The sequence below is a fragment of the Mytilus galloprovincialis genome, chromosome 7, assembly GCF_965363235.1.
Source record: "Mytilus galloprovincialis chromosome 7, xbMytGall1.hap1.1, whole genome shotgun sequence".
Classification (NCBI taxonomy): Eukaryota; Metazoa; Mollusca; class Bivalvia; order Mytilida; family Mytilidae; genus Mytilus; species Mytilus galloprovincialis.
The window spans coordinates 23,148,036-23,269,931 of record NC_134844.1 but is presented as its reverse complement, the minus strand read 5'-3'; the positions used below and the strand labels follow the sequence as shown (position 1 = coordinate 23,269,931).

The window sequence follows — 121,896 nt, the reverse complement described above, 5'->3', positions numbered from 1 at the left end:
ACACAGATCCACAAACTGGACCCTACATGATTTACGCAAAGCGCTTCTCGAAGACCTTAATATTATGGAAGCCAGCAAATTACCGGAAAAAGTAGAAAGCCCACTCGCTACCGCTACATTCTTGACCAACGCAAAATCACGTACAAAATCATCATTCAACAAGAACGAAAGGTCGTATTCGGATAAAAAGATAAACACAAAGCAATGCCCATTTTGTCACGAAATTGGACACACACCCGTCAACTGCACTAAAGTCAAAACCGCTAACGCGCGGATGAATATAGTCAAGAGTGAACGACTGTGTTTCAACTGCCTAGGTCACCACAAACTAGTTGATTGTAAATCAAAAAGTAACTGCCGAAATTGTAACAAACGTCATCACACTAGCATATGTAGTAAAGATGAGAAATCTGAGGAATCGAGCAAACCGCCAGCCAATGAAACCGAAAATACGGTATTACATTCGTCCCTAACACAAAGAACTACAAATGTACTGTTAAAGACAGCCGTCGCTACTGTTAGTTCGAGAAAACAAAGTACAGAAGCCAATATTTTGTTAGATGAAGGTGCGCAGAGGTCCTTCATAACAGAGACACTTGCAGAGAAGTTGGATTTAGTTTCAAGCGGAAACGAAGTAGTGCACCTTTCCGGTTTCGGAGAACAAAATAGACAAGTAAGACACATGAAATCGGCAACAGTTTATATTCAAACAGATGAAGGCGAAAATATACCACTAAATGTACTAATTATTCCTGAAATTGCAATGCCACTACAAATTCACGTGAAATCCGTTACCAACATGAGACACTTACGAGGACTAAAATTAGCACATCCTGTATCGGCATGTTCGAAATTGAAATACTAATCGGAGCAGATTATTATTGGAGTATAGTTGGAGATGACATTATTAGAGGTGAAGGACCAACCGCCGTTGAATCCAGGCTTGGATACCTCCTATCAGGACCCACAATGACAAGTACATGTACCACAAGTAGGAGCTCTATTCTTAATGTTATCGTATCACACAAGACGGAAGAATTAAACCTAAAGAAATTCTGGGAGATTGAATCGCTTGGAGTTGAAGATAAGACCGCAAATACTGAAAACGAAGAATTTCAGAAAATGTACGAAGAAACAGCAATATCTTACAATAACAACAGGTATATAGCCAAACTTCCGTGGAAAGCAGAACATCCACCGCTACCAACAAACAAAGCTGTTGCTTTCAGAAGGACTGAGAGTGTAATTAAACGTTTACGGAAGGACCCAAAATTACTTTTAAAATACGGAGAAATAATTGATGAGCAGGAAAAGCGAGGGTTCATTGAGATAGTTGATAACGAAGAAATCAAACAAAATATCAAGCTGCATTACATACCACATCACCCAGTAAAGAAGGATTCAGTCACGACGCCAATCAGGATCGTATATGATTGTAGTTGCAAACAGACACCAGATAGTGCTAGCTTGAATGACTGCTTACTGAATGTACCGCCTAAATTAAATGAAGTCACCGCCATATTACTCAGATTCCGCTTGAATAAGTATGCAGTATCTACAGACATCGAAAAGGCGTTTCTAAATGTTGGACTGGACATTGAGGACCGGGACGTAACTAGGTTTTTCTGGTTGAGTAAACCAACAGACCCAAACAGCGATTTAACAACATACAGATTCAAGTCCGTACTATTTGGTGCTACATGCTCGCCATTTATATTGAACGCCGTATTATCAAAGCACTTGAATAACCATCCATTTGATTTCACGGAAAAACTTACCAAAGATTTATATGTAGATAACATTGTATCAAGCTTTGAATCAGAAGAAGAACTGTTGAAATACTTTAAACTCGTTCGTAGTTTATTTGCAGATGGAGGATTTAATTTGCGCTCATGGGCCTCGAACAGTCAACTATTACAAGTATTAGCAAGAACCGAAAACGTTATGGACAAAGATCAACTAATTAAAATCTTAGGATTACGATGGGATACAGCTACTGACACATTAGGATTCGTTACGCCTAATCTGGATATATCAGAACTAATAACAAAACACGAAGTACTAAGACAATCATCAAGGATTTATGACCCGCTAGGAATATTAAGCCCTATAACCGTCCGCAGTAAAATGTTAATGCAAAACATATGGGAGAAAAACTTCAACTGGGACGAATTACTACCTGACTCAACGATCGAAGAATGGGTGAATATCAGACAGGATATACATAGGAGTCCCAAAACGATTGCCAGTCTAGTATATCTCCGGTAAATATAGGTAAGTTTAACTTTGGTAGCTTGTGATACTCGCTGTTTTCGCTAGACGATGAGCGTGAATTTGAGCTATGCGTATATTGTTGGTTTGCTGATGTTGAAGGTTGACTAATAAATGTAGATGGAACTGATTGTATAAAACTATCGGCATGAGGGTTCAAATTCAATGAAATTGGTTCATTTGCGGTTATACTCTGATTTTGAACTGACTTTGACAATTTTGTAATTTGCCGTAATTTATATTCTAAATTGAACATGTACTCATCTGATTCCTGTATTTCCACTGCTACATCTTCATCCGAAGTTTGCTCCAAGATCTTCTCGTTGATGTTCTCTAAAGTTCTTTTCTTCTGAGTGACTACTTCTAATAATGTTGAAATTTCCTCGTGATCCGCTTCGGAACTTTGTTGAATTTCTTCAAATTTCTTCAGGAGTTTCGTTACTGCACCTTTGTGTCCCGCTCGGACGGCTTTCATCTTCGTATCCATTTTCCCTTTTGGTTACGGCACCATAATATCATAAAGTGGGTGATAGAAATAAAAGACGTCTTGACTATTTGATAGATGTATTAGAAAAGCATAGTAACACGTCAAGGTGACGTGACGTTACATAAAGCGCGGTACATAGTAAACGTCCAGTGTGCGGTATTTACGATAAGACTATTTAGGTCCCGTGACAAATATGTCATTAATGTAAAGGACAAGATCATATTAACGATCAATACAGCAGTAGGGTCATGTAATCGCTAGAATCCGTCCGTCAAACAGACTATTTAGGTCCCGTGACAAATATGTCATTAATATAAAGGACAAGATCATATTAATAATTAATACAACAGTACGTCATGTAATCGCTAGAATCCGTCCGTCAAACAGATTATTTACGTCCCGTAACAATATGTTAGACAATACTAACAGACTGTATCTAAGGACCACAGACAATACTTACAGACTGTATCTAAGGACCACAGACAATACTAACAGACTGTATCTAAGGACCACAGACAATACTTACAGACTGTATCTAAGGACCACAGACAATACTAACAGACTATATCTAAGAACCACAGACTATACTTACAGACTGTATCTAAGAACCACAGACTATACTTACAGACTGTATCTTAGAACCACAGACTATACTTACAGACTGCATCTTAGAACCGCAGACTATACTTACAAACTGTATCTAAGAACCACAGACTATACTTACAGACTGTATCTAAGAACCACAGACTATACTTACAGACTGTATCTTAGAACCAGACTATACTTACAGACTGTATCTTACTTACAGACTGTATCTTAGTTTTGTTTTTATATTTTTTATGATGATTATTAATTATTTCACTAAATGAAAATAACACATGACAAAAAGCGTGCGATCAAAGCACATTACATTTATTAGAAACACCCACACCAAAACAATTCGAAGACATGTATAAATACAATAGAAACTATATGACAAAAGAATCGTAAAAAGAGTGCCAAAATTAAGGTTGTTAGCTTGCTATTTGATTAATGCCGAAACGGCAAATATAACATGCATAATCAAGACGAAAGCAATTAATAAATCCAATAAGCAGGCCATAAAAGTCGACAGAGATGAAAAAAATGATTTTCTTTTAAACGATGTGCATTGAGTGTTTCAATTTCTGTGTAGTCCCTCTTCTTACCCTGTATGGCCATGTATCGTAAATACATTTCTAAAAAAAAACAACAGAAAAAACGTCCGTCTCTAGCACTTGTTAAAAATCTATTCTAACGTCAAACCCAGGGCCCAGGGACGTCAAACCTATGGCTCAACTCAAACAAATATGGTTATTAAGCCTGTTTTGCCACTAATGCCAATTCCATTATTTAGTTTGAAGTAGCTTTCTTCTAACGGTTTCAATCTACGTTTTCGCTGTCTTTTTTACAATAATTTAGCTAATTACGTAGTTATAATATTTTAATAAGAATTTGTTTGCGTCAGGGATCTCACCACTAATTGTTATCTCTTTGTAGTCTGTCTCTTTATCATTTGGTGTTCAAATGTATGGCACATTAATGGTAGGTACTGTAGTTTTCATGGTCAATTTGGAGATTGATATATACGTTGTTGGCACTTATTTTTTTTTTTTTTTTTTTTTTTTGAATGACGACCGTATGGCAACAACTAAGACTTTTTATGACATTATGTTGTTCGGGATGATGTGTGGTTGACATAAAAAAAAATGATTAAATCGATACAAAAGCAACTTGGAAAATAATGAGGTATAGTAATTTGTTATATCAAATTAATAATTTGTTATATCAAATTAATAATTTGTTATATCAAATTAATAATTTGTTATATCATCAAATTAATAATTTGTTATATCATCAAATTAATAATTTGTTATATAAAATTAATAATTTGTTATATCAAATTGTAAAAAGTAAATTAGCATAGCCCTAAAAGACTTCCGTATAGTAGGCATATTATATAGAGAAGTATATATGTTCATTAAACACCAGCTGTTTCAGTAAGTTTTAACTTCAAACTTTTTGGAATGAATAAAAAGAGGTTTAAATATGTAGTGAGACATTAATTTGAAGACAAAACGTTTTATCATGCCATGATGGGTAATAGACACCTGACTGAATTAGATCTAATTGAGGACATTTTTCCGCGTGACTTCTCGAGGGGTTTTGTACAATCGACGAATTACAAAGTATCTTTAAAACTTCCTGGTTTTTATTTCAAATTTTCTACTTTTTTGTAAAATTTCATATTTTCTAATTATAAACTTAGCTTTTGTTTGGACTAGTTAAAATATGTAGAAGATCTAATGTAAGTAGGACATCTTTATAAGAGTACAGATTTCCTGTCAGTCCTTTGTTAATTAATTATACCCTTAACTATGATTACATCTTCTTAAAATGAATCAACAATATGGGACAACCTCTGTTTCCGTACAATTCAGTTAGAATTATTGCATTGTTCATACTATAAATATATATTCAATTGTAAAAAGTAAATTAGCATAGCCCTAAAAGACTTCCGTATAGTAGGCATATTATATAGAGAAGTATATATGTTCATTACATTTGGGTATCCAATTTAATGCATCATGTTCTTTTTCATATGCTCAGAATGATTTATACCAAAGAGCCTTAAAAGCATACTTCAAACTATGTAATGATTTTTTAGTGCATAATCCTACTGTTAAAAATGCAATTCATGTTTTTGACCATACAATAAAGCCTATACTTTTATATGGGTGTGAAATTTGGGGATATTTCAATCCCTTTACTGCACGTTTAAAAAAAGAAAACATAACAGTGGATACAATTTACTCAAGGATACTTTGTGAAAAACTTCATATTAAATTCTGCAAATATATTTTAGGCGTTAATAGGAAGAGTACAAACTTTGCAGTTTTGTCTGAATTAGGCCGTTTTCCACTTCACTATGATATAGTCAAACATGTTTTAGGATATTGGCATCGTTTAGAAAATATTGGCTCATCATTTCTCTTGTTAAAAGCTGCATATAATTGTTCTAAAAAGCTATTTGAAACAAAAAAAAACTCTTGGTATGGATCAATTAATATTTTAAGGGAAAAAATGTCAGGCATAGAAAAACATATTCTTGAAAAATACTCAACATTTAAACTACACTGTGGTCAGATAGTTAAGGGATACTATACTGCATTGTGGAAAAAACAGCTAGACAAACATAAAGATGGTAAACTACGAACTTATGTAACATTCAAGTGCAACTATGGTTTTGAAAATTATTTGTCAATAATTCGACATTTTGAGCAAAGGAAATGTATTACTAGATTAAGAATATCTGCTCACAAATTGCAAATTGAATCTGGTAGATACCAGGGTACTCTTCGAAAAAACCGAATTTGTCTCAGGTGCACCTCAGGTGAGGTTGAGGATGAAGTTCATTTTTTATTTAAATGTGACACTCATTTATTAAAAAGAGAGGAAATGATGCAAAATATATTAAAATCATGTCCAAACTTTCAAAATTTAAATATTGATAACAAATTAATTTGGATAATGAATAATGAGGATCCTAATGTACTATTTGCATTTTACAAATATATAGAAGATACTTAAGAATTAAAGTACAACTTAATCTGCAATAACTAATTCATTATAACTCTTTAATATGAATTTGGATACCCTGTTAAGCCTGCACAGATCATAAGAAGAATTTCAAATTCTTTGGCACCGTCCCTTGATGATCTTTGCTGGCTGGACACAGAATCTATAATCTTAGAAATATGTTTTAAAAATATATTTTCAATAATTAAGGAGCTTGACTCATCTGCATTAAGTACAAGTAAGGACTCCCCTTTAAGCACCGACTCTTGGTGCTTTCTGCAGATAAGTCATATTAAATATCCTTTATTAAATAAACTTTGTTATTTGCAGTATACCTCATAGTCAAATGTGGGAGTGCTTAATTGCTTTGTTTTTTATTGGGTTCTTTTTGTATTTTTTTGTATTTTTATATATTGACATTTCTCCGCACAAACTACTAATGCCTCATGTTTGTCTTCGCAAAGTGAAGATACACTTACCGGGTGCACTTGAGTCATTTTCAACATAGTATTCATTGAATAATAATACATTGCTACTATTTCGTTGAGTGTATTTTCTGTGTTATATTATTTTATTTTATTATTTTTATAACACTTGTTACATATCTTTACTGTGTGTGTATTGCATATGTTATTGTTTATAATAATATTGTCTGTATCATATGCCCTCCTGGGGCCCTAATTTGGTAAATAAAATATTCTATTCTATTCTATTCTATTCTATTCAATCATTTTAGAGGATAAAGGGACACAAATCTTTCTCATTACTATAAACACTAAAATAGGTAGGGTATACATATTTTCACTTACAATGTCAATTTAAGTTGTTGTTTTGCTCACAAGTTAATTGAATGCATGTTATTGTCATAAAGTCTTTAAAGTTATTTCATTTTTGATATTATGCTGTTGGACTTTAGTAGACTTGTTGTTTGATTTACCCTTGTGATCTCCTTAAAAGTATAAAAAAAATAAAGGATATGGGCTATACATCCATGGCACAAAATCAGTATATGCAAAACAAACAAAAAACACATATAAAGCAAAAAGCAAAAATAGCGCTTTGATTATTGTTCTTTATTTCAAAGTCACTGTGAGGTCTTTAACACAGAGTAACAGAAAAAACACCTCTCAATTTACCGCAAGATTGCGACAGCCCCTACCAGCATTTAAGCGACATTCTAATAACTATAAAAGAAGAGCTGAGGTTACAACGGTTTGAAATTAGTCAGTGTTTAATGTTTTAAGCATGGTCTACTATGATTGTTTCATACACACTTGTGGTGCACCCGAATTCGTGTTTCTTAGTGTTTCTGAACTAATCTCTCATAAAACACGTGAGCGTTACTTTGGCTTGCTTTTATATTTGATTACCAGAGGCACTTGTGTCGACGTTTTTAACCAATTATGAAGCAAACTTCTGTTAAATGTACTGGTTTATATGTATATCAAAACAAACAGGATATTGTGTAATAAAACATCGTGTTGTTCGAAAGCACAATGTCAGAGCACCAACAAACCGTGTATAGGCTTTTGGTTTTTTTTCAATTTATGTTCGTTTTTGCAATGGCAATGTTAGCTTTTCGTCGACTGATTGAACAGCGACCGATTCATTTAATCGGTTGTTTACTTGCTATTTGATTAATGCCGAAACGGCAAATATAACATTCATAATCAAGACGAGAGCGATTAATAAATCCAATAAGCAGGCTCTGCCATAAAAGTCGACTGAGACAGCACTGGGTGGAAACGACATGAACTGCAGTAGCATTTTTGACCCCCACACCAGGAATGCATATAATTCTTAAACTGATCAAAAGAAGTCATGAGTCTAACCTCATTAGGAAGTGAGTTCCATACTTGTCCTGCCTCAAATCTAAAGGATCTTTTACCATAGCTTGAGGTTCTAGGTCTAGGTAACTCAGCAGTGTTTACATACCTGAAATTATATGAATTGTTTTTTATTACAACTTAATCTTGAATAAATAAAGGACATTTTATATTAATTATTCTAAAGGTCTCCAAGGCAATTGAGCGCATTCTACGAGTTAAAACCTCCTGGTTTTTATTTCAAAATTTCTACTTTTTTGAGAAATTTCATATCTTCTGATTATAAACTAACACTTTTGTATGGACTAGTTAAATATGTAGAAGAAGATCTAATGTAAGTAGGGCATCTTTATAAGAGTACAGATTTCCTGTCAGTCATTTGATAATTAAATATACCCTTAATTTTGATTACATCTTCTGAAAATGAATCACCAATTTACAATATGGAATAACCTCTGTTTCCGTACAATTCAGTTAGAATTATTGCATTGTTCAAGCAGTAAACATAGATTCCTTCATTTTAGAAGATAAAGGGACACAAATCTTTCTCATCATTAGAAACACTTAAATAGGTAGGGCATACATTTTTCTCACTTACAATGTCAAAACTATTTATACTGTATAATCATTTATTTGCGTATGTACCACTGAGGGAAAATCTGCATACAATCTTGCAGATTTAAATTGAGAATGGAAAAGGGGAATGTTTGAAAGAAACAACAACCCGGACATAGAGCAGAAAACAGCCGAAGGCAAGAAATCATTTTTGGTCGTCAACACAGAAAACTTCTTCGTTGAATATCTAAATTCACTTCCAATTTTGAAGTTGTTGTTTTGCTCACAAGTTAATTGGGTTTTTTTCTGTTCATTACTTTAATGTATGTTATTGTCATTTAGTCTTATTTCGTTTTTAGCTCAACTGGCCCAAAGGGCCAAGTGAGCTTTTCTCATCACTTTGCGTCCGTCGTCCGTCGTCGTCGTCGTCGTCGTCTGTTAACTTTTACAAAAATCTTCTCCTCTGAAACTACTGGGCCAAATTAAACCAAACTTGGCCACAATCATTATTGGGGTATCTAGTTTAAAAAATGTGTCAGGTAACCCGGCCAACCAACCAAGATGGCCGCCATGGCTAAAAATAGAACATAGGGGTAAAATGCAGTTTTTGGCTTATAACTCAAAAACCAAAGCATTAAGAGCAAATCTGACAAGGAGTAAAATTGTTTATCAGGTCGAGATCTATCTGCCCTGAAATTTTCAGATGAATCGGACAACCTGTTGTTGGGTTGCTGTCCCTGAATTGGTAATTTTAAGGAAATTTTGCTGTTTTTGGTTATTATCTTGAATATTTTTATAGAAAGAGATAAACTGTAAACTGCAATAATGTTTAGCAAAGTAAGATTTACAAATAAGTCAACATGACCGAAATGGTCAGTTGACCCCTTTAGGAGTTATTGCCCTTTATAGTCAATTTTTAACCATTTTTCGTAAATCTTAGTTCTCTTTTACAAAATCTTCTCCTCTGAAACTACTGGCCCAATTTATCCAAACTTGGCCACAATCATCTTTGGGGTGAGGTATCTAGTTTACAAAAATGTGTCTTGTGACCCGGCCATTCAACCAAGATGGCTGCCACGGCTAAAATTAAAACATAGGGGTAAATGCAGTTTTTGACTTATAACCCCAAAACCAAAGCATTTAGAGCATTTCTGACGGGGTTAAATTGTTTACCATGGCAAGATCTATCTGCCCTGAAATTTTCAGATGAATTGGACAACCGGTTGTTGGGTTGCTGCCCCTGAATTGGTAATTTTAAGGAAATTTTGCCGTTTATTTTTGTTATTATCTTGAATATTTTTTATAGAGAGAGATAAACTGTAAACAGCAATAATGTACAGCAAAGTAAGACCTAAAATTAAGTCAACTGACCAAAATGGTCAATTGATCCCCTAAGGAGTTATTTATAGTCAATTTTTTACAATTTTCATTAAATTTGTAAATTTTTACTAAAATTTTCCACTGAAACTACGTACTGTGCCAAGTTCATCATAGATAGAGATAGTTGTAAGCAGCAAGAATGTTCAGTAAAGATATATGTAAAAGACAATTTTGTCATGAATCCACCTGCTTCCTTTGTTAATTATTCACATAGACCAAGGTGAGCGACACAGGCTCTTTAGAGCCTCTAGTTGATATTATGCTGGTTGAATTTAGTAGACTTTTTGTTTGACTGACCCTTGTGATCTGCTTAAAAGTAGAAAAAAATAAAGGATATGGGCTATTCATTCATGACACAAAATCAGTACATGAAAAACAAAACAAAAACACACATAAAGCAAAGAAATTGCACTTTCATCATTGTTCTTTATCTCAAAGTCACTGTGAGGTCTTTAACACAGAGTAACAGAAAAAAAAACTCTCACTTTACTGAAAGATTGAGAAGGCTCCTTACTAGCATTTAAGCGACATTCTGATAATTATAAAAGAAGAGCTAGGTTACGACGGTTTGAAATTAATCAGTGTTTAATGTTTTAATCATGATCAACTATGATTATTTCAGAAACACTTGTTGTGCACCCGAATTCGTGTTTCTAAGTGTTTCTGAACTAATCTCTCATAAAACACGTGAGCGTTACTTTGTTTTGCTTTAATATTTGATTACCAGAGGCACTTGTGTCGACGTCTTAACCCATTATGAAGCAAACTTCTGTTAAATGTACAGGTGTATATGTTTATCAAAACAAACAGGATATTGTGTAATAAAACATCGTGTTGTTCGAAAGCACAATGTCAGAGCACCAACTAACCGTGTATAGGCTTTTGGTTTTTCTTCAATTTTTTTTTTTTTTCGTTTTTGCAGTGACAATGTTAGCTTTTCGTCGACTGATTTTAGTTATTCTTTTGATATTTGTCACTTCTTTATTTATACCTAGCTAAACGACAGTACTTCACAAATAAACTAATGTAAACATGAGTTTTGTCAGTTTGTTCCCATTAAGATCCATTAAGAGACTGTTAAAACCTTGGGAAATTATATTTTTCAGTACCGGTAACTAAAACACATCAACTTGGTTTTTTGTCTCAGTCGGTTCAAAACGTAACTGTTTCATTCGAGTTTTAATACACTCGCATTCAAATTCGTATATATATATATATATATATATATATATATATATATATATATATATATATATATAAAATCTACATTCAAATATGTAAGGTTTAAAAATGGGCACAGTCATATTTCTTATCAATGCATACTTTTACAATATCAACATCTAGTCAACGCTGTGTTTTTACCCACAACGCCTACTTAAATTAATATCATCTATTTCATACAAAATAATGACTTTTTCTCTTTACAAAACTATGTTACATTTGGTTTGAGGATTCACGACTGTTTACATACCTTCGAAACTATCATCGTCATTTTCGGTGTCGTTATATAAACAAACAAATTAAATCTTTTAATACAGTAGTTATAATATTTTATCAAATGGAAGGAATGGTTTATTATCCAGTGTCCCCAAGACAAATTATAAACAATATTAAGATACGGAAGATACGTAATTATATCAGTTATTTATAATAACACCTCAGTAACATTGTTATTTTACTATATCTGATTCAGAGGAGTCAACATATTTATCTTGGTTTTCACAAGAATATTAAACAGCAACACGCGTGAGAGGAACAAACAAGTAAGAATTTGTTTTTCCTTAATTTGTAGCATATTTTACATTCAAATTAAAGAATTTTTGTCATTTTTTTATATAATTTGGTGCTGAAAATTAATTTATTTTGCCTTTTATGATGACTTTTTGAATTTATCACTTTTGATATATTCGAATTTGTACAACTATCATGAGCCAATGAATAATGTTCAATATCCGCAAATGGTTAAGGCTTATGGTGAAATAACTGAAATGACGCTATTTTGTTCAATATTTGAGATGCCATTCCAGCACTCACATAATCTAAACAACTGAGAAATAGAAAAAAAGGGCTAAACATCCCAATCAACGAAAGGAAAATTAACAATATAAAAACAATTGTGTCAAGTGTGTAGTAAGTGTAGTACAATTCTTGTATAAAATGATAATGCGTTGTAGTATCATGTTGATGTATAAAGAATAATGTATACAGAAAAAGAAAAAAAATGTTATTCAAATCCACCTTACTAGTTATTTTTAAACCTTTCTAAAGCATTTAACTGAACAATATTATTTTCGACTATCCCTCTGGTATCCGTTTCCCCCCTCTTCTATTACCAAGCTCATAACTTGAATTTTTAATATCGAAATTTTGTCTGAAATATGAAAATAATAACAAATTACGTGTTTCCGTATATGGTCTTTTTAAATAACTTTCGGATTATGTGTTTCCGTATATGGTATTGTTTCTGTTTATATTTTAAGATTACGCTGTCGCAAACATTATTTAAAACGTAGATTAATCGATCTAGGTTAAAATATCAATAAAATTCCATGTGACTTGTGATAGTCGTAAAAAAATAACACGACCGTAAAACGACAATGAGGAATTTAAGTTGAATAATTACATTAGATGTATGTTTCATTATAATACTTTATTCTGATTAGCTAATTGCACATCACGTGTTATTCCTTCAGCAATTGCATCACTCAATAAAACTTATCATCCATGATAACACGTGGTCCCACAATAAAGTGCACAGGTGAATTAAACAAAAAATAATATAAAATTCTTGTTTTGATGATCATAGCTAAAAAATGTAATTATAAGTATTGAATGCTTCTTTTTGTAACTTCATAGGGTTGTAAAAGCGTTGACCGTGCGTACATTTTTAGAATGAAGCGCTTCCGCGCTTCATACAAAATGTACTTCGGTCAACGCTTTTACACCCCAATGAATTTACAAAAAGAAGCATTCAATTCTTAAATAAAAAAAATGAAATGAGAGAGTGTATAATAGCACACCGGATATCCATACTCGAAACCATGGAGGGATTCGAATTCCAAGGAGTCTTTTCACACACACTTACGATAATGATGATGTGTGTGTTTTACTGTCCGGCTGTCCAGTCTGGATATTGCGGTCTAATATACCTATCTACAGATTTGGGTCTGTCTGTCGTTTGGCTTTCATCTTACTCCGACTGCAATGTTGTGGCTGGTACGGAGTATCAGGCCGTTCTGCCAAGAAGGCTGCTTTGTTGGGTGTTGTGGAGGTGTAGTAGATCAGGCGATGACATACCTTGTTGGGGTTATAAGGACTGGTGATAATATCCCTGGTTATTACAACTCCAACTGGTTTCCTTTTGTACTTTGTTGGTGTTAGTACTTGACCGACCATGGTGTCTCTAGCTTCCGTCTGAGTGTTGTGGTCTAAGCTTGTGGTTTGTGGTTATTCTGCAGTGGATACAACGGCTGTTTTGTGGCCATCAACTGGTCGTAACGGTTAGCGATGCATCTCCTGGTAGATGGTGGCTTGTTCTCACTTTTCAGGGCCGGCTCAGGTTTCATAGATGAAGTATCTGATTCCTTGACCTTGATCCAAGTAAGCTGAATTGAGACTTGGTCAGAACTGGCGGTGAATTTCAAATCCGGCTCTTTTCTAGAAAAAAAAATCATTGTTTTATATAAAATTGCATGCGCGTAGCTACGTTTACGTCAAAACGCCCGGGCGTGCACTTGAATTTTGAAAATGAAACAAATAATTGACATAGAATAAGAAAAACTGCTCTAAAGCACATCAGCCTTGTGCTTCTTTTTTCAATGGATTGTAATTTTGAATAAAAAGGGACTAAATTTACTCAAATAGATCATTTAATATATTTGTTCGAATCTTTTGTAATAGTCTGAATCTACTATGAATTCTACGTACTTTTCGTCTATTTACAGCAATTCACTATCTGCTTAGAATCGATATGCTGTTTGTATTTTTGTCGAGCCTGTGAATTATGTCCCAAAAGCGAGACAAAGCGGCGTCAATATTTAGGTTCCGAATGTGGATAAAGTCTTTTGAATGACTCTCCGTGAAATTTGACGAAAGTTGGACAGAAACTGTTTATGATCAAAAGAGTATTCAGAGCAATATAATAATACAATTATATCTTTAATTTTCCCGCATTTTAAGGACAAAATGTATTTCTTTCTACAATTAATAAGTGGTCGCAGTTTGGGCTTACATTTTGTTATTTCTCAATTACATTAACATGATTAACTACTTGTCGAACCTTCATCGAATTTTATGAAAATGCCGAAGAAGCTTTTTCTATGACAAATGTCTAAAGCTAAAATTTTGAAAGCATTTGTTTTCGTTCATTTTTCTGTTCTTTTCTGATAGACAGATAGCCGGACTCTTCTTTACGCAATTAATTGTTTTACATGCTCAATTTATAAAACCTTAATATAAAAAAGAAGATGTGGTATGATTGCCAATGAGACAACTATCCACAAAAGACCAAAATGACACAGGCATTAACAACTATAGGTCACCGTACGGCCTTCAACAATGAGCAAAGCCCATACCGCACAGTCAGCTATTATAGGCCCCAATACGACAATGTAAAACAATTCAAACGAGAAAACTAACGGCCTTATTTATGTAAAAACAAATGAATGAAAAACAAATATGTAACACATAAACAAACGACAACCACCGAATTACAGGCATATTGTCTTGAAATATTCTAGATCAAGAAAAAAATATCAAAAGAAAATTTTTAATTTTTTTTCAAATCCCTTTAAAGGAATGATAAATTGATTCACTTTTTGTGGGAAGAAATACTAGGTGTTCCAGATTTTTTATATTGCTCCTCTTAGATATATTGGGGTTTTTTTGTGTTCATTAAAGGGTGCTTTTGTCGATTGTATGCTCACTCACGGCACCCTTTAAACTTATTTAAAAGTTATATTGGTTTGGACGTTTTCTCTAAAACCAATGACCATTAGGCTAGCTTCCAGTTTAACACGATGAATAAGTTAACGCATTACAAAATTTAACCAAAACAAATAAACCATTTAGATTCAAAAGTATGTTGCTATTAATGATTTTTTACTGACAGGAATCATTATGGTATATCATTCTCGATAACTTTCCCTTTCGAACTTTCGAACCCACTACCTACGGGGCGCCGAATGGGACTCTTGTGGTTTTGTACAAAGTTCAATTCTGTCATAACAAATTCAGTTTTGTCTTACAAAACTATGTGATACAGACTTGTTTTATGAGAACTTCAATTTTGTGATGACAAAATTCAGTTTTGTCATGACAAAATTCATTTTTGTAGACAAAATTCATTTTTGTCATGACAAATGTCAATTTTGTCAAAAAGGTATGCAAATATAAACTTATTTGCATACAAAATTGACTTTTGTTATCTAATATGGAAATTAAAACACAAAAGTCAATTGTGTGAGACAAAATTCAATTTTATTAGTGTATATTAGTGCTTTCTTTTAGTTTTTATGATGACATTTTTATCAGTATCTATTACATTATCTAATAAATTTTCAAAATGATCTAATGATGTGATAGGGTCATTTGGAGGTCTATTAAAACATACAACTAAGAATCTACCAGTTTTTGTTGTAATTTTTAAAAACGATGGATGGAATACGAAAAGTAAACATAGATTCCGCTATTTTTTTATCACCTTCTAAATCGATAAGTTCTATTTCTTTGCTGCAAATCCTCATCTTCAAATGCATTAATTGACCGTTCGTTATCAAGCGATAGTCCACACGCATGTCTTTGTTAAAATGACTTGTGATGTATAAGAACCCCCAAAAAATGATTAATAAATCCATACGAAATTCCAATGAGCAAACTATTTTCTCAATGATTTTGCAGTGTGTTATATATAATCCGCGCGAGATGCAGAAATTCTTTACTATTCTATTTTTAGGATCATTTGTTTACGAAATATATAGAGAATAATACATGGCAAAATCCGTATCATATGCCGTATCATCCCGAGATACCATTATCAGCCAGAGGGCCTTCTGGCCCGAGGGATGATATTGGTCGAGGGTGATACGGCGTGTGATACGGATTTTGCCATGTATTATTCTGTTTATCATACATTTTTTTAAAACCAAATTAAAATTGTAAAAAAAAGCATTTGTGCAGAAACAAACTTCACGAAAATTATGACCAAATAAACAATAAAAATGTAACTCGCAACTCAACTTTTGTTACTCGCAACTCGACTTTCTTAACTCGCATCTCGACTTTTGTAACTTTCAACTCGACTCTTGTAACTCGCAACTTGATTACAACTTAAGTGTTGTGAAAAGGGGAATTCTAGAAGTATATACAAAGAAAAGCAAATACGAACAATTGAATATGACCCAGAAAGCCTGTCCGAATTGGTTGAAGCACAGATACATGTTTGAACACGGAATAGGACCCCATGTGTCCACCTTTCGGGTCGTTATTGTTCAAACATAGATTCGAAATAAAACATATTATTGAGCTTTTTATTTATTATATTTGAACATTTATATGAAACTCTAGAATAAAAAGCGATATCCATTGACGTTTGTTTACGTTTCTGTTTCTATTTGTCGTACGTAGTTTTGCCGCCACTATACAACCATTTACTAGTACTTTATATATCGCTACGCATGCAGATATCCAGTTGAAATTAAACAGTGTGTATGTAATCCGAGCGAGGATCTAAACAGCTAAAGGTCACTATACGGCCTTCAAAATGGCAAAACCCCATGCCATCGTTTAGAGTATTTACTAAATTAGGGCCCTGAAATGGGAGGATTTCTTATCGTAGAGTTGCAAGTTGCGAGTTACGAAAGTCGAGTTGCGAGTTACAAGAGTCGAGTTGAAAGTTACAAAAGTCGAATTACGAGTTACAAAAGTCGAGTTGCGAGTTAAGAAAGTCGAGTTGCGAGTTAAGAAAGTCGAGTTGCGCGTTACAAAAGTTTCGAGTTGCGAGTTAAAAAAGTCGAGTTGCGATTTACATTTTTTTTTTATAAAAGTCTAATATAAGTTCTTGAAGTATTTGAAAAAAAAAATAATGTATCCTTAAAGGACGAGATCGATCTTATCTTATCCAGTGCGTTTACACTACAACCTAAAAAGAACCGGTATGACCAATATTACCTTATATTTCGTAAACAAATAATCCTAAAAATGGAATAGTAAAGGAATATTTGCATCTCGCGCAGACTATATATAAAGCCTCGGTCACACCTTACCGGATAGTTCGAACGGACGTCTAACGGATAACTTTTTTTCAATCCGTTCATGTCCGTTAGACGTCCGTTCTTATCCGTTAGACGTCCGTTCTGATCCGTTGCATGTCCGTTCAAACTCCCCGGCGGTTCCATTCCGATCTGAATACGGGTCCGCATACTACTCTACATTGATGGAGTAAAGGAAAATAGTTCCGGAACGGAAACGACCACTGTCCGGAGTTTGATGTCCGAATACGGGTCCGCATACTAATCTACATTGATGGAGTAAAGGAAAATAGTTCCGGAACGGAAACGATCACTGTCCGGAGTTTGATGTCCGTTAAGCGAACGTTTTATCCGTCGACGTTCGTTCTGTCCGGTGGAAAATTTTGAGCATGTTCAAAACTTTGAACGGACGTTCAGCGGATAAAATGTCCGTTGAACGTCCGTTAGGCGTCCGTTTTGTACGGTACTCGTCCGTTTCTTTTCCGTTTTGTATCCGTTACGTGTCCGTTATACATCCGTTAGAGGTCTGGAAGATAAATTCACCAACGGACTTCTACCGGACGTTTAACGGATAAAACGGATGTTGAACGGATGAGAAACGGACTTCTACCGGACGTATAACGGATAAAACGGATGATGAACGAATCTGAAACGGATAAATGCCAATTGAAAATTTCGCGTCAGAAATGAAAATTATTGGTATGTCAGGTTTCTTAAGGTTCATGAATTCTTATTATTCATAATCGATCTTAGAGTATAGGCACGTCTTCACAATCAAGCAGTTCTTATTCAGGCCAGACACTGCCCTTTGGCGGAATTTTGAAGAACAAACCAAAAGCAGTTACACAGAAACATTTTGAATATTTATGCGATTTACATGTATTATTATTGTCGCCTTTGATTTTTGTCCGTATATCTTGTTCATCCGTTTTATCCGGTACGCTTCCGTTAGGTGTCCGTTTTATGCGTTACTCGTCCGTTGGATGTACGTTCGACATCCGTTCTGTCAGGTACGTGTCCGTTTCTCGTACGTTGTATATCCGGTGTGTGTCCGTTATGCATCCGTTACACGTCCGTTTTATTCGGTCAGTACATCAACGGACTCCCAACGGATAACAATTTTGTCAACGGACAACTTTTATTTTCATCCGTAAGGCGTCCGTTCGTGCTAGTCCGGTAAGGTGTGACCGAGGCTTAACACACTGCAAAATCACGGAGAAAATAGTTTGTTCATTGGAATTTCGTATGGATTTATTAATATTTTTTTTTTTTTTGGTTCTGATACTTATACATCACAAGTCATTTTAACAAAGACATGTGTGTGGACAATCGCTTAATAACGAACGGTCAATGCATTTGAAGATGAGGATTTGCAGCAAAGAAATAGAACTTATAGATTTAGAAGATGATCCAAAAATAGCGGAATCTATGTTTACTTTTCGTATTCAATCCATCGTTTTTATACGCCCGTCAAAATTTTTACGGGACGTATTATGGTATACAAATGTCCGGTGTCCGTCCGTCGTTCCGTCCGTCTGTCCGTCTGTCCGTCTGTCTGTCCGGCGTAAACATGTCGCACCATAACTTAAGAACGACTTATCCAAATTTCATGAAACTTAATATAGTTATTTCTTATAATGGTCAAATGATCTGTATACTTTTTGGTGAAAATAGGATTTAAACTTTTTGAGTTACGGCACTTTGTAACTAAGACAGGGGTGTGTTTTTTTTTTTCACATGTCGCATCGTATCTCAAAAACAATTCTTGATTATTGCTTAAAACTTTACACACTTCTTAGTTATATTAGTCTTAATATCTGTATACTTTTTGGTGATGATTCAAAATTTCATTTTTGAGTTATTGAGTATTTTGTAAAAAAGTGGGAGGGTTTTTTTACATGTCGCGCTGTATCTCAAAAACAATTTATGATTATTGCATAAAACTTTATACACTTCTTTGTTATATTAATCTAAAGATCTGTATACTTTTTGGTGATGATTCAAATTTTCATTTTTGAGTCATTGAGTATTTTGTAAAAAAGGGGGAGGGGGTTTTTACATGTCGTGCCGTATCTCAAAAACAAATTATGATTATTGCTTAAAACTTTACACACTTCTTTGTTATATTACTGTAAAGATCTGTATACTTTTTGGTGATGACTTAAAATTTTATTTTTGAGTTATTGAGTATTTTATAAAAAAAGGGGATCTTTTTTTTTACATGTCCCGCCGTGTCTCAAAAACAATAAATGGTTATTGTTTAAAACTTTCTCAGAAACTATTGATGAGTATTGCATAAAACTTCCACACAAGACGTAGGGCGTATCATGCGCTCATGGCGAAGCTGTTTATTAAAAATTACAACAAAAACTGGTAGATTCTTAGTTGTATGTTTTAATAGACCTCCAAATGAACCTATCACATCATTAGACCAATTTAAAAATTTATAAGTTAATGTAATAGATACTGATAAAAATGACATCATAAAAACTAAAAGAAAGCACTATACACTATAGTTAAACCAAAAGTTTGTATTAGCACAAGACTTGAAAGCAACGGGTCGTACGTTCTAATTTACACTGGATAACAGCATATATGTGTGGTCCTAGAAAGCTACAGAATCATTTCCTCTATATGAAAATAAGGAGATGTGGTATGATTGGCAATAATGCACTGTCAAGGTCAAATGAAGTGGATTAAAGCCACCATAGACAACCGTATGGCCTTCAAAATCCTTTCTTTGTAGTTTGCTTTAAACGGCCGAAAAATAAAAAATGTGAAACAATCCAAATTGAATTCTTAGAAAACTAACGGAAACCGTTTTTTAACTCATATTTGACAATCTCAAACATGTGAACACTATTTAATTCTAAACCTAAGTGACTTAGTTTTAAAAGTTACCCAATACCCAGGAGGAATACTTTAAAAAAATCTTATTCACGATGTAGCAATAAGGGACGACATCAAAACATCAATGAAGGATAAAAAAAAAACTTAATTCAAAAAGTTTGTAAGGGGGTCAACATTGCTGCAATTTTTGTTTAATTGAAATCGATTTCATATACATCCTCATTGGTCAATCAATTTTTCCCAAATTAAGTAAGGAGGGGCGTAGGGGGTCATTGAAAAAAGTATATGAATTAAGTTTTTTATCCTACATTGAACTTTTGATGTCGTGCCTAAACATTTTAAACTTTCCAATTGAATCTTACCTACAAAATGGCGCAAAATGTAGTTTTTTTTTTTAAATAGTGTCTTTGACAGCTACATGTATAGACTTAAGAATAAAAACGGGGAATGAGTCAAAGACAGCAACCCAACCATAATATACAATTCAACCAAAGGCCGATAGGTCTTCAACACAGCGAGAAATCATACACCTAGAGGGAGCTCCGAGCAGGCCCCGAAACACAATGTTCATTAGATCAAGAATATCGACGCCATTCTATGCCTATAAAGATGAACCAAAAAATATACAAGAGCAACAAAGGCTAAAGGTTCTTGACTTTGGTCAGACACAACAATGCGGCGGGTTTAAACTGGTTTTATGTACGCCAATCATTTCCCCCTTCATCTCTAGTCAATGTAGACCTATATAATGTTAACGTCCGCAATTTTGAGTGTCACTGCCAAAGAATAAATTTTGCGGTCCCTAACGAATATTACCAGGCTCTGCAGCTGCCCCAAAAAGCCCACTCTAAATGAAATCTGCAGGAGGGGTCTTTTACATATACATATGTACTATAATTTGGTTGCTATCTCCCTTTACGTTTAATATGACGGTGCTAGCTATGAAATTTGATAATAATTAAACTGCAAGCCATCAAAAGGCTATCTGCTTCTTCAGAAAATACTATACGTTGTGATTATGTAAGCAATCTATTTAACTTTTACAAGAGACTCAGATGAGGTCCAAACAACAACAAAAATCAACAATACTGTATACAATTCTATAATCAATCATCATTCCAAAATGTGAAACAGTTACACCAAAAACAAAAATTATAAATATATAAAAAAATATTTCGTTTCCATATTTTTAAGCAGCAACTCGACTTTCTTAACTCCCAACTCGACTTTCTTAACCGTCGCAACTCGACTTTCGTAGCTCGCAACTCGACTGTCTTAAATCGCAACTCGACTTTCGTTACTCGCAACTCGACTTTTGTGACTCGCAACTCTACTTTCGTAACTCGCAACTCTACTTTCGTAACTCGCAACTCTACTTTCGTAACTCGCAACTCGACTTTCATAACTCGTAACTCGACTTTTGTAACTCGTAACTCGATAATCGCAACTCACAACTCGACAACAAGTGAATCTCCTGAAATGGCGAATTGTATTGAACTATTTAAACAAAATGATAATACAAAAGCGAAACATGTGTTTGTCTGTGGGTTGCTTGTCTCATCTGCTTTATTCCTTTGTTTTATCCGTTTCATTATATCAAATTATTATTTGTCTTAATGAATAAGATAGTTCGTGTATTTTTAAGAAAATAAAATACCATAACCATACAGATGTAGTCATGGGCAAGTTGTTAAATTTGCTTTTTAAGTTAAACTCAATAGTTGAGCTCCATTTAAATTAAATTAAAATCAAAATCAAAAACTATTTATTTTTTTATTTTTTTTTCATATGCAGTTTATGTAAAGCAGCATGATGATCACAATTTTGACACTAGCATCGTTATTTACCAGTATTTATGGGCATGGAAGACTAATTTTACCTCCAGGTAGATCCACGATGTGGCGGCTTGGATATAACACTCCTAAGAATTACAACGACAACCAAGTTTCATGTGGCGGCTTTTACGTATGTATACTTGATATCTCTCTATTCGTCTATTTTACATTTTATTATTTAATTGAGTATTTCATGTTTGTTTAGTGCTTCTTTCTGTAGTTTTGTTGCGACGTAAATATTTGTAAAAGCCAAAATTGTTTGAAACACCAAACACACGTAAATGTTAGCACGGCCAATCTTTCCTAAACTCCTCCCTGCCACGATATATAAACCTATATACTAACTATTGTGTATAAGGTGTGAAACTGTAAGGTGTTGTCTGTAGTGTACAATGCAATAAGACATCGTTATAATGGATTTAAAGTCGATTTATACTTGTACCTTAAGATTTATTTTCTTTGTTTCAATGATTTATGTATTATCATGTTTCGAATATTAGATTATTTCTGAACATGAAATTAGAAATATGTGTAGCAAAACTTTAACCCAGTGAAGAACACCAGCACGCGAATTTTTATTTTTGTTATTTCGATAGTTGGACAAATAGAATCTAAATAAGTCATGCAAGTTGAAGATTTGATGCCATCTTCATAAAGTCTGGGCTATAGTATTTTGTTTGTATTTTTTTAATTTTTTAATCGATAATTTTTGGAATAAACTTCAAATGTGTAACAACCGAGGCCTTGTGAATATTTTAATAAATCTATGGCTTTTATGAATTAATTTCTAGAGCAAAGTTTAACGCGGACGACGACAACACGATATCAGTTATCTATCCATGTGTCTCTTTTCCAGGGCCGTAACTACCTATGAGGCAGGGGAGGCAAATGCCTCCCCTGAATTTTCTACAACATTTTTTTTGAAGTTATTTATAATGAAATATTGACAATATGTACACGAAGAACTTGAATTTATATTAAAAACAACACAAGTTAGTACAGTTTTAACAGTGTCATCATGATACGTGATATATCTGTCATTTTCCGGATTTTTGATCGAAAGTAAACCGTTTAAGTATTTTTATTTTTTTTTTTCGTGTGGCCGTCCGTCTTTTATTCAGTATTCGTACGAGAACACATATGAAACTTTGCTTTCGACAATTTTGAATAAAACTTAACTATTCATTTTTATTTAGGTGCTCAATTAAGTAGAGGAAGTTTCCATTGTATTGTGAATCTTTTATGATATCGGAAATTCGTTACCGGCTAAATGAGCTGTTGGGTTATTAAATTTGTTTTAACGTCTCCCGATCGTACGAGAACAATCTGGTCAATGCCTTAGTAGTTAAACACTCCCATTCGTTGTAGCAGGGACTTTCTATACTAAGTATATACTATTATATATAGGTCCCTGGTTGTAGTTATATACATGTCGTTATATACAAAAAAGTACACTTAAAATTACGTTAATTCAAGGTCCTAGATATATATAAAACAAAATCTTGCATTCTATGATTTTGCTTTATATGTTTTTTTAACTTACCTGTTTGATTTCTAATAAAAATATCTTTAAATACAGATAATAATTGTTTGCATAAAAAAACGCTTCCAGGATCCAGCAATGAGCTGATGTTTCTTAAAATTAAGGAAATCGAAGGAAAACGGGTCATTTTTAGCTATATTCAGAAAAAAAATCAGCGGTCCCAATGTATTTAATGTTAATAATTATAGGTCCAAGTACGGCCTTCAAGACGGAGCCTTAACTCACCCGAGCAGCAATCTCAGCTTGTTTTGCATAAAAATTGCTTTCAGGTTAAAGCAATACTGGTGTTTCTTAAAGTAAGGAAATCGAAGGAAAACGGGTCATTTTTAGCCATTTTACCGAGAGAAAAAAATCGGCGGGGAGCTGCGCCCCCAACCCCCCTCTCAAGGGGTCCTCAATCGGCGGCCCCCAAACCCCTGCCTCCCCTGAATTCGAACCCTAGTTACGGCCCTGTTTTCAGTAGCTCGAAACCTTTACAGATAACAACGCTTGAACGAATCTTGATATTTGGGTATTTCCCGCGTTTTCTCAGATGAATATTTCAATTTAATACAGAATATCATTAGCTTAAATAACTTATTGGTTCTAAAAGTCATTTATAAATCTATCCAAATAAGTATTAATAAAAATATTGATTTGGAGGTAAATTCAAATGGGGGAAATCCATAAACCCTGCCACATTCAAACGTTAGACTAGATCAACCAAAGAAACCAATAGAAAACAACTATTATAATAGTATTTCTGACTTTGGGACAGCCTTTCATAAAAGATACTAGGTTTAATAAAGTTTTATAGCTAGCAACCCCTACTATAGTAAATGCTCCCATAAAATTGGCTGTTAAATACTGTAATTGTAATACAAAATTTGGCAACCAAGAAGCACAGTATTAGTCAATTTGGAAGGATATTACCGTATGATATGAATAGAGCTAATCATTTTGGCTTCATAACAATTTAAATGTACCAACTGCATATATAGCATGTATAGTAAATCAAAGAGATTAACGTATAAATTTACATAAAATGGTACTTTCAGAAACAATGGACTTTAAACAAAGGAAAGTGTGGACTATGTGGAGATCCATGGGACGGTACACGCGAGAACGAGGCAGGAGGAAAATATGCGACTGGCACTATAGCAGGAAATTATAGTGCCGGAAACACAATGGAAGTGAAACTAGAAATAACAGCTTCTCATAAAGGTTTTCACGAATTTCGTATTTGTCCTGTTAATAACCCCAGTGTACGAGCCACTCAGTCATGCTTTGATGCACATATACTCCATCAACCAAACGGGCAAACAAAATTTGATGAGCCAGGAGCTGTTGGGACATATGCAGTCACACTTGTTCTTCCTCGAGATGTATCATGTACACAATGTGTGCTACAATGGATATGGAATACAGGTAAAACTCATATTATAAAGTCATTATTACGTGACATTGCAGATATTTTCTCCGTCCTTCGTCATGATAAGAACCAGAGGTCAATGACTCGAGTACTGATAATGACCGAGGGTAGATAATATATTTGGAATGAAAAATGTCATGTCAATATCTCCATTAAAATACTGCATATTTTTTTTTATTTCAAGATGTGTTAATATTATATGTACTTTATACTAGTACTTAAAACTGTCACAATAACAAACCAACATGATAGACCATTTGGGGTCGAACATTTGCTATTCGGGTAGGGAGGGGGATTTTTCTTACGATTGTTTAAATTCACCTTTTGTTAGAGTTGATGTTTTTTTTTTAAATCCGTAAAACTATATTTCTTTATTTTTTACACAAGTATTTTCTGCAATTGGCTGCACATAGTATTGCAGAGTATAAATTTTTCATTTCATTTCAGTTCTTTCTAGGTCTGATTATACATTTAAAAACTATCATAATTCCAATCCAAAGAGGTTGGGCACATTTTGTTTCCTGATCTGAAGAAAATAAACGATACATTCTACAGAACTATAATGGTAAAACTTTACTTTGCGACTATTTCATAGAATATACGTAAAACACATGGGCAGTATATACAATACATACTATAAAAATTTGTATATCAATTTTAGCCAACTGGCACTAATGGGAAATACATGTATACGGATCACCATTCGTTAATATAAGCATTCAGTGCCTATAATTCGATACTTATTATAGTATACAAATTTAGCACGCTGATGATTAAAGTTAGACCTTCATGATTGATTGATTGATTGATTGATTAATTGAATGGTTGATTGATTGATTGATTGATTGATTGATTGATTGATTGATTGATTGATTGATTGATTGATTGATTGATCGATTGGTGTTTAAACGCTATTTTGAGGCACTCAGTTTTTATAAGCGGAGGAAGCAGGAGATGGAGGAAACCATCGACATTCGGTAGGATAAATGACAAAGTTAATCAATTAAGATTGGAATCGCTCACTTACCATGTGCAAGTTTTTTACTTACAACCTCAGTGTTTACAAGTCTAGTGATATAGTGGTTCAACTATTTAGACTACTCAGCAATCCAGGTCCCTCGGAACATCTTTTAAAATTACATTGTTATTGGTTTCTTATTTCAATTATTTAGTTTACGGGTATCTGACATACTATTATTTTATTATAGGTAACTCGTATGGCTGTGATCAAAATAACAAATGTTGTATCGGATGCGGTCCCCAGGAACAATTTTATGGATGCGCCGACATAGCTATTTCTCCTGCATCGGGATATTCTGCTACCGACAACAATAACCATGCAACCTCCTACCACGTCCAGAATTTCGCTTTGTGTTTAATTTACATACTTGTCATCCAGATACTGATTAATAATTTGTATTTTTGAACAGAAATACACTTCAGCACACCTTGTAAAACATTGATACTCATACGAATTTGATATTCAAAAACAAATAATTTTTATTATTACATGTATATATCGATTTATCTGTAATTTTGACTACGTTCGTCTTTGTGTGTGTTTTGTAATAAAACCTGTAGCACATCATTCAATATTTGATGACAGAACGTGTTTCGTTTTATATTATGTTAGATACCGTTCAGACAGTGTTATTATTTTTATTGCCATGTACTTTGGATATGTTTTCAGAATGGATACTGAATAAAACGATCTAGATCGATTACAAATGAGACAATTAACTCTCCATCAAAAATGAAAGAACATAGAAGTTTGCAACAATAGTCACCGTACGGCCTTCAGCATTGAGTAAAACCCATACCACATGGTCAGCTTTTAAAGACCCCAAAAGGACATATATCAAAAGCAATTCAAACGAGAAAGGTAACGGCATGATTTATGGATAAAATTGATTGAAAAAAAAACATATAAAAACAACAGCAAACAACAGCAACTCAATTACTTGTGACAGGCACATACATACTGTGACAGGGTCAATATAAAAATACAGAAATATGGTATGATTGCCAATGAGACAACTATCAACCAAAGTAATAACATCTTTTTCTAGTGCCAAACCATCACTCTAACCTGGACAGATGTGTAACAAACACTACAACACAAGATTAAACTATAAAAAAAAAACAAATGAAAGGTCTTAATTCACCAGATCGATACAAATCAGAAAAACAAAAAACACACAGACACACGAGAATCCCAGGGAATTTATACATCCCTAAAAAATACGGAAAGTACAGATCTGAGAGTACGATCAGTTATTTTAAACAACTAATAAAAAAAACCACTAAAATTAAATTAAACTATCAATTAGTACACATCCACCATTCAATGGATTTAGTGTAAAGACGTCATTATTTAAACACTCAGAGAAAACATGACCTTGAGCAACTGGTGAAAATTTACTATTTATACTTGTAACTTAAGGTACTGAAGCACTATTTTAGAGTTGTAAACAGATCAGACTATACAAAAAAGAATGGAAACCAGAATCCAAAAACTAATAATTTAATTTTGGATGTAACGCGTCTTCTGATTGGCTGACGTTATTTTGTTATGAGCCCATAGACATAATTTAGTCATGTGACCGTAACGTCATCAACGTTTTTTCATGGAATTTAGAATTAAATTATAAGAAATGACTGTAATATTTTTTCTGTCTATTCGAAATAACATTAAAAATGTGGTGCACACTGTAAATAACCCGCTACGCGCGTTATTCAGTGTGCACCACATTTTTTATGTTATTTCTTCATAGACAGAAAAAATATTACAGTCATTCCTTAAATAAACAAGACAATCAGAAATGAACAAATAATTTAAGTATGTTCTTCTATGTATATGTTGTTATATGACCGACCGAGAATGAGTTGAGTATTAAAAAAAAATATATTTTAACCCGAGATATGTTTACGTGCGTGGGTACATACATTTGGCAATCGATAAGCTCGCCCTCGTTAGCTTTGGTCTTGCTGAAATGTTTCGGATTTGAAAGGTGTAATGTTGGTAACAGATCTTAACGTTTCTCTCTCTAATATATATATATATATTCAATTCAATTCAATTCAATATTTATTGGAAAGAACACAATAGAGGCGTGATCCACTGAAATACAGACAATAATAATATTAAAACAACATATAAACCAAAGATAGATGCATGTAACAATACGTCATACGTAAATTCTATAGACACCATAACATTTTAGGTATATTCTATAAATACCATTACATTCAAAGCTCACATTGATACCATATACAGCACGAGAATTCTAAATTTTCATAATTTTACTTAAAACACACAATATATATACTGTGAATAGTCGTGTCATGTACAACCATATACCTTGTTATTTTTGTAACTATTCGTTACAATCTTTATTTGGTTCTTTTTAACATGGCATTGTATAAGTGTGTGTTTTCGGCTCTAGTATGGAAACTATGTATAAAATTTCCTTTTTGCAACGGAAGCCAATTTACCGGACTTTTAAGTAAAAGAAAATGTTGATTTGAAGCTGAATAAAGCTCTTTATAAATAGTTTTGGTATTTTTTGTGAACATAAAGCATTCGCTGAAATACAAACTTTTGAACAAACAAGTTACCTTGTACTCTACCAAACGTCTTTTGTTACTTTTCAGTGCGCCGAAAAATGTTGATTGGATATTGAATTTGTTACACTTGTTTATAGAACCAAATCAAATGCACTTTAACCGAAAACAGGAAATAACCAGTTTAAAAACGATTTTTAATTATCTAGAAGAATTTTTTTTTTGTTGGCAAATTAGAAACGCACTATGCACAAACAAGAAAACTATACGGAAATTGGAATACAGCAAATGTAAATTACAAATGTCAGAATATGACGCAGATATTCCGATTTATCGGTTAATCAAGTCAATAAACATACTGTTTATAAGATTTTATTCTCAGGTGCAAGTTTATAATAAGCTATAGAAAACAATGATCTCGATGGTAATGATGACAACTGATACGAACAGAATGCATTTGTTAATTATTCCTGACACGTGTTTCCAAATTTTGCTGTCACAATCACTCCATGGATACGGTTTGTCTTTACCTAATTTGCAGATAGGTTCCTCTTGCTGGTTTATTTTTCGTAAACATAAGTATCGTAGCCAATGCGGAACGTTGTCTGAAGGATTTTTGTTGTAAATGAAATGGACTAGCAAAACACCCAACGTAACGACAGTACTAAAGGCTAATTGTAGTAGTAACAGTATGTTGAAATTTGATAATGGGTCCGTAGCCGGAAGTAGGTCAGAGACCATAGTCATGAAGACCGTGAAGGTGAGGACCATTGTAACAGCATATCCAACTCGATCAGAAGAGTCCAGTGGAAGAAGAAAAACAAGCACATTTGCAAAACTTATGAGAAAAACTGGGACCACAAGGTTCATCGTCATGAAAAGCGGTCTTCGCCCTAAATTGATTGTATAGGTTAGCTTGGACCAAGTGGTGTTTGCAATTAGTTGTCTTGTTTTTACAAAAGTATTCTGTATTTTAAACTCGCTATGCATTGTTGTGGAGTTTGTGTGAACGTAATCAGTTATTGACATCAGTTTAACATCCATGGACGGGTGCATTGCTTCAAGAAGTATATCACATTCGTGGACATCAAAAGGGAAATCCGTGACGTCAACGTTGCATATTGTCTGCCAAACACCGGAACTTTCAAAAAAGGCTGATCCATCGTTAGTAAATGTAACATACGTCATCTTACTGTCAAAATAATTGTCCATTTTATATAATGAATGGTAATCAACCGTGTTGCCGATTACTATTTTCGGAACCCACACATCGTGTATAGAAACTTGTATCATATCAATATTTCCATAATTTATTGGATTCCACATAATAATCTCGTCCCACCACTTCAATGTGAATTTTCCTAGAAACGTGAAAATTCCAGATTTTTCCTCAAAATCAATAACAGCATTTATATCAAAATTTATATTAATGTTGACAACATCAGCATTTAACTCTCGTGGTTTAATGTGTCTTGAATAATTCGAGAGAATTGTGTCGTAAAGTGTCCTTGAAAACTGATAGTTCATCCCAGATACTGAATGCAGTATCAAAAGAAAGGAGTAGGGGCATTAAGGCCTAGTTTTGGCCTAAGAAAATGAAATATTTGAAAACTATTTCAAATTGGCACATAATGTTTAGAAATGCATAGGGTCAAGAAATATAAATGAAAAACATAACGATTTTTATCTGATGACGTCACAATTACGTCATAATATGTACTGTTTTCACAAAAACGATGAAAAATACAGAATTTATGCAGTTTTCTGACTTTAAGTCCGTTGTGGAAACATCCTGCGCAGGCGAGAAACAACAAAATAATTGAACTAAAGCTTTATTATAACTATTGGCATTATCTCACCGAATATAAAGTTGTTTCTTGGGTGCGCACATACTTTTTCAGTCTAAAATATACTTAAAATTTGATGAATAAACAAGGAAAATCACGAAATTTAACAAAATATGCAAATTAGGTTATGATTTGTTGCCATGGTAACTTGTTCGATGTCGAATTTGTTTTGTTTTTATTAGTACCTTATACCTTAGACAAGTTTTCAGTAATTTAAGAATATGTATGATAACTCTAAAATTTGCAGTAATTTTTGGGCCAAATAAGGGCCTTATTGCCCCTACTCCTTTCCAAATAAACATTATCGTTCAGTATTCATTCCGTTGATCTATTCCAGTTTGGACAAACATGCACCTCTTGCAGCTTTCTAAATGGTCATGACTGATTGTCAAGATAAGAAGGACACCATACATGTATTACCCCAATATACAATCCAACAGCATAATCTTCAAACTCGTGTCACAGTTTACTTAAGAGTCGTGCCAAATTTTCTTAATGCCTACAATTGTTATTGAATATTCTTATAAAATCAGACCTCTTCAACGTAAGTATTGATTTAGATTAATCTCTTACATGCAATTAATAGAATGAAATTCAAAACAGTGTAGCTGTGGCCATTGATTGACACATTAAAATCATCCATTAACTGGGATAATTTAGGTGAACGTTTGTATGTAACGACCAATGCTCACTATGTACTTTTTAAAGACACTTAAACTATGGGGTCACCAAAGGTTTTCAACACCTAAATAAAGTAATACGAAAAATTAATCAGAAATAACACGATATTTTGATTTATATCAATTATATAAATCAAAACACAAAGGTTATTCCTGATTAATTTTTCGAATTATTTTATAATTAAAGGCGTTAAGAAACCTTTGGTGACCCCACAGTTTAAATGTCTATCGTAGGTACGTCGTGAACAGTGGTCGTTACAGACAAACGTTCACGTAAATTGTCCCAGTCAATGGATGATTTTAATGTGTCAATCAATGGCCACAGCTACACTGTTTTGAATTTCATTCTACCTACTCATAGATATGTAACATACTACCTCTACTGTTTTTATTTTTTATAAATGACTTGATTGAAGACATGAATATTAGTCCTTCAGCTGACATAGTTAATATTAACGAAGTTCTGATATACTTAATACTATTTGCAGACGATACTATATTATTTGGGAAATCTCCTGAAATTCTACAGGAACTACTTGATAAACTACTTATTTATTGTAATAAGTGAATATAGAAGTGAATATTAACAAAACGAAAGTTGTTGTATTCAAAAATGGCTGGCAACCCGTAACTGCAAAATTTTTCTACAACAACGAAGAACTAGAAATTGTCGATTCGTATATATATCTTGGTATGCTGATACACTGTAACGGAAAATTTTTAAAAACACAGAAGCGATTGGCCTTACAAGGTTCACGATCTTTGGCAGCTCTGAATAATTCAACAAATGGTTTATACTTGACGAAGAAAAAGAAATGTGATTTATTCGATCGTATGGTTGCGTCTGTGATAAATTATGCTTCGGAAATTTGGGGTTTCCATCGTGGAAATGATGTTGAAATTATCCATTACCGTTTTTGTCGATCTATTTTGAAACTGGGTAAATGTACGCCAAATGTTTTTTTTATATGGCGAACTAGGGCGTTTGCCAATGAATGTAATTAGAAAACAAAAAGTTTTGAAATACTGGTTAAAAATTGTAACTCATAAACCACTTATTGTGTATGATATCTATATATTGTTACTCAGAGATGCAAATACTGGTAAAACTAATTGGGTTTCTAATGTTTGTGACCTCTTGTTTAGTATTGGTTTAAACTTTGTATGGTACCAGCAGTCTGGTATAAATATATCATTAGATGTAATAAAAACTAGGTTAAAAGATCAATATATTCAAAGTTGGTTTGCATCTATACAGGATTGTGAGAAACTTACTATGTACAGAATTTTAAAATTAGATTTTTGTTTTGAAGATTACGTAGATTATAACTATAATTCACATTTTTTCACAAAAACTACGTAGTGGTACTATGAAGTTAAATGTTGAGGTGGGGCGTTATACAAATATACTAAGAGAAAACAGATTATGTACTTGCTGTAATATGAAAAGTGTTGAAGATGAGTATCATTTTACTTTAGTGTGTCCTGTGTATAGACATGTACGGCTGCAGTTTTTACCAAATTATTACTGTTCGTGGCCAAATGTAGATCTTTAGTTGGAAAATTATGTAATTATTTGAAATCTGCATGGCAGATTAGATCACATCTAATAAGCTGATCATTTGTCTATTGTAATATCTTATTATATTGTTCTCTGTTGTTTATTGTGTGTCACAATGTAAATATGTTTGTGTTGCTATAGCATGTAACTACTGCTTTGCAAATAAAGAATTCATTCATTCAACATAATAATACGTGTCAACATATTTACTGAGTGTTTAAAATATAATGATTAAATAAAGTAAAGTAATACAATTTAAAATGTTTCGATTTAAAAGCTCTTAATGCTATTTACTACGTGCGACCACGAAATAATTCAAAATAATTCAGCGTAGAAATTGCATCTACATTGTATGCATTGACTAAGTCTTACATAGAACTGAAGAACCTCTGGTATGTAATACCGCTGACCTTGTTTGTATTAAGTGTTTTATGGTAAAGCCGAACTTTAGTCAAATTTTTGTACATATATAATCTATGCTTTACTTAGTTAACATGGTTAAGTGCAAGTTATTTGTGGTAACAAAACCTATGGCTTGATAAAGTTAATTACTTATTTATACAAAAGCTGTATTAGAAAAGTGTACCTGCCGTAAGAAGAGACAAAAGGAACAGAAAAATGGAAATTACAATAAAATAAGAATGTGTCCATAGTACACGGATGCCCCACTCGCACAATCATTTTCCATGTTCAGTGAACCGTGAAATTGGGGTAAAACTTTAATTTGGAATTAAAATTAGAAAGATCATATCATAGGGAACATGTGTACTAAGGTTCAAGTTGGTGTGACTTTAACTTCATCAAAAACTACCTTCAGCAAAAACTTTAACCAAAACTTTAACCTGAACTTCGCACTATCATTTTCTATGTTCAGTGGACTGTGAAATTGGGGTCAAAACTTTAAGTTGGAATTAAAATTAGAAAGATCATATCATAGGGAACATGTGTACTAAGTTTCAAGTTGATGTGACTTTAACTTCATCAAAAACTACCTTGGCCAAAAACTTTAACCAAAACTTTAACATGAACTTCGCATTATCATTTTCTATGTTCAGTGGACCATGAAATTGGGGTCAAAACTATAATTTGGCATTAAAATTAGAAAGATCATATCATGGGGAATTTGTGTACTAAGTTTCAAGTTGATTGGACTTCAACTTCATCAAACACTACCTTGACCAAAAACTGTAACGTGAAGTGGGAGGGACGGACGGACGAACGGAGGCACAGACCAGAAAACATAATGCCACTCTACTATCGTAGGTGGGGCATACAAATCTTCTATTTTATCGATCGTTTTGTATAGGGTTTACTATATATGTTACTGGACATTCAAGAAAAAAGACAGTTGTTGCTGTTTATATTTAGTTTTCATATATCAGTTTCTTTTAGTAGTATAGTTCTTGATAATTCAAAGTAAAAATGGTATCAAGGTAACGTTAGTTGTTGTTTTATTTACGCATCATTAAGACAATTTTTATGTTCGTACGAGCAAAGCGAATGAGAACATAAGTATCTGTGCTACGTATGGCCTTTATGGAGTTTGCGTATTACAGATATTAAGATTTTGAAAACTTATTATATTAATTTTAAAGCTAAGTGTTAATGTAGATAAACAATCAGAGACATCAAATAAAAAAAATAATTTCGTGCAATTTCTGAAGATTACACAATCAGAGGACATCTTTATTATTTTCATTTTTCGATAAATAAAAGATGTCCTCTGAATGAATAATGCAAAGTTTAGTGACTGTGTTGAACGCATCTATCCAATTGAACATCATATAAAGGATACACCAAATACATGTAATTCTGTCACATGTCTTGACTTTCATCTATAAATTGATAGTGGTTCAGTTGAGAACACTGTACGATATAAGAGATGAAGCAACATTCCAACAAGGCTTGCATATGGAGTATAATCTATATCTCCCAGCTGATACGATATTCCAAAGCTAGCATTCCCTGTTATGATTCCTTTCAAAGGGAGTCGTTGCTTACAAGACTTAGAAAGCCAAAAGTTCCAAGTTGAAATCATCCATTTGCAAAATTAAACAGTCATTGCGAGTTGGTTGCAGTGACTGCTTTGGAATAACTGTTGCACAGATGACGACGGATATGTTCTAATTGTCGAAACCACAATCCTATTGTCTATCCTCGAATGTGACTTGTATCTGGTTAGAATGGGGACGTTGAATCGGGACGTGAATTTCACCTTGAACGAGCATACATGAAACTCACGTAAAAGTTTTATGTTTTTACGTGAATTGAGATTCTCCTGAAACTCACGTGAACATATTTACATGAATTTCGTTCACGTGAACTTGACAAAAAAAAATGGTATTTTTCATAATTTCAATATAAATTTGCGAATTTAGATGTTGTTTGAACTACTTTGTTTTTTAAATTCACGTGAATTTCATTTGAATAAAGTCATGTGTTTTGAACATGAGTTTCACATATAAGATATACGTGAAAATCATATGAACTGATTTCTATAAGTTTCACATACATTAAGCTCGTGTGAGGTGAAATTCACTTGAATTTGACATGAGATTAACATGAATTTAACATTCCCCATTTCCATTCTCAATTTACGTGAAATCTTTGAGAGTGAAATTTACCTGCGCTTTTTGTACGTTAAGAACCCTTAGTAAAAATATTTAAGGGGTCCGTAAGTGACTTGTCTCAAGTCAAAATGTTTGTCCCTATGCAATATATCCTCATTTTTCAGTAGCAGATCAATTTTTTCCAACCTTTATCCCGGATGACCTCTTTTACAGGAACTACCTTGTTTTCGTCCTGAACATGCATTAAATATTTGCAACTGGACGTTGAGCAACGTCAAATGTGACCTAACGAATAAGATTTGTCACCGGAAATGTAATTTCATAAGCAACGTAACGGATGCCACTTAAGGAGCAGGATCTATTTGCCTTTTAAGACTGGCCATCATCCCAGATTGTGGTGGGTCTTCAATTTTTCATGATTTGTTTTAAAGACTTACGTGCGTCTTTTGGTCGTTTTTACTTTTTGCCCTGGCATTGTCAGTTCGTATTCAACTTAGAAAGCTTTAATTGGTCGGAGCATTCCTTTAGTATCTTAAGCATCTCTTTTTATACGAAATAAGATAAGGCCCATAATATTGAAAGCATTGTCAAATGTCTAATACATGTTTTATACGATTTGTCATTTCTCTTGGCCTTTTAAGGTTTAATCCGATTTTCAAAGTTTGTATCATTATTGTTTTGGATTTTCAAATATGGTAGTTTGTCCTCGGTCATCACTGACGAACCTCAGATTTGTACCGAAAAGGGTGTTATATTTTTATCGTTCTAAAACTTATGGATTATGTGAATGTTGTATGTAAAAATGTCCTCAAGCACCATTAGAACAGTTAAAGCAAACTAAATGAAATTTGTCACATCAAAACTACGCCAATGTTTTCTAAAATTGATAAGGAACAAGTACCAGGCAAGGTCTTATTTTCAGATGATGATATCTGTATGGATCACATGCATGTATACTGTGTTTCAGATGATGATATCTGTATGGATCACATGCATGTATACTGTGTTTCATTCATCACTGTATATTTGAATGTTCCTTTTCAAACAAAAAAAATTATTGCTGTTAAATATCTATATAAATGAATTAAGACTCATCTGAAATATTATCATCAGCATAAGAAATACGAAGATGTTGAATGATTGGCAATTGATGTTTAAACAATAAACAAGACACAAAAATATGATAGACAGCAATCAAAGACACAATTAATCTAACTTAAACAACGTTAAAAATAATATCTGTAGTTATGCAATAACTACATGTAATTGCAGTACTTGGGGCTTACTTTTGTATTGTTTAAAAAATTCAGAATATCCAAATTGTATCGTATTTTAACCAGCAAACACAAACAATCCAATTCACAACGATTTAAAAAGACAGTTTAAGACACATATTTAAGAAAGTCTAATTTTGATATTCACTTACATTAATGTAAAGTGCAGTCACTATTTTTTTTTTATTGATTTTGAGTTGATTTAATTGTGCAAAAGTCTTTTTCAAAATGCTTATTTTGTTTGTATTAAGCCAAGTGCGTTTTCTTGTGTTATGCTGTTTAGGTGTTTTAAGTATTCAAGAATCGTTCTACCAACTGGAGACTTGAAGTACATATTTAAACAAACTTTTTAAGGACAACATGTCATTAACATTTCAATAAATGGATTAAAATAGATCAAGATATTTATATATCTACCAGAACCTATACAAGAACCTAAAATTTGAAGTAATCATTATTAGAAAAGTAAACTTATTATAATGACGATTTCTGTTTCAACACTTTCAAACAGAACTTCAGCGACTTTTTGATGACTTTTTTCTTTGATGATATAATTTATCCAAAAAAAAAATGATATAAATTGTAGCTTTTACAGATAAATTTTCCCTTCTTGAATTTTCCTCGGATTTCAGTATTTTTGTGATTTTACAAATGTGATCCCATGATTCAATCGAGGAAATGGAGGTCATGTTCAATGGCTGGGGGTGGGGTTGTAGATGCAGTTATTATTATCCTAGTGCTGAATATCTTGTTGGTTTTTTTTTAAGGTAGACATTGTAGATTTAACTGGAAAACATAATAAGATAATTTTTTTTTAAAGTTTGAAACATTTAACAGTCATTAAATATAGAATAATAAGAGGGAAACACAGTACAAGATGAACAGAAATCCCATGACAAAATTAAAAAGTGCATCAAAATTCAACTTCGATTACAGCATATTTTTTAGTCTTACTTGGAAAACAGATAATAAATAATCCCTTCGTTACATATAAAACCAACTTCTTAGTGTAATAACTGAATAGATATTAAGTTTTTTTGCAATTGAAAAGTTAAGAAATACCGGTTTCAGTGTTTCTTAAAAGAAATGCAGACGAACTGATTGTGCAGTATTTATTATCTTATAAAACGATTCTAAAACTGATATCCTAGTTCGAAAGCACTTGCACAATAAAGTAATAAATCTGTGACTTATATGCGCATGACGGATTGCCCTCTTATCATGGTTATATATGCATATAGATAACGTTACTCCGAAAGACTTCAAAAAGTAAGCAGTGTTTGAGATGACATTCTACCTACATTTCTGTGTTATTTTCTTTATTCTGACATTCTCAAACTATGCTTCTGGATTCGCTATCAACGAGTATTCAAATCCAACTGGATATACACATGAAAACATCACACGAGGTGCGCTTGATAGAGTAGCTTCAATGTATATAGCAACAATACTGAGACCTGGGAAATTTGATTTACAAAATCAGACAACTGATGAAATTTTAAAGCAGTACTTTGATGAAGGTAAAATCTTTAACAATTAATTTTTCATTCTATATAGAAATCACAGTAGAAACAGAAAACGTTATAAAAACGATTCATTTCAATTTAACGGTTTCATTTAATAAAATAATAAAACCCTCGTCGTCCTTTTTTATTATCACTAAAAAAAAAATTTTCTCTACATTTTTGTTTTCCTATTTTGTCCTAAATTATTACAAAATAAGAAAGAATTATACTTGCGTATTGCATCCTTAGATAAGTGTGATGAAATTAGTGTTGATCACTTTCCTTGATGTAATAAGAGGGATTTCTAAATGAGAATATAAAGTTTAACAACAATTCCATTATAATCATATTTTTTGATAAGTGTTGGTATTAATTGTGTCTTCTTTTTTTTACAAATAATAAGAATTAGTTCCGATTTTTCTTCTTCAAAATATCAGTCATGTCCGTGAGAAAAACAGGTGATACATGTACGAACAAATTGAGTATATAACCATTTCTGAATGTCATTGGTGTTGCAGAATAAAAAAACAGTATCAATGATCATTAATATGTCTTTTTACATCCCTGACTTTCAAATGATTTGGTGTGAGCTTTCCTGATAAAGGTAAAATATGAAAGGAGCTTCGAATACAAAAAAATCATAAAGTGTTATTTTGTTTTATTATTTCAGTGCCATCAGCTGGTAACATTTACGACAATGCTGTTGACGATATTGTTAAAGGGTTGGAAGATGCTCAAGTAAAAGTACGGACGTCAGCCAAATACAGCATGAACAATGAGATGATTGCTGAAGGTATTGGGTCTTTTTTCTGATACTAAATCTGTCAATTGTTGTGAACTTTTCTGTTTATTTAAGAAGTAATTATATGTATTCCTGAAATTAATTTTAAAATAAAGAGACGTGACACGATTGCCAATGAGACAACTATCCAGCAGAGACTAAAGAGCGAGGATGTAAACAATTATATGGTAGTGTTCTGCTTTCAATTATGTTTGAATACTGATGTTACGTATTAATTCATCATTTATTTTCTTCAGGAAATATGTATTTGAATGTCAAGCGGTCCCAGGTAGAAAGCCTCAGTAACGATTATAATCCAAACTGGTCAGTTGTACGCATGGTTGTAGGAGATTATCTGTATACTCTCCAAGACTTTTACTCAAACACAAATTGGGTTGAGCTTGGCGGCGGAACATTGAACTCGTTAGGTAACATTTTGTTCTTTAGACAAAGTAATCTGGTCTTTCCGGTTTAAATAATAACTGTTCTCAGAAGAAATAAAAAAATAATTCATTATTCTATAATATTAGATAGGTTCAGACTAGTTTCATTAAAGGTTGAAACTGCATTGTCACTTATTCCTGGTCGATTGCATGTTACCGCCAGTTACTATTTATACGCCTTACTGTTGTTATCGTGTAAATTATATTATTATATTGATGTTTTGGGAGTCGATTTTCCTGGTATGGAACTTGTGAATAAAATATTTCCTCATATTTATATAAAATTAAGAACGGACACGGAGAATATGTCAAAGAGACAACAACTCGACGAATGAGCAAATAACAGCCCAAAGGCAATATCTCTGTTAAATTGTTTTGGTCGAATTAAAACAAGGAAATGGCAAAACGGTAATTGTTTTGATACTGTACCAGAGGCTCTAGATCTAATCTAAATAGTTTGCACTATAATTACTGAACTGATTCTTTTATAGGTTGGAATGATACTTTAGGAATTCCTGTTGCTAATGACAATCAACCTACATGTAAAAGCTGTCATGCGTACAATGGAACGTATGTATAGAACAAATTCCCAAAACATGTCATAAACTGAACGAATGTAAATGAAAAATAATTATTCTGCACTTGAAACAATTGCGGTGATTTATTTTTAATTACATTGCTTTCAAAAGAAAAACATTAAGAAAGAAGTTTGGGAAGTAGAACATAAATATAAAAAGATAGTCTTCCTGTGTATTTCCATGGGTCAACAAATGAATGATTATCATTAATATATTTATATAATCCTTCAATTCAAGCTAGACTTCTATAATAAATGTAGTGCAGTATAATGCTATATTTGTATAATCTGTAAACGAAACAACATTATTTTCCTTTTAGTCAGAACGGTCCATGTAATGGTAACATTATCGCAGGACATGTATTGACCAGTGGTTACATAGATCATAGTTCAACTGGACAAGGCGGAGTGAAGGTTTTCAGTAAGTAAATCTTGACATGGCATTGTACTTGAAGTATTGTCCGAGATATTATAATGATGAAAGAAAAAATAACCTGGAAAAGAAAGAAAAGTTTTTTTAATTGCATAATACTGGGGGAAAAAACAATGGAAAACACGTCTGTGAATTTTCGAAATAAAAGACTCATAACGACAAATCAAACTGATATACCCCGTATATTTGATTTCTAGATTCTCAGTGGGCGAATAGTGAAGGTAAGTGTAGCCATGGCGGACGACACGATGCTAGTAGACATTTACCAGCCACAGGAGGAATCAATAAAGAAACTACTTCAACAGTTCTATCCCCACACTACTATCTTCATTCTAAAGCTGGAAAAATGGCTACCGATGCTACAACTGGATTCTTTATCAGAAATGGTGAGTAAAAGTAATGTAGTATAAATAAATTGATATTATAAAACAAAGATGAAGATATTTTTACATTGAGATACAAATGAAAAGCATTTCTTTCACAGTTTTTATTTCAGCATCATGGCAATGTTTTCTAAAATTTGGAGCAGCACAGCTTACTTTTTGTACTCTTAGGTATGAGTGCCAATGAGACAACTCTCCATCAAAGTCACAATTTGTAAAAGTAAACCGTTAATATTCAAAGTACATGGTTGTTTCAAAGGGCAATATTGATAAGATATTACATATTATTCATAATTACCTACGATGTTAAATTGTACTGAATATATAATGTAATTTTTGCATTCGGTATTGACGTACTGATTTTTGTATTTCAGAAAGTTCCTTGTTAACAGCTCTAGGATACGTTCGACTTGGCAAGCTACTGGGTCTGACTGAGCAAAATCATCAAAGTCAATGTGTTAACTGCAATGATCCTTCATTGTCTTTTGTCTTTGTAATTGACACTACCGGTTCAATGGCATCTACTATATTTCAAGTTCGACAAAAGGCTGTTGAAATGGTTACTAAGGCAATGATGCCAGGATATTCCCCGTTCAACTATATAGTGGTGACATTTAATGATCCTGGTATGTTAAAATAGACAAACTAACTTGTTAAAAGTTTTGTTTAAATCAAAGCCTGATAAAAAATGACATATAGTATAGACATTTATTTATTGCTCGAGACAGTATGTTTACCGCTACATGGTTTGTATTTTTTGTGTCTTTTGGTAGCTCTTCTATTGACATACAACCATATCTCACATTGCCCATAAAAATATGTAATCTGCGGTTGACACTTTTTTTTTAATTTTTTGTGCGAAAATTGTCTGGTAAAAAAACATATCCTAGAACGGAAAGTTGATATGCTCTACTTGTTTATTCAAAAGTCAAAACAAAGAGCTGCGCGGTATCTATAATACTAAAATTACGAGGTCCAATTTGTCAGCCGTCATCACGTAAAAACGATGAATCAAAGAATTCAACTTTATATATAACTGATATAGTACAATGGTGTTGATTAAAAATTACACCACTCTAGGCCCATTTGTTTTCCACGTAATTAATATTGCCAATAATTATGAAGTTCTGGATCGAGTCCGACACCGATACCAATAGTATATTCACCTGTTACCTATTACCTTATCTGTACGTTCCGCATCAGACAGGCGCACCACCTAACAGTGTATTTAGAATTTTGCTGTATACTGTTATTACCAATAATTGATAGGTTCCAGGTGGACGGGTTCAAACAGAAAGATTTTGAAAGCAGAGAAAACTGTGCACCTTATACATGTTATAATCGGCATGACTTTATCAGATGACAATACCAATACTAAAATAAGGCATACGCATAGTTATATATCAGTCACGGACCAGCGATATCACGGGTGTGTTCTAGTATTTTTAACATTTATATGCCCCGAACTTCTAAGATTTTAGACTTATTCTAAAATTATGTCCTACTCCTATTTTCACGTTCAGCCTTTCTAAGAATTCAAACATTATTATTCTTATGTAGACGAAACGCGCGTCTGGCGTATTAGATTATAATACTGGTATCTTTGATAACTATTTACACCACTGGGTCGATGCCACTGCTGTTGGACGTTTCGTCCCCAATTGTTTCACCAGCCCAGTAGTCAGCACTTCGGTGTTGACATGAATATCAATTATATGGTCATTTTTATAAATTTCCTGTTTACAAAACTTTGAATTTTACAAAACAATAAGGATTTTCTTATCCAAGGAATTATAGATTACATTAGCCGTATTTCACACAACTTTTTGGAATTTTGGGTCCTCATTGCTCTTCAACTTTGTACTTGTTTGGCTTTATAACTATTTTGATCTGAGCGTCACTGATGAGTTTTATGAAGACGAAATCCTAGTACATTTGATAACTTTTGCTGCTATCATGTGTTTTTATACTGGTAAAATTCCCGAGTTATGTCTCTATGAGATAAAACATAGAGATCAAATCTGGGAACCAGTAAATAAACAAAACAAAGAAATACTAAAATTTATGATAAAAGAGATGATTTATCATTTACTATCGTTAATTATCCATTTTTAGATGGTGACGTTCCCTTGTCACCATCTTACGGTGTTTATATATCTCAACTTGTACGATTCGCTCGTGTATGTAACAATGTTTTAGATTTTAACGAGGGAAATTTATGTATTACTGAAAAATTATTACACCTGGGTTTTCGATATCACAAACTAGTCAAAACATTTACTAAATATTATCATCGGTATAAGGACATCATTCGTAAATATAGCTCAACAATCATTCGTAAATATAGCTCAACATTCAGTTTTCCTATACGTTCAGGTATTTCACATCCAATTTTTTATGGAAATATTCTTTATAAAGCACAAAGGTGTCAGTATTCACCTCAAAAACTAACAAAACCTTTGAATAGACTTATTAAGAGGGAATATAGTTACGATACTGTTGTCAGGTCATTAAAGATTGCATATTTTGGCGTTAATATTGATTCACTTATAGGGTCTTTGCATCGGAACTAAATACATTTATTCAAAAACCAGTTGTTGGCATGACACGGGTTATGTTCTTCTCATATATGTTATGATGGTATGATACTAAACCCCTAACGGGAAGGATTGTGCCTGATGTTCGTATGATGAAATCATAATCTTTCAGTCAGTTTAATTGAAGTCTGGAGCTGGCATGTCAGTTAACTGCTAGTAGTCTGTTGTTATTTATGTATTATTGTCATTTTGTTTATTTTCTTTGGTTACATCTTCTGACATCAGACTCGGACTTCTCTTGAACTGAATTTTAATGTGCGTATTGTTATGCGTTTACTTTTCTACATTGGCTAGAGGTATAGGGGGAGGGTTGAGATCTCACAAACATGTTTAACCCCGCCGCATTTTTGCTCCTGTCCCAAGTCAGGAGCCTCTGGCCTTTGTTAGTCTTGTATTTTTTTAATTTTAGTTTCTTGTGTACAATTTGGAAATTAGTATGGCGTTCATTATCACTGAACTAGTATATATTTGTTTAGGGGCCAGCTGAAGGACGCCTCCGGGTGCGGGAATTTTTCGCTACATTGAAGACCTGTTGGTGACCTTCTGCTGTTGTTTTTTTCTATGGTCGGGTTGTTGTCTCTTTGGCACATTCCCCATTTCCATTCTCAATTTTATCTATGAATATTATATCTCCCCAAAAGAGGCGTGGCTTGTGAAACAGCTATACATACCAAGTCCAACCTTGAAGGTATGAAAAATAAAATCAATATAAAATCGTGCTGAAAACATGATAAAATCTCCCATATTCTGTATGGGCGTATCCATACTAATTCAGTGGTTGTCATTTGTTGATGTGTTAAATATATTATTAATTTTTCGTTCATTATTTTAACATTAATTAGGTCGTGTCTTTCCTCGATATAATTGCTTTACATTTGTCATTTCGGGATCTTTTGTAGCTGACTATGCGATATGACTTTGTTGAAGGCTGTACGGTGACTTTTTGTGTCATTTGGTCTATTGTGAATAGTTATCTTTTTGGTCATCATACCATATCTTCTGTTTATATTATGAAATATATATAGTAAACATTGTTTGCTTCTGGTGGACAAATCTTTAAATCACCAATGTTTGATCTTGGTGTACAAACCTTTAAATCACAAATGTTTGCTCCTGGTGAACAAACCTTTAAATCACAAATGTTTGCTCTTGGTGAACAAACCTTTAAATCACAAATGTTTGACTATCCGTCTCCGAGGGTATCATAAGGTTAAAAGTCAGTACTTTAGTATTGCCATGATTTATTACAAAACTTTCTGAAATTGTCTGTTTATTAGTATCATATTTTACTCATCTTTGGTAAACTTTGCTTGAATGGGTTAAATTCATACAATTTATATTCTTGGCTTTCAAATATTCGGCTTTGAGCGTTCCTGGAAAAGATCAACCCAGAAAAGCGCTTCTTACGAATGAAATTTAAAACAATTTATAATTTTGTTTTAGCGTCAAAAACTACATATCGAGTATCAAAGGACGGAGAAGAAGTCAAGCGGTGGTTGAATGTTTTAACAGTCGATGGTGGTGGTGATTGCCCAGAATACGCAATGTCTGGCATTAAAACAGGTATGTAGAACAGTATCGAAATATTTTTGCTGATCTTATATACATTGAAAATTAGGTGTATAATATTAAAATGATTTAACCGAAAAAAAATAAAACAGTTTTTGTTATATATTGAAATGTCACACAGTAACTTCTTTTAACCTTTCATAAAATACATTTAATCTTTACTGTATCTTTTCTCACTCTTCAGCTATGGAGTATGCACGGAATGGTTCGTGTGTTTTCTTTTTTACTGACGCTGATCCTAAAGATCCCGAGTTAAGAAATGAGGTTGTCAACCTCATCAGAACTAAGGATCTACATTTAGTGTCTTTCATTACGGGACAATGTCATGGCCAACTTCAGACTTCACCTTCGAAAAACGGAACCCACAACAGTGGAGGAGAACCACTTGGGTGTATTGCTAAGTCTCAAGGTAAATATCTATCAATTCTATGTACATTTTGTGTACATGGTTTATCCTAACTGTATTATGAATAGAAGCTATTCCGATGATCAATATTCTATAAAAGCGGGGTTGTGATATAAAAAAAATCTAGATTTCCTACACCCGGCATATGTTCATGTGAAGACCGTACTAGTAATTGTGTGCTGCAAACAAATATTTTTGTTATATGAATAATTTGGTGTTTGTGACATATCTTTGATAGTTTGATATCTTTGATAACTATTTGATAGTTTGACACGTGTAGCTATTAAAAGTACTCTTAACTTCTTATCCTTATTATTTTAAAACCTTAAAGTGATGGTATACTGCATTACTGAATTTTAAAGCGAGACGTTTATTTTTTTACCTTAAAAAACAAAAATCTGAATTTCAAAGCAAATGAAATCATTGAAAGAGTCTATGTAATAAATCATTTCACAAAGAGAAATCATCTTTATACTTGACACCAACCGGCTTATACTATGTAATATCCAAATTAGACTGGTCATTTGCTTTAAGGTCATCGCAAGAAGAGAGGATGGGATAATTTCTTTCAAAGTTTAGGTGGCACGTACATACCAGTTAAAGACAGGGATATCTCAAAACCACTTGACACTCTTTTAGAGGTATTTTATTTATGAATGAATTAATGTGCATGTTTATCAGAGGAGTGTATATGAATTCCACAAACAAAACATTATACAAATGTAGAAACGTATTACGATTTCATTTCTGGAAACATAATGATACGCGGAAGGAAAAAAGGTCTGGACAATAAGAGAATTATTGTTTTATAATATAGGATAGTGAAATCTTTTCCTGCAAAATAAATACAAAATAAAAAAATCGAAGCATTATTAAGAAAAGCATAATGATGAGTTAAGCCTTTGTTTGTATGTACCTTTCCCAAGTCAGCAGCATGTAATTCAGTGGTTTTCGTTTATTGTTGTGTTACATTTTTGTTTGCTGTTCATTTTTTGTACACCCATAAGGCATAATAAAAACGTTAGTTTTTGGGCTGAATTGGTTTACATTTCTCATTTTTGGTCCTTTTATGGCTGAATATGCTGCTTGGGCTTTGCTCATTATTAAAGGTTGTACGGTGATCTATAGTTGTTACTTTTTGTATCATTTGGTCGCTTGTAAAGAGTTGTCTCATTGGCAATCACACCACATCTTTTTTTAACATAAGTTCAATTTTCAGAATAAGAGAATTTAAAAAGTCAAAATGTAGTTATAAAGTTTCTATATCGAAATACGAAAAGTCTTGGATGTAAAGTTTGGAGACACAAACATACTGATCCCCACTTAAAAAAAAACAATACCCCTTGCTACCTCCCGATACAATTATGCCGACTTTGGATTTTGCCAATTTTCTTTTCTATTACTAGTATTATGACTATATGACTCGTGATATATCAAATTGTCATAAATTAGTTCGCTTTATTTCTATTTTTTCAATATTGATATTGTTTTCAATTTTTTTTGTATTTGTTTTTTTTTTTTCATTACTTTTCATATATTTTAGAAAAACATGGCTATTACATATGTCAATATTTACACAACAAAGATATCCAGTCGGAGCCTTAATATCACAGTTGATAGTCATATATCAGCGTTTACTGTTGAAATAAAAGATGCATCTTCCAAGCCTTCATCAGCACTATACAAACCAATAGGTAAGTAATGTATTCATCATGTCTTCAGATCGTAGACTATTGTCGACAGTTGTAAATTGACTGTAGATTGTAGAAATTCATTCAAATGTTAGTTTTAAAAATCTTAACTTTTGATATCTTTTTTTTTTTCAATTGTAACCGTTTATGATAATTGTTGTATGATATAAGAAGATGTTTTGGGGAATATCAGAGCTGGTTCAGAATACTTTGTTTTTGTCTTTGGCCAATATGAAATTCTAAAATAATTATTTTTTGTCAGTTCCGATATAATCCAAAGAATTACTTTTAAAACCAAACATTTGTTTTAGAAAGTAATTTCAGATTCGTTTCGACAACGATTCAGATTCTTATTATTTATCATTACGTATTAGAACAGAACTGAAGCGACATTGGTGCAAGGAAAACGAAATATCAAAAATCTATGCAACAGTGATAGAACCAAAATTAAGAAAACCAATACTACAAAATTATTAACAGAGAAATGTACACATATGATTTTTTTTTTGTCATCGATGTTGTTTCAATTCGGTATAGTTTTCAACTACCGAACATAGGAAGCATAGAATTGACTGAAGGTTTTTTTTTATTCATTTATTGTTTTAAATATACATGCATAGCGGGAGACGCTTACCATGTCGACGGACATGACTCTCTCCTCTGAGATTCCTATTATTCCAACATATTTTGTTACCCTGATTTGCGTATGTTTATTCGGTTTCAGTGATTTGAACATCGATAACCTACTGCCGCCTTTTGTTGTTTACCATTCCTCTAAAATGTGTGTTTCAGGGACAGTAGAGACGTTTTCTGGTAAAAGTTCTTTCAATGACATAGGAAGAAACACTTATATAATGAGTATAGTGGTATGTATGAGCGTCAATCGATTGATAATGAATAAATATTACATTTTCGATATCGACTTATCGTTATGTCACCTAAAACTAGCTGTTTTTGTGCATTCTGATCTTATGCTTTCATGCGAATATACCCTTCGATGCTTTTGATTATTCTTTTTATAACGTTTGGACTCAAACGGTTTATACTTTTGACTTTCCAAACTTATGGTCTCAGTCTTGACTACTAAAAGTAATTTTAGAAACAAGTGTTGTGCGCCTGAATATCTTTTTGTTCGGTTCTCATTTTGTTACTTTTGAACTGTATATGAATTTGTGAGGGAAATTTGTGACAAACATTATGTAAAGCCAGTATTATATAGTTCTGGACTATTAAAAAAATCTTTTGATGTCACTGGTACGCTGCATTTGCTTTGAGGGTCAATAGCCTATATTAGTTTTATAAGCTACAGGACTCAACTCCGTGCATCACACTACCACATAATCAAATACAAATTTTACTAAATAAAAATGAAATAATACTTTGTAAAATCAGAGTGTAACTGTTAACCGTAACCTATTGTTCTTTTTTGTAAATAAGCTAACCATGGTGGCAAAAATTGTACATGCAATGACATTATGAAAATCTATAATTCTTATAGAGTAAAATGAACATGTTACAACTGATCGAACATGTTTGTAGTGACATCACATACTTCAACGAGAGCCATATGCAATACATGTATTCTGCAATTCGAAGTACCTTTAAAACGGAAATACATAACCATGTCATAAATTGGTAAAACTGCGCTTTCTTAAATAAACCAAAAGTATAACAGTTATGATTTTAACAGGTAATCCACCTGTACAATATCAATAATATAATTAATCCAGTTTACTTTATACATTCCTGTAATCCTTATAAAGATTTTGTTTCCTTGCTCAGAGTCCAGTGCCAGGAATTTGGATGTTGAAAAATATGAAATCAGAAACGTGGACAGTGACTGTTAAACAACAAGGTGATATAGAGTTTACTTACCAGTTCCTGGAAGATGTACACGGTGCTATCCTTTCCATTCATGGAACACCAATTGCAGGTAATTGCATGACCAAAGAACCAGTCTCTCCATGATGTAACGTATTGCTCAATTTATAAGATTTTTTTTTAATTGATTTTAAAAGAACGAGTATAATTTATTAAATAAAAGAGTAATAATTGACATATAAGTCTTACTGAATTCAAAAACAGATTTTATACCATAATGAGAATATCATAGTAATGTCTTCAAGTATAAGGTTAAAGTAAACGACCATACAAAGCGTAGGGCAGACATGTAGGTATATTTAAAGAAAGATTTTATGTTATGTTACTCAAAAAGCTGCTCTATATCATATATAATAGAGAAATCATTTTCTTACATATTATATAAGTGTTTTGTTTTTGAAGGATCAACCCTTACACTTGTTGTGAAAGTGACCGATCTCAGCTCAAGTGATTCTCTGGTTTATGCTATACTCTTGGATGAAACAGGAACAGAAATTACCCGCATGCGTCTGGCTCAATCTCCACATGGCAGGAAGAGAAAAGGCATAGCAGTATTCAATGTTCCTAATAAGGTATAACGGTAAAATTTCTTGATATGTTCAATGTTGGAATTATTTTATAACTAGACACAATATGATTTGCAAAATTTAACAGAATAACTTACATATTAAAAATATTATCATTAACTTAAGAAACCAATGAGCTTATAGGGTTGAGATTAAATACAATCTACTTTCGGAATGAAATTTTATTCCAGTTAGTGAATTCTATAAACATACTTGATTACACAAAATATCAAACTGTTCATCTTCCCTAGCATTAAAAATAAATAATTATAGATTAAACAGAGACTTTCAATATCAAATTCCCAAAATAAAAAAAAACATTAAAATTAAATAGTAGTGAAATCCCGAGGTTTAGGACACTAGACAGACATGTGATATGAAAATGTTGCGAGATAAAAGAAGTTTTTAGAGGTATAAAGCCTCTTCACTTTATGGACGTCAAGTTGGTTACTTATTCCGTATTCCCTATTCCCTATTCGTTACCTATTCGTTACTTATTCCCTATTCCTTATTCGTTACCTATTCGTTACTTATTCCCTTACTTTTGATTCACGTATGGAAAATACATATATTCTTCAACGTTAGATATTTCAGAGCCATTTTTCGAGTTATTGATTATTGGATTGATTTTTTGTTTCACTTTATTATTTGAATTGTCTTAAGATATAACCAACAATGTACTGACATCATTCATTTTCAGGCATTTAAAATAGCAATAGAAGGCACAGAGAAAGGCAATGTTTTCAAACGTGAATCAAAAGACCTGATACATCCAGCATCTGTCTCCCTTCAAATAATCCAGAGTGACGGTAATTAGATAAATAACATCTAAATCTGTGTACATAAGACGTAAGCATGCTACATTTGATATTATCTGAGATCAGTTTGTTCATATTCCTCTTCACCCCTTAGGTTCTTATATATCATTTTCTTTCAAATATTTGGCATTTAGCGTTCCTGACGAAGTTTAATGCAAAAGGTTACAATGTACCAAATAAAATTACATGGGCGCAGCCATTTTATGAAGGGAACATGACATACATGTAGAGATAAAAATAGATGGCTCTCTGTGATTGGTTGTTATATCATTTATAAATTTTTGTTCTGGAAAGCATAATGAATGAAGTTTCATGCAAGCACAAATTTGTCCCTAAATGTATATGATGAAGGGCTGGAATTTTTTTTTTATGTGGATCAAAATTAGGGAAAATTTTCTGCGAAATCGTAAGGTATCGTGAAAACCCCAAAATTTATCAAGAAAAGCCATGGCACCATATATATTTGAGTGCGGTAAAATCACAAATAGATATCGAGCTTCAACTAGACAACAGCAGTTTTTCCATAATTAGTTTATTAAAAACGCCTTTTAAGGAGATAATTGCTAAAAATAGCATTGCCGGTAATGGGGCCACCATTTAGTACTTTATATTCAGAAAAGCGCTCCTAGTGCATGCATTTATAACATGTTAATTTCATTTTTGAACAAACTATGCGTCATATTTTAACATACATTGTACTAATGGATTGGTCGTTTGAACTACCACACAGTTTGCAATAGATTAAAAATCTTTAAAACTTTAAAATATCTTTTTTTTGACTTTTAGCAATGATAGTTCATTGATGTATATCAGAAATATCTATACAAACTTTCTTTAGGTTTACATTTGGAAGAAAAAGTTCAATATCGCATACTTTTCAAAGTGTGCATAATACTTAAAGAGACAAATTAAGTACGATATGTTGTTCTCACCTACATAAAACTTTCTATGAATAACATGTACATATTTCGGATATTCGGATACCTGAATATGTGGCAGAGATAAGTCGTTTCTAGCGGTCTCAAAGGTCCTGATACATCCAGCATCTCTCTCCCTTCAAATTTATAGCAATGTATATCGTATAGTCTTAAATTAGATACCTGATAGTGTTCATACGATATGCATTGTTTTAAATTGTGCAAGATTACAAAGCTTGGTCATACGTTTAAAGAAACGCATCATCCATCTGCTTCAAAATCACCACTTAGAGACAGGTGACGATGTTACTCAAAACAAGGTGAGCCTTCAACGCTCATGTTCCTAAACTTAATAAGTGGAATAACAACATGCAGAATGAACGATGTAAAAATGAGTTCCGACATATGTCCCTCTATGTTACAATGAATGTAAGTTAGTTTATGACATCAACAATAACAGGATTATAATTATATCGGTGAGTTTGTGAATCCTAAACAGGCGTCATGTTCCACCTAAATACACAAGGGATGCTTTTTAATACGAATAACTGTCTTAAAACTAATTAACATAGACTCGTATATCAATTCTTAAATATAAAAAAATAGTGTTGAAAGTGGCGTATGTAATATTACATATCTTTCCTGTATTTAGGAAACCTGTATATTGATAAAGACACGACTGTTACCTGTAACGTAACAAACACGGGATCTACTGACGAAACGTACCAGGTTCACTTTACTGACACTGCAGGATTCACAGATTCTACTCTATCTGTTACAGTTGGAGCTGGAATGTCGAAAAACGTTTCTTTGAATCTTTGTGGACGAAAAACACATAAAACCACGTAAGATGTTGCATTTATTTACGCTAGGACTAGATGGTTTGCTTGATTGGGACTTGCTACGTTGTCAGTCATGCAAAAAATCTCTAAATAACTAATAATATACTTTGTTTCAGATTTTTATTATTTAAAGTCTTCTATTTTGGAAATTTTTAAATAATAAAATTTTTAAAAACCCAAAAGAAAAAGGCTTTTACGTTTAAACTTTTTGTTTGATCTTTTATTTGAAATTAAGATGTTTAAAAAAACTCATCAATGATAACAGGCTTATAATTCTGTAATCGAGTTTGTTTACCCTAACCACGTGTCATTTCCCCTATTCAACAGGTAAACTGGGATTTTTTTTTCAAACATTCTGTATGTGACTGTCACATGTCTGATATTCAGTGTCGTTTGTTGCTGTATATCACATTTGCTTTATTTTTGTTCATTATTTTGTACATGAATCAGACCGTTGGTTTATAGGTGACTTTGTGGTAAATGGTTTGCCCATTATTGAAGGTTGTATGGTTACCTATGAATATTAACTACTATGCAATTTTGTCTCTTGTGAAAGGTTATCTCATTGACAATCATACCATATCTTCTTTTATATAATAAACACTTTTAAATGTGTATACTACGTAGTTAGTATCATCTTGGCAAGTATTTTTCTTCCCTTCATGTTACAATGAGTATACGTTTGTTTACAATATTAATTGAATGTTTGTTAATTTTATATTTCAGTATACTAACAACAAGTCTTTCGCTCGGAGGAAAGGAAATTCAACTGCTGCAAACCGTATTCATGGTAGACAATAAATAATACCTAACCAGATTTATTTCTTATTACCTCATATTTAAAATAATGTAAAATAAAACAGGTGTTGTCATCACAGTGTAAGAACTGACTACAATATATATCTATATATAAGTAACTCTTCTTATGATAGATTTATGTACTTTCTTCAACTTTGTACTTATTTGGCTTTATAGAAATTTTGATATGAGCGTCACTGATGAGTCTTGTGTAGACGAAACGCGCGTCTGGCGTACTAAATTATAATCCTGGTACCTTTGATAACCATTATGTCTATTTTGAATGAAAGAATTTTTTGTTTCATATGACTCGATTTAGTTCATATTTTTCCTGAATCTATCCGGACAGTTTGCATATAAATACGGGGAAGTAACATGTTCAAGTGTCGCATACAACCAATAGAAACACAATTGAACTCGCGGTTAGTGCGCAAGGTATGTTTTCCCTATAGCAATTTTTCAAAAAATTTACTCAAAACTGATATAAATATTTCTCTGTCCCCGATTGCTTTATTAAGAAGTGAAAGATAGCTTCCCCGCGAAGATTTTTTATTCATTAGGTTAGGACAAAAAGACATTCACCACCTTTTGATACTAGAAAAAACATAAGGTAGCAAGGAGTCCTCATGTCATTTTATGCACTTAATGTCCATGTACATTGCTATAAATCGTACAAGATAAACAAAAAAAAAATGGACAATATCATCCGTCTGATTTCAACCCCCTCTCTTCCCCTCAAATAACAAGTGGCAATGTTACTCTATACAAGTTGAGCATTTAGCACTCGTTTTGCTGAACTCGATCAGTGGGATAACAACATATATAGGGAACAATGTACAATAAAAATGTGTTCCGAAAAAAAGTGAGCTCTAAAATACCGATATATGAGGCGAAAAAAACAAAATAAAAAGGTAATCAATTATTGATGAAATATAATTATCATAAAAAATTTCGTAGTCATCAAAAAGCAAGAGAGTTTTGTTACTATATGTTGCAAGCTTTAGTGTAGCAATGGAATGTTTAACTGCAGTGCAAACACAACTCGGATTTTCTTTCGGGTTTGTCAAATGTGTTTTGAGCTTTGTGTCATGAATCAACAAGCTAAATTTTATTTATTTAACAAATCATGCTTGAACCAAACTATGCGAAAGTCCTTAACAAAGTTGTATAAGAATGTCACTTCAAGTTTCTTAGCTTAACTGCCTCATATATCTTCTTTTCTTTTTAAAAGTACTGAACCTACTGCATTAAGCCATCAGTCTTAGACCTTGAAATGGGCTATTGTATCTAGAAATATCTTTTACAGCAACATCATATCCAATATAGAACGACTCGGTCTTGTAATATTCAATTTCAGTTATAAAGAATATTTTTAATCTATTCATGAATTAAAACTCATAATTCGAGCAGTCCATAGATTACGACACAACCAAACGCTTTACTATCTTCATCATCGAATCGAATGGAAGGCAACTGTCCAATTCATAAGATAAACCTAATGATATTCGTTCAAAAATAACTAAACGCAAAGATGAACAACAGCATATATTGATTCCCTTTTTATCTGTTAAATTAATTCCCTTTTTGTCTGTTAAACCATGATGATTATTTTTATAACGTTCCATCATCTTGTTTGTTTTATGAATAATATCAGGATGAACCTAACTCGATGTGAAATGCAACTCTTTTTTTTTTGTTAAATGCGCAAGTTGAATTAGACTTACAATTAATTTCTTTATAAGGTGATAAAATGAGGACGAAGAGCTTTCATTGTAGAAACTGAACATATGTTAGAAGCTGTCAAAATCAATCAGTAGCACGAATAACAAAGACTATTCCGTAACACAAGTAGTTTTTTTTTAAGACAGAAACATAAGCTGCTTATTAAACTACATACCATCTTAATACTAGTAGGTGATCCTCGGACGAATTTCCAATTTGATGAAAATGCAGATCTATTGTTACTGGTTATTTTACAGCAGAGTCACAGATTTATATTTCAAATAGATTGTTTTTAATTTTAGCTCTCATATCATACATAGGAAAACATACAGTTAATTCGGGTAGCAAATAAGAATAAGAAATCGCGCTTTATCAATTTCGTGCGTAAAACGAGAATTGTTTTTAAGTTTCTTCATTGGGAACGCGTTCTGATTGGCGTCCGCTAACATACCTGTATCAAGTCATGAAAATCAGTTGTTTTTCATTTGATGATATAAAATCTAACGTTTGATTTTGTAAGTTTTCATGGACTTTTAGAAATTGATATTGATCTTCATCATTTTATGAATTCGTTTATGGTAAATAATTCTCGGGATATCCGGACAACGACCAATTTTGTTTGTCTGAGGACGTCTATGATACAGACTTCACAACATTAATAAATGATGATAAAATCATACATGTAGGCTGACATATTGTGTTTTTCTAATCAAATTTTATTAAAATAGTTGTGTGAGACCAGCCCAATTATCGTCTTTTCTAGTCGAGGGAAACATATAATCGACCCTTTCTTTTTTTTTCCCAGTCACAAAATGTTATATCGGAAACAAGATATTGGGATTGCAAACATATAGGATATGTAAATGACAGTGTTATACATTAAAAAAAGTTTGAACCGTATGAAGTGCAAAGTCAAGAACAAATAAAATTCAAATTCAGGTTTAGAAGTTTATATGACTGGACATTCCAATATATCAAATACGAATGATTCAAAGAAAGATATAACAAATCACGTATATACTTCGTTTTACACAAGTTCAAATTTATAGCTATATAAGATTTGATTTGATTTTTGGTGTTTTAACGCCACTTTCAAGCACCTCTTTGGGGCTGTTTGGTGGCGGCCATTTCTTATTGATGGAAGAAGCCGGAATGCCCGGGGAAACCCACCGACCTTTGATAGGAAAACTGACAATCCTAGTCAATTATGATTGCAGTCGAGTGCACACACACGAGCGGGGTTCGAACTCACAACCTCAGTGTTGACTTGCTAGTGATTACAGTAGTGACTACTTATAAGATCTTTTTACTATATTCATTTACTGTATACGTATTAGTTGTCTTAGAATAGAAAAAAATATATAAACAGATTATAAATTGTGTGCCTCTGATGCACATGTTCTAAGTGCATTGTTAGAAACAGCCATACTCAGACAAAGAAAAACAAAATTACATTTCAATATCTTTACCATATAATTCAATCATATTCTACAAGAAATAAATGTATTTACTACTTATTTTCAGGTAAAACCGAAAGTTCCGCCAACCATAACTATTAATTATAAAAGTTCTGATTGCATTCCTTCTGTACTGAATTATTTCAACTGTTCACAAGAAATCATTAATATAACAGCTATTGTTGAAACATCGTCATTGAATTTGTACTATACTAAGCCACGTTTAGATCTACAAATGAGTAATAGCAGTGGAAGATACGTGCTTTCTTTTAGGTAAGATTTCGAACTTAATTTGCTTGATAACACTATTCTTGTTTGACATTAACTCACTGTTTTATGTGCCTCTGATTTACAGTATTACTTATGTGAACACTAAAAGCATGTTCCGAGCTTGCGTTTCCTGTCATGCGTTTTTTAGTAAAGGGCTGCCTCTTAGAAAGATGCTATGAAGGAATTTTTGAAATGGAAAGTCGTCTCATCGAATGTTTTAAGGATACCGTTATGTTTTAGTTGAATAGGCTGATTTGATATCTTTGTGTTTCACATAACCAGTATGTTCTAATTGTCGAAACCACAAAAAAAATGTGACGTAACCAAATGTGACTCATCGCCGAAATTGTACCAAGCGTGAGCAAGCAACACTACGAACGCTACAAGTTCAGCAGGATTATTTTCATGTAAATAACATATATTTTGGTTATTGTGTAAATGTGTTGCAGATTGACGTCAACACGAAACCACCTGTATTTATAGATTAGGAAAAGAAACTGAATATTAATTTTTTTTCAGCGGAACTTGTTGCAGTCCAAAATTTTCGTGGTTTGTATCGGACAGTGATTCAGAGGTTACAGAGAAAGCCTTTGACTTTACGAATGGTCATTCATTCTCAACAGTGATACCAGTGAAAGAGTCTCATCTTACAGAAGTTACCAAGGTATGATGTATAATTTAAGAGATATCCTTATAATAAATAAATACCTAGATAGATGCTCTTTTCTTAACAATATAGTAGTACTCAATGTTATAATGATTGTAAATGAGTTTATGTGTGGTATGCGTCAAACATACAGCAATCATACTTTCCAAAATACAAGTTATAATTAAAGGTCATCATGCGGCCTATAACAATAGACAAATGTCCAAACTATATGTCAAACCATAACTAAACATATCAGTTAAATATTCCCCCAAAAAGATGAATTAGAGCGATACACATCTATTTTTGTGACACGTTGTCATTCTAACCAATGCCAAAGTCTGGCTTTTGACAACTGATTTTTATGTTAGTTTTCGTGGGGAAAATGTGGTCATTGGTGCCAAATCTACATTGAATATCAACACACAGTTTGTGTTAACTAAAAAATTGAAAACAACACGTTTAATAATTTCATGCGTCCGAAGCGCTTTTCTGGATTTACCTTCATCAATAACGCTCAAAGCCAAACATTTGAAATCCAAGGATGTATAATTACCGAAACCGTTGAAGAGCGCTATGTCAAAAATACTTAAAATAAATACCCAAATTCATTTAAAGTCAACTTTGCCTGAGTGAGTTGAAACCTTAGTTTCTTAAGAATTTCAAAATTTATAAACCGACAATTTAGGAAAGTATGTTAAATTATATCAGTACCGAAATACTAACTACTGAGTTGATGATACCCTCGGGGACTGATAGTCCACCTGCAGAGGTATCGACCCAATGATGTAAAAACTTGAAAACAACACGTGTAATAATTTCATGCGTACGAAGCGCTTTTGGTTATACCTTCATCAGGAATGCTAAAAGCCAAACATTTGAAGCCAAACATTTGAAATCCGAGGATGTATAAGTACCGAAATCGTTGAAGAGCTATTATATGTCAAAAATACCTAAAATAAATAGCCAAATTCATCTAAAGTCAACTTTACCTGAGGGAGTTGTAACCTTAGTTTCTTAAGAATTTCAAAACTTATAAACGGACAATTTTAAAAAAGTTTGTTAAATCATGTCAGTACCGAAATACTAGCGACTGAGCTGATGATAACCTCGGGGACTGATAGTTTACCAGCAGAGATATCAACCCAGTGATGTAAAAAATTGAAAGCAACACGTTTAATAATTTCATGCATCCGAAGTGCTCTTCTGGATTTAAAGTATGAAAAGAGTTAAAACTTTTCTGACCTTACCAAAGTAGTCTTTGCATAATTGAAAGGAACGCTTCACACATAAAAGCAATGTTCATTTCATTACAGTTTCGAGTCTTAACACAGGTAGTGAGGTCGTCATATCGATGGGCGATTAGTACAGTGATTTTGTCATAGTTTAGTTAAGTTAGACATGGTTGTGTTAAGAGTTTTTATTGACAATCAATGACACAATATAAACATTCGGGTTTTTCGCTAAATGAACCTGTGAATATAAATTCAAGCTGGTAAGTATCTTTTTTTATTGCTAATATGTTAGTACATTACCGTTTTTGTAATATAGTTATAATTTGACACAGAATAAAGCTTGCGTATGTCAAAATTTATAAGTTGTTGTTCGTTGCTAATACATAAAGTAGAGTTATTTTTTTACTGTCTGTAAAATCCCATATTTCGTTATGGTATAAATCTGCCGTCAATTATTCCAAAAAAGCCTACATTTGCACACATTTTAAGATTACATTGTCATGGTTTGGTTCACTAGTGTCATGGTTAAGTTCATGTTTGACATGGTTCAATTATGTGATTCCTGTCGTGAATGATGGAAGTGTAACGATTAAAATAAACATACATTATGTACAAGTATCAAAATACTGTTAAACAATATTTTTCCTGATAATTCTTTTCGTGATTAACCCATTCTATCCTATTTTGAGTCGATATAGTGTCGCTATTTTCTTATTATTGTTTTGTACCCAGACGAGTAGATCGGAGTTTTACATATTAAAGATGATCTTTTACTCGCATAAATACACCTATAGGAAAAAAAGTCATCTACAGTAAAACTAAGAGTTTATCTTTATAAATTTCATAATTATAGAACAAACATATATAAAGAGGTCACTAGAGTAATATATAATAAATGAATTTCAATAATAGCATTTTTTTTTTAAGTTGGTGTATTCTGAATGCACTATGACCTAAGAAAGCACATAGTAATATACAATAATTAAATACAGTATGATTTCCAATGAGACAACTATCCACCGTAGAACAAATGATTAAATTTTAGGTCACCGTACGGCCTTTAACAATTAACAAAACTCATACCTTAAGGGCATACGATACAGTTACAGAGGAGGTAATGACGTTGCTAACGTAAAATGTTATTTTCGCGGCGACGTCAAACTGTGACATATCGGGAAAAGATGCATTTTTCGACTGATTTTTATCATTCAAACTGATTTAATTTGAAAACGAGGGCATGCACTCCTATTTTTTAAAACGACATTTTGTTTCATTTTCGAGGGAGATTATGTGGACCAAATTTTATAAAACTGTAAATAGTGCATTTTTTTTTTAATTTTGATAAATATACAGCAAAAAAATACGTTTTTTTTCTCAGTTCATGACCATTTGATAAATATGACTTATTTCTGAATAAAAAATGCATCAATTTTTAGGATACTTATAAAACACAGAAATTACAAATTATTTAACAAAAAACAATTTGTGTTTATCTTTTAAAACAAAAAAGTTATGGTTTTCTTTCGAAAAGAAAAATACGGCCACAAATCCGAATTTTGAGCAAATGTGCAAAATTTCGACCTGATTTAAGTGCCAGTCTTTGTAAGAATCAGGCAATTTAGGTAAAAATTCAAACATGATCAGAAAAAACCCACCGAACTAATCATGCTATTTAATACTAACCATCATCCTGAGTTAAAAAGTGTTAGTCTTTCGTTTGTTTGTGTCTGGTAATATCAAATAACTTGGTTAGAAAATTGGTTAGAATGATAGCAAATTACAGAGTTATCTCCCCTTATTCGTTAATTTCTAGTGCATTTCAACCAAATTGTATCTTCTATTACCAGAACAGAAAATGGAAATGAATGTTATTTTTGTGCATAACTACATATTATGAACTGAAATCAATGTCAAATAGGGTGGGTTTTTTTTTTTTGGCCATGTTTTCACCACTGCCTGATTCTTAGGCAGACTGGCACCTAACACAAAAAGTAGCACATGGAGGTATATTTTTTATTACATATTTGTTTTCCTCAGGCCAAAAATAGCCTATATGGAAATTTACATCAAACTGTAAATACAGGATGAAAACTGTATCGTATGCCCTTAAAGTAAGTAATTAAAGACAAAATTGAAGATACTGTAATTCAAATAAGAAAACTTACAGCCCGACTAATTTCCAAAACAAAACCAAAAAATAAATATAATGTACAAGAAAAAACAACAGCCAGTGCATCACAGACTGTAGACTTTATACAATGTCATTCAGAATATGCACTTGGTTTTATCAGAATGGACAACTGCTATCAATATTCATCTTATTGTCTGTGAATTCGCGCCCTGTCGGGTCAGAAATAAGGCTGTACACAGTTAAAATGTACTTGTATCATTGAATTATGTTCTCAATCCAAGGTAATAATGTACATTTTGATACACTAAATACTTAACCGACAATGCTTTTTCTGATATCGGAACTTACAAGAAAAAATAGTTTAACGAGTAAAAAAAACATAAATCACTTTTATTCGTTCGTTAAAAAAAGACATTATGGACCTTTTTCTAATTCGAACATGTCATCTTCTACACTCTGATATCAATTTTCATATCAATTTCACTTACATTTTACTACATGAATAAGTTTAAACTGATATTTGAAGACATTATGGTGCCCTCTCGAAATTGTTTGTTTAATTTGATAGTTAAGTTATTGTATCATGGACGTTATCATTTCTAGGTAGGTAGACTCTGCCGGGGATAATTATCGTGAGAAATGATAGTAACGTCTACTTAAAGTTGAAAAACGTAACAGTTTAGTCTCAGTAACTCCTAAACGGATAGCTCGAACGGATTGATGCCAAACGGATATTTTTTTTTCTTTCCGTTCATGTCCGTTAGACGTCAGTCCATATCTGGTTCATGTCCGCTTAGCGTCAGTTTTATCCGTCGACGTCCGTTATGTCCGATGGAAAATTTTAGGCTTGTTCAAAACTTTGAATGGACATCCAACGGATGAAATATCCATTAAACTTCCGGTAGACTTCCTTTTTGTACTGCACTCGTCCTTTTTGATTACGTTTTGTATACGTTACTTGTCCGTTATAGATTCGTTGGAGATCCGGTAGACAAATTCACCAACGCACTTCTACCGGACGTATAACGGATAAAACGGATGGGAAATGGACATGAACGGAGGGATAACGGATAATTACCAGAGGCAAAACAGATAAATGCCAATTGAAAATTTCGCGTCACTCAGAAATGAAAATTATTGAAAGGTCAGATTTCTTGAGTGTCATGAATGTCTATTACTCATAATTGGATCTTTGAATAAGAGCATGTCTTCACGGTCGAGCATCTCTTATTCAGGTCTGACTGAACTGAAATGTTTCAAATATAAACCTACTAGTTGTCGAAAGGATAAGAAGGATAAGACAGAAGAGGTGGGCAACATCATTGCTTAGTCATGAAAGATATGTATTATGATTATCGCTCACTTTAATTTTCCGGTTAATATAATCTTGTTCATCTTTTTTATCCGGAACGCTTTCGTTAGGTGTCCGTTTTATCAGTTTGGATGTACATTTGACGTGCGTTTTGTCCGGTACATTTCCGTTTCTCGTACGATGCATATCCTGTAAGTGTCCGTTCTAGGCATTCGTTACCCATCCCTTTTATTTGGTCAGTATACCAACGGACACCGAACGGATACAAATTTTGTCAACGGAAATCTTTTTTTCATCCGTTCGGCATCCGTCAGAGCTATCCTCTAGGTGTGACCGCAGCTTTAGATAGTAAAATAATTATCTTTCGGTACTTATTTTCAAATCAGTCCAAAAAATCGCTTATTCAACCTATGATTCAACTTTCATAAAATTTTTGTATGAATTGTACATATGAGAGCGCATAAAATGCAGTTCTCATTATTAGCATATTTCTAAGAGACACCACTCTATAAAGAATTGATCGGCACTAATTTTTGAATTCGTCCAAGACATTGCTAATATAAACCTATGATGCAAGGTCCATAAAATTCTGGCAAGAATTGTACATTTAAGAGTGCTAACAATGCAATTTAGAACAAAACTATTATACAAAAATCTGTATGACATAAGTTCCTTAAAAAAAATCCGGCAAAAAATGTTAACGTGTGCCGAGACCGGACGGATGAACGCACAGACGGACGGACGAAAATACAAACGCAAATATTTCCATTGACCCTGCAATGCGTTACGCGAGGTAAAAAAATATTATATATAAATGTACGATTTGCCCGGCCTTTTTGACGCTAACGCCCACCAAATTTGGTCTAAAGACTTCCATATTTAGTCAATTAGTAAATTGTGTTACTTTAATTTTTCACAATCGTTTTGAAACAAACTATCAATATTAAGGTGCCACAAATATGTATTAATTTTGATCTAATCCATGACAAATGTAACCAAACCCATGACGACTTTCTAGACTCTTAGCTTAACCATGTCAATCGCTTAACCAAACCATACCAATTTGGATATCTTGGTTATCCTGGGTTAATTTCTAAAAAAACAACAATTTCAATTTAGATAGTTTGACTTACAATATAGATTCAAACATTTAATTTGCTTTTTATTTGCTAATTTGAGAAGAACTGAGGCAATTGTTTTGGGAAGTTTCATAACTTATCCATGACCAAATTATGACAAACTCACTGTACTAAACGCTCCTCAAACCTTACTACCCGTGCTTAAGTTATACGTATTACACTAGCATTACAACAAATTCTGATTTTCTGGTATAATCTTTCAGTCGAGTGTTTGCATGATGAATATCATTGAGTAGAGCTTTGTGATACATATCTGTTGTTGTACCACTCTTTGTCTCTCCCTATAAAATGTTAACAGTGTTTGCATTACTGTCTATTGATAATATTTATTTTGCAATAAAAATTGTCATGTTTTTGACGGACCCATATGAATGACATCTGCACGTAGAGTTATTTTAATAACATTATTTCAGACATTAAATTCAAAATCTGTCGTCTATTATGGTATTGGTGGAGCTGTAGCAGCTTGTGTGGTAACAGTCGGTATTATTTTGATCATTGTTAAAGTAAATGGAAAGGTGGTTTCTAAGGTTTCAAATATGAAGATGATGGACTTATCTGAAGATGTTGTCGAAAATCCTCGACCAAGAATTCCAAGATCGCACCTTCAACAGTTCCACAATAAGTGACTAGGTTTGCAAATGTTTCAAACTATGTATTGAAGTGTCGACAAAATTCTTCACAAATGTATGTGATTTTACAGTAACGATCACAATGTTACAAAAGCTATTTATATTTTTATATTAAATCTTAGTTCAGCTATGTTCTTATTATTATATTACCAAACATATATCAGTTATTTTCTTTACCTGCTCTTGCACTTGGCCCATATCACTTATGGTTGGCGGTTAGTATCAATGTATTAGCTCATGCACAGTATGTGGTGCTCCATTAAAGATGATTTATGGCTAACCTGTATAAAGACTCGTTTAAAAAAATTAGAAGTTATTACTATTCTGATATTCCTTACTCTCTTGTAGGAGTGCTATTCTTTTAATATCTCTCTTTGTTGTAAAGCGCTTATACGTTTATACGTTTTGATATATCCTTGGCATAAAATATGTTTAGTGGGAGTTTTCCTGGTAAAGTAAAATCCAGAAAAGGGAATCGTTCGGACACACCAAATTTATAAACTATTATTTTCATTCAAATGATCACATACACATTAGTATAGTAGTAAGCTGATAATGTAAGTTTTATTTGTAAACAATTAGGTTATTATTCTATACAACGAAATACGATACTGGTGTTTGTCTTGAAATAGGTTACTTAGAAACTCAGTCAAAGATCTTAACAAAAATGATATTCCAATTTGGTTGACTAACATATCAAAGAGAAGCTTAACTTCTGTTAAACTTTTTCTAAATTTTGGATACCTTTATACTTTTTCTAAATATTATGCAACCAAACCAGAAAATAACAAAGTCGACTCTTAAGGTTCACATGAAATGCATGAGATCTTGTCTTTTATCTGGACATTGAAAGTGAGGGTTGGCTAATGAACGACAGAAATTTATTAAAATCTGGCCGCTTTTACCGTTTTATGTTCTAGAAAGTAAAATAACAAATATACCGAACTAGGCAAATTCAAATAGGAAAGACTTTTCAAATGGCACAATCAAAAGCTCAAACACATCAAACGAATTCTTAACAATTGTCATATTCCAGACATGGTAAAAGCAATTGTTATGTAGAAAAGTAAGGATTAAACCAGGGTTTTAGCTAGCCAAACATGTTACCTGTATGCCAGCATCATTCCAAAAGCACATGTGCATGGAATATACATCGCAAGGTTAATACGAATCGGTATTGAATATTCCAGGGCTTGCATTTTTTATTGGGATACGATTGCTTTCAAGCAATCTGTAGACTTATACCGGTGGCTCAGAGCATTGCCCTCACGTCAATCGTTTTATTCTAAACATGAAGGTTCATCTCAGATTCTTATGATTGTCTTGCTTTAAAAGGTAAAAACAAACAAAGGGATTGAACTTAATCAACTTTCCTATAATGTTCTTTTCATAATCTTCATGTTTGATAATTCCCTTGACTTATATGGTGTTTTTAACAACACGGAAAATCAGAATTAAGCAGTATTTATATTTAATGTTTTTATAAATTTAGAAACACGTCAGAGGGAATTCCCAGTTTTGATAAAATGCGAGAGTTCTCTGAATACCGATAAATCTAATGATAAAATGCGAGAGTTCTCTGAATACCGATAAATCTATTTCTGTCATATAAGAACTGAAGTGGAGTTTTTCTTATATGTTACCGTTATGAAACTGATTTTTGAGATTGTACTTCCATAAAGAAATTGATAACCATCTAGGTCGTTTAATAAACATTTAATATATCTTGCCCCAGGGTTTGTTTTGGAAATTATGCGCATGCGTATAGTTTTCTTGACTTCAAGGGGTTTTAGATTGAATGGTTGCTCTGGATTCCCCACTCAATTAATTAATTTATAACTCATGGGATCTTTTCTATGAATGTCTGCTATTGAGGGTTATTGTTGTTGCATAATTTTAAATCATATGCATCATTTAAATTAAAATAAATATATTCCATATCGTAGAACACCCCTTCAGGCGAAATGGAGTCTTCCATATTATCGTTTCGAGTTGTCTCCCTTCCGGAAGTATCTTCCGTGAATTCTGAACCTAAACAAGACGTCGAGTATTAGCTCGTTCTGTCAATAAACGTCGTATTATATTAGAAAACGAATGCAATTTAAACCGATAAATGTGTACGGAAAGGAGTCATGATCACTGACCCAAAGGAAATTAAATATTTAAAGAGTTAGGAATGGGGTTCCTCCTAGAATTTACGTAGGAAATAGGTGATAAGATACGAAGTGAAATACCTTCTCTCACTCTCACTCTGAGTCTCAGTGACTGCTGTGGAAAGTAAACTTGGAATTGATAGTACAAAAATAAAACAGAATAGGCCTAATTACATTGTTCATACACTTTTATCCGGGTTTGGCTATTTTGTAACTATTTACATGTGCAGTTGAATTAGTTTTGAAAATAATTTATCCAGCTACATGTATACGTGTGTCAATGAAACAACGGCAATCGTATCCCTCAGAGCAATCTGCTCTTTGATTAAGACTGTCTTCGTGTAGTGTTTCTTCTAACAAGTAATGCGTTGAACACATGGTTATTCCTGATAGAGAAGTTGAAGATAGTTGACAGTTTAACGGATATCACCATGATTTGTTTTGATTTATCCATTGCTAAATATCTGAGTTACTGATGACAACGGATATGTTCTACTTGTCCCATCATTCTTCTTTTTTTATTGTTAAAAGTGATTTAAAAAGAACAGGAACTGCGTACTCTTAAGTTCGGAGGACTGTTTTTATTAGGGTCAGATTGCTCAATATTTTGTTTTCTGTGTTGTATTTTTTGGACTTATATCTGTTTTGCTTTTCTAACTATTTTTAAAAGCTTTGTCTAATCTAAAATTGCTATGTATTAGCTACGTATCTTAACTACACAACTAAACGCTCTAACGTATGTTTATATCTGCAGTCAGAAAATGTTCACTTGTTACGTTTTGCTAACATATTTCCTCTGGGAATTATTACATTCGAAGACTTGTAAACGCAGTATACTCACTAACACGGCTTATATAAAGTCCTTTGGACCTTGTACATCACTTACTCTTAACTTCAGTAAAATACACTAATCTCTCGGTATAGTCGTGATCCCTAACCATGAATTAAAAAGACTTAAGGAAGATTGGGGATATAAACTTTAGAATGTGTTCGTTTTTAACCGAATTCCGTTTTCTTTTTAGCTTTTTTTAAACTTTTAAGTTTAATTATTATAAATTATTATAAATTAAGGAACGTATCTCCCTCATGCAAAGCTCTAATTCCTTTCATGGATTTGGCTATACTTTTTGGACCTTTTGGATTATAGCTCTTCATCTTTTATATAAGCTTTGGATTTCAAATATTTTGGCCACAAGCACAACTGAAGAGACATGTATTGTCGAAATGCGCATCTGGTGCAAGAAAATTGGTACCGTTAATTTTATTATAGGTCATGAAACTTTTTTTCAAGCTGCACAATTTGTGGAAATAATATTGTCTGATTTTCTGAAAGAAAAAACTAAACATTGGATTAAGACAAAGGAGGGGCGAAAAATAACAGAGGGACATACAAACTCATAGATCAAAATAAATTGACAACGCAATGGCAAAAAGGAAAAAAAAATAAACCGACAAAATCTAATAATAGTACACAAGACACAACATAGAAAACTAAAGACTAAACAATATAAGAAATTAGCTCTTAGTTTTACTTTAATACAATAATTATAAAATTGTATGCTACAAAACGTGCTTGGTTGCAACAAAAGAATAAGTAAATTTACTGTAATTTTTTTTTATCAAATAAGATAATGTGAGTTTTTTCCTCGTAAATGGCTCAGTTGACAAGTTGAGTGTCGTAATAGCATCCACGACTCATTCCGTACTTACTGTTCGAAATAGATAAAACGGGAAAAAGCGGACAAAAAATCTTTGGACTCTTTTTTTAATTCAGTAATGAACATAGTTGATATACGTATTCAACATTTTAAAGAACATTTTACTCTTTACAATAACCACAATAAACCTATTTCTCGTATCAAACATAAACTAAAAAAACTAGCCAATGGAATTTGTTTTTGTCCCGGTCGATAAAGCTGCTAATAATATTATTATTGTTTGACGTAAATTTTACATTGAGGTTCTACAAAAAGAAATCACCAATTCACCTACATTCCAACTGACTCCATTTTCAGAAACCGACATCTGTAACAAACATAATCTTTTAGCTTCTGCTTTACAAGCAGAAGCAAATACAATGAAAGTCCAAACTACGTATTGGCTTCCGAAGCTACACAAAACACCTATAGATTTATTTCGTCATTAAGCCGTTGTTCCACTACTAAATTGTCTATTCTTCTTACCTATACACTTGGTACAATCAAAAACCTGACAATAAATTGTTCAAATAAGGCCTTCGAAAATAGCGGAATTAATTACTTTTGGAGTGTCAAGAACTCGTTGGAAGTACATGATAAATTGCATGTTTGTATTGGTGATTTTGAATCTGTTCAAAGTTTTGATTTTTCTAACCTATATACCACATTGCCTCACATTCTAATTAAGAAAAATATCACACACCTAATTAAATGGGCATTTAAAAAGTCAGAATGTAAATATATATGTTCAAACTCTTTTAGGTCATTTTTTAGTAGCAATAAACAAAAAAACTATGTCAACTGGACATGCTTTGATACTACATCTTTTTTACTAGATAACATTTGTGTTCGCTTTGGAGATTCCGTATATCGTCAGGTTATCGGAATTCCAATGGGGACTAACTGTGCACCACTTATTGCGGACCTGTTTTGTATTGCTATGAGTTACAATTTATGACAAAAATAAGCAAAGACCGATCGAAACAACAACTGATACACAAATTTAATAATACTTTTAGATATTTGGATGATATTTTGGCTCTCAATAATGACGACTTCAGTATGTATACTAAAGAAACTTATCCCTTTGAACTTACTTTAAATAAAGTTCCCTTGTCACCATCTTACGGTGTTTACATATCTCATATTTGCATAACTTGTACGATTCGCTCGTGTATGTAACAATGTTTTAGATTTTAACGAGAGAAATTTATGTATTACTGAAAAATTAATACACCAGGGTTTTCGACATCACAAACTAGTAAAACTATTTACTAAATTTTATCATCGGTATAAGGACATTATTCGTAAATATAGCTCAACATGCAGACTTCTTATACGTTCAGTTATTTCATATCCATTTTTTTATGGAAATATTCTTTGTAAAGCACAAAAATGTCAGTATTCACCTCAAAAGCTAACTAAACCTTTAAATAGACTTATTAAGAAGGGATATAGTTACGATACTGTTGCCAGGTCATTAAAGATTGCATATTTTGGCGTTAATATTGATTCACTTATAGGGTCTTTGCATCGGAACACATTTATTTAAAAAAAAATAGCTGTTGGCATGGCACGGGTTATGTTCTTCTCATATATGTTATGATGGTATGATACTAAACCCTTAACGGGAAGGATTGTGCCTGGTATTCATATGATGAAGACATAATCTTTCAATCAGTTTAATTGAAGTCTGGAGCGGGCATGTCAGTTAACTGCTAGTAGTCTGTTGTTATTTATGTATTGTTGTCATTTTGTTTTTTTTTTCTTTAGTTACATCTTCTGATATCAGACTCGGACTTCTCTTGAACTGAATGTTAATGTGCGTATTGTTATGCGTTTACTTTTCTGCATTGGCTAGAGGTATAGGGGGGGGGGGGTTGAGATCTCACAAACATGTTTAACCCCGCCGCATTTTGCGCCTGTCCCAAGTCAGGAGCCTCTGGCCATTGTTAGTCTTGTATTATTTTCAATTTTAGTTTCTTGTGTACAATTTTGGGTTTAGTGTGGCATTCATTATCACTGAACTAGTATATTTGTTTAGGGGCCAGCTGAAGGACGCCTCCGGGTGCAGGAATTTCTCTCTGCATTGAAGACCTGTTGGTGACCTTCTGCTGTTGTCTGTTCTATGGTCGGGTTGTTGTCTCTTTGAAACATTTCCAAGTTAAAGTTAAGTTAAATAAAAATTTTGAATTTTCGGAAATCGTCCAAAATGTCGCAATAAGGAGATTAAACACATCTTTTTCTTCGATTCTCGCTAATATTACATGTTTTTCAACTTTTTGGTCTAATGTTTTTCGTTTATTTACTATCTATAAAGTAAAATCACATAAATACTGGACTCCGTTGAAAATTGAAAACGGAAAGTTCCTAATCAGATGCCAAATTCAAAAGCTCAAATACATCAAACGAATTGATAGCAACTGTCATATTTAGGACTTGATACAGGCATTTCGTGAGTAGAAAGAGGTGGATTTTATAACTAGATAAACCTCTCACTTGTATGACAGTAGCATAAAACTCTATTTATTGACAAGATGGCAGCATAGACCTGATACATAAATACACTCATTAGAATTGTAAGTTGTTGATATCGATACGTTACACTATTTAAATAGTAAAACTTACTGTTTTCCATACTCTTCCTGATTTGATAGTGAAAGAAATAACAGGCTCAGTATCTTTCCAATTATATTGATGTTAAAACAAATAGCTTGGGTTGTCTTTCTTTGTCAACCTTCTGTTTGAGTATTAAGTACGTGATGTAAGGTCGGTATTAGCAATGTTTACGACAGTATTTATTAATAACATAATTAATAAAACAATTAATTTGCAGGATAATTTGAAAAAAATACTAAGGTCATTAATTAGTCATTTATATAAATTATGAATGAAAAAAATCGGTCATACAAGTGCGCAATAAATATTGCATAATATAAGTGATGGTAAATATTCATGAGAACAAACATGTAAAGTATTTCCTTATTAAATCCTACGTAGATTCATATGCAGATTTTCAACAAAAAGGGGTATTTATATTTAAACTATTTTGATATGTATATGTTACATTCCTAATTATAGCTATTAATCACAAAAAGAGAGTGCTTTAATAAATTTTGTAAGAATGCTTGTATTCAAACGGTAGTGCACTTTTATACATGCATATTGATATTAAAATAGGATGTCTGCTTCAAATATTTTTGTAAAATGAATTTAATGTACTCAAATTAAATATAGCTTAATACACATATAAGTAATGCAACAGTTAACTTAACATTAAATCCAAATAACTAAGTCTGTAGTATTTTAAAATGCATATTATCTTTATAACATAGAATCAAAATTGTAAACAAACAAAGCTCACAATTCAGAGAGGAAAAACAAGACACTGCAGGTTTCATTTTACGTATAACATTTGTAACCTGGTTAAAGTCAAAATCGAAGTAAGTGGATTCTAATTAGTGATTAAATGATTTCGCTACGTATAAATAAAGGCAACAGTATTAAACCAGTGTTCAAAAGTCATAAATCGATAAGAGAAAACAAACCCGGGTTACGAACTAAAACCAAGTGAACATATCAATTATAAGAGGGAAAAAAAGTACAACAGGAACGCCAACACTTAAATGTGTATACAAGATAATGATACCGCCGACAAACCTTCAGATTATAACAATCATTGAGAATATATAGAATGGTTATCGATGGACATCAGCTTATTTTGTTTGGTTTAGCCTGCTTATACTAAAATAAGGAGATGATTTATGATTACTATGACAACTATCAACCAGAGACTAATGGAAAAAACGTCGATGACATTTGTATTTTCAGCAATCAACAAATCAACCATTGATAATAAATACTGAACTGAATGGGAGCCATCAGGTATATTTGTACAACAGAATGACAATTGGTAATAAATTCTTCAAAAACATCTGTGCGTTCTATGAAATATATTTTATCATTCATTGCTATCTTTATACTTGTTACTTTATAGTACATGTGGCTATGAATTTATTTGTTAAGATGTGATCTTATACGAAATTTTCATTTCATACGCTTCCGAAAAACAGGGTCTTTTTCGATACTAAATTCAAGAGACGAACAAAAGGCTATGACACAGTCATCTCGTATTACAATGTCGTATTTTCGAATTGTTCATAAGGGTTTAACGATTTCATTTCTGCTGCGATTTGTCTTTGATTTAGTATATGAAAATGAATATATGTGGTGTGATTGCTAATGATACAAATATCCACAATATAACAAAATGATGAGGTTGTAATGAAGTATATGGCACTATACGGCATTCATCGATGAGTAGAACACATACTAAATAGGAAGCTATAAAAGGCCCTGTCGTAACAAAATGTGAAACAATTCATTAGAGATAACTAAATTGAGGTAAAACAATTAACGAGAAATTAGCATGACAGCTAATATAACGAAAACATATGACTTTTTTTCCTCATATATTCAGACGCAACAAATATTTTCAAACATCATTGATACAAATTCACATATTTTCATAAATGACCTGATTTTATCCAGAGATCCATTAATTGTAATGTTAACAATCATCAGCTGATAAAACCGAATTATTCTTAATACGTTACACCTATAAAAAGCCCTGTAATGATTGTATTTGACTGTTATTGACGTAATTACACTAAATTTATTGGATGTTGGATGTGTTCTTGTTGGTAGTTTAGTCTAAGATACATAAAATGTTTATTAGTTGTTATTGTGATTGAACACACTGCTTGTACTCTCAGATCTGTACATAGTGTCTTTTCAATTATAGGAATGTATAAATACTCTGACAAGTCCAGTCTGTGTTTTTGTTATTTGTTTTGATTAGCGTTCTGTCGATCTGACGAGTTACGTCCTTTTAGTTGCTTTTCCAACTCATTTTTACAGTTTGTTCATAAGTTGTGCTGTAACACCACTATATCAGATCATGGGAAGGAGGGATTGTGCGCCTTCAAATATGTTACACCCCACCACATTGTGTAATTTCTAACATTTTGTAACAGCAAATTTTAATAACACAAAAAATCCGTACTTTCATGCCAGTACCGAAGTACTGGCTACTGGGCTCATGATATCCTCGGAGACTAACAGTCCACCAGCAGAGGCATCGACCCAGTGGTATTAATAACATTAACGGTACCAATTTTCCTGCACCAGATGCGCATTTCGACAATACATGTTTCTTCAGTGATGCTCGTGGCCAAAATATTTGAAATCCAAAGCTTATATAAAAGATAAAGAGCTATAATCCAAAAGGTCCAAAAAGTATACCCAAATCCGTGAAAGGAATCAGAGCTTTGCATGAGGGAGATACATTCCTTAATTTATAATAATTTCTAACATTTTGTAACAGCAAATTTTAATTACACAAAAAATCCGTATTTTCATGCCAGAACCGAAGTACTGGCTACTGGGCTGGTGATACCCTCGGAGACTAACAGTCCACCAGCAGAGGCATCGACCCAGTGGTAGTAATAACATTAACGGTACCAATTTTCCTGCACCAGATGCGCATTTCGACAATACATGTCTCTTCAGTGATGCTCGTATCTACACACACATTTGAAGTTCGCTTATTCTGACTGGTGCTCTGTCAATCTAAGAAAATCGTTTTCAAATATTTTGACACGACTTATAACAACCAGTTTAAACTTTTTTAGTACCTGTGCGATCGCTTTGAGGCAGGGAGAAATTTTGTTCTTTATAGCCCACAATATTTTATATAATATATTTTAATATAATAAATATTAATATTAAACATCTTGCATGGTTTAACTAAATAAATTATAATGAACTGTTCTTGTTCATATCAGTCTCGGATTTGGTACATCTTATTATGACGGTTCATATTTAATCTAAATACTTCAATATTTTAAGAAGCAATTTCACCAATTTTTAGATTATCTTAATGATGTATTATGCGTTGTTGAAATTGTCTCAAACGAAATGTTGTGTAATATCTTGGTTTCGATAAATTTTAATTTCGGATGATAAAATACTTCTGAGTCTTTAATATTTTGAATTCCTTTGATTGTAATGTTGTCTCTGTTTACATTTTTTTAAATCTTTGTTCGACATCAAAACAAAGTCGTATCAAACAGTTTAATGAAATAATATTCCGATGAATCAGGGTTCAATTGTATCTGTTGTAATACACAAATTGCACATGCAAATGAATACTGTAAGCTTGAGTTTTCTTGATGATCCAATTTTCATTAAGAGATACATTTGGGAATGAGGACCATCCATAGAGATCCAAGGACAAAAATGTGACAATTACAGGTCAGTGTTCTACCTAATATAAGATATATCTTTATGTGATTATTATTCCACTGTCGACTAGTTATGTTCATCTTATATAATATGTATTCCCTTTCTATTATAAATATCAGGTTGTGACTTGACTTCATAAAATTACAGCGATTAACCACTTGTTTGACATATTATTTTTTTCAATAACTGCAGATATTTAAAAAACTTATTCTTGATGAATAATAATGATTTTTCTAAGGATATAAATTGAACTAACAAACTCTCATCACTCTACTATGTCCAACGTTATAGACTCTAGATCTTTCGAGATCTTGATTTGTCATTTTATTAGCTAAAAGTAAAATCACAAAAATACTGAACTCAGAGGAAAATCAATTCAGAAAGTCCCTAATCATATGGCAAAATCAAATGACAAAACACATAAAAAACAAAGGGACAAGAACTGTCATATTCCTGACTTGGTACAGGCATTTTCAAATGTAAAACATGGTGGATTGAACTTGGTTTTATAGCACTAAACCTCGTACCCGTACGACAGTCGCATCAAATTTAATAATATTGATAATGATGCGTGACTAAAACAAACAGAAGGATATCAATAAATTTATGTTATCAGTGTCCACCGTTTACAAAATTCTAGTTGAACATAATGGTGTTGGTATGTTTTCTCACTATTAAGATATTAGTGTTGAAAAGCGATATAGTAAAACCTTTTATTACAGTTATCACGTTTTTGTATGATTGTTAATATCTGTCTTGGGTTTAGTAGTTATGTGTTAACTCGGGTTTTTATATTTCTTCAATCCTAATTTTGGTAGTATTTTTTTTTATTAAGTTATCAATATATATGTGTAAATTGCAAAAAACAAGTTTGAAAAGTATATTGCCTTATAACATATTCTATATAGTTAACCTTAATAAGTGTAATGCCTCATGAATATTTAACTAGAATACAATTTTGGGTGGCATTTAAAGCATACAAAACGGGCATTAAGTGCCAATTGCGGTTGAAAACTTGTTAAAACTGCAACTTTTTAAAAAGGGAATTTTTTTAAGATATTAAAAATTCTATTAGGTGCTCAAAATTACTAATTAAACCTTTATTGTGTATATTTGTCTTCTTTTTAATAAACATTTATTGCCTTTTTGATTGATTTATGGACTTATTTGTTTGTTTTTTAACTGTTGTTTGTTTGCCCTATATTGAGGAATTTCACGAGATTAAGAATAATGACTGACCAATCAAGGTCGGGTTTCTATTTTTTGGATTCCTTTATTATGAAGTTAAAAGTAAATGTTGTTGTTTACAATATCTTCTATTTTGTTTAAGAGTTTGTTCAGATTATGATATTTCTGTACATAAAAGTTTGTTGCATAAAGTAGACTTTCGTATGTTAAGGTAGCTATGGATTAAATACAATACTTATTCATTTTGAGATTGAAAGCGGGAATGCAGAAATACTAAGCAATTCTGTCAGTGTCCATTCCTCTTTCTCAGGAACTACGTCTTTGGTCCTTTTTTTCAAATTTGTTTCTTTTGTCATGTCTTATTGTTTTGTAAAATAGATAATTTTAGGTTTTTTGTAAGTCTACAAAATATCTAAATAGTCTGTTAAATGTATGATCATCTTTTCTAGACTCGTTTGGTTTTTGTTTCGTTGACCTAAACCAAATCCACTTTAATTTATGTGCATCGGTTTGCATAAATGAAAGGATATTGATTCAACAACGTTGTCTCGATTTATGAGTGTTGAAGAAAACTTTTTTCAAACTTCGTACGACTCAATTCTATGTTCACCATAAACAAAAGATATAACGAAAAACAACCGTCAACAAAACAATATACAATAATCTAAAAATTGAGCAACAAGAACCCTATTCCCAAATCGGACTACACGAAGCCTACCAAATACTGTGATAAATTAAGGTGCAAGCTCAAAGTTGTAGTTTTGACTGCTTTTTTAATACCAGCATATATACACATAATAACATTCAGTGTCTGTTTCTCAATTAACATTTTCTTTTGTATTTTTTTGTCATGTTCTTTTAGATATCAAACAAAGTCTTTCAAATATCTGAATAATAATGATAGTACCGGATATTTTGTGCAAAGTGATTGTATAACTATGACATATATATGAAAATAAAAAAGTTGTGGTATTATTGCGAATGAAACTACTCTCCCCAAAAGACCAATGACATAGAAATCAACAACTATAGATCCACAAATGACCAATGCAAAACAATTCAAAAGGAAAAACTTACGGCCTAATTTATGTACAAAAAAAAGAAACACATATACTGTATGTCACACTGCAACAAACTACAACCACTGAATACCAAGCCTCTGAGTGGAGACAGGAACATGTATAATATGGCGGAGTTAAAGTAGTTTGAAGGCTTTGACCCTCCCATAACCTTGGACAGTGATATAACAATACAACATAAGAACAGACTATAATCAAATTACTGAATTACTGAACATCATACGACCACAAGTTCTTGTTGATGGCCACAAGCACTTGTCTCAGAGAAAAACATTTGGCATCTTATACCTGAAAATGAGGTAAATGTAGAGATATAAAAAAAATCTGAGACACGTTTGAGTGTGGATGATAGATAAATGAGAGGGAATTCAACCTCACCTTAATAACTATTATATTGTAGTGATACAAATCAGTATACTCTGGTTTGTTGTTATATATTATATTAATATTTGTATATAACAGTTACGTGTATATATAATTTTCATCCATTTGTATATCATTCTATTCTACTACATTAATAACATTGTAGTGCAAGTGCATGGTTGACACTCTTCTGTAATAATTTGGATTTGGATATGAGTAGGCATTCAAATTTTACCAAAACGTTCTATCTCCGATTCAAAGTTATCGGTTCTTAAGAGAGAGCAAGGATTGATAACTCTGCATGGGAGATTTATTTACGTTCATGAGATATTCCTCCGCGTGCGTTAATACAATTTTTCTGTACTTGTGCATAGATATTAAGAAATGAATTTATAACAAGCGATAAAGAATTTTATTTTACACTCGATGATGTCCGCGTATTTGTAGATTTTAGATCGCTTACTAGTCAAACACAAAATATTCGTAATGGAAATCCCTCTGGTATCATTACATCGGAATGCCCTCACGGTCATAGCGATGTAAAAATATGTTGAAAATTGCTTAACTCATCAGATAGATGCAAAGCAGAAATACATCTAACAAACTGTATGATTGATTACCAATAACTGAATTCCATTCTTGTCATGACTGTATTTAATAACACAAAAAAATGTTATCACAAATCAGTATACGAAAGAAAAAAACATTTGCTCTTGAAATGGTATTTATTATATATTATTTTTGATTTCAAAGACTTTAAAGCAATCAAGGACTTTCCGTTATGAATTTTCCACGGAGTTCAATATTTTTGTGATTTTACTTTTTTTTATAAATTATAAATTTCTGAACAACTAGTTATGTTAAGTTGCTGTTTTAAACATTTAATGAATTGCTTTACATGGTTGCTAATCTCTATCTTTTATCAAAAAATGAAACACTCAGAAACTCGATGGAGTCATTGCTTATAATGACAAATATGTCATATATCATGTCTTTGGCCTACCGAAACATAGACAGCAATGACAAGTTTTTTTTCTGCAACGTCTGATTTCTTTTCTTGGATGACAATCAAAGTTCCACTAAATAAAACATTTAACACGCATGTGTTATTTCAAGGGTATTTTGTTACTTTAATGTATGACCTGACATTGAGGATAAACAACAAAGTTAATTAGAACATGAAAAGTTTAAATAGCACTTTTTTACATAACTGTGTCAGTGCTTGGTTCGTTTAAAATTTTTAAGTTTCACACAAATTGAAAGAATTGCCATCAAGTTCCGGATACCAACAATTAACATTATAATACGTTAATGCCATCTCCTCAGAATGAAACCTTATATTCAAATGATCTAGATCGTAAAACATATTCAAAGATTTAAATAAATATGCAGTCTGAATGTTAAATCAACTACAATTATTGAATTTGACAAAAATGCAGCTATGCATAACAACTTTTCTGATAAGCTCAAATTTGCAGAAATTATACTGTATACAACAATATAGCTCTTTTTACCGGATGAATGGTAGTTTTGCATTAAAAATAATACTAATATACTTTCTGAGGTTCCAAATAAGCTTGCACATGATTTATGACGGCGTTCTTCTTTTGGGGGGATTGTATCTAGTTGTTTTTTATGTTAAATATTTCAGTAAAATTACTGTATTGCAACTTGTATTTCACCATGGATCAAAATGAAGTGTATTTTTTGGGCATATTTTCAACGAAATTTTTTAGGTAACATTGACAAAATAGCCTTAAAATAACATATGAGTGTGAAAGATATTGTTGTATTGTGCTGATGGGTTTCAATAAACCATAAATAGACGTGGCAGAAATGCAATTTGTTATGTGTAGTCGAAAATAGATAAAATTAAAGACAAGTCTTTTTTTGCTGATGATGCCCTATAGATATCTAGAATAAGATTATAGTCAAAATGCTACTGGACAAAACATATTTTCCTTGTCAATTATTGAAAAGGCAGTTATTGTTTGTATTTAAAAGAAAATTCTCAAAACAAATTATTTACAAATAGAAGAAACTAGTGTCAGTCTCATATATTTTAAGTTTCATTCTTTCCTTAGTATTACATGTTTGAAAAGAAAAGAGTTTATTTATTAAAAAATACATAGCTCATCCAAATACACTTCATTTTAAAGTTATTTTGAATATGACAAAGATATGAAAGAATTATCATTGGAACAAACTAATATGATAGCCCTAAAAATTATCTCTCAAAGTCTAAAGTAAGTTTGAGAACAAAACTCTACCCATCAAGAGACGGTCTAAGACTCCAAATTGTGAGTTTTCTATTTCTGTATAGCAATATTCCAGCAACGCCTGCATTTTGAGTATATATCTCCTCATTAAAACAATATTTTATTTCCTATCATAATTTCCTTGGAAGCGGTGTGTTGTTACAAGGGAAAGCTATAAATCAAAACTTTCAAGTGGTGAGGATGAAATACTCTTTCAAAATTCTACGGGCATAATTACGACATGTTCGACCGTTATAGAATATCTGTTTCTCTAATGACGACGGATATGTTCCTATTGTCGAAACCACAATTTCGTCCTATTTTGTAGATACGAATGTGTTCTTTCGAATTAGACTAAACACCATTTATGGATTACATGAGCAACACGACGGGCGCTACATGTGGAGGATTTGCTTACCTTTACATGCTTTACGATACACATGAGATCACCCCGGTTTTTTGGTGGAGTTCATATAGCTCAGTCCTTACTTTTCTATGTTGTGTTTTGTAAACTGATGTTTGTCTTTTGGTCATGTTCGGAACATTTTAATGTTGTCAATTACCTTATTCGACATGTGAGTGCCTTTTGTATCTTTCGAATTATTTTTATTACTAGAAAAAATATATATTCTATGAGACTGTCATCAAAGTGAGAGGTTAAGCGCTTTAAAACCAGGTTTAATCCACCATTTTCTACATTTGCCTGTACCAAGTCAGGAATATGACAGTACTTGTTCATTCGTTTTTGATGTGTTTTGTCATTTGATTTTGCCATGTGATTATGGACTTTCCGATTTGATTTTCCCCTGAGTTCAGTGTGATTTTACTTTTTTCTATAAGAAATAAAGTTTCAGTATGACAACAAACTGTTGGAATCCCTAACCACCTTCATACTTTCATAACAACATGTCAAAAATAGACATGGTATGCTGTTGAATTAAAACAAAAATATATTCTATCTTTCCAATTATTTACTGAGAGAATATCAATTATATAGCGGAAAGTGATGTTTAAGGATACTGCTAACGTCTTTCTTTCTACATAAGAAGTATAAAATCAGCCTCTTATGAAGAAAGGAACAAGTCAAGTTGGTTACCGTGGAGTTGCCGATTATTTGTTGAAAAACACGTCCACCGAACGTGATGTTTTACAAGTACGGATTCATTTCCCTTAAATAAAATACATTAAAAGTATTTTCCATTTATTGCCATTTTTAGATCTTTTTATTTTCGCTAAAGTAGTATTTTTCATTTTGATATGCGGGGCCTTTTATAGTTTACTTTACGGTAAGATTTTTTATGCCCTTTGGTCACCTATATCTTTTTAGCATCCTCGTACTGTGGTTTCTGGTGCAATTGGCAATCATACCACATCTTCTTATTCGATACTAGTAACGATATTGTTGGTAGACTAGTACTGTCCATGAAGTGTACTATTGTATCCTATTAATATCTTTTTTGATACTAGTAACGATATTGTTGGTAGACTAGTACTGTGCATGAAGTGTACTGTTGTATTCTATTAATACCTCATTTCATTAGTAGTAATGTTTGGTAATTATATTTTTTTTTTTGTTATACAAAATCGACAAAAGCTTCGATAAAGGAGAATTTTTAAATAAAATACATATCACAAAAAGAAACATCTATATAAAAAAAAAACAAAGGACAAACAATTATAAAGAAAACTAATGACTGGGAAACACGAACACAAACAAAACCCTTGGGTAATATCAGGTGTTCCGATATTGTAAGCAAATCTTGTTCCACATGTGACAACTGTCGTGTTGCTCAAGTAGGTGAAAACTTGGTGCAAAGTCTTTTTCAGAAGATAAACTTTGTTATCACGTCGATTGGAGCATATCTGTCGTCTGTGAAACAAATTTCCATAACGTTCAAACAGCTCGTGATTGCGTCCGTTAAATTTTCGAATGGATGATTTCAACTTCACCAAGTTTATCACCGTTTCCAAATACTTCAAAGAGCAAGATATATTGCACTAGCATAAGATATTTCAATCGACTGTTACTAAGATACAAATTGAAAAGTGTAAGCATACATCAAATAAATGTATATTTTAAGCTATATCACTAATTGAAATACATTCTTAAAAGTACGCACTATATGTCACATATATGTTTTTTTTTTTATCATAAGCAGCTCATATATCATTAATGGAGGTAATTTTTATCATTTAATGTTTAATTAAGACAGGTTTATATACACAAATACGTGTATGTAGAATAAATTAGATTAAATGCGCCGCAAACATCTAAAACATAACTGTCCTTTTCTAAGTTAATGATGATTAGTATTTGGGGACGTAATTACAATTAAAAATATGTTAAATTGAACACGTGGCTAATGCAAAATAAGAATGTTGCACCATTTATAACATCATATGCACTCTTAAGAAAACTTTTCTTGTTTAATTCTATATAGATTTGTCAGCAGTCAGTGACTTTTGTTTTTTTTTTTTTTTTTGTTGTTGTTTGTTAGCTTGGACAGCTATTTATAATGAGTAAGATTAGGATATTGGTTGATATAAACTCGAGTTATTAAAAAAACAATTGGGGGGGAATACCTTTAAACGCATTGTAATCTTTTTCAGATAAATATCAACCTGAGAAATCTAGGTAGATATAAATATATTTATATATTGCCTTTTGAGGAAATTTACAATAGGATACCAAGGCACAGGAAATATGGGTTAAGATAATCATTCATCAGTGTGAGGCTATAAGATTAAGAAATACATTAGGAATGTTGAAGCATTTAAATTACCATTCACAGAAGCAAAAAGAATAGAGGATATTTTCTAATAGGAAATTTGTTGTAAGCTGAATTTGCACAAAGTTCTCTGCTATCTGTGTTGCCAGCAGCAAAGGTTAAACATTTATCAAATCGTTAAACAAGTCGGTGAGTGACATCGTCTCGAATATTTCTTTATTTTTTTACTCTTTAATATAAACATTCTTTGCATTATATTTTGTAACCATATGTCATAAAAATGTCATACACGAAATGTGGTATTATGTAATCGTGGCATTCAGGTTAATTGAGATATTATAACCAGGACTACACAACGTTCTATAGTATATTTTAATTTCTCAATCACGAACATAACGTTTTAGCTAATTTGGTCGTGAATTACTGTTCCAATGAAAGCTGCATTTAGACAAAATTGTATGGTGCACTGATTATAAAACCCGGTTAAGTTCACCGTTTTTAACATAAGGAAATGCCTATTACAAATCTGGAATATGACAGTTGTTTTCCATTCGTTTTAAGCTGATGATTTTGCCATTTGATAAAGAACTTTACGTTTTGAATTTCACTTTCAATTCAGCATATTTGCTATATTCTTTTATATTTATATAATCATTTAAAAAAACATTTTATTTGAATTAAATATTAGAATAATCGACAACAGGGCTATATATCTTAATGATATGAAAAATGTTAATTACGTAAAACGCTGTTTTTCTGGTTACGTGCGAAGTTGCAAAAATCTATACGTACAGTTTATTTACAAAAGCATTAAAAATGAAATTGTTTCACTTAAGATGATGTTCAAATCGTGCGTCCTTTGAAGATGATATAAAAAAAAAGTCAAAATCAATACCAAAGTGGTTGTAGTTTTTTGGTGTGTATCATATTTCAAATTGCTTTTTTGTATATGTTTTTTTAAATAAGTCAATACAATGGGATTCTAAATTGAATTGTTTTACATTTTTATGATTCACGGAACCTTTTTTAAAAGCTTGTTTACGTTATGGGTTATGCTTGCATGGTAATCTTTAGTTGTTAACTCATACGTCTTTTGGGACTCTGGTGTACGGTTGTCTTATTAGCAATCGTACGACTTCCTTTTTTTATAATGTTTTAATAGCACAATAATAATATGATTCTTTATCAATTGAATGTTTGATTTATATTTTAAGATTTTTCAATACATTTATTTGTGTGAATTGTAAAATTACTTTGAGTTTTTTTCATAATAGAACATGATTATGAATGTATTTATGAGAATCGAAGAAGCCATTTACGAAGTAAGCATGGAGAACATGACGCATATTGCTGAGAGAACTTTAAACACGTACGTAAACAAAACAGCAGACTGTTGAAGTCTCTTGTGAAATATACTAATTTCTTTAGTTTATCCAGCGTTGACACAAATATGTATGTTATGCTTTTTCTAGCGAAAGCCAAACTTATATATTATTTCCGTAAACAAGACAGTCAGGGGCCCTATCCTGGTTTTGTTCATAAATAACATACGTTCTTTGCCTAATAACTTGTAAACATAAGTCGTGCAAAATTTTCAAGAAAGGTTGTATTGCGCAGTTTAAGTAACAAAAGTTAAAGAAATATAAGTCAAGTAACAAAGTTCCAAATGATAAATTTGTCTTTCATGAATTATTCTACTTTTTCTACATTGATATATGATTTACGCTATAATAAAAAAAACTGCACTTGAAAGTGACACTAAAAAATTATATACTGTGTATATAAGAATTATAGGGTCATTAAATTTAATGTGTTTTCACTCATTTAAGTAATACTAGAATCAACTCATCATAAATACCAGGTATACCAATATATACGTCAGACGGGCGTTTCGTCTAACAAAGACTCATCAGTGACGGACAAATAAAAAAGGATAAAAAGGATTAAGAAAGTACCGATTAAAAGCACATTCAGAACCAATTTTGGGGGTATTTCGAATTATCAACAACATGACTATGTACACTTACACCCATATGACATTGTAAAACCTCTAAATATGCAAAATCTGTTTTTCTGATATCAGAATTATGTTACGATATTTTTACACCAATTAATCTATCTAAAAAGAATCAAAAGATAAATTTCATTTTGATTTGCTTGCTTTTCAAAAGAATTGAATTAATTCGTAAAGGATATGCCTTTTTTACTTGTAGTTAAAAATACAGAAATTGTTGGTTCAGGTCTTTTTGCATTATCTGTAAATCAGTTATAGTTAACGAAAAAACAAGCAACACAATGACAAAGATAGGCAGCATATTATTAAGTGTTACATAATGAATACATTTTTCATTTTTTTCTGAAACAAAAATAACGAGATACATATCTATTATCTTAAACTGTATTTGACCCAAAGATGTCTTTTGGTTCTTTATTTCGTTTATGTGTTGTCTCATCGACACTTTAAATCGACTTATGTTTATATGATTAAATTATCATTATTACGTTTATCGTAATTTCTCGCTTCTTGCTATGGTTTGTCTAACAAAGCAAGCAAATACGAATAAATTCATAAGATTTATAACTACAAAGGTTAATAAATAAATACGGTCGTCAATTCTGTTGTCAACCATTGGTAGCGTGAATGAATAGTAAAATATTATATGTTATTAAACTACTAGAACAGTCGATATATTGACATACATGTACAATATTTTAACAACAATATAATTACATACCGGGCGGAGCTGCTAAAATAACATTCTTGTATTTTTGTACGGACCAAATGGGTTTTATCGTAAATTCTACAATGTAAATTAATACAAGGCTTACAGCTAACTGCGCTGCTTCTTACCTTTAAACTACGACCCTTACTCATAAAATATACGGCGAAGCATACAGCTAAATGCGCTGCTTCTGACCTCTAGGAGGACCCGGGAGCATTGCTATAAACCAACTGTAAACACAGTAAAGACTGACGAATGTGATGTTGAACTGGTATTTATTTGAAATTACCTGAAGTAAACATTTTCAGCAGGAAGTCAAATATAACGTCAAACGCTTACAGATAATATGAGAGTCTTCGACTCGAAATGCTTACTCTTATTAACAGTTGTGAATAAACAAATCTAGACTTATCAATTCTTTCAGTTAAGAACTCACAAGTGAATACTTTCAATGACCACTGCCCTTTCCTCGATCTTGATATCTATATCATTAACGGGAAACTTAATACAAAAATTTATGATAAAAGAGATGATTTTTCATTTCCAATTGTTTATTATCCATTTTTAGATGTTGACGTTCCCTTGTCACCATCTTATGGTGTTCATATATCTCAACTTGTACGATTCGCTCGTGTATGTAACAAGTTAACGTATTAGATTTTAGCGAGAGAAATTTTTGTATAACTGAAAAATTATTACACCAGGGTTTTCGATATCACAAACTAGTCAAAACATTTACTACATTTTATCATCGGTATCAGGAATTAATTCGTAAATATAACTCAACATGCAGACATTTTATACGTTCAGGTATTTCACATCAAATCTTTTATGGTAACATTCTTTACAAAGCACAAAAATGTCAGTATTCACCTCAAAAAAGCTAACAAAACCTTTAAACAGACTTATTAAGAAGGGATATAGTTACAATACTGTTGTCAGGTTATTAAAGATTGCATATTTTGGCTTTAATATTGATTCACTTGTAGGGTCTTAGCATCGGAACTAAACACATTTATTCTAAAACCAGTTGTTGGCATGACACGGGTTATGTTTTTCTCATATATTTCATGATGGTATAATACTAACCCCCTAACAGGAGGGATTGTGCCTGATATTCATATGATGAAGCGATAATCTTTCAATCAGTTTAATTGAGGTCTGGAGCTGGATTGTCAGTAACTGCTAGTAGTCTGTTGTTATGTATGTAATATTGTCATTTTGTTTATTTTTTTTTTTTTTTTAATCTGACATCGGACTCGGACTTTTCTTAAACTGAGTTTTACTGTGCGTATTGCTGTGCGTTTGTTTTTTTCTACGTTGGCTAGAAGTATAAAGGAGGGTTGATATCTCAAAAAACATGTTTATCCCCGCCGCAATTTTGCGCCTGTCCAAATTCAGGAGCCTCTGGCCTTTGTTAGTCTTGTATGAGTTTTAATTTCAGTTTTTTGTGTATAATTCGGAGTTTAGTATGACGTCCATTATCACTGAACTAGTATACATATTTGTTAAGGGGCCAGCTGAAGGACGCCTCCATGTGCGGGAGTTTCTCGCTACATTGAAGACCCATTGGTGGCCGCCGTCGTCTGCTCTATGGTCGGGTTGTTTTCGCTTTGACACATTCACCATTTCAATTCTCAATTTTACTTTTGGGTTCTCACATAGAATATTGACCCAACGGTAACGTTCTGCACAATACATGACAAAGTTGTGTCATATATGACTTTATCGTCACAGCTAATAGGTTAATGACAAACGTTCGTTCATTCCTCACTAAATATACTAAACACTTGAAATAACTCCTGATAACTTATACAAATCTCTAAATACAATAGTAACACTATTTCTTTACTTGGGAATAACCAGTACAACAACTTTTAACAAGACAGACTGATCTGGTTATATTTAATTCCAGTTAAGTGTGCTACTTGGGAGAAGAAATTTCAGTTTCTCTTTCAAACCTAAACACATGCCAGAAGGACATTTTCGTTTCACTTAAACTGAACGTTCGTTTATTAAGGCATTCGATTTTTGAGTAAGCTCTTTAACAATGCTCTCTTGAATAATCAGTTTGTTAAGCAAGGTACTTTGATTTGTTATTTATTTTTTTTCCACTTTATGGGCGCATCGTCTCCCCTCTTAGTCAGAAATAATCATCATAACTTTCAGTAATCTCGTTTTTGAATAAGCATTTGAAGTTGTGCTAACTAAATTATTAACCTTGCAAAATTCTGTATGTGACTGTTGTGCACGAGCAGTATTATCCACTGTTGTTGTTAAATGTTGTCTACCATTATTCTTTTTCGGCAACTGTTTATTATTATGCAAATGTGTTTGTTTTTATTGTTTTTGTTTTAAATGTTTAAAATTTTGTCTTTCTTTTTTATCTTTGTTATTTGAAGAAACTGGTTTTTTTAATCCCTTATATAGATTGCCGTTGTCGTAGATAGTGCAACTTTTCAGAATTTTCGATTTTTAATGTTCTTTAACTTCATATTTGATTCAGTCGTCCAATTGGTTTGATTTGACATTCAAAATGAAGGGTTTATTTCACAGGGAGCAGGATCTGTATTTTCTTTTTTTTTTATTTACTATGGTATCTATATGTCCCTTTTTAGACATGTGGTTTCAATGACAGCTAGGTAATATTATCTCAGCAGAAGCTGCTGTAGCTATTGAACATTACTACGGATACAAACAGGCAAAGTTTACAAGGCAAGTTATATTTGTATAGCTGGAATTAAGTCGATTTCGATTTGAGAAAAGTAATATATAAAGAGAATCTCCTACACTCAACATCAAATTCGTAATGACGACTTTGAATCTTCTTAATAAATGAAATCAGTATAATGAGAAAGATGATATGAATAGTGCTAAATGTCTTATGGTCGTCAATCATCAATTAAATAATGTGTAACTGAAAAGTGGAATATTAGTATCTACAATTAACATTAGTAAATGGAAAATATAATCAACTATTGAAAAAATGTTAGAAAAAAAATTAATAACGGCAAACTAAAAGAAAATAAAAAAAGAACTACGAGGAGATGTTGTATAAAGTGAGAAAACTAACCTCAATACACGAAAGGACAATGATGTGAACAGCTACAAGTCAACGTACGACCTTTTACAATATACAAACCTCATACTGAATAGCAAGCTTTAAAAGACTCGGGGGTTAACAAACGAAACATATAACATGTGTAGAGTAATTACAATAAGTAATGTTTTTGGAATTTTTGGTCCTCGGTGATCTTCAACTTTGTAGTTGTAACGGCTTTCAAACATTTTACATCTGAGCATAGTTTTGTGTGGACGTAGCGCGCGTCTGGCGTATACAAATATTCTTTAACCTGTTAACTATTGATGGCTATTATTCATTTGTTTCTCTGTCTTACATTTTCTCCCATTTATCTGTTTATTTATTATAACCCGGTCGTGTAATGTTGTCATTTTAATTGTATAATTAACACTGCCATTAAAGCAGGAGGTTTGGCATGCCACAAAACCAGGTTCAACCCAACATTATTTCATAAAATGGCCTGTAGCAAGTCAGGAAAACGGCCATTGTTACATTATAGTTCGTTTCTGTGTGTGTTACGTTTCGGTGTTGTGTCTCTGTTGTATCGTAGTTCTCTCTTACATTTGATACGTTTCCCTCAGTTTTAGTTTGTAACCCGGATTTATTTTTTCTCTGTCGATTTATGAATTTTGAACAGCGGTATACTACTGTTGCCTTTTTTTTCATTGTTCTCTTTTTCCGTTTGTTATATCTATGATTGAATCTTGTGATAAATGTGCGGGGTTAGATATTTTAGAATATTGATATAACTTCTAGTAAATATTTGTATCAACAACATCACCTATCGTCAACTATACGCCCATTTCATTTTGTTTATAGCCAATGTCATTTATGTAGGTTTCATTTCCTTTTGGCAAAAAATCAGGTTTAATTAATTTTTAGTACATATTGGTGGAAATAAGTATTATCAACGTTAGTTTGTTTTTTTAACATTTTATACTATAAAGATGTTTCAGCTTTTTACCTAATTCAAAGCCGTAAAAAATCAACAAAAATCCATTAAAACTTTGTTTACACATTATTGTGTTCTCCATGTAAATATTGTTAACATATACAAGTCATCATATATTTGATTTGAAAATAAATTTCCGAATAAATGTTCATATACATATTGATGTTGAAACAACACGTTTATTCTGTTGTCATCAATGAAGGTGTTCAATGTCACGTTAGTGTATTTTTAGATTTTCAAGATAAAGTTTTCAAGAACGATGTTTGTGTTTCTGTTGCGATGGCTCAAATTAAACACACTTCCTTTGCTTTTGCAGGACTCTTGCGACCTGACGCCTTAAAAGGATCAGTGAATTTTAAAATGTTCAAAAACGTTTTATTCAATTGTTACATTTGTGACCATGTGACCAAAGAGGTTTCCTCCTAGACTCCCATTACGCTTTTCTAGCTAATGTTTGTTTTTCACGTAGTGATATCTTTTTAACACATCATAAACTTAGGCGACAGTAGTTTACCGATGTTGATATCTATCTCTCCAATTGGACGCAAGATATTTATCAAGTGTTTTTTTTATTCTAAATACATTTGTAATTAATTAATTCAATAAGATAAATAGTAACATGAAATTAATTTAACATACACTCGTACTTTTTTTCTCGGCAAGTTTATTTCCACTTTTGGATTCATATTGAAAATTATGAGTCTACTCTCAGACAGTATAACCAAAGATTTTTTTTCAAAATCCTTATTCTGACAATTTTTTTCCTGTGTTTACCCATCATTTGTAAGATTATATATTTTAAACCACTTACTTTATAAAGTGAACCAAAAGTTGTTAATATTTTTGATATGAAAGTGTCAACAAACGTAGTTGCAGGTGTTTCTTTAAAAGTAATCTTTCATTGTAATTCTAAAAAAATCTATGAATTTTCAACAAAGTATCAATCTTAATGCATTTCAACAAATGTTAATGTAACCTTAGTTAGGTTATTATATTTTGTAAAATACTGCATTCTTATATTTTGAATAAGAAAAAAAATAGACTATATTGTTTAAATAAAACAAATATATTAATTGCCGTGTCAGAAGTCAGAATAAAGCAGTTTTTTTGACATTGGAATTGCTTAGATGATAAATCTAAAATGCATATTAGAGACTGTTGTACCATGCAAGTGTGTTGATTTGGAATACTAGTATACTGAAGCGCCAAAATGTGTGAACGGTAATAAGACCTCAAATTTAATATGAAACAAGTCGAGTATATCTTTCAAGTAAAAATGAGACATTTTTCTAATGAAAAGAAGAGTTGTGTCTAAAAAAGGTGCATCGGGTTATTTGGGACTGTATGGCATGATTTTAAACATTTTTAATTTTCTCTTTTATTTTGTTGTATGATAAAAAAATAAAGGAGATGTAGATAATACACCAATAAGAAGCCCGTTAAAAATATCACAATCATGTAAATTGAAGGTCGGAATACAGTACTAATCTAAATGGAAAAAAACATTAAAATATGATAAACGACTACCTCTGACAAATCAAATATGAGGGACAAGCATGTGGACAATGTTCCGGATTTAAGCAACTTATGTTGCTGGTTTTTTTTTTTATTCTTTTTATCAGGACAATGATAAGAAAAGCTGAAGATATCAAAAGGAATATACAAACTCGTAAGTCAAAGACAAACTGACAAAACCAGGGCATGTAAACGTAAAAACGATCAAAAGACAAAAAACAGTCTACAAAACACGATATAGAAGAAAAAATACACTAAGCAACAAAAACTCCATCATAACTAAAGTTGATCTAATGTGCTCCTGAAGCAATACTAATTAGTAAAAAAAAACTGGCTAACTCTTATAATATTGGTATAATAGACCTGTAAAATAGATAACATAAATTATAAATACAATCAAAACAGTCATTACCAATGCCGATATATAGAATTCTCGCAGTTCTTGAAAGCAAGATCAAACTTCAGATAGGAAATGATTACGTCGTTATCTCTTATATATTAGAGAACATTTCATACAGCAAGGAAATAAATAGTAGAGGATGACACAAAAAGAAAAACTTCAATTAAAAAAATTGAGAACAGAAATGGGGGATTTGTCAAAGAGACAGCAACGCGACCATAGAACAGACAACAGCCGAAGGCCACCAATGGGTCTGCAATACAGCTAGAAACTCCCGCACCTGGAGGAGTTTTTGATGTCCTTAAAATAATGTATCATAAATAATATCATCATTGACATAATAATTCATAGTCCAATATTGTATAGAACTATTGATTGATCTGCATCAGTTCAGTAATGTTGCCCATTTGCTCAATGCAATTCATATGAAAATTGAAACAATTTTATTTGGTTTCGACCTATTTGGTTTATGTTGGTGGAAATGTTGGGGTGTTTTTTTTTTACAAATTTAACGGAAACTAAATAACAGTTTATAGACAGTATGAAACACCAATATAATAAGTCATAGTATTTTCGTCTCAATTGATATTACCTTTTAATCTTACATTCAGTTGTGATCTATCTTAAAATTCTGAATTCGGAGGGGGGAGGGGTGAATTAAATTGAAAGCTCTCAACTTACAGTTTGACATAACCGAAGGTCATTTCATTAATGTATCTAGATGAAAGAAACCTCAAAGTAGAAGAGTCTAAGGAGTAAACGAGGCAGAGGAGTAAAAGAAAATTAACAAAAATAAAAACTGAACACAACTTATGCACTCCCAACATATATCACAATCAAAACAACAAATACAAATATGATGAGGGTGTTATCGTGATATAAAAAAACTGACTAATGAATAGTAAATATTATTTATTAACCGAAACATTAGTTATGCTCGAGTCGGATGTACTTTCATTCATCGACATTGTGTGTACTGTGGATTCATTATTATTGTTGGATACCAATTTTTGTGGGTTTCATGGGTACAGGTGAACCACGAATTTAAATGTTCAACGAATTACAAATTTTTATATAGACTTCATACAAGCATACAAAGAAAAAAAAAGCAATATCCTCTAACGTTACTCTCCATTATATGCTAGTAGATGTTCTCTCACTACATAATTGGTGACTACATAGGTGACTATGTTGAACGCATCTATCCCACCGAACTAGGGATAATGGATACATGAGATACAGTTAAGTCTGCCTCATATACCCGGGCTTGTATTTTAGGAGAGAGGGTTGCTACTCACAAGGAAGCTATTAAACCAAGATTTACAAATGGTGAAGTTGAAATCATCCCTTCGTTTATTTTTCGGATGCAATCAGTTGGTTGACCGTTACGGAATATCCGTTTCACATATGATGTCGGGTATATTCCTAATGTCGTAACTACAATCCAGTTCCCTTTTTACGAATGTGACCTACCGAATTAGACTATTTATCGTGTTTAACATGAGCTTCACGACGGGTGCCACATGTGGAGCAGGATCTGCTTACCTTTCCGGAGCATCTGAGATTTTGCGGTAGGGTTCGTGTTACTTAGTCTTTTGTTTTCTATGTTGTGTCTTTTGTACTATTGTTTTACTGTCTTTTTTTTTAGCCATTGCATTGTCAGTTTATTTTCGATCTATGAGTTTGAATGCTCCACTGGTATCTTTCTCCTCTCTTTTGATTGCCAGCTATTATTTTCATGCATACAAACTTCACAAAAATTAAAGCCAGAAAATACCTCAAAAAATGATAATCATATACCCTAAAACATATTTTTATCATTAACAAAAAAAGAATGGACATCCCTGATATGAACCCTATTTTCACGTTTGAGTAATCAGTTAGTTACGTATTATATGAGCCATACATAAGGTGAATTTATTTCAGTATCAGTGTCAATTTTGTTTTTAATACTTTCAATCTTTTTTTTTGTTAAAACAATCAGATGTTTACGTATATAAACCAGTTCAGTGACTCGTAGAAAATTAGCCATTATTCAGTTGTCGCTCAGTCTTTGTAGACATGCCTTGATTAATTGAGCAATATGACTCCTTATAACCTAGCCATATTCTTGACTCATATGGATGGTTGTCTCATTGGCAATCTAACATTTCTCGTTATCTTGAAACTAGTTATGTTTAAATTCAAAGTTAATACAAATTATGTTAATTAATGTTAATACAAAGTAATCTGGAACTCCGAAATGGAGTGTTAAATCTGAGGTCTAGAGTTTTGGTGAGTGCCCCGCTCTCTGTCCGTTAACGCTAAGAGATATTAAAAGTAACGACGGCAGCTGTGTATCGTTTGACAATTAGAGTTGTCTAGTGATTCTGAGATCGTGTTTTGTCCATTGATTTCTGTACATATCATGTATATTCAGGACTAGAACACATTAATAATAAGTTCATTTGCAAAGTGGGTTGATCAAGATGAAAGAAGGGAAATTGAACTGCAACTCGTAAAGGAAAAGAGCATAAATGTAAAATAAGAAAATCACTAAACACCAAGTAAAATTCAAAACGGAAGGTCTCCTTATATTCTTAATTTCATTATGTTATATGGTCATGTGACCGATTTTTCTTACACTAAATAAAATGACAATGTTAAAAAGTGTCTTAATGGAAAAAAAGTAAAATAGAAAAATTGTTGAACTCCAAGGACAATTCAAAACGGAAGTCCATTAGCAAATGGCAAAATATAAAGGTCAAACACATCAAACAAATGGACAACATTTATCACATTCCTTACTTGTTACAGTCATTTCCCTGTGTAGAAAATAATGGATTAAATCTGGTTTTACAGCTTAATGAACCTCGAACTTGAATGATAGTCGCGTACAATTCAATTATATTGACAACAATATGTGAGCAAAACAAACTGTGACTTGGATTGGGAGTTGTCTCATTTTGGCACGCATATCACATCTTCTTGTATCTACATAATAGTTTTAAAAAAGTACAAAATTGGGGAAACAGCAGTCAACATTGTTATAATCTTAAATCACTTTAAAAACAACCAACTAATTCAACAAAGAAAAACAAAATTGCATATAAACACTCAAAAGACAAATCACATAAGCAACTATGAAAGACAATGATACAAAATATTATCATAAGAGATCAAATGTTTACTTTTCGCGAATCTCTTGACGAGATATTTAAATTGTTCGTTAACGGGCAGAGAGCGGGGCACTCACCAAACTCTAGACCTCAGATTTAACACTCCATTTCGGATGCACATGCTAATTTATAAATGCCACACAGCAAACATTTTGTACATATCTCACAACTTGAAGTGCATATTTGCGCAAGTGGTTATTTCAGCAAGCTACAATACCTCATGAAATTTTGAAACTTAACAGGAATGTATAGAAAATCTGTCACCTTCACCTAAGTAAGTGGTATACGTGACAAACAATTCATATCAAGATCTTTTCTGCATTGTGAAATTGTCATTTCTTACAATATACTTGACTAGAAATAACAGTTTTTTTTTTATCCTTAAGAAATAGATATTAGGATTAACATTCATTTTTTAAACATAATCATGATTTGTGGTAAGTTAAGTTTTGAGTTTAACACATCTATATTGATATTGTTAAAATATCTATTGTTTTTTTATTATTATTTCTGTTTTCTTATTGTTTAAAATGGGCATTCTACATTTGGAAATCGACGATACATCCAGGTATAGCTTGACTGCATCTCTTATATGAAGATTGTTTTTTTTTTACCTGGAGTGACCTTTTACTCAATGTTCATTATTCACGCCAAGTATTTGACATATTTTCAAAGCATATGTTATTTTCATGTGATTAACAATATGTTCTTATATTAACCTGTTCTGATATGTGAACACATACAATTACACTTAGAAATTCGGATAGGGTATGAATGAAGCATATAATTACAAAAACATTAGTACTGGCGTCAATTGAATTGTTACAAACTCATCATATATAATACCAGGATTAAAATTTTGTAAGTCATAGTGCCGCTCAAATCCGAAAGGAAAAAACAAGCCAAATAAAGAATGAAATTGAAGAACATTAATGGCAAAAAAATACTAAAGATTTTGCCAAATAATGCTACGATAATCTATTCATTGGGTAGAAAATCCTTAGTATTTCCAAGAATTATCATACCTTTACAATTTCTTTAATTTATAATCATAAATTTGTAAATTCGGCAAAAGTTGTGTTTACTGAAATTTCACAGAAATAAATTATTTCAGATAAAACTATTATGTCTGTTTGGTTTGTTCACACATCCTTGCCAATATAATGGTATGGTATGCGTTTGTTATACTAGTGAGAGGTTTAGCAAGCTATAAAACCAGGTTAAATCCGTCATTTTCTATATAAAAAAATGGCTGTACCAAGTCATGAATATGACATTTGTTATCCATTCATTTGATGTGTTTGAGTTTTTTTTATTTGCCATTTGTTAAGGGAATTGTCCTCGGAGTTCGTTTTTTCTTTTCTCATTTCACTTTTTATTCAAGACATATAAACACTATCAGAGTTGTGGAAACCTTTTTTTAAGGAATGGTATAATGATTATTTAAAACGTGATAGTTTTTTGTTCGTGTTAGTACTAATTACACAATGTAATTAGAACTATAAATGTAGTTTATAAAGTTTTACCATTTGTATTTATGATAGGTTTCATTCCCTTAAAATGTTTACCTTATAACTAGTTATAACTACAATATTTCTGTAAATACCACTTTCAAGTGGACAATGTTTATAATACGGTATTCCCTTTTCATAAGTAGCTAGTGTGTCATTGGTTTATAAAGTACTTCTTATTGGTAGTAATGTATGTTATATCAAAATGCAAAAACAGGTTTGCTCTTTCAGCTGGCTTGTGGGAGTTTAACGTCAAATGATAATTCACAGATTACAACGTTTATGTTCGCTTAAGTTTCCAAGTGGAGGGTGATATACTTACCCCTCTGGAGCATCTGAGATCACCCCCAGTTTTAAGTAGGGTACGTGTTGTTCTGTCTTTAGTTTTCCATGTTGTGTTTGTATACTGTTGTAAGTCTTTTGATTTTTTTTTCTTTTTCGTCATGACGTTTATTTGCTATTTTAAGTTTGAACGTCCTTTTGGTATATTTTGCCTCTCTCTTTCAGGTAACTGCCTGTTGGATATGGATGAAACCAATGTCCAATTGCAGTCAATAGACGTAGAGAATAAGATGGACCAGATAGGTAAACATGGTCAATAACAAAATAGTAAACACGATCAACCCGTAAAAGCCAACATAAATAATTGTTTACCAAAAACGATAAACATTAGCTTTGACGATATTCATATTCATTTCGACAACAACTACAACCATCTGAATACTATGGCGCCAATAGTGCCTATTTAAATTCATATTAATTCCTTATGAAGATTATGAACAGATTATATTCAGATTCAATTTTGTATCGAAGTCATTAACTTCGACTCTCACTTTGTTCATACATCTCATATCAGTAATCCATACACATTTTCTTGGTGTGAATATATCTCTTTCAAAAGACAACTCCTGCACAATAATTGAAAACTAACAGACAATACTCCTAATTGTCAATTTTCCTTTTGTTGCTTCTTGGCCGTATCGTACATCTTAAATTGTCTATTGTGCTCACGCAAATATGACAACTAATCGAATACCCTAAAAAAAAGAATCATTTTAAAAAAAACTCTTATCGATGTCAAACGGTCTTATACATACTCGTAAACATTGAGGCTGATAAAGCAGTGCACAAAGGTGTGATATCTCATATTCATTCTATGAATGTATGTATGTTGTATGCATTTTGTCGTCATTTATAAATTTGCTTTGGTGTTAAAACTTATGACCTTTACTGTTAAAGATAAGCATTTTAATTACTGCATCGTCTTAATGTTTCCCTTTTGAATATAAGTATTCATTACAATGTGATACATTATGAAGAAAACATACATCAGGAAATTTGTATGGTGCTAGTCACGAGTCTAATTAAAATGTATCTGGGTCTTATAAAATTATTTTAAAGTATATCAATTACCTGATAAAATGAAGAATTGCTATGCGATGCATTATTCATGAGTCAAACCGATTAATTATTTAATGTTTGATTTCTTCACGATTGCTCTCTGAAGATATACAGTGTCTTTAGAAACACTGTAGGTCATCAAACGGCCTTCACAAATTAACACACCACACAGTATTGCAATCTATCAAAGGCCTTGACAAGACAAAATGTTTAACAATTCTAACGAGAAACGATAAAAGTATCAGCGTGATTTATGTCAAAACAATAAACGAAAACAGTTGTAACAGATAGTAACCAACGACAATTACTTATGTGTAGGCTCTTGACTTAGGACAGGCACATACAGAATGAAGCTGTTAAAATAATGTATGTGCTTCGTTCGTTTGATGCTTTGTATCTATATTTCAAATTTCGAGAATTATTTTCCTGACGAAAAGAAATCCATATCCCAAAAAATGGGTAATTTTTCTAGCATGCTGAAATTCATGTCCACTTTAATAATAATTTAAGGAATAAATGCACGCATTTATCCATCACATATGTCATTCCATAAGATTGTGATTTAACATAACAGGGCGAAAATTTAAAATAATATTGTTAATTTCTTTGCTTAACTTTATTCTTTTGTTCTTATACAACCCAACTGTCTAAACGTCTGTTTTAATTTTCTATGGCAATGACACATTCTCTACATGTATTTCTACGATTCAGATTTAACATATGGTATAATTTGATGTTTGAATATATCTAATTTAATTTTGAATATCTAAAATACGGTCTTATTTGATTTTTAGAAGTAACTTGATGATAAACGTTTTGAGAGTGTCTACTAGCTGCTACAACTGTTGAAACGAATAGTGTAATTTGTTTATCCAGATGTTGGCTGAATGAAATTGTAGAACATCGTTCTGGGTCGTAAATCTTGGAATTTCTAACAAAGATTTGAAAAACAACACAATACTTACACCAATGGAAGCCGAATTGCCAAATCACTTATGAGTATGACAAACTACACTATAATCGACCGCATTGGAATTGACCTTTGTTTTAACTATGGCATAGATCGACGTGTGCTTATTATAAACTGGAAAGAAATGGGAATATTGAAACTATGATACCGTGAGCAGTGAAGAACAATTCGAATGTCAACATTTGAAAGTCTTTGTCTTTTGAATAAGAAAAATGGAAATGAAAAAAAAAAGAAAAAAAAGAAAAATTCCGAAGAATCGTTGCCTTAACGGCTCTTCTCCTGTGGTCATTTGTGTCAACTCTTATATCGCTGTCAACAAAAATTTTAACAAAATACTTTTGATTTATGGGGTATTCAATGACAATATATCTTATTAAAAAAAACAGTGCAATCCTTTATCTGTTTATACTTACCTAGAAATTACTCACAAAGTAAATATGCTATCATGTGGTTATTGTACTATACAAACCACAATAAAAGTTATTTTTAGGTACATTCGTTACTATAAATTGGTTTCCGCATGGACAAGTATCCATGGGTTTAAATTTATAATAGTTTTTTTTTTTGTTATCAGGATGAAATGTCTTGCGATATTGTTTTCATTGTCACGACTATATTTTCCCTAGATAGTAAGTAGATACATAGAGGACGATTGAAATCATCACTCAAAACAATGAAAGTTTTAACCATAAGGCAGCAACCATTTGATTTTCTGGGGGGGGGGGGGGGGCTATGGATTTTTTTCTGGACAAACAATCTATTTTTTTCGCGACAAGTCGAAAACAATTTTTTTCTTTCAATTTTAACATTACATATAGTGGCAGTTGAGGGGGAAACAAACAATTTTTTTTTTCTCAGAATCAAAAACAAATTATTTTTTTCTCCAAAAACTGGAAACAAACTTTTTTTTTCCAAAAAAATCTATAGGCCCCCCCCCCCTCCCCAGAAAATCAAATGGTTGCTGCCTAACCAGACGAAAAAATACATAACATAATCTAAAATCAACATAAATTACAAATATAACTGAGTATTGAGTAACACTAAACCCAAGAGAAATGGGGGAACTCCAGTGCTCCGGAAGGGTAAGCAGTATAAGCTCAAATGGTGGAACAGTTCCTGCTGTATAAGATAGATAATAAGTTGCATTAAGTTGGTGTAGAATACAAGGAACTGAGTAAGGTTGTGACGTAACGATTTCTATCTATTATAAAATTTCCAGGAATCGCCAACCTACCAAGTTCCAAGTCATGTGTGTTGATGACATCAACTGTAGCATTAACGATCATTAACATGAGTATGAAAAGTTTACAATGTGAAAATCAAAGTTATCTCTGTTGATTTAAATTTAAAATGTAAATTGATTTTAACATTTGATTTTGTGTGCAACTCAGTGTACATGGCGTATAAAACGGATCAAATGCATTTATGGTATCCTTCATTTCAAGTTCATTTCCATATATGCGATCACCAGATTTCAAACTATGTTAACGAGTCAGTGAAAGTGCATCATCAATACAGTAAAAATCTTTAAGAATTATTGAAAAATCTAAAACAAATGTACAACAATTTACTCAAACTTGGTCCCAGTGATTCTTATTCGTAATAGAAAATATTCTATGACAAAATGTTTGTCTTACTATTAAATATAACGAATAATGTAAGAAAGATAAAGTCATGTCAGTATTGAGGCACTGATTACTAAGCAGATAGATGGTAACGCGCTATTCTTGAGTAACCTTCGTCGGGAACGTTCAAACCTTACCATTATAAAGCAAGGGATGACAACACTTACAAATGATCATATGATACCTCCAGTAATGGTATCGACCCTGTGCTAATATATGGAGAGAAAAAACAATACAATATGCAAGTCCAAATATAAAAGTCTCACTATAACAGAATTAAAACCCTGTTTTCAACGGTCTTCTATACAAAAACTGTGTAAGGCCAATACAATTTTAATTATTTCAGAAAGCTATCTTAATTAACCTTTCGTCATCAATCTTGTTTCATTTTATATAAGATCTTGTGACCTTTCTATTCGACATGTGGCGTTCAAGTGTGTACGACTTTATCATTTTCTGACACTTGTAAGTCATTTTCTCTCGTAAAAAAAAAGAATTTGACAAACAAATATTGCTGAGGTTCAATCATCAGTGTGTTTACTAATGAACCTCAAAGCATGATGTGTATTAACAATCACAGACGTTTTTCTATGAGATTTGATGTGTGACCAATTAATTTATAAAAGTCAGTCAAAAGACAATAAGAATAGTGATGTGTTGTATGAGAGCATTTTTTTTTTAATTATTTTGAAACAACTTTAACTTTTGACCACAACGTGATATATAACTCTATAAATAGAAATTCGTCGATATTGAAGCATGATTGACGTAAATAAAAGTAGGGCTCTATGCGATTGATACTTAAATTTATGATGACAATTAAACATCGATTTCCTGAATGTCAAATTGAACTGATAGCCGAAAAACATCGCTTTTCAAAATGGGTTCTGTCACAAACATATTGAACTGCGAAAGTCGTTATCAGATCTGATTGACTATACGGTATGGGTTTTGTTCATTTCTGTATCATTTGCTCTCTTGTAGAAGAGAGAGAGGGACGAAATATACCAGAGGGACAGTCAAACTCATAGATCGAAAATAAATTGACAACGCCATGGTTAAAAATAAAAAGACAACCAGACAAATAATAGTACAAAAGACACAACATAGAAAACTAAAAACTAAGCAACACGAACCCCACAAAAACCTGGGGTGGTCTCAGGTACTCCGGAAAGGTAAGCAGATCCTGCTCCACATGTGGCAACCGTCGTGTTTCTTATGTTATTACAAATCCAGTAAATATTCTAATTCGGTAGGTCTACTCGCGAAAGGGGAAGGGTATTGTAGTTACGACATAAGGAACATATCCGATATCATCTGTGAAACGGTTATTCCATAACGGTCAATCATCTTGTGATGGCGTCTGTAAAATTTATGAACGGATGATCTCAACTTCACTATTTGGAACTCTTGGTTTTATAGCTTCCTTGTGAGCAGCAATCCTCTATCAATGAAATCATGATAGGAAATACAAGCCCGCGAATATCGTATTAATTGGGAGACATATACTCCGATCCGTATGTTCCTCTACAAAAAAGATGGGGGATCCAATCGATTGATCCACCACATTACCTCGTAAACATCAGAAACAAAAGATGTATTTGAACATTTATTACATTACAAAATTGTATAGTGGGCAATCTCGTTCAAAATAAACCAACAAATGATTCAAGTGATACTACAAGATTATTAACACAAACAGTAAAATATACAAACATTCACACTTTACAAGAATTAGTTGTGTGTAGAACCAACCAACACTAGACTGAGACTAAAAGCCAAGAGTCATTAAGACTGAACTTTAAAATCATTAAAACTCATTTACGTCCGCTACCATTTCCATTGCTTACAAACACAAGTATCGGGAATCACAACGTCATTCATAACAACAGACAGGAAAAGTTTAAAAACTGGAAATAGGGTCAATAAATTGAAAATTGACTATCCTATTGCGTTGTTCTGCTGCTGTTAAACCATTGTTTTGCGCATTAGTAAACACAGTTAAACAACTGTACTGAAACACTATAACACAGGATATGGCACTTACATTTCACGCCTCACTAATCTTTGGACGTAATTTGACGCATATGATGCATGTCTTTAAATGACTAAAATGTTTCGTGTGCTAATACTATTTGAAACGGAAAAATCTACAGCCTTTCCTGGTGACACTTTTGATTAACACCACTCTTAATCAACATGCAAGACCGCAGACGTCCGTTAGAATAAGAACTGTTGAATATACTTATCGTTCTTCCTCATCATATGTGTTGCTAGATTAATTGAATTGCGTTTCCTCAATTCTTTATATTGAAAGTAGACAGAAAAAAGTCAAAATCACATCGTTTCCCAAATCATTGCATCGTGCGAAGAGAAACAGAAATGGCCTTAAATTGTTAACAACTAGAATGCTTTTCGTAAATACAAAATTGTCAATCAACACAACGGTCAAAATAACAGAATGTTTTTGTATTTACGAAAAGCATTCTAGTTGTTAACAATTTAAGGCCATTTCTTTAAATAAATAAATATGGACCATCTTGTATTGTTTTTTGTCATTTTCTGTTATTACTTATCATGGCCACGTGCATTGTTTGTCTTCCTTGCTTAAAAAGATAATTGGCAGCATTAAAGTGTACACCCAAAAAGTCGACTTTTTAAGCAAGGAAGACAAACAATGCACGTGGCCATGATAAGTAATAACAGAACCTGAAATGATATAAAGAAGATGACAATAAACAATGCAAGATGGTTCATATTCATTTAAATATGACATAATGTATAATATAAATCATATAAATGAATTAAGACGACATATTAATTAATAATGACAGATCCTCTAGAATGCATTTTTTTCCATTATTTAATAAATTTGTTATTATTTTAAAGATCATAGGTTTACATAACAGGACATACTTTTCAGTGGTTTATATTTTCAATGTGAATTACGTAATAGTACCGTCCGTTGTATTTTTCTGTCCGTGAAACCAATTTGTATAAAATTTTAAATTATATCACATTTTAATGAAATGACGTCTCATCACCTATTTTAAGCTACTTGTAAGTGAAGAAAATATCGTTTTCTTCTCAAAGCAACAAGACAGTTGAGATAACAATACAGGACAAAAGAACAAAGCAACTACACAGGTTATAGAACAATACGGGAGGAAACAAACCAATAACACTCACGAACAAAATAAATCAGAGCAATAATTCATGGCAAGTACTATACATGAACTAAATTGTTCAACATAGGGAGAAAAATGCCTGAACAATCAGTTTCAGAAGATGATTAATATATATGCAAGTATGTCTGCAGTCACGTATCCAAAGCTCATATCATAAAGATTTACCAATTCGTATTGTTGAAAGAAAAATCTCGTAGTGTCTAATATTAGTTTGTTCTTAATATAAAACTGACTAGATTAAACTGTGACAAGGTTGTACTTTATCAATGAAGTTAAGCTCTCGAGATGAATTCTTATTGAGAGAATTCTTATTGAGATATACATTGACCATATGGAGTGCTGGGAATATGTTCCTAGATTAGAGAAAATCATTATTTGGTTGCTAAAAAGATCAATATATTTCTTACTAATTGAGATAAAGATTATTGTTGATTTATGGTCATTTAAAGAAAAATTATCTATATAACATAAGGTATATAAACTTTGTGTAGACATTTGTCTCATTGTAAACCATTTGTTATTCATTTTCAACAGGTAGAAAGTAGAATAATGAAAAATATGACAAAAAGATAAAAGTATTAAGTTTGATCCTTTAATTTTCACTGGGGTAAAGCTGATGACCGTAACTGCATTCACGGTCATCCCAAGATGTCGGATGAAAAATTAGGTCAGTATCTGTATTGTCTGTTACAGTGTTTCTATATCATTTTCTTTGCAAAGTATACATTGATACGATGTAAATGTATAAAAGATTCACATAGAAATCACAAATTACTACCGAAAAATTTTCAGGAAACGGGAAATTCAATCTGAAAACATCGCTAAGATGTCCGTAAATCATTATCAAAATATTTTCAAGATGACCGTAACATAAAACAAGGATGACCGTGATTGGTAAACAGATGACCGTAACTTGTAAAAGATGACCGTTATTTGTAAAGAATGATCGTAACTTTTAAATGATGACCCTCAATTCTAAGAATATCCGTATTTGTATTCATAGCGTTTTGTTGTGTTCGTCTCAATAGTGGCTCAGTTAGCGGATATAAACATGTTTCATCATTTATTTTTTACTATTTGCCGTATTTTGAGTTCATGACAATTATAGTAAATTGCAAATTTCTCGTAAACAATGAAATATTTATTGATAACGACTTTAAAATTTTAATACAAATTGACAGAGATACGACGAAAAGTTGAAGAAACAAGAATGTGTCTCTAGTACATGCCTCATCTACACTATAATTTTCTATGTTCAGTGGACCGTTAAAATTGGAAAAAAAACTGTAATTTGGCATTATGATTAGAAAGATCATATCATAGAAAACATGTGTACTAAGTTTCAACAGAGACATATAATACATTATATATTATATGTCTCTGGTTTCAAGTTGATTGGACTTCAACGTCATCAAAAACCTCCTCGACCAAAAACTTTAACCTGAGGTGGGACAGACGGACGAACGAGCAGACGAACGGACGAACAAACGAACGTATGCACAGACCAGAAAACATAATGCCCATAAATGGAGCATAAAAACACTAATCAAACATATGAATATCCGGTAATCGAGCCTGTGTATATGGTTACAGAGGAAGCAGATTAAAATATTAGTTTGTCCTTATATATGAATAATATTGCTGTATATACAAATTGACAAGGTTCCCCTCAGTAGTGGATCCAAGGGGGGGGGGGGTCCGGGGGTTGGAACCCCCTTTTTATTTACCAATCAGTGCATTTGAATGGGGACATATAGTTTGAACCCCCTTTACCCTGGGTTGGGTCCCCCCTTTTTTGAAAATAATCCGCCCCTGCCCCTTGTGATACGCTATACGCACAAGACTATTTTAAGGATCTATTTTGCTGGAGCTCGCCTTCACTAGTTTGATCGTAGTATTTTAAAAACAGGTTCCGTTATTTTACTTGCAAGACAAAATAGAAGACAAACCAAAGATGATATAATATCAATTGTTGTACATCAATTGGCATTTTTAAAAAAGTGCATTTATTATATGTCATTACAAGGAATTCCAGAAATAAAAAAAATCTTTTGGCTTTAAGTTGGAGGCTATGCAGCACAATTTTTTTTTTTTTTTTATTATACTTGTAAGGTGTCATTTAACGCGCTTTTGATGCATGTTTTTCCCACTTTTTCATGTGCATGTCTTGTTGTATGTTCATTTTAAAAAAGATATATACCCTCTACCGTACAAAAAAATATATATGGTGAACTATGTATTTAAAGCACGTCTTATTTTCTCCTACCTATAGGATAATACTCTCATATAAATACGTTTTATATATCAACACCATTAATCATTTGATACACAAAAGGTAGTTATACAAATACGGATATTTCTTAGAATTGACGATCATCCTTTAATTTAGAAATTACGGTCATCCTTTACAAATTACGGTCATCCTTTACAAATTACGGTCATCTTTTAACCAATTACGGTCACCCTTGTTATGAATTGCTAATTCTGTTACGGTCATCTCGATTGTGATTTACGGTCATCTTAGCGATTTTTTTAAATCGAATTTCCTGTTTCATGCACATTTCTCGGAAGTAATTTGTGATTTCCGTGTGAATCTTTTATAGATTTGCATCGTATTAATGTCTCCTTTGTAAAGAAAATGATATAGAAACACTGTAACAGACAATACAGATACTGACCTATTTTTTCATCCGACATCTTGGGATGACCGTGAATGCAGTTACGGTCATCAGCTTTACCCCAGTGAATTTTAGCTTCGTTTTGTTGAATCTAATTAAAATATACTACATAAGTTATATGAACTCATGTGTAGTATAACGAAACCAGAGATCTATAAACGTGACGGATTTACATGCGAAATCAAGGGGATAAAATAGAGAATAAAAATGGGGAATGTGTCAAAGATACAACAATCCGACCAAAGAGCAGAAAACAACCGAAGGCCACTAATGAGTATTCAACACAGCGAGAGAATCCCACATCCGGGGGCGGGTTTTAGCTGGCCCTAAACAAAATGTGTACTATTTCAATGAAAATCAACGACACACTAAACTCCAAAACATATAAACTAAAATAAGAAAAACATACGCGATTTACAAAGGCCGGATGCAATTCATCAGTTAAATAGTATTTTCATTTTTGTTCTTATTCTTGATGGTTCCTAGGAGGGCAACAACGATGAACGGAATTGTTGGCATCTTACTATAAAAACAAGACGATCTATACGGCACTGTTTGGTATTCACAGTTATTAAGGACGAGTACTGAAAAGTGTGTATTAATCAATTTATGCAACATGAAATAATATACAACAACTTGTCAAGTTGTTCTGCAAGGACCGTTCGACAATACACACCATTGTTCTGGTATAGTTACACATACCAAAGGGCATATTGTAATTGAATGTCTGACGGGGGAAAACAAAGGACTTTTAAATGTAATAGACTTTATGGGGAAAAGTATCAAAGGCTTAATGTTATAGAATGTCTGAGGAAAAGTATCAAAGGCTTAATGTAATAGAATGTCTGAGAAAAAGTATCAAAGGGCTCAATGTAATAGAATGTCTGAGGAAAAGTATCAAAGGGCTTAATGTAATAGAGTATCAAAGGCTGAATGTAATAGAATGTCTGAGGGAAAGTATCAAATGGCTTAATGTAAATAAACTCATCATAGATACCAGGACTAAATTTTGTATATACGCCAGACGCGCGTTTCGTCTACAAAAGACTCATCAGTGACGCTCGAATCCAAAAAAGTTAAAAATAGAATGTCTGAGGAAAAGTGTATAGCTTGCTGTTTGATGACGGTCTGGATCATAGCCCTGTGTAAAAGGCCGTACTTTGACCTGTGTTTGTTATTATCAGGTTGGGAGCAATCCTCCCTCAGACAAGGGGTCATTTTACTGATGTAGAAATAAAAATAGAAATACCAAGGATTTGTATAGTGCTACTAAAAAACCTTTGAAAACTTAGAATTTTTTACTCAAAAAGAGGAGAAATACATCATATTTTAAACCACTTTTCTAAAAGAGGGTTCCACTTATTTTGAATAATATTGAACTGTTAAAGTTAATATGTTAACATGGTAAAAGTCCAGGAATATTACAAAATTCTTGCACATGTTTTGACCATTTAATACCGGATAGATATATAGTTAAATATGAGCCCTTTTGTACTGAAAAGTGTTTTTTTTTTTTCAAAAAAATATATTATAACATATATCAGGGACTTTCTATACTTACTTACTTAGTATAGAAAGTCCCTGCTTATATTGACCCCTCATAAAAAGGATATTTATAAAATTAAGGGGTTGTTCCCAAACTGATTATGACTTGGATGGAGAATTGTCTCATTGTCAGTCACACATACATAGACCAGATTTAATTATTCAGTTATTTCTTGGTGAACAGGGAAAAAATACTTCATAAATTAAAGAAATGTCAAAGTAAAAGGGATAAATCAAGTTTTATTAAATGTCAAAACCTATTTTATGTTTACAAAAAAAAAATTTAATCGCTCGCCTTAAATTTTCAAGCTTCGCCTCAAAAAATTGCAAATTAAATATTTTTTTATTAAAATTTTCAAATCGCTCGCTCGCCCCAAATTTTGGAGTCCAAAAATCCGTAGAACAAGAAATTAAATTGGTGTGGCATAAGAATAAAGTTTAACTTGATGCATAACATTCATCTGGAAAAATGATGCAAAATCTGTTGATAGATTAGAAAATGAAGAAAATGCTACGAAATTGTTTTAGTAATACATCACCAGGCAGAAAGTTGTGGTACCAAAGTTTATCATATCAAGTTGGGTGTTTCCAGACTGTGTTCAAACATTCTTAAATATGTTATTTTGGTGAGAGTAGGATCAAGTGAGAAATGTGCCTTGTTTCACATGTCATTTGCCTCCCGTTATATAACATTACTGATAAATACATGGCCTAACCTTTGTAGTGTATTTTAAGATTTTCACTTGTAGAAAATTATTTAAGCTTATTTTTGGTGTTGCCCGGAGGTGATATATATATTTTTAACTCTATTTCTAATTATCTTATAAAATATATTTCATATAAAAATTATTATGTCTCACACCTGGATTATAAAACAGATCTAAAATTTATCATATGTCAAGTTTATACAAAGAAAAAAACTCATAATCTTATTATGAAAAGAATGCATATATATGTAGTCTATAGATCATCATATTTCAGTGAATAGATTCATTTTACAGTGTGAAAAATGATGTGGGATATAATTTTAAAAAATAGTGTAGTAGGGGATATCCTTACTTGATAACGGTTTTAAATTGAAGACTTGAATAAAGATTTCAACCTTGTTATTTCGATTTATTTTTCTTAACAATTGCCTGTTATTTCATATGGTCGAAGACTATCAATTTAGATGACTGATATCTTGTTGTGCTTTGAATTCCTTGCAATAAATAGTAATTAACTTTTTAGTAAGTTATCGGTGTTTTACTTAAATCATGGGAGATTCATGGCATACCGCCATCTTGGATTGTACTATCGCAGTACACAATCAGTCTAGTTATCTGTCCAAATCTGCAAATTTGTAGACAGATGTGAACTTTTACTGATTAGACTGTTTATCTTTATGAAGAAAACTTGCTGATGTACTGCATTATCCAAAATATTCAAACAAATACCACACATTTGTGTTTTAGAATCAATACTTTTCATCTGAGCCATTTTAGGGGAGATAACTATTTTAGTAAAAATATTATACTGGTCTGATAGTTTTTTAATTTTTACTTGTAGCAAGAAAACAAGTTCGGTGACACCATTTTTTTTTTCTTTTTATTATCTTAAAACATATTATAAAACCAATCTTCTCACGATTTATTTCAAAATTCTATCTCATAGATTTTTTTGTATGCACAAAATATGTTTTTGCATGATCAGTATAAGCAAATTTAGACAATTTTCAACGACTCTTAGCTTCACTAACTTACCAAAACCAAAAGCAAAAGAACATCACATTTAATGGTGTTATGCGTCCTAAAGTCACAGTAAGAGTTCAATGTGAGGCGAACTATAATATATACTAAATCTTGGCAAAGTGAGAAAAGAATGTATCATTTTCGTTTTAATACTTCCACAGCTATCAAAAGCAAGCTCTAAACGCTAAGCCTGCTAATATGAAAACATAGCTTCATACACTGTTATATCAGTAGCTGTTCTTCGAAGTAAATATCATAAAGAAAAGCCAAGAAAACTACAGGAATGCACTATCCTATACAAATTCCAAAATTTAAGGCAGCAACATAAACAAAACACCTTCTTGTCGTTTTATCCATTATATGTGGAATACTACAAGTTACAAGATACATGGATCATTATGTAAAGTAAATGCTTATAGTCACCCCATGACTTGATTTGTTGAACATAATTTAGCATGTTAAAGTAAAAACACAAATTGGTTGTGGAATACCTGTTTCACAGATGACGACATGTTCCAGTCGTACTAAGGCAGAATGGGGGGGGGGGGGGGGGGTCTTAATTTAAATCCATAGAAATTTTAGATAAGTTGTCAAAATGTAGTTCATATTATGTTTTTTTTTCAAAAATGTAATAAAAAAGTATGGGTCACCCTGATTTTTTTCACTGTGCGGATTGAGTTGAATTGTCAAATTTTGTATAGATTGTGCATGGAAAGCAAAATTTAGGTAATAAAAAGAAAACTACACCACAGAATTTTCAGATAAGATATGAGAATATAGCTGTAATAATATGCTTTCAGATAAGAAAAAGAATTAATGGGGGTCACGGGACTGGTTTTTTGCTACATAATAAAATAGGTAAAAAAACACATTCTATTATTAAAATTACTTAATAATTATCGAGTTATCTCCAGTTATGCCTGAGTTATCTACACTTATATGGCAAAATTTATAAACAAAAATATTAAAACAAAAAAATAATTTGAATTTTTTAAAATTTAGCCGTAAAAACCATAAAACATAATTTTCTATATGATATCAACATGAAAAGTCTTACTCATGAATTACATTCTACTCTCGAAATTGCAAACTTCATTAATGATCTAGACCGATTGTTATCTGCTTTTTCAAAATCCAAGGTGGAGGAAAATACCCGATCTACCTTTTAAAAATCATCAACACGACGGGTGCCACATGTGGAGTAGGATCGCTTTACCCTTGCGGAGCACCTGAGATCTTCCCCATTTTTTTTTTTTTTTTTTTTCGTTATTTTGCAACGGCGTTGTCAGGGTTTTTTTTATAAACTCAGGAGTTTCGATATCACTTTTGTATCGTCCGACTCTCTTTTTGTGTAAACGAAGATTACATAAATGTATGTACAAATGAAAAGGAATCTACTTTTACGTAAACAATACTTGCTTCGTCAAGATTTTAAACCATGAATAGTGAAAAACTGTGTAAGCATACATTTTTATCAATACCTGCCTGCAACTAAATCCTTTACATCAAAGGTATAGTACCTAAAAAAATGCAGATCGTTAAATGTTTATTGTATTTATTGGTCGCTGATTGCTAATCGTACAATGATCCACAAGCATATCTAACAACAGGAAATAACTTACAGATCATTTTAGTATAATGTGTCGTACAAAAACCTGAAATGGGTATTTTTATATATCTTACGACGAATATGCACAAACAAAATATGTGTCAAACTTCAAGCTGTAAGCTATATATGACTTTAAAAGTCAAATCTTTCACCGGTAAGTTATAAAAAAATTCTTTGAAAGTCTATATGATGCAATAAACCATATGATAGAATTGTAAATGAACAAATTTACATAAATTGTCAGTGTTGTCTTATATGTAACATCTGACCTTAATCTCACTTCGTTTGTAACTAACACATGTATTCTAGGGTGGTACAACATCGATGAACATAAGTGGTCTGAAACATCAAACCCTCAATACATCATTATTACTATGTTGTCTCTGGTTGACAATACTTCCCTGCCGGAATTAATTACAAAAAAGTTTGTTTTTATTTTATAACATCCACTATATAATGTTAGTTTCACACTACACCATATTTGAAGTGTACTTTGACTTGTTTCATGTTCCGGCGATATTTATAGAAAGTTCCTTGATTCTATAACGGAAGTACATGTATGGGTGTATTCAAAACAGAAATTGACACTCCCATTATAGTTCGTATTCAGTATATAAATGATCTGAAAGCCAAAGAAGTTTCGTTTAAAGGACTATAATCACATGGATCAAACTCATATAGATGTCATATTCATGTTGCGAATTGTAATTATTTCAACGGGTTTGTACTAACATGAGCAACACGATGGGTGCCACATGTGGAGAAGTATTTGTTTACCCTTCCGGAGCAACTGAGATTACATAAGTTTATGGTGGCGTGCATTGTGCTCAGTCTTTGTTTTTTTATGTTGTGTATTATGTACTGTTTTCGTATTTTTCGTTTGTTTCAGTGACATTGTCAGTTTGTTTTAGATTTTAAGTTTTGAGTTTAAACATCCCTTTCCTTTGGTGTCTGTTGCTTTTCTTTACTGGGAGATACACATTTGGAGTCAGCAGTTTCTCTGCACGAAGTTTAGGAGCGAAATTTGTATCTATATTCATACTCGTTACCTCATTACTATCAGATTTGAACACGTGATTGGCAAATAAAATATTTGTTTGTTTGTTTGTTTGTTGTTTGTAAAATGTTAAAGGACAGCGAAAGCAGTATCGCCAGTAACATTTAACCATTGTGGTTTTAAGTTGTAATCATGACAAAGTGATATAGAGTTAAGATGTCTCCTATTTTCATGTCACTCACAAGACAACTTTAGAAATTTGATTAGAAATCTTCATATAATGTGCATTCATTTGTTTACCAAATCCATCGGCGTTCCTGGCTGAACAAGTTTATCATATTTTAATAATATATAGATATAAGAAGATGTGGTATGAGTGCCAATGAGACAACTCTCCATCTTTGTCACAATTTGTAAAAGTAAACAAGTATATGTCAAAGTACGGTCTTCAACTAGGAGCGTTGGCTCACATCGAACAGCAAGCTATAAAGGGCTCCAAAAACTAGTGTGAATCCATTCAAACGGGAAAACCGACGGTCTCATCTATATAAAAGAAGAGAAACAAGAAGTACTTATAAACCACATCAACAAACAACAACTACTGAACATCAGGTTCCTGACTTGGGACAGGTGCAAACAATTGCAGCGGGTTTAAACGTTTTAGTAGGTACTAACCTTCACCCTTACCTGAAACAATAGCGTAACATTACAATATTGAAAGACACACTATAGAATATCCTCATTATGCAATGACAAAAGAAGCTTGAAGATTGTCCATATTTTGCTGGTGATAAAAGAATAAAAAATGCAATTTCCTTTAGATGATACGAAATCACTGTTTCAGCGTTGTACAAGGGTCATTGTATTGTATTATAATGTATAATTGTCCAGACCATTATTCGTTCATGTTAAAAATTGATATATCTGTTACTGAGTCCAATACATCATATAGCAAAATTACATGTATTTAGAGACTGTAAACGTCTTCTTTTGTTGACCAGATACATGTTCATCTATGTGACATAGAGTTTACAATACGAAATCTCTGTTACAACATTGTACAATGATCTTTGTACTGCATATATATTGTCCAGACTATAATTCTTCTTTCATGTTAGAATTTGATATAGCGGTTTCTGAGCCCAATACATTATATAGCAAAATTACATGTATTGTACCGTCTTCTGTGAGTTGACCAGATACATGTACATCTATGTAATATATAGTTTACAATTATAATAACTATCTTTGTGTCAAGCCAGACAAAAACAAAACATTAAAAAAATACGAGATATGTCATATTTTACTTGTAACACCATTATGTATGGTATGAATGTCATCTGGTATATTCAATGTAAATTCTTAAATATTTATTGTTGAGTACTACTAAAAATAGTGTAGTTTATTTTGACTAATTTTATAACAACTTTTCAAAAAATATTTGGAATATCTGTTAATAAAGAATAATTTTAGAAATTTAAATGTTTAAATGGATATATGTTCCCCTCATTTCAATCTTACACACTTAAGATTCTAAATTTTGAAATAAGAAGATTTGGTAGGATTGTAAATGAGACAACTCTCCACCAGAGAACAAATAACATAGAAGTTTTAAAAAAAACGAATATAGGTTGTCTTTCCAGTTGGTCATTTTCTTTTCGTTTCTTTTAGGGTTTTTTTGTTGGAATCAATGTTTTAAGGTGCTAGAAACTATATAAGGTCAGGGTTTTCTTTTTTTTTTTTTCGCCCCGAGATCAAATGTTCATTTTTAAAGTTTACATGAAGAATTTGTCAACTAAAAAATGTATCTACTTTTTAAGTGTATTAGAGTCTTTTAACTATCTTTATTATTTTGTTTCTTTGTTAGTTAGTTGTGAATTTCTTAAAATTTTACAAATATATCACGCGTTTTATATTTTTGTCTGTATTCAAACACAGTAGTTCAATACATGTGTAACAATAAAGCCCTTTTGGTAGGTAATTTTGACTGTAAAATAAATTATTCTCTTTTGAGTAATTTTCTGTTTGGGTAGTTGTTCGCTTTTAAAGTTTTCACGAGGTTACGACACGTCTATTTATTATATGTTAGCGGTAATAAGTGAAATCAGATTAAGCTTATATCCCTATAAATAACCCTATGACACAATTATTCCTGTTTCTTATGTGTATGATTATAAATAATTCAATAAAACATGAAACATGCAAATTAACGAATAATTAATTTGAAGATCTTTTAAACTTCCTTAATTTTTATCCGATGCTCAAGTGAATAGGGCGTTCCATTTTTTTTTTCTTTTTTCTGAATATGATTAACCATTCAAGTTTTGAATTGTTTTTATTTATTACTATTTAGTTCATATAAAAAGATATGTGGCTGTACCTGTTACCGGTTGACATTTTGTTTCAGGTCATACAAACAAATTTATTTGTACTAAAATCACATATATTGATATATGGGTCATTAGAATAAACAATTTTGATTCATAAGCTTTTTACCTGATAGGAATTAATCATGAAAATTCGCAGTTATTAATTACAAACGTTCGTGACTTTGCAGGTTATCTCCATTCTACAATATGATTGGTCAACGAAAAGGTCAATTAAGGTCAGTTCCTGTCTGACTTTTAATGGAAATATTGCATCGTTTAATAATGTGAACGTATTGAACTTCTACATGTACAAACTTATTCAACACAGCACAACTGTCTAGTGTTTAATCTTTTCATGGTTTTTGCTCGCGAAATTGTCAGATTATTATTATAATAATCATTGTTCTATTACAAACAAAATGTGTAATATGTATTTTATTCATTCAATCTTTTTACAAAAAAAAAAAGAATTTCTGTGATTAAAAAAAAATATATACACCTGACGCAGAGGTGACAGGGAACACAGAACTAAGAAAATCCTAGAATAAATTAAGGAGAAGCATAAAACAGTCAGCATATATGACAGCAAGTACTGAATCGGATTCATGAAGAATGGATACGGATATTTCTATAACTTGTCTAGTAGTTACTGTATACTAATGATAAACTCCATGAACAAAAGGACAGTACCTAGCTTTTAAACAGACAGGAAATCACTACGAGCGGTTAACGACGAACAAATGACTGTTACAGATAACTATTAGTTTTCCTTTGATATTTATCAGTGGATTATAATTCAGTGCTATAATTTCTTTTGAAGTAATTTTGATGCAATACTGCCAAAACATATATGTATTTTTATGAATTTTTGCAGCGAAGGAAATCTTAAACAAAATTATATGATAAAAATGTTCCCTTCTTCCGCATTTTCAGTGAAATGTTAAAAGTTTTAAGTACAACATGAAGCCTTGATGCTGGGGATCAGTGGCGGATCCAGTCAATTTAAAAGGGGGGGTCCCAACCCAGAGTAAAGGGGGGTTCCAACTATATGCTCCCATTCAAATGCATTGATCGCCTGGATCCGCCACTGGGGATTGTATTCAAATGGTCCTGGTGTGCAACAGTTCTAAGGGAAGTGTTCTTGCTTCCTTTTTTTTACAATCCATTTTTTTTATAACTAGATATAGGAAGATGTGGTGTGAATTCCAATGAGACAACTCTCCATCCAAATAACAATTTAAAAAAGTAAACCACTATAGGTCAATGTACGGCCTTCAACACGGAGCCTTGGCTCACACCGAACGACAAGCTATAAGGGGCTCAAAAATTACTAGTGTAAACCCATTCAAACGGGAAAAACAACGGTCTAATCAATATAAAATTAAAAAAACGAGAAACGAGAAACACCTGTATCAATTTATTATCTTGCTTAACAATTACTATAAGTAGTATATAAATGTAAAAATAAGTTATGAGGACACGCTATAGGGCACATTTATGCCTAAACGAAAAAAGAAAAAAGCGTAACTGTGCGAGACGAGTCCTACAATAAATGACAAACCTGTCAAATCGAAATTCATTACAGCAAATGAACTCTTCTGTTTTAAGTGTTAAAAAGATGTCATTGCGGACGTCTTTTTCTCCTTGAAACTTCTTTTTTTTTTTTTCATATGATTGATTAAGCTTAAACGAGTCATGAACTTTGGAATAAGTTATTTTATTTTTGGGTTGGTGCATGCATACAAATTGTTTTCTTATTTTTTTCCCTCTGTCTCTTTTAGAATTATCTTCTGTTACTACAGTAGTAAACCTCGTGACAAAACGATAACGAGATATGGTATGATTACCAGTGAGATCCTTTCCATCAGCTATCAAAACAACAAACAAATATGACAAACAGCAACCAATAGGTTACTGTAATAACCCCGATACTTTAAAAAGTGTAATGCGTTGATGTGTTTAATGTGTATTTAGCTTTAGAAATTGAAGCTGCAGTAATTGATCAACATACACGTGAATGTTGTATCAGTTACGTAAAATAGAAACTTACAATCTGAATTATTTAACTTTTTCATTTCCAATAACTTATCAGTATGAACCATAGGATTTTGTGTTAATGACCAATCTTTTGAAGCCTATATATATAGTTTACGTATTCTGGAAACTCTTTGTTGATACAACGGTATACAGAAACACACAGACATACATTATAATAGTACGATGAATATGATATAGGCAGTAGAAGTCTTCTCATGGGAGAAAATGATGCCCTTTTATGTTTTATATCCGCTTAAACTTGTAATCCAACCAAGTATACTGTTGTACTGTTACACCACTGTTCGAGTTAAGGAGGGGAGTTGCAACCGCAAACATGTTTAATACAGCCACATTCTGTATGTGCCTGTCCCAAGTCCGGAGCCTGCAATTCGGAGGTTGTCGATCATATTTATGTTTCGTTTATTGTTTTTTTTTTCCATGACTCAGACCGTTATTTTTTGTTGTTTGAATTGAGTTTTATTTGTCATTTCGGACCTTTAATAGCTAACTACGTGGTATAGGCGAGGGTATAGGTTACTAGTATGCTTACTGTTGAAGCCCTTGCAGTGACCTATAGTTGTTAACTTCTATGCGTTTTGGTCTCTGGTGTAGAATTGTCTCATTGGCAACAATACCACATCTCATCTTTATATAAAGCTGTTAATAATTTAATCTATTCTGGTGTAGAATTGTCTCATTGGCAACAATACCACATCTCATCTTTATATAAAGCTGTTAACAGTGGCGGATCCAGAAATTTTTAAAAGTGGGGGCCCACTGACTGACCTAAGAGGGGGCCCGCTCCAGTCACGCTTCAGTGATTCCCTATATAAGCAACCAAATCTTTTCCCAAAAAGGGGGAGCCCGGCCCCCTGCCCCCCCCCCCACCCTAAATCCGCCTCTGAATAATTTAATTTATTCAAGTAATAAACAATTGACAACTCATGCACCGTTTTCGTTGCTCCAGATTTTAGCGAACCAGTATAATCTTGAAACAAACAATAATTTTTCAATAAAATTAAGGATTTATGAAATATTAATATTCAAGAAATCACAAGCAAAATATGCTAAATAATACCCCCTCTGGACTTCAAGCAAGTACAAGGTTGTTATGAACAAAAAGGTTAGATAAGTGCAAGTGCAAATAATCTATTTTACACAAAATTGTGTACTCTATCTTGATCTGTCCACCTTAGGTAATAAAACATCGATCAATGGGTAGTAAATCACACTAGACACTGTCTGCCTACTTAATATTAGAGCAAATTGTCTAAATAAAGAATGTTTGTGTGCTAAAAATATAACGTATGTCTTTAAATATCTACATATATAAATGTACGCTTTGCGCATACCTAATTATTTTTTTTTTAATTTATTTGCTTCCTAATTTGACGAATGTTCCACAACGCCTTTATGTTTATAGCTTGAAATAGTATTTCATTTAGACGTGAATTATAATTCAACATTTTTTTTACACATGTATTTATAAACGGACTGGAAATTGACAGAGGAGAATAAATACTTGGAATAACTTTATCCAACATCGACCTTTATTTTACAGCAAAAAAAAAAACCAGAACATATTAAATGTAGCTTGATTATTTTTTTATGAATAAACTTGACTGAGTCTATAATATAAGAGTCAGAAAACCAGCTGAAATGTTTTTCCATCTTTTAAAACATAATTAAAAAGAAAAAAGAAAAGGATAGAAAGCCCGATGTGTTTATTTTAATGTTTCACCGCCCGATGTGTTTATTTTAATGTTTCACCGCCCGATGTGTTTATTTTAATGTTTCACCGCCCGATGTGTTTATTTTAATGTTCTAGAACAGTAGTATGACTTTTTTTTAAACAGATGCTTACTGTCCTTCCGATACACATTAGTCAATATAAAAAAAGAAGATGTGGTATGATTGCAAATTTATTTTGGTGTCCTTCAATTTTTACAAAAACATGCAAAATTTGCAATTTTGTGTCTCGAAATGATTTCAACAGCATCATATAGTGTTAATTAGCATTTTTATTTCATGTAATATGCAAAATTGTTTATAAAAAAACATATTTTCAGTTGATGGTATATAATATATACTCAAGAAGGATTATGAACCAGTGAGTGATACAATTACAGCGAAATTTGTCCTACCTCTTTAAAGCAAAGTATATAGATCTCAAAAGATCTGGTATTAGTGCCAATGAGACAACTCTCCATCCAAGTCACAATTTGCAAAAGCAAACCATTATAGGTCAAAGTACGGTCTTCAGCACAGAGCCTTGGCTCACATCGGACAGAAAGCGATAGAAGGCCCCAAAAATGACTAGTGTAAAACCATTTAAACAGAAAAAAACATATGTAACTCTCGTATTTTATCAGAAAATCTTCGGCCACGTCCCTTCATTTTTGGCTGTTGTTTTGGACATTACAAAAATACATTGTTTGATTCTGAACGTAACCAGAGCGGCGGAAAAGGTTGAGAAAAATTGAAAATCAGTAGAAATAAAACATTAATTCTTTTAACATCGTTTGTATGTTAACTTATGAATGTTGATAAAATAAATGGGTTGTGATAATTCTTTTAAAAAGCAATAACCAATCAAAATATAAACCTCCATTTTTTACACGAACGCATCGTAACTATTTTCTATTTATAAATCTGGGTGAACAGTGTTTAGAGGATTAACAACTCGTATCTACTGAAGCTTGAATCTTATGTAGACTAAGAAATGTAATATTTTTTCACATCATTTTGAAATTGAGATTTCAATGTATCATACTACACAAACAGCACTGACGGAAGAGACCTATCTAGATTTTTTATATTAATCATGATGGTATGTACATGTAGATTTAACAAGTATTAATTTTGTTAATCAATGTTTTTTTTTTTTTTTTTTTTTTTTTTGTAGTATTTCCTGTCTATTTGTATTACTTTATTAACTAACGTATTTGACGATGACATCGACATTTCTTTGTTTTCTAGCAATGTGCAGTTAACTATCCATATCCGTATAGTATCGATATTTCTTTGTTTTCTAGCAATGTGCAGTTAACTATCCATACCCGTAAATACCTAGATGAGTGACATGTACTCTTTATAATCTCTTCTTGTTTTAGCTGTTACGTATTTCAAAACTGTTTGCTATTTTCTTTGACATTTAGCTCCTATCCTATTGTCAACATAATTGTTGTGTGATTTCGTTACTTCAGTCGCTATCGATTTTCGTAGTTCTTTTAATTCCCCCCCCCCACCCCCCATTTAAATTCCGTCAAAAAAAATATTGTGGTTGGTTTTATAAAGTTTTATTCAATACCGTCTTTGATTATAATTTCTGTCTTTTTAATGAAGTGTTTTCTTAGACTGTGTAAGAATAGGTGAAATTTAGACTTTATTTCTTTTCCCTAGATGTTTTAAAGATGCCCCATTTGTTCTCATTGTACATTACAAAACTACAACCTTTCATTATAAATATAATGATATCAAATCACGATCATAAGTCTAAACAAATATATTTTTTCTTATTTATCAGGGTTGTGAACAATCCCTCAAGTGAGGAACAATCCCTCAAGTGAGAGACAACCCCTCAAAGTAACGACTATCCATGTTATGGGGGGTTGAATTTCAAGTGATAAAAAAATATTATTTAAGTACAAAACGTCACATATATACATTATTTTCAGAAACTTTTCCTAAAGAACAATACGTGTATCTGGTATGTTATCAACAAAACACCTTACAAATATAGATTTATTTCGTCTTAAAGCCATTGTTCCATTACTAAATTATCTATTCTTACCAGTACACTTGGTACAATCAAAAACCTGATAATAAATTGTTCAAATAAGGCCTTCGAAAGTAGTGGAATTAATTACTTTTTGAGTGTCAAAAACTCGTTTGAAGTACTTGATAAATTGCATGCTTATACTGGTGATTTTGAATCTGTTCAAAGTTTTAATTTTTCTACCCTATATACCACATTGCCTCACATTCTCATTAAGAAAAAATTCACACACCTAATTAAATGGGCATTTAAAAAGTCAGAATGTGAATATATATGTTCAAACTCTTTTAGGTCATTTTTTAGTAGCAATAAACAAAAAAACTTTGTCAATTGGACATGCTTTGATACTATATCTGCCCTTGAATTTTTACTAGATAACATTTTTGTTTGGAGATTCCGTATATCGCCAGGTTATCGGAATTCCAATGAGGACTAACTGTGCATCACTTATTGCGGACCTGTTTTTGTATTGCTATGAGTTACAATTTATGACAAAAATCAGCAAAGACCCATCGAAACAACATCTGATACACAAATTTAATAATACTTTTAGATATTTGGATGATATTTTGGCTCTCAATAATGACGACTTCAGTATGTATACTAAAGAAATTTATCCTGTTGAACTTACTTTAAATAAAGCTAATACTAACAATGACCACTGCCCTTTCCTCGATCTTGATATATATATATCATTAACGGAATAAAATTGAGAATGGAAATGGGGAATGTGCCAAAGAGACAACAACCCGACCATAGAGCAGACAACAGCAGAAGGTCACAGAAGATGTTATTTATGTATTATTGTCATTTTGTTTATTTTCTTTCGTTACATCTTCTGACTTCAGACTCAGACTTCTATTGAACTGAATTTTAATGTGCGTATTGTTATGCGTTTACTTTTCTGCATTGGCTAGAGGTATAGGGGAAGGATTGAGATGTCACAAACATGTTTAACCCCGCCGCATTTTTGCGCCTGTCCCAAGTCAGGAGCCTCTGGCCTTTGTTAGTCTTGTATTATTTTAACTTTTAGTTTCTTGTGTACAATTTGGAGTTTAGTATGGCGTTCATTATCACTGAACTAGTATATATTTGTTTAGGGGCCAGCTGAAGGACGCCTCCGGGTGCGAGAATTTCTCGTTGCATTGAAGACCTGTTGGTGACCTTCTGCTGTTGTCTGCTCTATGGTCGGGTTGTTGTCTCTTTGACACATTCCCCATTTCCATTCTCAATTTTACTAGATGAATTTTGGGAAAATTTTTTGGACTTCTTTGATTTGAAGAAAAAAAGGACCCCTGTTTTAAAAAAAATCCAAACATAATGAAGTTTATCTTTTTTTTTTAAGAGAAAAAGACAATTTTTTTCTTTTTTTCTTTTCTTCAACAGCAAATTAACCCCTTATCTGAGGGACAGTCCCTTTGGGGGAGGGGGTCCCAACCTGTTTATAGTTAGGTAAACATAAAAACTTAAACTTTATTTAGAACGCTTTTTGTCGAGCCTTCGACTTTAGTCGAAAAAGCGAGACTAAGCGATCCTACATTCCGTCGTCGTCGTCTTCGGCGGCGTCCACAAATATTCACTCTGTGGTTAAAGTTTTTGAAATTTTAATAACTTTTTTAAACTATACTGAATTTCTACCAAACTTGGACAGAAGCTTGTTTATGATCATAAGAAAGTATCCAGAAGTAAATTTTGTAAAAATAAAATTCCATTTTTTCCGTATTTTACTTATAAATGGACTTAATTTTTCTGCGAGGAAACATTACATTCACTCTGTGGTTAAAGTTTTTAAAATTTTAATAACTTTCATAAACTATCCTTGATTTGTACCAAACTTGGACAGAAGCTTGTTGATAATCATAATATAGTATCAAGAAGACAATTTTGTAAAAATAAATTTCCACTTTTCCGTATTTTACTTATAAATGGACTTAGTTTTTTGCCAGAAACAAAACATTCACTCTGTGGTTTAAGTTTTTAAAATTTTTATAATGTTCTTAAACTATCCTGGATTCTACCAAACTTAGACAAAAGCTTGTTTCTGATCATAAGATATTGTTCAGAAGTAAATTTTGTAAAAAAAAAATCACTTTTTCTGTATTTTACTTATAAATGGACTTAGTTTTTCTTCCAGTTAACATTACATACAGTCTGCAGTTAAAGTTTATAAAACATTTATTAGATTCATAAACTATCCTGGATTTTTTGCCAAACTTGGAAGCTTCTTTCAATTAAAAGACAGTATCGAGAGGGAAATTTTTATTGATGTTTTTCCTCATTTTTGTTGAGTCTGCGATTAACAGCAAAAGTAGGCGAGACACTGGGTTCCGTGGAACCCTTACGAATTTTTTAATTATTTGATTTTAAACAATAACAACTATTATAGTAAACAAGTTGATTGTTTGTTGTTAATTGTGCAGTGGCAAATCTTCCAGGGCGCATTACGTTTGCGTGCATTTGGGGATTAAAATGTTTTACGTTTGCGCGCAGCTTTTGATTACATTTGCGCGCATTTATCTTACAGGTAAACAGGTTGGGAACAAACCACCTGTATGGTGATTATACCTGTATAGAGGGATACTCCTTCTTTAGAGGGATAAGATTATAATCCCTTTATAAAGGGGTATTTTTGTTTACACTGGATTTAAAGCAAATTAGGGCAGAATGGCATTTTCTAGTTATATTCGCTATAATCTCTAGCATAATATGCATCAACATATGCACTTTACTATAAATTGGAATAACCAGTTTTCTGCTAAAGGGACAAAACTTGCAGTCTTTTGTATACCTATCTGAACACCTGATCAACAATAAAGGAATAGTTGACCTTTAAATTTCATGTTAAATCTAACAACAGAAATTGTGTTCAGTGAGGCATAAGTGAGTGGAATTTACCTGATCATCACAGCTTTCAATCATGATGAACAATAGATTGTATATTTAGTCAAATAAGCAGCAAACTGGGCACGTGTATATTAAATTAAGTATATCAATTTGTGCAACTGTTGCAGGTTACTGCCATAAGAAGTAGAAAATGCCATTCTGCCCTATTTTGATTTAAATCCAGGCTAAACAAAAATACCCCTCTATACGATAATTTTATCCCTCTATACAGGTATAATCACCATAAAGAGGGTTTGTTCCCAACCTGGTAAACTCAGGTTAAAAAGGGAATATAATAAACTATAAATAATATCAAAATATAAATGACTATAATTTTCATATTAGATATGACAAAAAATCATTAACTTTGAAAATATATTTTAATTATATATTGTTAATATTGAATTCTAAGACAAAATATAAAGTGTTCATGATAAATTCTGTTATAACTTAGAGCATACATGTAACTTCATTGCGAATTTTTCAGGGTGAACAAGTAACCCGGATAGTGATCTCTTTTAAATTCGTAAGACGTTACGCGCGATGTTCGTACATGCAAGCGTAACAAAACGTCGCGAATATTTCGTAACGTTCAAACCGAAACTTCGACTGAAACGTTGTTTTTAAGCAAGTGCGACATTCTTGTAAGACTCCGCAAAATCGACGGTGCTTTTTAACTACTTATTGAAAATTGATGTATTTTAGATTTTTTTAAAATTAAGA

The 121,896-nt window shown here is 32.2% G+C and overlaps 3 protein-coding genes and 1 long non-coding RNA gene across 5 annotated transcripts in view; all 4 read left to right on the top strand.

Moving 5' to 3' along the window:
- Positions 1-8,620: 8,620 nt before the first annotated feature.
- Positions 8,621-26,614, top strand: LOC143082581 (uncharacterized). Of its 2 annotated transcripts, none has more exons than XM_076258320.1 (4): positions 8,621-8,753; positions 22,008-22,178; positions 24,629-24,998; positions 26,211-26,614. In XM_076258320.1, exons 2-4 carry the CDS (start codon positions 22,023-22,025, stop codon positions 26,426-26,428), a joined length of 744 nt encoding a protein of 247 aa, XP_076114435.1. In that variant the 5' UTR covers positions 8,621-8,753; positions 22,008-22,022; the 3' UTR covers positions 26,429-26,614. The 2 variants fall into 2 exon arrangements, with proteins under 2 accessions (XP_076114435.1, XP_076114434.1); XM_076258319.1 differs by lacking the exon at positions 8,621-8,753 and adding an exon at positions 11,725-11,879.
- Positions 26,615-37,729: 11,115 nt separating this feature from the next.
- LOC143082580 (von Willebrand factor A domain-containing protein 7-like) lies at positions 37,730-63,376 on the top strand. Its single transcript, XM_076258318.1, has 20 exons — positions 37,730-38,018; positions 38,674-38,796; positions 39,042-39,212; positions 39,719-39,797; positions 40,125-40,225; positions 40,435-40,623; positions 40,995-41,246; positions 44,661-44,780; positions 44,971-45,195; positions 45,727-45,833; positions 46,736-46,886; positions 47,676-47,749; positions 48,666-48,816; positions 49,167-49,336; positions 50,031-50,139; positions 51,718-51,910; positions 52,634-52,697; positions 55,952-56,157; positions 56,674-56,818; positions 63,031-63,376. The coding sequence occupies exons 1-20, from the start codon at positions 37,784-37,786 to the stop codon at positions 63,244-63,246; spliced, it is 3,081 nt and encodes a 1,026-aa protein (XP_076114433.1). The 5' UTR covers positions 37,730-37,783; the 3' UTR covers positions 63,247-63,376.
- A 29,806-nt stretch (positions 63,377-93,182) lies between these two features.
- On the top strand, positions 93,183-97,125 carry LOC143081568 (uncharacterized). The gene is made up of 3 exons (XR_012979966.1): positions 93,183-93,289; positions 94,871-94,948; positions 96,559-97,125. It is a non-coding gene; the product is annotated as an uncharacterized LOC143081568 (long non-coding RNA).
- Positions 97,126-117,191: 20,066 nt separating this feature from the next.
- The window catches only part of LOC143082579 (prestin-like), a 14,852-nt gene continuing 10,147 nt past the window's right edge, over positions 117,192-121,896 (top strand). Inside the window, exon 1 of the mRNA XM_076258315.1 lies at positions 117,192-117,342. Coding sequence (XP_076114430.1) covers positions 117,337-117,342 — 6 coding nt within the window. The 5' untranslated portion in view covers positions 117,192-117,336. The remainder of the gene's footprint in view (positions 117,343-121,896) is intronic.

Coding starts and splice junctions, on each gene's coding strand:
- LOC143082580 (XM_076258318.1), top strand. CDS start 37,784: ATGACATTCTACCTACATTTCTGTGTTATTTTCTTTATTCTGACATTC. Junction 41,247..44,660: donor GGTGACATTTAATGATCCTG/GTATGTTAAAAT, acceptor ATTTTGTTTTAG/CGTCAAAAACTACATATCGA. Junction 50,140..51,717: donor TCAAATAATCCAGAGTGACG/GTAATTAGATAA, acceptor TCCTGTATTTAG/GAAACCTGTATATTGATAAA.
- LOC143082581 (XM_076258320.1), top strand. CDS start 22,023: ATGATGATCACAATTTTGACACTAGCATCGTTATTTACCAGTATTTAT. Junction 22,179..24,628: donor TTTCATGTGGCGGCTTTTAC/GTATGTATACTT, acceptor TGGTACTTTCAG/AAACAATGGACTTTAAACAA. Junction 24,999..26,210: donor ACAATGGATATGGAATACAG/GTAAAACTCATA, acceptor ATTTTATTATAG/GTAACTCGTATGGCTGTGAT.